At 37.8% G+C, this 137,001-nt stretch overlaps 4 protein-coding genes and 1 long non-coding RNA gene across 11 annotated transcripts; 2 read left to right on the plus strand and 3 right to left on the minus strand.

Annotated features, from left to right (window-relative positions):
• Positions 1–16,848: 16,848 nt before the first annotated feature.
• On the minus strand, positions 16,849–20,551 carry LOC135773374 (uncharacterized). The gene is made up of 5 exons (XR_010543511.2): positions 19,914–20,551; positions 19,629–19,713; positions 19,154–19,228; positions 17,654–17,710; positions 16,849–17,532 (listed from the first exon to the last, which is right to left on the minus strand). It is a non-coding gene; the product is annotated as an uncharacterized lncRNA (long non-coding RNA).
• A 10,695-nt stretch (positions 20,552–31,246) lies between these two features.
• Positions 31,247–74,427, minus strand: st3gal4 (ST3 beta-galactoside alpha-2,3-sialyltransferase 4). 7 transcript variants are annotated; one of them, XM_065279322.2, is made up of 11 exons: positions 74,271–74,427; positions 56,384–56,455; positions 54,890–54,962; positions 54,624–54,710; positions 48,314–48,411; positions 47,722–47,785; positions 45,819–45,914; positions 39,288–39,477; positions 39,030–39,167; positions 31,755–31,904; positions 31,247–31,674 (listed from the first exon to the last, which is right to left on the minus strand). In XM_065279322.2, exons 2-11 carry the CDS (start codon positions 56,403–56,405, stop codon positions 31,588–31,590), a joined length of 1,005 nt encoding a protein of 334 aa, XP_065135394.2. In that variant the 5' UTR covers positions 56,406–56,455; positions 74,271–74,427; the 3' UTR covers positions 31,247–31,587. The 7 variants fall into 7 exon arrangements, with proteins under 7 accessions (XP_065135394.2, XP_065135392.2, XP_065135393.2 ...); XM_065279320.2 differs by having other exon boundaries at positions 31,755–31,907; XM_065279321.2 differs by having other exon boundaries at positions 45,819–45,917.
• A 1,474-nt stretch (positions 74,428–75,901) lies between these two features.
• Positions 75,902–81,787, minus strand: tirap (toll-interleukin 1 receptor (TIR) domain containing adaptor protein). Its single transcript, XM_065282616.2, has 4 exons — positions 80,929–81,787; positions 80,382–80,437; positions 79,516–80,130; positions 75,902–77,362 (listed from the first exon to the last, which is right to left on the minus strand). The coding sequence occupies exons 2-4, from the start codon at positions 80,410–80,412 to the stop codon at positions 77,304–77,306; spliced, it is 705 nt and encodes a 234-aa protein (XP_065138688.1). The 5' UTR covers positions 80,413–80,437; positions 80,929–81,787; the 3' UTR covers positions 75,902–77,303.
• A 145-nt stretch (positions 81,788–81,932) lies between these two features.
• Positions 81,933–82,783, plus strand: gemin7 (gem (nuclear organelle) associated protein 7). The gene is made up of 2 exons (XM_065279326.2): positions 81,933–82,039; positions 82,127–82,783. The coding sequence occupies exon 2, from the start codon at positions 82,139–82,141 to the stop codon at positions 82,511–82,513; it is 375 nt and encodes a 124-aa protein (XP_065135398.2). The 5' UTR covers positions 81,933–82,039; positions 82,127–82,138; the 3' UTR covers positions 82,514–82,783.
• Positions 82,784–106,752: 23,969 nt separating this feature from the next.
• Positions 106,753–118,928, plus strand: bmp16 (bone morphogenetic protein 16). Its single transcript, XM_065282926.2, has 3 exons — positions 106,753–107,210; positions 115,138–115,469; positions 115,793–118,928. Coding segments are annotated over exons 1-3 (1,278 nt in total). The 5' UTR covers positions 106,753–107,208; the 3' UTR covers positions 116,737–118,928.
• Positions 118,929–137,001: the final 18,073 nt, after the last annotated feature.

The following is a 137,001-nucleotide window of genomic DNA, read 5'->3' on the forward strand; positions in this document are numbered from 1 at the left end:
GATGATATTCTGCCTTTTCTTTGTAATAGAAAAGTACATACAGTACAGTACAGAGGTATATCATAATAATATGTGCAAGAATATAAATTCAGCTGAAAGCCCATGAGCTTTCTCTCACTCTTTCTCTTTGTTGCTCTATTCTGTTCTTTTCTCACACATACTTTTGAAAAGATTGGATACGAAATTGTTAATTTATGCTCTGTGGGCAGGGATTTCTCCAGTGCACCTTACATAAAGGATTATTCTGCACCTAACCGAATACCAACCCCCAATATACTGACCTTAACCACATCCAAAGCCAGTTAAAATTGAAAGAACCATTAAAGAAACATTGGAAGACATACTGTAGCTGTCATTTCTTTAAATGAGTAATGATATGCAAGCTAACAGGAAATTAATTGGTAGCTAGTAGTCTACTTGTGTATGTACATACAGTCATGTACTCGGCTCTGGATATATTTATATGAAAACATACTGTCCACAGGGTGTCAGAATGTACATATTTATACAATCAATATGGATTTGTATACATGGATATTTCACAGACGATAAGACAAGCTGGTCGTTCTTTCTCTTTATTTCAATGTTGCACAACATTCACTCTCCAGTTGCAATACTGCATTTGAAAAAGAAAATTAATTTGAAATATATAAAATAATATTAATTGTTATAGCACAACAAACAAACTTAAACATATATACTGCAGTCTATCGTATATAAATTGTATAAAATGTACATTTTAAATAAGGAAATGCAGTCCGCTCAGTCTATTAATAAAGAGGACTCAAGCAAAGTGATACACTAAACAAAAACTTCAAATGATTTTCTGGTGAAAATTTGCAGCACCATCATTCTTGGAAGAGGAACATATGGGCTGAGTCACGAATGAAAACATGCATCAAATAGAAATTCAATAATCTATAAACAAAATCCATGAGTAGGTATGTGCAGGGCGAGTGGTATTGTACAGTATACACTTCCTCTGAAGACTGTGGTCTCCATAAATTACATGAAAGTGAGAAGAAAGATACAGAAGCTCAGTGAAAAGATCTGAAGCTGATGGTACATGGCTGGAAGGAATGAGACGGAGAACTTGCTGTGGATGAAAGATTAGAGCCCAGAGCCCAAACAAAGCCCACAATCTGTGCAGACCGGGGGACATGCAGATATGGACTCTGTGGCGAGGGGGGATACTTACATTGGAAAAAGAATTATTGAGTTTTTGTGTGTACCATAGCAGACACTGGTGTATTGTAATCCTAACCCGTTTAATCAATCATACGTATACAAAGTGCTTTGTTGTGAATAAGTCACGACTAAAGAGCGTTGTTAGGCGCAAAGCGGATCCCTAGATGCAGCATTTCTCGTGGCAATTCGTACATATTTTATGAGATGGCTAATTTGTTTTAATTCTACGACCACATTTATTCACTTTTGTACGATTTGTCTTGACCCCTGTGATATTGGGGTTAGGCGTGGGGTTTCGATATTGTTCTTTTTATGATAATGACATGTTTTTGCATGATTAACGTAGCTAACTAAATTAGCCAACTGTAAAATATGTACAAATTCTAGTCAGGGTGTCAGATGGTGTGAAAAGTGTTGGCCCCTTCCTGATTGTTTTTTTTTTTTTTTTGCATGTTTGTCACACTTTGGTGTTTCAGAAAATGAACTAAATTTAAATATGAATCAAAGATAACACAGGTAAGCACAACATGCAGTTTTTAATTGAAGGTCCAAAATTATTGAATTTCTATTTGATGAATGTTTTCATTCGTGACTCAGCCCATATGTTCCACATGGGCCTGTATGAAAAAGTACGTGCCCCCTAAACCTAATAACTGGTTGGGCCACCCTGAGCAGCAACAACTGCACTTAAGTGTTTGCGATAACTTGCACTGAGTCTGTTACAGCGCTGTGGAGGAATTTTGTCCCACTCATTTTACTCAATTGCTTTTTCAAGGTCATGCCACAACATCTCAATAGAACTGATGTCAGGACTTTGACTAGGCCACTCCAAAGTCTTCCTTTTGTTTTTTTAGCCATTCAGAGGTGGACTTGCTGGTGTGTTTTGGATCATTGTCCTGCTGCAAGTTTGCTTCAGTTTAAGGTAACGAACAGATGGCCGAACGTTGTCTTTTGGGATTTTTTGGTAGACAGAAAAATTTATGGTTCCATTTATCACAGCAAGTCTTCCAGGTCCTGAAGCAGCAAAACAACCCAGACCATCACACTATCACCAACATATTTTACTGTTGGTATGATGATCTTTTTCTGAAATGCTGTATTACTTTTATGCCAAACATAATGGGACACACACCTTCCAAAAAGTTCAACTTTTGTCTTAGTCCACAGAATATATTCCCAAAAGTCTTGGGGATCTGGCAAAACTGCGACGAACCTGTATGTTATTTTTGCTCAGCAGCGGTTTTCGTCGTGTAACTCTGCTATGCAGGCTATTTTTGCCGAGTCTCTTTCTTATGGTGAACCCATGAAAACTGATCTTAACTGAGGCCTGCAGTTCTTTAGATGTTGTTGTGGGGTTGTTTGTGACCTCTTGGATGAGTCGTTGCTGTGCTCTTGGGTTAATTCTGATCGGCCAGCCACTCCTTCAAAAGTTTACCAATGTTCCATTTTTTCGCCATTTGTGAATAATGGCTCTCACTATAGTTCACTGGAGTCCCGAAACTTTAGAAATGGCTTTATAACCTTTTCCAGACTGATAGATAACAATTTCTTTCTTTCTAATTTGTTCCTGGATTTCTTTGGGTCTCAACTTGATGTGTAGCTTTTGAGGATCTTTTGTTCTAATTCACTTTGTAAGGCAGGTCCTATTTAAGTGATTTCTTGATTGGGAACATGTGTGGCAATAATTGGCCTGGATTATGGATGTTCATATCAGTAAATTTTCCTGACCGACAACTGTAGCTTCTGAACCGAACATTAACCGTTAACGTTTAAGATTTTAATATTAAATTGTCCTTGATTAAAAATACAGTTGACGGTTGTCTGTGTACTAGTAAAAACAAAACATTTCATTTGAACGTGCAAACAGCAGCGAAAGATCAACAACAGAACCAGGATTCATACATTATCAGATATTCACGCAACATTACCTTATTAAAAAGCACGCGATCGGTCCAGATGATTAATATCCAAAAAGGGCAGATTGTCTCAGTTTCATCTAGCACAGCTTTCTAAAGCAGGACGCTTTTCAAAAAGTTTTGGTTTTGTGTCGTCTTTCTCCGTTTGTGCAAAAAGAGAGATGTTTATGGTCGGGGTCAGAGGCCATCAGCGAAGGTCTGTCCGGATGTGCGCGAGACGGAGACGGACCGCGTCATCTTGCGCGGACACGCGCGCGTCTCCGTTCAGCTTCCAAACATGCACACAAATGATTTCTCATACAAATGATTACTTTATCAGACCGTCAGGGCAGCAATATTTTTTGTCATTTACAGGACATTCACAAAGTAAAGATAGAAAAGTGACGAAATGTCTGCATTTCTCATGACGACACGCACCATGCATTAACAAATATTTTTTAACTGATAATGTTAATCGGTCATAAATTCTTACCTTCTGTTAACGGTTAAACGGTCAATGTGAACATCCTGGATGTAGCTAGAGAAACTGACACAATAGAAATATTAAATCAAAACTTTAATGAAGTTAAATCGCCAAAAGCCTTCCTTCCCCAGGAAAAGTAGTCTCTGTCTGACCGTGAAAAACGGAGGATGCATTCCAATGTAGCAAGATTGATTTGACATTTTTTCACATGCATGTTGGTTTAAAGACCACAGTTCCCATTTAACATAAAAATATGAGTGGTTTCACAAGAGCCTGCATTTGTTTTTGTGTTATAAACACAAATGGTGGTATGAGTTACCCAGAGAGTATGAGTCAGTGTGATTTTAAGTGCGCGTTTGTGTGCATGTGTGTGTGCATGTGTGTGCGTGTGCGTGTGCGTGTGCGTGCGTGCGTGCGTGCGTGCGTGCGTGTGTGTGTGTGTGCGTGTCAAGCCTGGTTCAGGCACTGTGAGTATATTGTGAAAGTTGTTTTGGAGTATATGTGGGAGTGGGATAGGCAGACCTGTACAGCTAGGCTAGGGGGACTAAGAGCCTTTTTTATGAGTAAAAATATCTCTCTAAAAAGCCTCTTTCATCGAGTGGTCTCTCATTTCCTCTCTATCTATATATAAGTATTGCTGAAAAACCAAAAAATCTCTGAGGGCAGAGTAACATTGCCATACAATGAACATTTCGACTATACAAAAGCTAGCATAGCAGCATGAGTCCAGATGGTACTGTAGTGGGCTTAGGGGCTAAATGTCAAGAAGTTTTAGGACATGTAAAATGACCATTTCAACCAAAAAATTGTTGTTCTTAGACATTCTGATGAAGATATTTTGTGCTCCAAAAAAGAAAGTACTACAGGTTTGAAGTGTCATGTGTGGGTAAATTATGAATAAATGAAGTGTTCCCTTTATGTGAAATATGGCTATGTTTAAAATGTACAGTATTGGTCAGAAAGGCCCTTTCCCTCCGGTGCATACACATCATAAATGGGAAATTGTGTGACAGCTCACTAATGCTATTCTCATCATAAGAAATATGGCTTCCAAAATTGTCAGCCTGAAGGTAGAACTACATACAACCTCGGGCGGTCTGAAACTAGTCCAGGTCTCGAAAAATAACTGTACAACACGAAATGTGTTTCCTGTGAGCTCTTTTTGAACTGAATTCATGTGTAAGACCACACTAGATTTCCAACCCCACCGACACCCTTTTATTTTTATATTCATCAGCAGGAAGTGATCAAATTGAACAGAGATCTTATTTGTCAGTGCTAAGCGTGAAAAGCACATCTGTGCTTTTTCGCTCATTATCTTCTCTTCAGTTCTTCTGATGGATCTACAGATCACAGCTGTTTTTTAAGCACAGCAGAGCGTTTTCATCTCTACTTATGAACACCTTATGTTTTTAAATTTGGTAGAGTAAAAGAAGGAAACTGGATGAGACCTTGCTTTTAAGAAACTGTTATGCCAAACCTTTAGTCTTCGTTTTGCTGTTTCCACATTTTCTTTCTAATGATGATATAATCTCTTCCGTGACTTCTGAATTATGCAATACTATATTTTATCCGAGACAGTGATTGCGGAACATAAGGTATCTGTCACGACTGCTACTGCACAAGCACGGAACTGACATAATGAGATGATACAAGATGTTCTCAGCAGAGAAACACAATGCCTTTATTATACTTTAAGAATTTTGTTGACAGTACAGTGTATAGTTTTTGCTAAGTTCAGGTAGCATATACAAAAAGTGCAAGATCTGAAACTTTGCTTTGAGGATACGATGCTATAAACTAACACAGCAGCATAGTTGCCCCCCATGTAAGCTGAAGCTTCTGAACAGAAGTAGCATTTGCGTATGTATGTTACCATGGAAACAATATGCTGTTTGAGTATTTCCCATTATAATGAGAATTTAAAATTTGATCTGTCAGATAGGATTTTGCTAGAAATATTAGTTTGATGTCACTGGACTTCAACATAATAATTATGTATGTAAATGATCCTGTAATTTTATGTTTCAAACAGAGATGGCAATATAGAGCAAAACTCTCCCTGTGGTCAAGAATTGAATTTAAAATGCATCTTTGATATTAGCGTATACAAAAGTTTTACCTGTAGCTTGAAAGTATTTCTACACCCTTGCCTTATTTATTATACCCAGATCTATGAATATGCAAATTAGCCCCCACCTCCACTCTTTCGCACCATAGATATATATGTAAATAGATGTTACATTTAACAATTTCAGACACATAACTGCTAAGTTCGGTTTCACACAATTCATCCGTGAACTGTGCGTTTGGAGCACTAATCTTAAAGTGCTGATGTTAACAGGTTACAGCACTCATCCAGCATGTGTGAGCAACACAGAAACTGATGCAGCAGTGCTGTGATCATTTCAGTGCTGGGTCTATGAGGCATCCAAGCATAACATCTATGACTCGAACTATTGATCCACGCGTTCAACTGTGTGGATATGATTGCTTACATGCTTACAACCAAGGCAATTTTAAACCAAGAAGAAAATACTCAGCAATGGTGTTAAATGATGAATTTGTCTTAAAATGCCACATAGACATACTGTAGCATGACGTTGTCATATTCAATTCTAGTCAGAATTTGAGTCTGATACCACTCCATTAGGCTATGATTATGGGACGTGTCTCAACAGAAAAATGCCTCTGCCCTCAATTGGATAGACCTACAACCAATCAGAGCTACGGAGTGTGTGACGTATGTTGAAATGGCATCTTTAGCAGCCTGACCGAACTGCTAGTTATTTCGCTACAATGACACTAACATTATGATTATACTAAGTCTGAGTTAGCGAACGTACATCGACACCTACTATGTTTACAACACTTTATTTATATCACAACACTGTAAGTGTTACTAAGTCATACAGTCAGACTATCTCTTACCATTCAGCAGCCACGATTTCCGCTTCCAAAAAGAAGCTAATTATATAATATCTCGTCGTGCACGCCGAGTTGCATCGCCGTGATACCCATTTCAGATGCTTCTTTAACTTAGTCCTCCATAAGTGCGACCAACGGAGAAACAACAATGAATGACAATAGACAAATCTGAATTCTCCAGCGGCAGCTGTTTTGTTGTAAACAGATTCAACACAAGCGCTCTTTGGTGACTTGGTTGATTACGTTACTGTTGATCATCTGTCCATCATCGTATAAAGCCCGCCCTGACAATTTGATTGGTTCGACCAGGTTTGGGTCTAGCATAGTAGCTCCTCAACGGAGAAACCCCAGACCGATCTTCCTGTCCTCAAAATGTTGTGGGCGGGTCTAAGATCGGCATAGACATACAAACAACAACAAAAAAAACAGATATTTTCCACAGTGGGACTTTAACTATTTCGCCGCCATTGACGAGATATCTCGTCAATCAAGAGAAAACGCTTCCCTGCCAATGACGAGATTTTCCGTCTTCCCGCAATACCGTCTGATACTTTTTAAACTTTTAAAAACCCGGAGTATTGCCCTATGGCAAGCGGCTGCATGTCCGTGTCTGTTTTAAAGATCGCTCTGAATGGGATCTCTATGAAAAGTCCGTCACAAAAATGGAATTATCTCTGCTTTTTGCTCAAAATGTGGTGTTTCTGCAGAAACCTACCCATATTCAAAAGCTGATTACAAAAGAACCACTGAAGGTAGGATGAAACATTTTTTTTTTTTTTTTTTGAAAGCAGAGGGTCTGTTCTTTCATTTGGTATATTGTATGTTTATATATTTAAAGAAGAACATTTTCTGGAAGGCATTAAACTTTGGGGAAAATCATGAAAAACGCTGGCGCTGGCTGGCAACTTTTTAAAAAACGCTGGCGGTGAAAGAGTTAACATTCTCTGACAATGAACAATACTACCTACAGCATTTTTAATCTTTATTAGATTATGAGACTGGATGAGTATGAAATTCACAAACAGGTTCGCATATTTAACTTAAAAAATTACATAAAAAAATAACTGTCACCAAAATGACTGAATGACTTTACTGTAGGTCATTTAGGTTTTTCAAGATGAACCAGAATGCATCCAAATATATATATAAGAAACATCTTTAAAAAGCTAAACCAATTTTCTATCTTTGCTTATGGGCATTGAGGCTTTGGAGATTTTTGTGGCAGCGGGTTAGGTAGACCTTAGATAGAGCCATGAGGACCAAGAATCTTTTATACGAATAAAAATATCCCTCTTAAAGGCTTTTCTTGTGAAGTGCTCCTCATTCCCTCTATCAATATAAGTATCTCTGAACAGCCTAAATCTTGGTGGAGCAGAATGACATTTAGAAATCCATATAATGAGTCTTCAACTATTATAGACATTTTGGTAAATCTTTACAATTAGGCTTTATTTTTAACATTAGTGAATGTATGTATAGTAGTAAATGAGACTTGAGTCTTACAATTTGATCCATAATAAGTTTTAATGGTGGGCTTGTTATCGTAAGATGTCAAGATGTTTCTAAGATGTTTTTAGGATAATTTGTTTCAGAAAAAGTTCAACAGAACATGACTCACCTCTTTGTTTTTACAAAATGTCCTTTTATACAACAACTGAACTTATTTTGTGTTCCAGAGAAATAAAGGTTATTAAGGTCTTTAGTGGCATCTAAGGGTAAATGATGGCTAAATGGTAACAGAATTGTCATTTTGGGACATAATGTCCCTTTAACATGAATTAAGGGTGCGTTTATTGGTCAAAAAGGCCAATTCACACAGGTACTCACTGTGCATCTGCAAGATATACAGTAACCTTTAAAAGTATCTAATAGCATGTCACAGTTTACCAATGCAAATGTCCTTTATTACAACAACTGAACTTATTTTGTGTTTAATTTAAGAAAAATTTTATGAAGGTAAATGATGGGTAAATGGTGATAGAACTGTCATTTAATTAAAATATTTTTTATGTGGATAAAAAAAGAGTATCTAACAGTGTGTAACTGTGTATAAATGCAATTATTAAGAAAATCATATGGCTTCCTAAATTTAATGCTCAAAGATATAGAGCCAGACTATAGTGACAAGGCACTACAACTGAGCACAGGTCACAAAAATAACTGAAGGTGTGTGATTTAGTCAAAATGATGATCATTACTGAATTAAGAACTGTGCAGAAAGATGCATAGACCGGCACAGGCAAAATAATCTGGACAAATCCCTGTGGGATGGATAGTAGAGTAACTCCAACAGATAAAATGATGAGGATAATAAAATGGTAGAGGAAGATGTATTAGTTTTGTGTAACACCTGCTGTTACAGTGATTAAGAAACCACAGAGTTGCTGAAGTCTCATTTCTGTCTGATGTGTGTAACCCCAGGACGAACAATTATTCACAACATTGAGATGTGCTGAAAAACTATTTTCTCCAATTCGCCAACAGCAAATGATAAAATATATATGATGATGATGACGAGAGGAAAATTGAAAGTGTTACAGAACGTATGACAGACATTTTGGTCATCCATTATATATTTGTTCTCATGAACTTTTGGCTCTTTAAATATTTAAGTATGAGGTTTTATTAAACTCTTAAATGCCCTCATTTCTTCCTCAAACTTGTTATACTGAAGTAGTGAGTACAGCTCACAGCCGTATATTGTTTTTATATCATTTTAATTTTGTATCCACCTATAAGTAACCCTCACACATTCTGTTGATATTAGTTATCAAGTAAAACATGATTTTCCTTTTTTTTTTTTGAGAAATACAAGACATTGTTTTCTTTCAAATTCAAGAAATTTGTCCTGAAAGTTAATGTTTGTAGTGTTTCACTGGCCTTCACAAGTATATGCATACCTCCCCACACACACACACACACACACACACACAGACGCACACAGTGTCTTCTCTGTTGTGGCTTAAGAACAATGCCTTGGGCCTGTTTATTCTGAACACATTTGTTTGCTTCAGCATCTGCTGCTTCAATCCCAAGAGTCACAGTTACACAATCTGAAAGACACAGCATATGAATGCAGATCAAGTACAAAAAAGTCAACAAAAAATTTATAATTTGATTTATTCAATAACTTCAATGACTTTTCTCACTGCCTTCATATACCTGTTTAAAAATATACCTGTTGGGCGCCGCGTTGCATTCTGGGACGTGGCGGCCATGTTGATGGCCTCGCGAATGTAAACATACAGCAAGTCGAACGAGGAGAAGCAGCAGAGTTGGGAGAATGTTAAAATGTGGAATTTACTGGGATACGTTAAATAGGGAAGCAGGGACCGGTATGCGGACAAAATAAAAACTATTAACGGTTTGGATCCATATGAAAAAAAAGAGTTAATAAAGAGCCATTTTAAGTTAACAGCATGGTTGTTGTCAGAGCACGATTTCACGCCAATCTGTAAGCAAAGTCACGTACGACCTAGCTTCACAACTCCCTTAGTTAATGCAGCAGTTTTGTAGTACAAATTTTTGCTGTCAGCAGAGGGAAAGCAACTGAAAGATAAATGTTGAAATGTTCCTGTATTTTGGGCAAGTAAACCGGGACATTTCCTTTATTTTCAATGTTCAATGTTGACTTAAGCTATATAAATTAATATTCAGATTTAATACTTCACTTTGGTACATATAAATGTCATTTATATGTCCTATATACACATTACTGAGGGGTTAATGTTTGGTTTCCTACATAGAATATAACATAATGAAGTGTTTTCCTTATCTGTCATTTTTTTCATGTAAAGTGTTACTTTATTATTAATACAGCAATGGTTCACCATGGTTGAAATAATAATGCCAAATTAATCAAACTAAGACACATGACTGAGATAAAGTATGCCTATAAACAGAGCGCAGTAGTCCGAGTAGCAGTAAAGGAGGCAATTAACAAGCCCTAAATGTGACCCTGGACCATTTTTAGCAAAAGCTAAAAATAAAATGTATGGGTCGAAATTATTGACATTTCTTTTATTGATTGATTTTTTTCATTTATTTATTCAGCTTTCAGATCATTTTAAAATATTGACCCTTATGACTGGTTTTGTCTGTTAAGGGTCACATATACATGAATATCAGATGACGTCAACCGCGTAGATCACTCACTTCTCAAACTTGTCTGCCGCCATCTTGAGTATGTCTTCAGCATACATTGCAACGTAAGGGTCCACTCTTCAAAATGCATCCCACATTTTAATCCAATACAACGAAAAATAGGGAAAAATCCTGCAAGATCCTCCTTTGTTTACATGCGCGCTTACGATCATGTTTCACGATCACTGAAAATGCATCTCTTTCTGCTTCGTTAAACTATTCCGATAAATATTCTGCATTATATTTCTGTTTTAAGGTTTGAGAACTTGAAATGTCCTGAAAGCACACATTGGGTAAGCGAGGTGTCATTTTGCGCACCTTAGCTTTTGACTAGATGAAGCCAAAATTAAGCCAGCCATTGCCTATCCAGCAAAGTTTTGATTGATGGTGGTAGTAACCAATCATGAAACGATTACAAGGATTCAACTTAGGTCAGTAAAATGTACTTCTTCGCTAATCTGCACTTACACAAGTCTGCACACCCAAATGTTTTGTTCTGGTAGCATAGCGGGCCGGCTAGCCTCTCACAGAGCCGCTGAGAAACCTCTCCAGAGGTTATATATATTCTCCATTGTGGATCGTCAACTGCAGATGACTTTTTTGTGTTAAGATGTTTTGGAAAAGGTGATAAGGAGCACCATCGAGGTGCAAAAAAAATGAAATCTCTTCCCAGAGTTGCACCGGACTGTGGAGCTGCGCTCGAATAAAGTAAGATTGTATTGTTATGTTCATCACATATTTACATTTTTTTTTCATGTTAGCTGTTTTTGATTATAAAAATAACAGTGGAGATGACTAAGACATGAGACACATGGGCTTAACTGTGTAAAATGTTTTGGTTTGCTAAAGACGAGAGGAGACAACGAGCATGGATCATAACTGTGCGGAGAGGTTTGTCAGACAGGCAAGAATTCAATCACCTGTAGCTAACACTGTATACGTTAATTTTACAGTAAACGTTGATACGTGTTAGATATAAACAAAGGTAATTTACTTGTCATTCATTTTCCTTGTTATCAGAAAAAAGCTACTGTAAAAAGACTTTGTTGTTGTTAATTCTATGTGGAAGTCTACCCGAAGTTGCGTTTAGTCCACAAAAGCCATTTGTTTATGTAACTATAACTATCTTAGGGGCGGTTCACATTTAGCATGTTTTGCAAGCACAAATACGTTATTGTGAATGTAGACACGCGGCAAATACTTCAACTTTTCAGAATGCCACGTCGGAATGAAGGAAAGCAGTGCGGTCGCGTTTTAGACATGAAATGTGAACAGCCCCTTACTGTCCATAAAACAACACATTTACTTGAGAAGCAAAAATGCGTAAGCTGTCCAGACTCAAGTCTTCTGACTAACAGTTTTGTGAGGTTTAGGCCTAAAAAGAAAACTCTAGAATGTCTCAAATGGCCTTTAAATGTGCCGTTACTGATTTAGCAGACACTTTCATCAATAGCAACTTAAAATGAGAGCGCATTTAACATTTTGTCTGAGACAACAAGCATGGTCTACAAAGCTATGTTAGGAATAAAGCTGCGAACATGAACAACATACACAGTATAAATTGTTGTTCTTTATATAAAAAAAAAGTTGGGGAGCAGGTGTGTTTAGTTGTTTCTTGAAGGTTATCCATATCATGACTTTTACACCACATTTTTACATGACTCAAGAGCAAGTGTTGCTGTCAGCCTCAGAGAGAAAGTGAGAGACAGTGAGGGAGAGAGAGAGTGAGAGAGAGAGAGAGAGAGAGAGAGAGAGAGAGAGAGAGAGAGAGAAAGAAAGAAAGATAGAGAGTTATTGCCTGTCTTATTCCCTTCCCTTCCTTACACGGGAAATCTTTCACTCAGCGGTCAAACTGAGGCTAGTTAAAGTTTAATTACTACATCAATAGATGAATGTGAGCTCAGTTCCAGCCGGCAGTGAACCAGTGTTCTCAATATCACATTCATTTGCCTTTGCCAAATACTGCATAGATGTGAGCCATTTCACAAGAGAATCACTTATTGGTTTTTTTCAGCAAATGGCAAAACATAAACAGTAGCTTAACTGATATTAAATGGATCATATCACAAGGATTTAAAATTTTGGTAAAGAATATTTAATAAAGAGATAAAGACTACTTTCTATATAGATTTTGTAAATAAATTTTCTTGGGTCCCTGATCAGAGGCAAATTTTAGTTCAAGTTGTTTTAGGAATCTAAAGCATTATTGAAGGATCGGGCAGACTAAACAATCACTATAAAAATAAGCTGTAGTTATGCAGCTGTTTGTCGTTTTATTCATTGGTTTCTCAGTTGTTTTATGTTTTTTACCATTGTCACTTGGGTTTGGGGTTAGAGCTAGTTTTTGTTACATAAAATGACAACCTAACCCAAATCTCAATTCTAACCCCATCTCCAATTGACCATGATTTAAAAATAGAACAAAACATGGAGAAACCTGTATACTGTATTAAATGACATCCTAGTTCAAAATCTAACCCCAAACCCAAGTGTCAATGGTTTAAAAAAAACGAAAACAAAGACACCAATAAATAAAACGTCACAAAACGATGCACCGTATAAGTGAACGGAAATGACTAGCGTATCATATGCACACAAAATTGGAATTGGCATATTTATTGCATGACTTTTCAACTGCGTGCTATATTTATACGCATTTCATGAGAATTGGTTGATAAAACTATAGCCTGTACAGCCTTATGCAAAGCATTCGGGGAACCAGAAAATCCTCATCAACCCTTTTCTCTTTTTTTCTTGAAATGTTGGTTCCCAGAATGCTTTGCATGAGGCTGTTCTACTGTAAGTTACTGGGAAACTGCCTGTAATACTGTAATTTCTACAGAAATGTTGTTCACGACTAAAGTGCAAATCTGCAGGAGTAAAAGCAGCCAAGCATTGTGTCTCATTTTACATGCAAAGACAGTGTTTACATATAAATCTTGAAGACGTGGCAGAAAATAATGGCTTGTCAGATGGGTCAGTGTAAAGTTGAAAACAAAGTAATGACTGAATGATCAGCTTGAATAATAACTTTGAAAGAAATTATTAATAAAAAAAAATTATTTTCAAAATAAAATGGAAAAAATGAAATGGAAAAGTATGACACAAGCAATTTTTTCATCTTTGTCCTGAACAGTCTCGAAGACAACAGCATGATCTACTCTATCTAGATTCAAAGAGTAAAAGCAGAATTTGGTCATCGTTCATTCACTGTTCACCGTCTGCTAGTAAATGGATGAGAAATGATCTGTGTCTGGAAAATGAAACTGTCATGGGCAAGATCTCTGCCAGCCCTATTCTGTTCAGGAATACTCAATTCAGCACAGTGGGAATAATGTGCTGATTCACAGTATTCCAGTGGAAGGAAATCTTTTAGTGATTTTACTTCATAAAAGACGCGTTGATACATATATTCACTTTCAATTTTGTACTGTGTGGTAACCATTTTATAAAAGCAACAAGGTACTTAAGGCTGAATCGTGAATACATTATGCCAAACAACGCTCTTTAGCCATGTTTTTTTTCTCGAGTCTCGAGTACCTTACTGCTAAACAATTGTGTTTGTGGTAACTAATGTAAACTGAGGTCAGTAAATGCTGTACAAAATATATTCCAATGTTAGTTAATGCATTAACTAATGCTAATGAATGATACCTTACTGTAGTGTTATTTTTATATGAATTACTTCATATCAGATTCATGTTTACAGAATTTGTCATATTATAATAATTTCAAGAAAAAAGTCAGAGAATTGTAAAAGAAGTGGGTGGAATGCATGTAGCTTGAAGCCAAACACTTCAAACTGTGGACAAACTTTCTGTAAGAAACAGCTTTGAGAAAATCAGATACTTGTACTGACGCATTAAACAGCAAGTCCACAGCCCTGTGTTTTTCTCCTACCTTCACAAACTTACATCAATGTTCCTTTTCTTATATCATTCCTTTGAACACTTAGAGAATATTGGATGTGTCAATTATTATTCAGCAGCATGACTGCAGTCCTGCCGAAACTTCCCTATGGATACAATGGAGTAAAATTTAAAAGGATGTTGATCTTTCCGAATCAATATCCTGGAATCTATAAGTAAGAGATGAATTTTCGTGCTAAATGGCACTTTTAGTGTGGGTTTGCAACTATGTATGAGTTAAACAGTGAGAGTGTGTGTGCGTGTGTGTATTTGTGTGTAAATTAGATCAGGTGCTTAGGGACTGTAATGCAGCTGTATCTTAGCGTATCTTCTCCCCAGGGTCATCTTTATATCCTCAGAGCTCCTCTTTAGTATCCAGCAAACCTCTCGGGCTCTTATTCCTGGAAGTCCAATTGCATGAGAACAGAACAGAGGAAAAAAATAATAACGAATTATAGGGTCTTTCCTGACACAATCACGGATGGTTGGAAAGTTGTAAAGATAAATGTATGGGTTGATGAATAGATAGATAACGCTAAATTGCAGCACATTATGAAATACTGAGATCTAAAACAACAGCTATCATTTTGGTCATTTTTACAATGAGCTCAGAAACAGAATATACTGCATTTCTATAGTAGAAAGTAATTTCCTCTATCACAAAGTAGACTTAAAAAAAGAATTCAGAAAGGCGATTGTTATGTAGTCTTAAATAACACTTGGTCTCTGGTCTTGTCTTAGACTCAACACTTGATCTCTGGTCTTGGTCTTGTTTTGGACTCGACACTTGATCTTTGGTCTTTGTCTTGTCTAAAGCCTGCAATACACTGCACAATTATTGGCTGTCCCAGACGAAAGATTGTCATTGTGAAACAATTGTCGCTATTTCTGTGACCCAAGTTTAAACGATCCATTTTGCACAGTGTGATAAGGTGATGATCTTTTAGGAGTGCAAAAATCCTGCAGTGTATTCCAGGTTTTAGACTCGACACTGAATCTTTGGTCTTCGTCTTGTCCTAGACTGAACACTTGTTCTCTGGTCTTGGTCTTGTCTCAGACTCGATACTTGATCTCTGGTCTTGTCTTAGACTCAACATTTGATCTCTGGTCTTGTCTCAGACATGACACTTGATCTCTGGTCTTGCCTCTGAATTAACACTTGATCTTTGGTCTTGTCTTGGACTCAACACTTGACCTTTGGTCTTGTTTTGGACTCAACACTTGATCTCTGGTCTTGGTCTTGTCTCAGACTCGATACTTGATCTCTGGTCTTGGTCTTGTCTCAGACTCGATACTTGATCTCTGGTCTTGTCACAGACAGCACACTTGACATCTGATCTTGGTCTTGTCTTGGACTCGACACTTGATTCTTGTCTTGGACTTGATACAAAATCTTTGGTCTTGTCTCGTACTCGACACTTGATCTTTAGGCTCAGACTTGATACTTGATCTTTGGTCTTGTCTTAGACTCGACACTTGATCTTTGGTCTAGTTTTAGACTCAACACTTGATCACTGGTCTTGTCTCTGACTCAACACTTGATCTCTGGTCTTGGTCTTGTCTCAGACTCAACACTTGATCTCTGGTCTTGGTCTTGTCTCAGACTCGATACTTGATCTCTGGTCTTGTCACAGACTGCACACTTGACATCTGATCTTGGTCTTGTCTTGGACTCGACACTTGATTCTTGTCTTGGACTTGATACTTGATCTTTGGTCTTGTCTCGCTCTCGACACTTGATATTTTGGCTCAGACTTGACACTTGATCTCTGGTCTTGTCTTGGACTCGGCACTTGATCTTTGGTCTTGTCTTGGACTTGACAACCCAGGTGAAAAAGAAATATATTTAAATAGTATTTTTTGGGACATACTTAATATATTTAAAAGCTACTATACTAAATGCATATTAAATGTATTATATTGAACCCACTTCAAATATATTAAATGCATTTCAAGATATATTTAAAGTCAATTTTAATCTATTTGCATTATATTTAATATATTGAAATTGTGTTAAATTGGAACAACTTCAAATATATTTAGTGCAATTTAAGTGTACTTCTTTAAAATTCATTTGAAATGCACTTCTCATACACTTAAAAATACAGTTATAATACATTTAAAGCTTAATTTAACTGTGCTTTAAGAACACTTTAATAGTACTTCAGCATATTAGAAATATACTAGCATTACATTAATAGAAATGTATTAGCATTACACTTCTATTTTATTATAAAGCTGTTTTTAATATTTAAAATGTTATATTAAAATCATTAAATTTTAAGACACATACACAGATTTTGAATACAGAACAATTTAATATACTTCATATTGTGTTGTGTACATTACAAAAATATCTAAAGTAAATTAATCAAGCACAGAGACATACATAATCTCTTGACCAAAGAGAAACATATAAAACAAATATCAGAGAAATGCAATTACAGAGCTACTTCTATCAAATTGTACAACATTAACATTAAATGTATTAATGAAAAGTACACTATGAATATGCAATCACTAAATATTCATAAGCAATGATTATATAATAATCATAATGTAATTCTCTGCATAAAAAGTTAATGAAAAAAAATGTTTAAGTGCAATTTAAAGACGGAGTGCACAATGTTTGAAAAACGCTTTGGAAAAGGAAATTGGGCCGACTACCAAAACACACTTGTAGCCAACCAGCAGTAAGGGGCGTGTCTACTAACTGACATCCTTGCCGGGGTTGCGTATGTGTGTGGTGGCTCTATCAAAAGAAGGTCCAGATTCTATTGGGGTAGAGGCATGTTTGTTTAGGTAATTTCAAATGTTAACATTGGCTTTCAAAAATAGTGCACTCTGCCTTTAACCAACTTAAGATAAACCTATAAAAAGCTGAACTAAAACACAAAACAGTTTAGATGTCACATGTTTAAATGGAGGGTGACGACTTCTTGCAATTCAGACACCGTAGTAATTGAAGACTGCTTTATCACACGGGCTGTGAAAAGGAAACAGAATATACCAATTAACCAATAATGAATGAACATTTGGATATCCATGTTTAAAATAAATTGGCATAGATATGCATGTATGGAAGTTTTGTTAACTTCTCAGTTTACCTTTTAAAGCTTGACTGTGTCCTCATCAAGCGTGTCAGTTTTATCTGTCACAGCACTCTACAAGTAGGAATGAAGATAGGATTAGAACAGGCTCATGAAATAAAGCAACCTGTGTGTATTACAGGATATGTTTTACATTGATAATTGTGTTTTATTTGAACCTAGATCATTTTCCATTGTTTGTCTATTGTGGTCTTGCAAACTTAAGGTTCACCTCTGTTTAAGGAGATTTAAGGAAATCAGAAATGATGCCAAACAGGGCTCCAGACTGCTATCAAATGGTGGCATTTTGCCACCTAAATTTGAGAGTGTGCCACTGAATTTTACATCCGGTCGCACATGTGCGACCAGCAAATTTGACCTTTTTTTTGTGATATGACCACTGATCTATATAAATGACTGGATTGCGCATAGAACGCTTGACGTAACTGCGTGAGGTGAAGCCAGCGCAGAGTTCGAGCCGCCATCTTGGTATACCCAACCGGCAGAGAGCGTCATTGACTTCCATTCAAAATCATGATCAAAATTTACCCCCTTTACAGCGTATCAGTTACACAAGGTTAATTTTTAGGATATGTGTACGTTAATTATTTGTTAATTCTGGTGTTATTTGCAATGTTTATGTTTTAATCGGGCAGGATAATGGATTTATAAAAAACCGTTAAGGTGAGTGTGTCTGCTGCATTTGTTAATGACACGGGTATAAATAAAGTTTTTTTTGACATTCAGCTACACTGTGACGGTCAGCGTTATATCTCTAAATAAGTTTAGGTAACTTGTAAGTTAAGATAACATAATTACAAAACTAGCAAATTATTGCATGCACATACTGTACAAAGCATGATTATTTATTTAGATTTCAGAATGAGCACGTTTATTGTCATTAATACTAAATATGCTGCGGTCTGTCTGCTGATCTGATACTGTAATAAAGATGAATGTATAATAACTGTTTAAAATGCAAAATGTACAACTTTCAGTAAATAACTATTTACATGCTTTGGACGTTTGTGTTGTAATAATGTACAGGGTAACTTCAGATATAAAAACGAAGACGAGTAAAGTGATGTTTTATCATTAAAATCTGATAACGTCCATTGATTAAATAGAACTTTTGGGTATACCAACATGGCGGCGCGGTGGCTTCACAAGTGTGACGTCATGCGCAATCCAGTCATTTATATAGATCAGTGGATATGACACTAATCTGAAACAGCACATTGTACTTTCTGAATCTATAATTAAAGTATTTATTAGTAATACAGTCTAAATTAGTAGACATGTGAATATTTGGTTAGCATGTTTATTTACCGTGTGTGCCCCTAAATTTTCTGGTTGCGCCCCTAAAATTTTCAGTTGGGGGCCACTGTGCTCCTAGTAAAAAAAGTTAGTCTGGTGCCCTGCCAAATGGTGCAATGATGACTAGGCCAAGTCCCTTACAGCTTTACAATAAAAAAACGTTTTTTACAAGAATAATTCAAAAGGACAGAAATTAGCCACCTGGAATGGATGTGTTGCAAACGTTTTTCTTCACTCCACATTTGCCCCGATTCAAAAATGTCAATAGCAGTTGATCTGAAAAACAACAGGCAGGTAAATGATGATTAATGATTTGTTTTCGTTTTAAGATTTACTTACCCGAGTACAATATATTAAGACAATATAATATAATCAAACCCAGCCTCGGCAGTTTTACAATCTCTCATAAAAGTATCCCTTCTTACAATGTCATTTTTGTGTCCATATGTAATTAGAAATACATTTAAAAATAAACAAAAAGACAATAAGGTTGTCAAGATTGAACTGATATAAACATTAGCCATTGAACATTACTGGAGTTATAATAACCATATGGTCATATCATGGTATTTTCAGGTAAAACAGCTCAAACATTCATTTTAAACTAACGTTAGCGTTGCAAGAGAAACATTAGAAAAACCTTAAACGTGAAATCAAATAGCAACAACAAACTTACCACCAAGAATAAGTCTTTCTATGCGCTATATCTTCATTTGTTCCTGTCTACTTGGGATCTGGTTGGTCATATTTATGTCCCTGTGCTAAAAAAAAGAAAGGTTTTAATGATTTCTGAAATGCTTAAGAGAAATGCCTAACGATAGTTAGAAAATAAAGATGTTCCAATTACCACACGCAACACAGACATAACGTTACATAAAGAAGCTGGGTTAAATGTAATGTAATGTTTTACTTATTTAATAGTTAACTAAATAAAGAAATGTGAAAATCTGTCATCACTTACCCTCGTGTTTTCTCGTTCATCTCCAAACAAAAAGCGAAATACTTTTTCCCTCAACGTCAGATCCACTAAAACTGCTCATATTTTAAATCGAGTTGTTTTATCTTAGTCCTCTGGTGAAATATGATCGCCGATTAATTAAATAAATACGTTTAATGCAGAGTCGCCATCTAATTTAACAGTTTATACGTTTAATGCAAGCAACCGCATGCACCGTGAACAACTGAACTAAACTGAACAAGTTTCAAATAGCACCGTGACGTGTTACTATGACAACAACCAATCAGGTTTAGTCACGTGTGTCACGTGTGTTGTTTGAAATTAAACAAGTAAGATTTTGAAATTAAACAAGTAAGATTTTAAGCAAATCTTTGAAAAAATAGCTTATTGTGCAATCGGAATGATATAATGTTGAAAGGCTTGAGGAAAGTTCAATGTTAGCTTATTACAATTAATGAATCATGTTTTGAAAAAAGTATGTTTTATCCAAATATACTAAAACTTCACTAGAAGTACATTTGTGTTTAGCATATTTCTTAAAAGTGTAATTATGCATATATTTATTACCAGCATACTTTTAGTACACTTAATATAAATACATTAAAAATATTCTTAAGTTTAGCATATTTCTTAAAAATGTAATAAAGCATATATTTATTACCAATGTACTTCTTGTACACTTAATACAAATACATTAAAAATATTCTTAAGTTTAGCATATTTCTTTAAAATGTAATTAAGTATATATTTATTACCAATGTACTTCTAGTACACTTAATATAAATACATTAAAAATATTTTTAAGTTTAGCATATTTCTTAAAAATGTAATTAAGTATATATTTATTACCAATGTACTTTTAGTACACTTAATATAAATACATTAAAAATATTCTTAAGTTTAGCATATTTCTTAAAAATGTTATTAAGTATATATTTATTACCAATGTACTTCTAGTACACTTAATATAAATACATTTAAAATATTCTTAAGTTTAGCATATTTCTTAAAAATGTACTTAAGTATATATTTATTACAAGTGTACTTCTAGTATACTTTTAAAAAAATATGTTTAAATGCAATTTAACGTATTTTTAATACACTTCAAATAAGTATGTTGGAAATACAAATGTATTATAAACATACTATTTGTATTTTAAGTATATTTTTAATACATTAAATACTACGTCTTTTTGACCTGGGAATTGATCTTTGGGTTTGGTCTTGTCTCAGATGCAACACTGATCTGTGGTCTTGTCACAGACTCAACACTTGATCTCTGGTTTTGTCTTGACCTCGACACTTGATCTATGGTCCTGTCTCAGACTCGACTACAATACTGGCATATTATAATATATCAAGATAAAATATAGTGCCTTTAAAGCTGATGGTGGCAAGTACCTGTCACTTCGTACTTAAATTGAGGTTTTGAAAGCTCAGTATTTTCTCCCTTTTTTATGTTGCACATTAAGATTATTATGTGAATAAAACAAGGCAATTTGTCTCCAGTCACATGTTACTAATTACTGAGTGGTCTTGGGTAGTCTATAGACACCAGTTGACACAATAAGCTGGTGGTCTCTGACTTTCTTCTGCAAGAAGGCCTGTAACTCATTTACGTACTTTCTCCCTCTAAAATAATTTCAATTTGAACTATCCATTATGTTTAGGGTTGGTTTAAAGAGAACAGATAAAAACATCATAATTTATTTTATGAGCACATTGACAGAAAAACTTTGTGCAAACATTTAGTGATCCAGAAAATGCATATAAGCATTTATCCCCTCAATCACATTGACCATCTGGGCAGAATCAGCCGTCTGAAAATTTTACACATTAAAATATGATATAATATCCACTAACAACCCTTCTGTACAGTACTTGATTTACAGCAGTCAGAAGTACAGTGATTCAAGAAATTCATTTTACCAGTTGACCTACAGGAACACCACAAACAACAATACAATATAATAGGCACTGATGTATCAGATGGTGATATTATGGTGATACTGTTAATACACAGAATTGATGTACTCATTTCATGGTACTCAAAGTTACCTAGAAGAATACTGTGGAATTGAAATAGTGATGTCCAATAAGTTATGGTAATATCATGATGCTTTTGCTATTTTGTTAGCCCAGTGATCTTGCAAATGAAAATGTATTTCTAAAATCTTATTGTGCACTCATGAACTCTTGTGCACTTGCAGCATGTGTTTTGAAATAGGACAAATTGTCATATTTTGGGATAACCCATCACCCGCTGAACACTCAGGATTCATGCAGTCACAAGTGCAGTGTTGCAGGAGAACATTGGCAGTGCCATGACAAAGAAACCTTACAGCGAGCCTGGCATCACCATTTACTGTAAATAGTTTGCATTGAGGCCATTGTGTTTGGCCACACACAAGGAGCTTCAGGGAACTAGTTATGGATCACACGCTTACGACAGAGGTCTGTATTTACATCTCATACTTCCTTTAGTTTTCTCTGCCTCTCCCTTTTTTGTGAGGAGATTGCAGGAGATCCTTGCAGTCCTTGGGACATCCTGATGGCCTTTTGAGATTAATTCGGCTTTGGGTTGCAGAGACCCCAGTGATTGTAGTTGTGAAAAGAGTTTATTTTATTTATATTTTTTAATATCATCTAGTCAGAAGTGAAGCAAATGTGTGACACTTTTGGTGAAATCCAGGTTAAAGTCTTATCTAAATATGAGATTAGGAGCATCAAAGTCTGATTTTACTCATTGATTAAAATTTTTGACATGATCTTACTCAGTCAATATTAAAGATATCTAAGTTATATTTTTACTGAATGTTATTTACATTATGTCAGATGATTTTATGTACAAAATAGAAAAAAATGGCTTTCAGAAACTGGACCACATATTATTAAAACTTAATAATTTGTTGTATACTACAAAGCAGACATGCACTTATGAGGGTTATCCAATACAGTAACATTGATATTTTATTAACTCTTTCACCGCCATTGACGAGATATCTCGTCAATTAAGAGAAAACGCTTCCCTGCCAATGACGAGATTTTCCGTCTTTCCGCAATACTGCTATTATCCGCCAGGTGGTGCCCTTCCGCAACTTTTTAAACCCGGAAGTATTGCCCTATGGCAAGCGGCTGCATGTCCATGTCTGTTTTAAAGATCGCTCTAAATGGGATCTCTATGAAAAGTCCGTCACAAAAATGGAATTATCTCTGCTTTTTGCTCAAAATGTGGTGTTTTTGCAGAAACCTACCCATATTCAAAAGCTGATTACAAAAGAACTACTGAAGGTAGGATGAAACGTTTATTATTTTGTTTGAAAGCAGAGGGTCTGTTCTTTCATTTGGTATATTGTATGTTTATATATTTAAAGAAGAACATTTTCTGGAAGGCATTACACTTTTGTGAAAATCATGAAAAACGCTGGCGCTGACAGGCCACTTTTTTTAAAAACGCTGGCGGTGAAAGAGTTAAATACAATAAACAATAGACATTTATTGCATTTGTTTTATTCCATTTGTTTTATTCCTGTGATCTTTGACTAATGTTACATTATATTCATATTTGAAGCGTTTATGTTTAGGTGTTGAATCAGTTCACATGAGCAAGGGGCAAAAGAAGAACCCAAATGTGCTTGTATAGAAGGAAGGGGTATAACTGCTTATGCCTAATAAAAATGACCACTTGTTCTCTTTCAGTCGGTCACTACAACGTCACGTCATGACCGACGAATTGGGAACTTGCTTTCGCGGGACCAATCTTCTTCGAGAAACTACTAAAACACCAATGAACATGGCATGCAGATATTTGCATCCGCCAGCTATTTAACAAGCAGCAGGTGCAGTATCAAATCAGCTTTTTAGCTTCGAAAGCCAGGAGATATCTGCACGTGAGAATCTCTCTCTTTACCTGCTCGGAAAACTCTCTGTGTGTCTGAAGTTGGTTGGACGGACAGCACCACAACAGAAAGTCACAGTTTATTTACACCTCTTTATTTTGGTCATTTATTTTGAGTTGAGTGTGTACGTTGCCTCTCCCCTATGTGCTTCATCAGCTCAGCACAACATCTAAAGAGTGATTTACCTAAAAGAGCAGCACGAGTTGAATTTACGGCTTTTTAAATACAGCTGGTTTCTCGTGTCACGGCAGGTGCGTATTTTTAAAGATGACATTCCATCCGTTCTACATCTGGATGCGGCAAATATATGAATCCCATGATGGACACGATCATTGTCTCTTGTGCTTGGGGTCCCAGAAACATGTCCTAGAGTGGATACAACCTCACCCACCCGAACCGTCCCGCCTTCATGACTAGTACTTTGGGACTTCCAAAACAACGCAGCCCCAACCACCTGTACCTTTATCCCCCGAGGTGCATGATAAGTTGACACGGTCATGAAAAAGTTTTCCTCCCAAACCAGCCGTATCGTCCATCACCCCTCACCTCTCTTGATGGCAGAGCCGCTAAGGGTTACACAGCCTCGAGACAGGCATCCTGGATATGGAGGGGATCGCTTTTCGGGAGATGGTGAAGGCACCAACCCCACCCCGCAAGAGGGCCAGGTGGGGAATCCTTGGTTTTAGTTTCTTTCTGTTCCGCATGCTTTTCAGCTGTTCAGGCTAGGTGAATCGAGCATAACATTGAGACCCTGGCCGGCTACATGCCCAAGGTTCCCACCACTCCTTTTAGAGATCAGGTGGGAACCTGCAAGTGCTGCCGCTGAAGGAGACAGACCCAGCCATGGCTTTGTTATGTCCTGTATGCACACTGCGAATGTACGTGGACCAAACTCAAAGCTTCAGGACCTCAGTTCAGCTCTTTCTCTGTTAAGGTGGTCAGCAGAAAGGGAAAGCTGTCACCAAGCAGAGGATGTCCCATTGGATAGTGGACACAATTGCCCTTGCCTATCAGGAGGAGGGCATCACATGCCCTTTTAATTTGAGAGCATATCGGGTTCTTTCCTCAAACTGGTGAGAACACCGAACGTCGGCTTGTGTATCGGCTTGCAGCTCCGTTTTGGTGCTACATTATTGAACGCTGTTAGTGACAAAATGCTTATAAAAAAGTTTTGTACTCTGCCACGGTGGCCAATGTTGCAGAGCTCTCACTAGATGTATTCTCTAAAAACCTGTGTTAGGCTAGGCGTCCACATTGTGTCCCCCATGAGGGTTCCTATGTATGCATTTTGTGGAGTTAAAACTACCACATTTGTCCTTTGCAGAGTCCGCATGTCTCTCTTTCTCTCTAGTATGTTATATTACTTAGAGAGTCTTCACGTCTAAAGACATATTTAGTGTTTCAGAGACTACCCAGTGGTAAACTCCTTAGGGTGGCTTCTGCAAAGTTCCTAGTTCCACCCAGAGAGGTTTGCATCCCAGTTGGCCTAGTGGTTCACTATTGTGGGTTTAGCTTCAGTAGCACTTTGGTAGGGATTCCCAATTCGTTGGTCACGACGTGACATCCTAGTGACCGACTGAAAGGGAATGTCTCGGTTACGTATGTAACCCTCGTTCCCTAAAGGAAGGAAATGGAGACATTACGTCCTGTCACCACAGTTTGCTGTTCCACTACTACAACCTGATCTCACGAATTTCCATGGGATAGTCACAGAATTTTTTGCTCATGTTTCCGTGGCATTCTCACAGATCTCTGCATTTTTCGGTGGCCCTGCCATGGACTTTCTTTTCCGTGGCATTCTCACGGATTGGTTACTCAACTGTTTTATCCTATTTTCTTACCATAGTCGCTTCTGTTTATGGCAAGTAAAAAGAAATATTAAAGTTATTAATCCATGTGAACATTAATCCAGTTTCTCTCAGTCAAGCTCTCAGTCAATCGACTGAAAGACGGCAATGTCGAAAATCTGTGATGTTGCATGAAATAGCCAATGAGCGTTTGATATCACTGTCGTAAAGCAATGTGTCAAAAAAGTTTCTTGAGGTGCAATATTTGAATTTGAATTCATAATGAACTCGAGATTTGACATTTACGGTCACTGAACTGGGATCAAGATCGCTGGATAAAGGGCAGTATTTGGATCTGTTCCTCGCAATTGTATGAATTTTTAAGATGTGGATTACAGCAAATTAATAAAATTCACATCTTTTGTGAATTTATATTGTGTTTTGGTGTAATTATTGTTGCATAGAAGAAGACTGCATAGAAGAAAACGCATTTTGTGTGTCATGGCAAACAAACAAAATATTATAATCTTCATTAATACTATGTAATTAATTATCTAAAAAAATGATCTGGAAAGAAACGGCAATGCCAACAATTTTAATAATCATGAATAGTAATACGTACAAATCTGTACATCTTTAAAACTGTTAATACTTAAATAGTACTGTATACTGTCAATACAGCGATATCACATGTTTCAGTGTGTATTAAAATGTAAATATGTATGTGTGGTACAACCACACGTTGCGTAAATCAAACACGTATTTTCACGAGATCACGTTGGTATAAACAAATGTGTGCCAAACAAAGACATGAGGGCATCCGTATCAGTGCTTCCTCACTGAGCACACCCAATAAAGTCACACCAAATAATGACAAACAAACCAATGAGGGGCTGAAAAAACAAGCGTCATTAAGTGGGTGGGCCCTGCTGACTCTGATCAAAGCAGTGATGTTGCTGTGGACATTCGTACAGCCTGCATGACCGGGATATGTGATTGAGATCTGAGATAGATGGACCTAACAGGACACCTTCATGTAAGGTTAATGATGAATGTTGACACAGCATGTCTGACTGGTACCATGTAGTCTACAGAGCAGGGAAAACCCTGTGCAAACCTACCAGCATGTAAATATGTCCACAATGCATTTAGGACACCATAGGCAATTAAAAATGCTTTAAGCGAATTTAGCTGTTTTGCTAACTTCCTTTAGATTAAGCTGATAGTCTGCCCACAACCTTTCAATTACGCCGTTTACATTTGCCACTTACAGCAATGTAGGAGTTAAAATGGAGGCATCAACAAGGACAAAATTTATAACCGGCATGCACTGCTTGAATTTTAGGTTATCACCTGTGTTATAGTGGGAAGCTGTATATGTACAAAGCAGATGAATATTAACAGAGATTTATAAGTTAATTAAATACACACAGCAAACTTTGCCATAAAAATACAGCTAAAAATTGTGAAAGGTGGTAGTTGAAGTTTCAAACAGGAATATATAAAAAAATATGTATACCGGTTTGCTCGATTTGGTATCTATTTACCATTTGCATACATTTCTCATGCAAGTGAGTTACAATGATTACCAGAACAGCTCTGCGTCTTAGACTATAACATCAATCTCACATTTACCAATTCAAAGCCCATTACCTCTCGCACTTTAAATGTGAAAATACACTGCTAACCACACTTACATTGAGTTACGAATGATATTTCACATTCTTGCATTATTATTGCAGAAAAGCAATCTGTGCATCGAGTCTTGGCACGTGCACAAAAGCACACGCGTACACAAACCTACGGACGTGTTTGAACATGGTGTCCCACTGACAACTTGCACCGACCTTGTTTTTGGTTGTCATGTAAACACATCTTCTTTGATTGCGTAACACCGGGTTGCGTAACAGGAGCTGGGATGACCAATCAGGTATGACAAAGCAAAGCATCCAGGTTCTGCGCTGATACCGCTGGGGTAATGAAACCATCAAACAGTCCTGCTTGTGAAGAAGAAGGAGAGTGACGCACATAAACAACTTTCTTTCGCTCTAAACTACGTCATGTTCTCAATAGAGAGAAATTCCAGCTTAAGGAATTCACTAAGGAAAATGAAAGTGAAGTGTTTAATACAAAATAGGGAGAATAGAGCCATGACTCAGCTGTAGTAAAGAACAGAAGATTGATTAGATGTACAGTATCTTAAATATATATATGGATTTAAATTACGCAAGCTTTTGATGCAGTGATTTTCTAAGTTATGGCTAATAATTGCTCATCTCTTCTTTACGTCGCTAATGACGTAATATCCACAAATTCTCCGGTTTCCGCTTTTTGAAACTATGGCAATTGTGGTTATACGGCATCTAATGCAGCTGTTGTGCCTTAAATAATGAGATCAATCCTACCAATTATTTATGACCACATCCATAAACATGATCAGCGTAACATCATCATAACATCATCAAGCTTCATCTTTGTTTTTGTTTTGTGACCTCTAGTGGTGAAATTCTACATACTGTGCCTGTAATATTTATTAGATTTATTTCTTGCTTAAATAACTAAAAGTATTATTGATCTTTTACTTAATATCAGCCATCTAATACTATACTCGCCTCTCAAAAATTCATTTTAAAAACACTGAATGTCAAATTAATTTTTCACAATATACTTTGTCCTGTGCTGATCTTAACTCAAAGGCAAAGACCTCACTCATATTGAGGCTGACAGAAATGAGGCGTTTGCAGTTATTACTGGCTGCATATTCAGGCGCATTAAAACGCTCCCTGCTGTCTGACACAACTCCAGATGTCCCTGTGACACAGTAATGAATAGGACTCAAAGTCCCAGTTCTCTACTTTAAATCGAAACAATAACCATAAAACCAAAAGTGAACATAAGGCCATCATGTACATGCGTTGTGCTTCAGTGCATATATGTAGGCACATAAACAGACCATTCTTACACTATGGTGTGGATTGAATGCCCTCTTCAGGGTGTGTTAAGTATTGCAATGGATCCTTAAACAATGCTCGACCTGATTTTGCCAAGTAAGACATGTCCTCAGGGCAACATATTGTGTTGCCCAAGGACAATATTTTTGTATATTAAACCTTAACACATCCTAACCATAACTGAACCCTAAAATTAGAGGAAAAATAATAGAAACAGCTAATCCTGGTTATAAGCTTTTACTTGAAACAAACTGTAAACTTATTTCTGAAATCTGATTGGTTGATTAAAATGTTGTCTCATGTTCAAAATAATGTTGCCCTGAGGACATCGACCGCTTGGCAAAATCAGGAGAGCCTAAACGCAATGGGACGATATCCCAGACAGGGCTAAAATGCATAATTTTGCATTGTTTTGCAAAAACATTTTTAGTCGCAAGATGTTGTTTTGTCTCGAGATGCACACCTGTAATGTTTTTGGTTAAGTTTGCTTGTAAAAACTACACTCTTAACCCAAATTAGTTGACATTACTAGAAATTTGCGAGGAAACCTGTTGCACTAAATTATTTTAGTTTTTACACAGGGTAAAATTAGTATATAACAGAGGGTATGCACGTGACGTCACCTTCGGAGAAAGTGACCGCGGTTACGCCCACCGAGTGGCAAAAAGTCTAAGCGACAGCATTAGCATAGCGTGAAAAACGCGTCTATAATGGGAAAAGTAGTTTTTGTGATCGACTGTGCAGATTCAACAAAAATTTGAGGCGGTCTTTTTCCAGACTGCAAAAAATACTCAAAGAAGAAGTAAATCAGTAGCAGGAGCAATATGTCAGGTATGTAAAATTTTGGGATAAAAATACAGCAATAAATACTCTTATTCTGTGTAATTGCAAAGTTTTGTTAGTGAGCCTTCATTCATTATGATGAACCTTGTGTTCTACAAAAGTGGGATGGTTTAATAGTGTTAGGCAAGACAAACATAAATGTCAGGAAAAGCAATGTCTGGCCATATGCCAATGTCCAAATTCAATTTAAGCTGATAATAGTCAGTTTTACTGCTGTTTTGGCAGCAGCCGCTATGAAACCCAGCCATTTTGTTGAATGTTTTGCCACTGCAACAGAGCGAGCTCCGGCGTGATCATATGTGGAAAAGTGACGTCACTGCATACCCTCTATTCCTTTATATTACTTGTGGTGTTATAAATGGTATTATAACACAAAATTCATGACTGACTTTAAATCAATCATTGAATAAACGTGATTCTTCACAGACAGAAACACATACCAAACTGTGTTTTGATATGCATTTTCAAATTATCATTTACAACAAAACAACATCAATAATATACTGTAAGAGGTTAAGCCTTTATGAAATTTTATTAACAAATATTTAAGTAGTAAACGTTCTTCAGTTTTTATTCTGTGAAAAGCTGAAAATAATCAAAATATTCAGGCGAAAAGGATTATGGGTATTCCTCACAACATTAACTAATAATGTTAAGTTCAGTTTAATTAAATGTTTTACTTAATGGATATTGTATGCTTAAAAGTTAAATGAACAAAAATTTTTAAGCATTGGTCCAAAACACAAAATATTAACTCTTTCGCCGCCATTGACGAGATAACTCGTCAATTAAGAGAAAACGGTTCCCTACCAATGACAAGAATTTCCGGCTTTCCGCAATACCGCTATTATCCATCAGGTGGCGCACTTCCCAACTTATACAACCCTATACAAAGAACTCCGTGTATGTTTTAAAGATCGATCTGAATCTGATCTCTATCAAATGTCCTTCACAAAAATGCAATTATCTCAGGTTTTTCCTCAAATTTTGTGTTTTTGATGAAACCTACACATTTTTGAGAGGTGATAAAAAGAGAACTAATGAAGGTAGGATGAAACGTTTTTTTTTTTTTTTTTTTTTTTTTAAAGCAGAGGGTCTGTTCTTTCTATTGATATATTGTTTGTTTATATATTTAAAAAGAACATTTTCTGTAAGACAGTAAACTTTAGAAAAAATCATGAAAAATGCTGGCGCTGGCTGGCAACTATTTTAAAAAACGCTGGGGGGGAAAGAGTTAAGTGATGTTTACTTCATTGTTCAAGTGAAGTGTACTTAAATATCCTAATATAAATATAAGCCCTAGTCCTGGTTTAAAACCTGTTTGGGAAACTGCCCTTTAACATTTATGGGTAGTACAAGACTTTATTATTTAAAGGTACAATTTGTAAGATATTTGCAGTAAAACATCCAAAAACCAATAGTCCGGTGTTATATATTTTGTCCAGCTGAACAGTGTCGTGGACAAATGCAGAAGTAATCACGTATGTCTGGCCACTCACTATTATATGGTACGTTTGTTCATCTGAACACTTAATTCTGTGCTATGTTAACAAACCATCGTACTGGACCAATACTGTAACATCTAACAATTGTGTTTCGAACATTACCTGAAACCTTACATAATGAAAAAAAAACTATGTCATCAAACACAACACTTATAAAACCTGATTACTTTACCTCATGTGTAACATGATTTCTTGTTCCCATCTGTTTGATGGCCATCAGCGTTTGAGTTAAAGACAACAAATCCCATCAGTTCAGAGCATCATTAATCTACGTCAATGTTATTACTTTGATCTGGCGCCATCTAGCGGCGCAGATAATACAAATTGAATCTTTAAAATCACCTCAGAGAATTTTCAGCATAAAACAACATTTTATTTTAATTAAATACTTACAAAATATCCAGTGGCAATATTGTAAAGCAAACGAGAGAAAGAGCATTAATTATAAATATCCTAATGTCAGAGAAAATTTGTGTTAATCACACAAATGCAGAAATCTTACTTAACTACTGTAACAGCTCTGTTGCTTTGTCATTTAATTTGATTCAAACATGAGCCTCTGCCTTACTGTGGCTTATGTAGATTTCAAAAATGAAAAAACAGTTTGTATTTTAGTGAATACTGTTTGTACTATGCTGTATATACACATGTGACCATATAAAAAATACTCAGGAGCAGTGTTTGTAAATGTGCTAAGAATGCCGAAGGTACGAAATGAGCCCCTGTTCTTCCAGTCTCTTCAGAACTTGTGCCTCTTGATTCAGATCATGGTTGGAATTCTGAAACAACCAACATGAGAGTTACAAGACATAAAAGTGCATCTTTTCACAAGTTTTTTTTTTTGAGCTTTTAAACCAACCTTCATGGATTTTAGTGTGTCCTGTCCATAGTAATGGATTGGATATTGCTGGTTTCTGGCCTCCGGATATCCAAATCCAGCCAGGTGGACGACATCACAGTAGTTTAGTGCCACAAACACTGCCAGAATACCAGTGGTTGGATGCACTGGCTTCTGAAAGAAAAACAAAGCAGAGCTATTAAGAAAACATTCAATTGCATCTGTTGTCCTGCAGGGGGCGGTTGTGCTCTTTCAGAGTGTGTTTTAATTTTTATGCTGTATGGTTCTATGCAGAACCTTTATTTACACAAAGGCTTCTTTGTAGAGGAGAAAGTGTCATCAGATTATGAAAGAAATGGTTAACCTTATTTTTGGGAACCACAATTTGTTTTTCTGGCAATGCAGACAAGGATCCTTTTATCTCACTTTTTTTAAAGCATGTGCAATTGTTTTATAAATTGGTACATTTTTTAACATTGGCACAAAATTTTACATTCTGTTAATATGTAACTGCAAACTTTTTTGTCATTTATCTTTGTAAAAATTTACATTTCAGTTTAATCAAATGTTTCAAAAGCAACCAACAGTACAAACTTAAACTGTTAAGAATAAAACATTTTTCAACAGTTTGAACACTATGAAAATTAAATTAAATCAAATTAGAAAAATATATCTTTTCAACATATACAACAATAATATTATTATCTCTTCACATTTAAACTCAATTTACTTTTATTTTGAAAAACTCAGAGAGGTCAAACTTTAGGATGTGTTACAGCACTAAATAACCCGTAGATTGATCAGTATTTTAACACATGAAACGAGAAACACAACACGTTATAAGAAAAAAATGACCGCTTTTTTACTTATCATGGTTGACAACACCTTTCTGGATCGACACACGGAAAACGCTGAGTAAATAAAGCGATATTTGTCATTTCTGTCAAGGGTTTGTGTGTTAAAGATGCTGTCATAGTTTGGCATGCAAATGTTATCAGGGCTCGGAGAAAATCGCTTTGTTACTTTCGTCACACGTTACTTTTGCCCTGGTTCTCCCCTAAATTTAATGTGATTTTGACTTGAACATGCTTTAACTACCATTTATTCTTCATTGATTTACACTTAAATGTCTTAATACATAATCCAATAGGCCCCACACTTGAGTTTCATATTGTTTGTACTAAGGAAACTTTTACACACATGATTAAACTTGACAAGTAATTTGTCTAAAAATGCTAAACGCACACCTATAGGCTTCGCTCTAACAATGCAATAAACCATGCTTGCAGTAAACTATTGGGTACGGTCACTTTGGTGGAAATTTCCCAAATAGTCTGGAAAAGTAATAAATCTTTGCATTTCCAGGCTGGTTGTTTAAGCTGTTTTTATCTCTCTCCCTCTCCAGTGGTTCCAAGTCATTCGCTTTCTAAATTGCTCCACGAGTTCAGCAGCTACTGAGCAACCTACACAAACTCCTCCTCTCTCTTAACACAATTCATTTCATTAGCGGAAAAACAATGTCACCTTTAACAAGAGACTTTTTCTTCAACCCTCCGAATGAACTTTCCTTTTCTAACGTACCTGTAGACATAATGTAGCAATACTCCCTGCACTTTAAATCCTGACAGTAATGTGTTAACCATGAACCACAGTGTCCCATCATCACTCCTAAAATTGTATTTATTTTTGATTATATTACTGCATGTCCAGTACTGTGCAAAAATTTGTTGTTTTTGCAATGTTTAGTGATCATATATAATTATTTCTCAGTCTCTATTACAATACAACCAGAACATACAGGAACTGTGTTTGTAGTATTAAAAACATTATAAAAGTATAAGCTGAAGTGTCAAGTATTTAGGGTAAACTCCCCTTCCTCTTGAGCAATAGAAGGAAACTACAGGATCTCTTAAACCTAAATAAAATTAAATCCTAATTTTTTAATCAAATGACTTCAGGACTTTAGTCTCCTCAAAAAAGCTCAAGATGTGTTTCGTGCCAAGAGAGGTCACATTAAATACTGACTGATGCCTGAAGAAAACATTTAGTTCTGAAAATTGTTTTTTTTTTAATTTTGTGAACATATTTCCTGTATTTTCTGTTTGTATTTTAATAAAAAGAGTGAAAAATAAATATGGATGGACATTAAAACTTTGCTTAAACAAAAAAGCTGGTGAAGGTGGCCTAAAACTTTTCACTTGTCCATTCAGTGTCAACTTATAATTATTTTAATAATTTGGTACTCAATGTCATGGAATTTGAGTACCAATTTTATAAAATCACGTGTAAACTGCAGTCTTAGGCTCCCAGAATCAAAGACGGCAATATATTAATAATGCATAAAAAATCCACTTCCATAAATTCATGTCTGGGCATCTCGGATTTTGTCATGCAGTTAAAATTACGATCGGGTGTTTTTGGTAGTTTTTATTTATCATAGTTCAACTTCAAATTTATTGTCATTGTAACAAGTACAACAAAAATTCAAGTGCCATCTAAAACAGTGCAATACACCTATATCAACCCCCCCCCCCACACACACACACACACAATTATAGGCAGGGGAAATAGCAATTTTAAAATTCCCTGATGTAGAGTGGCTCAGGGTGAGATGACATCTTTGTAGGCCAATCCTGAAAGAACACTTGCTAAAAAGCCCATTTGTTTTTCCTATAGATCTTTGTATTATTGCAAAAAAAAAAAAATCCATAAGTCTATGGGAAAAAATGAATGTGTTTTTAGTAGGGATGCAGAATCGGACGAATACTGGGCTTTTTGACGGGGTTCGGGTTCGGCCGAATCTTAGATTTTTTACCACCGAACTGAACCCTAAGCTTGCGCTACGCTGGTCGACGTCACGCGGCCGTTGATTACACACATCAGGTGCTGACGTGGAGATAAGTGTTTTTTTTTCCGGTGAGCCTTAGGGGCGTTTCACATTTCATAGACGCATCGCACCACATCGCTTTCATTGTGCTCGGGCTATCAAAATGCATCCCCGCCCTGCCCATCGGGCTATCTTGACTTATAGGAGGAAAAAATTTATTTAAATGCTTATGTATCCTCTCACAGATTTGGATGGGTAATTGTGGTGCATGAAATTCAGGCATTGGGTATTTAAATTGCGTTTGAACGCGCGCTCGAGTTTTACTTTAACTTTCGCGATCGGGCGAAGCCGCAGTACAGGAAGCAATCCGAACTGATTTGTCATGGATTTTTGTGCAAATCCTCCAACTTCGTCCTGTCAGTCATTACTATCCTCACATAAAAAAATTTAATCTTTAAAGTGATATAGATTGTACGGGCAGTAAAGAGAGTGACTCTGTGCAGTATCGCTCTTAAAGCGACAGTAGCCCCTGTTTTTCTGATCGAAAAAATTATCCAATCTCTAACTGGATGATCCAAACTGTGAGTTTTGTGACCACTGAACCACTTTTAAATAGTGAGTATATCTGGTGTGGGGATGAGCAGGAGCAGTTGGTTTACATGGAAATCCAGTTTTTTTGTTTGTTAAAAAACCAACAGCATCAAAACAACAACAAGAATAGCAGATTAAACATTGTGGTTAGAGGCCCTATTGGCTTTGCATTGGCAAAATTTCGGGCTACCAAAAACTGAAGAGTGCCTGCCCGAAGGGCTACTAGGGATTTTGAAATTTTGCGAGCCCTGTAATGGAATAAGGATGCGAGTAGGATTCGGTATTTCGAATTCGGCCGAATACCGAATCCACTGTTTAAGATTCGGCCGAATCCGAAACCGAATCCTACTCGCATCCTTATTCCATTACAGGGCTCGCAAAATTTCAAAAAACCCAAAAAATCTGGATTCGGTGCATCCCTAGTTTTTAGCGAAGGGAACCAGTGTCCCGCTAACTTCCGAGGTTGGCCTAAAAAAGTAGGTCATCTTTGCAACACTCTATTAACACGTATTTCAATGACTATAGAAACCCTGCATAAAAAAATTACTGCTACAAAGTCTTTGCATTTGACTTTGTAGCATGATTTCCTCTTACATTTTTTTCTTATTCAAATATTAGAAACCGTGGGCATGCAAGCATTTTCTATTCAGTGCTCACGCTATTCACCCAAAAGGTTAACAGATATTTAACTAGAGGCTGTGTCTTGGTTATTGGTCATGTTTGTCACAACAAACTAGTAGCAGGCATATTTTGGCCTTCACACTACTGAAACAATGTGACATTTGACTTAAAAAAAATCCCACACTGCTTAAGTCTTTTTATATAATAAAACACTCTAATATAGATTGAGGAAGTGTGCAAGTGTGATCCGCTTAATGGTGTGTTATGTTTATTGACAGAATATAGCAGTATTTTCTGCCTTTCTAAAGCTTGTGTCTTAGATTCTGGCTGGTGGCCCAGATGTATGGTAAGCAGGGGTCCTGTCAGTGAGGTATACAGGAGGAGATTGCGATTAATCATCCAGCAGGATATACAGCAAGATAATACTGCATGAGTGTCTTAGAAGTTCTGCAATGGTAATGGCCAATCAGAGCCTTCAAAACATGCTGAAAAAAATTACAAAAAATATGTGGTGTGTGCTTCAAACAAACAAACAAACCAACCAACCAACCAACCAACCAACCAACCAACCAACCGCAAAAGTGCACATACTAGAATGAGAAGACGTGCATATGTTTGTGTTTAAAGTTTACAGTACAGGCCATGCAACTGCAGCACGAGTACAAAACATCCGCTATCATCTCTATAAACAGCCACAAGTATTAAATTAATCTTCTATATAAAAACTTCATAAACCTCTCATGCTATCTGCTAACTGCTCTCTCCTGCATTAGTTGACTGAGTAATCCCAAAGCATGTGACTTAAGCCTGGTTTATATGAGTGCATTGGTGTGCATGGCAGTAATGACATCATTTCCGAGGTGGCAATCATATGTATTACCCCGCAACATCTCATTTTGAGTTCCAGTGAATATGTATTTCTTTTGTAAATGTAGCTTAGCTCCTCATATGAAAATTAACAACTTTAAGGAACACTCTAAAATATGCTGACATTTTTTATTTTCAACCCAGCATTGGGTCAAAAATATTTATATTTGACACAACAATGGGTTGAAACAACCCAGGGTAGATTAAATTACAACCCAATGAGTTGGTTCCATTACTTTTGGACCCAACGCTGGGTTGAAAATAACCCAGCATTTTTTGAGTGTATGGCTTAGCAGGTTTGCCTGCACAAACATTGCTATGATCCATCCATGTGGATAATGCAAAGACATTTAAAGAGCAACTATTGTCGAATTCACGTTTTACATTTCCTTTGGTGTGTAAGTGTGTATTAGTACATGTTAACCATATGCAAAAGATATGAGTTATCGTCTCCAACATAAATATTTTTCTTGGACTACAACAAACAGACGGACTTTAGGCAACAGTTTACTTCCTGGGCATGTTGACGTAGAGAAGAAAGACATTATCATAATTCCTCACGCTTGGACACACAGCCTGTAAGTGAACTCCTATCAGCTTTGCATTGTGATTGAATCTTTTAAACATTGTAAGGAGTAAGGGTGTCACAATGTCGATTTTAAATTGAAAGTGATTAAAATTAAGTTACACCCTCGAACTTTAAATAAAAAAATGGAATCGTTGATGCTGCCACACCCCCATAAAACACAAGTGTTGAGTGCTGCGAATCAAACTCCTCTAACTTGGCTAGCTATAGCCATTTAGAAGATAGCATGGCAGATGCAGAAGACACCACGCGAGCTGCTCTTTACATGAAAAAAAGGCCTCCTGCCTTCAGCTGAACTCAATCAGAGCATGCTCAAGTTTCACAACAACTTATTTCAGTTGCTTAAGAGTTATGAAAACAGCATTTAAACATGACTTATTGGGGTATAGTCTCACAATCTCGTCTGACCGTAATAAAAGCGGGTTTTTAAGGTGCACAGTACTGACAGGAATGTTCATCTGACAGGAAGTTTCTTTTTATCAGGTATGTGCATGTACCATATTTTTCACTGGCAGCACAACTAACATGGTAGGGCATCTCCGGGTTCAAGGTCAGATATTATATTTCATAAAAGTCTAGTCTAAAAATGGCATAGCAACCTGTTGTAAAAATCAAGAATCGAATCGAACCGTGACCTTAGAATCGAAAATTGAATCGAATCGAGGACTTGGACACCCCTAGTAAGGAGCGTCACTTTCCAGCTGACATCAGAGTTATTCAGGCCAATCACAACGTACAGATTAGCTGGCCAATCAGGGACACGGTGCTTTTTAAATCAATGAGTTTTGTACAAAATCAGAGCTTTGGAAAGCGGCAGGATATCTGGAGCTACAAAAATGTACCGTAACATTAAATACGGTAAATAACGTTGTTTTTTAGCAATGAAATAGGTGCTCTTTAAGAAAGCAAACTATAATTTTACTAGGTAATATTCACACAGGATTCAAAACGTATTGGCTTTTCTTTATCTTGTACATACTGTTGGATGAGAAATAAAACCAGAAAAACAAAATGTCAAGAAGGGCATCAAAGAGGCTAATTCTGACCAAAAAACTATCAACGACTGAAATAAGAAATTCCATTGGATTGGATAATAGTCAATAATCTAGAAACAGTGTGAATCAACATGAAACAGCAAAATTTAAATATTACAGCTCATACTCAACTATAGCAGCAGGAGAGAAAACAAAAAAGAAAACAGTAGATTAATAACAGAGAGAGAGAAAGAGAGAGAGAGATAGATAGAGAGAGAGAGAGAGAGAGAGAGGATGGGTGGAAAGGAAGTGCAGAATGACGTAAGCTACAGTGACATATTCTTGTGTTTCCTGGATGTTTCACGCCTTTGAGAATGCGTACCAAAAATAACCTGACAGACTTTTTATCTAAATTCTTTTGAACTCTGGTCCCACCTTCATTTAAAAGGCTAAAAACACACTTTTATCATAACTAATCACAGTGATTGTTTTCTCTGTGAAGCATATGTGTGATATTTCCTTAGATTTGGCCAAAATGAGGTATATTTAAAAGCATTATAATTAGGCCTCCTACCTTTAGGAAAAGCCTTTGTGTCTTATTTGGCTTTAATACCATAAAAGGCTAAGATGCTGCCTGTGTTTGACATTTTTTTGGAACTAAGTCTTAATGTTATATTACAATCATGTGTATGGAAGCGACACCACATCTTAAATGAGAAGCAGAACATGTATTATGTCGAAATGCTTTGGAACATCTGATCTGCCAAGGGAAGAGGGCTGCCAAGGTAAAAAAAGAGTCAAATTTGCCTGGCCATATGTAACAATCTCACCTGTTGTCGGTTTGGTTTCAGGGGGATTTTAAGAAGATTGCTGGCTGTCAGACGAAGAAAATAAGGATCCAGCACACGGATCTGACTGGTCCCGCCAAGCCAGATTTGTGGAGGAGGTTTCCAAAAGCCTTTTAGAACCTAAATCAAGCACAAGAGTGAACAGTGTCTCATGTTTAATAGGAAACCAGAACTGTGGTCCGGTGGACCGAAACTGGGTGAGGCACGTGTAAAGCCACAGACAACAGAAACATTGCGTACCCTTTTCTCGTTGTATAAGATCACTTTGAGCCACCGGAGGTCGTGATCTTTGAAAGGTACCAGGACCAGGAGGGTGTCTGGGTTATTGTGGAGACCCGGGTTAGGAGACGCTGATTCAGGATAGAATAGGCGCAGGGTGGTTTTGTTACCCACGTCCTCCTCGAAGCCTCTGACCGGGGCATTGTTTAGCCTGAGACATATGGATGAAAAGAAGGAGAAATACAGCACGGTTAAAAGTTAAATCTGAAATGTGTGCATCTGCATCTTCTCTGTTTATTGCATGTGTTTCTGAGTAGTATTGCATATTTTATATTTCTAAACAGTCTTTAGTTTTATCAGATTTATGAAAGACAGATCAGCTGTACTGCTACTTTAAAAAAAGAAAAGCTCCTGGAAGGGTACAGGGGGCGGGGTGAGCCAGGAACAAGCAACGCACACACAAAACATTATCCCACTATCTCTGGATAGCTTATGATCTATGTTTGTGTCCGTGTCGTCTATATTATTTGCACTTACTTCCACTGTACTTCTTGCGTTGCTTATGCCAGTGGTTTTCAAACTGGGGGCCGCGAGATGGTGCCAGGGGGGCCCCAGTTTTATGACATTTTATGAAATACATTAATTTATCATGAATTCTGTGTAATTAAACCTAAAAAAATAAGGCTACTAACCAAAAGCACTACTTTTTTGTATAATTTAATGTTTTTTTATTAAAATGTTGAGTTTTAGAACAGTTTTTTGTCACAAATTTTCTTTGGGGGGCCGCAAAGGAATGCACCGTACACAAGGGGGGCCACACGCTGAAAAAGTTTGGGAAACACTGGCTTATGCAACCGATTCAGGGTTCTGGCTAGAAAGGACACAGCCAAGTCTCAGGAGATTTTGGGTTTAGGGGAAGGATCAGGATGAAAACAGCGCACATCCAGCGAGATTTCACAAGATTTTGGCCGTAGCTGTATCCCTTCTAGCCACAACTCAGATTCAGTAATCAAAAAAAAAACTTTCAGAAACTTGTACAAACCCATACGAAGTGCATTCAGCACAGAAATACTATTTCATATGTCCTTTACACCTTTGCCCATGCTTTGCCTGTGTAGGGGTGTGACGAGACACTTACTCCACGAGATGAGAGAAGACGGAAGACTTTTACACTTTTTAAAGGAAAACACCACCGTTTTTCAATATTTTACTATGTTCTTACCTCAACTTAGATGAATTAATACACACCTATCTTTTTTACATGCATGCACTTAATATTTGGGCGCAGACGGAAGTTTGAGCGAGAGGGGGAGTAGTCAGGAGTGATGATGTTACTGCTCGCCGAGGTCGAAGTGCTGCAAACTAAATGCTCTTCCGCCATATAATATAGTTCTCATTTTTATCTGCTTAAATTAAATCTCTCTAATTTTGTGCCACCATACTTACTCGTGTAACTACCCGTGTCTTTAAACAGGGAAAACATGGAAGTGTTTGGTGGCTTCTGAATTCACCCCTGTTTGGATCCTAAGGAATGAATGGGGCTAGGCTAAATGCTAACACATTCACGATGCGCTGTACAATGGTTGAAAAAAGATAGGTATGTGTTAATTCATATAAGTTGAGGTAAGAACATAGTAAAATATTGAAAAATGGTGGTGTTTTCCCTTAAGAAATCCTCAATGATAAAATATATGAACAGTAAACTAAAATCACATAATTTGGAAATGTTTTAACTAATCTAGGAATATAACAATTATTCAATTATGGTAGTAAAAATAAGCTTCAGTGATAAATAACCTTTAAAAGGACATATAATAATGATAATGCAATAATAAATGGAACAGATAAAGTATCAAAACCAAGTAAACACATGGTTCTATAAAAAAAATGATGGCCTGGTTTCACAGACAGGGCTAAGGGCGCACTCACATTATCCAAACCAAACCAAACCATGCTCCAGTGTGATTGTCAACCCTTCCTACTCCCCCAGATGCACGCACTCACACTGTACTTTTACACTGTACAAAAATGGCAGCCAGAGGGATTAACCCATATATGTTTGGGCCGCAGGAGGTTTTAAGCAAAAGAGATAATACACAAAAATAACAATGTGTATGGGTGAAGTAGCAAACAACAAATCTTCAAACGCAATGGGCCTAGACCATAAACAACATTGGAAGGGCGTATCAGAATCAGATTCACTCTGTTTTCAAACCACCGCTGGCTTGACCACAGACACAGGGATGCTTCAGCGTGTTACAGCATGGTAAGTCCTTATCACTAACTTTGTGGTTCAACACGGATGTTACACACAATCAGGACATATCAAGTAGAGATTGACCAATATATCTGTTTCCCGATATTTAAGCGTTTTCCTATTATCGGGAATCAGTTTTGTAAAATCGGATTACCATCCTGTGGTCATTTTAAAAAAATTGCGCGCTGGACTGCCATTTCATCAGCGTCTGAGGAGAGGAGACTACAACAGTGAATTGCCATTTCTAAGTAGCAAAAACGGCATTTGAAATTTACCCCAATTTTTTTTTATCAACCTCCACCCACATTTTGCCAATTTCTGCATGAACTTGACACTGGTGACTGTCGCGTCCTCAATAACAGCTCTAGTACTAATAAAAACATCAGTAAAGTAATACGTTTCTGCAATTCTTCTGTAGAAATGTTACCATATTAGCTTTCTCTGGCAAAATATGCTGCCTTCAAAGCAAATTCACGGTCCTGATGATCTTATTTTCTCAAATTGTTAAGTCAGAATGTAAAAATGACATGGACGTTCTTACAAAGATGTGTTGGATTTGTATTATTAAAGCGTAACTAAACCCCTGGTCAGAGCCTGACTCCACCCACTGCAATATTTGAAAAATGCAAGAAAAGTGGGCAGATCCCAACGGAGATAGAGGGGACGAACTAAGTGTGTGGTGAGATCGTAACAAGGGCGTGGTGAGCTTGAACCTGCTTACGTCACGAGTTATTTCTTGGACCCAACATCCAATAGGAAAATTCAACTGCAGTAGCCACCGTTCAACCTGAAGAGGGCAGCACTCAGACGTTTTTACACCATATATTGTAGTATTGAAACACTTTATATCCAAATGTCAAAAAACTTACTAAAATCAATGAACAGCACTAATAAAGCATCATTCTTACAGATCATTAACTAAAAAAAGTTGGTTTAGGGTTTAGTTACTCTTTAAGAATGTGCATGTGAGGATTTTTTTCACCTTCTGAACTTGTTAAACACACTGCATATTTGACATGAAAATAGGCTATATTTGGCAAATACACTTTTGATCTTGTAAGTTAGATTATTAAATATTTATATTTCTTGAATAAAATAAGTTATAAAATGTTAGTTCATTATTATTCTTAAAGGGACAATAAGTAGGATTTTCCCCCATCTAGTGGTGAAATTGTATTTTGCATTCAAACGTATAGTGCTCTCTAGCGCCTTGCTTTTCCAAATGCGTGTTGCAATGTTATGTAATCACTGATCTCCTTGTCCGTTTCAGCTGGTTCACGTGTTCTGAATGACTAGAGCTTTTTGTCCCTTTCTGCTATTATAGTTTATCAATACGGCGGAACGACGTGGATGTCTTCTTGGACTTACCCATTCAATGTAAATAAAGAGGAGAAATTCTAAGCTTACAAAGAAAAGTCAGATCATCAGCAGATGTCTTTTGACACCAATGAGGACATATTTATGAATAAAGACATTGGTTTTGATTAATAAAACACTTAAAATCCTTTTTACAGTTCCTTTAATGTAAAACTCAACACCAATAAAATAGTACAATGACAAACTTCCTTATATTAAATAGCTTGTTTTATAAATAAAACAAATTCAACGTTTGATATCCGCGTTATCTAACACAAATAAATGAAAGACCTAATTTTCCATTACCATGCATGCTTAGTATTTGTTCTTTTTTTTATTAAAACAGAAGAACAATAATAAATGAGTTAAATGGCTTGCTTTAAATAAACACAACGTTTAACAAAAAGAATAGACGGAAAATATTTTACCCGCCTAATAACATAAATAAATCTAAAGATCATTAGATATTTCAAAACAAATGATTGGTTTGCGTGTTTTTTAATCAATATAAAACTACAACAATGTAAAATATGAACAAACTCACCTAGGTTAAGCAAAGAAATTAAACTTTTATTATTAACTCTATCCTATGTATTATCAAAGCATTCCAACTTTCACATTCACATAAATTTCAGCAAGTCAGGGAATTATTTACACCATATAAGTGCAGTATAATCTAACTAGCAATCATGTGCTGTGCTGGTGTGATTATGCTATTTGTGCTTCAGAGAGCAAAATATTTCCATTTAGGCACCGAACGAGGCACCAAAATCTGTGTTCTAATTCAGTCCGGTAGATACCGCCCATATAGGCTGGCACCGGTGTTCGGTACCCGACCCCAGCGACTGTGTTATTCCACAACAATATTTTGCCGTCTTCAACATATGTTTTTTATATGGACTATCCGGTTTGCGCAAACTAGTGGGCGGGGCTTTCGAAGTAGACGTTAAGTAGATGTAGTGTTTAAGTGATCGACTACACATACAGAACCTGACGTTTTCTGGGCTTGGTGTCAATAACAGTTGATATTCCAGTAACGTACAGGATGTTTGTTCAAGTACGATGACCTTATAAATCACAAATGCTCATGTTAAAATTGATTCCTTTGATTTTTTACTTCATCACTGTTCCAGATTGTGATGATAACTAATACAGTGTGCTAATGACGTACTTATTTATATGTTCCTAATAAGAATGTAAATATAAAACTACTGTAATTATAATAATAATAATAATAATAATATGAATCATGAGTCTTTTAATGGCCGGATATTACTTCATGGGCATGGATAGACAAATAAATGATGTTAAACTTGGCTCTGGCACTATATTTGACATACTGCTGCAGATGAACAAGTAAAGAGCCCAAGCAAATCTTGCCTGACATAAAAATGTATAGTGTACTTTTAAACAATAATGTTATGTTATTAGTTTATATCAATTGCCATCATTTTAAGCAAGAGATTTTTCACAATTCATGAATTTTCCATAATAGGCCTCTTGTGTATTTAAATGAACCCTTGGAGAAACTGCTTGAAACAAATAATTCCTTCACAAGGGATAATAAATAAGCAAAAATCTGATATCAGGAAACAGAACGTTTAAAAAGCGCATGTATGGCAACAAAAAATGTGTCAAAAGTGACAAAACCACAAAGGGGAAGAGACCGACTTCAGCTTGGGACATGATGTTGAAAACACATCCTTATCAACTCACAAGACAAGAAGCCCTACATAACATCAGTTATTCATAGTATTTATATCGGAAGCGTTAATATGCCTTCTTACATAAAAATGACATTAAAGAGGAGCTGCTGTTCTGCTTAGTTCTCTGTTAATGGGGCCTCAAACCTTTTTGTAACTTAACACTAAATGTCAACCAGCTTTCCTCTCCTCCCTCGCAGTGATTAGCTTGTGAAAACAAGCTGAGTATGGTGGAAAAATGCACTCGGCCAAAATCGGCCTATTTGTCAGAGGCTTACAACAAATAAAATGGCATTTGTTCATTCCAAAGCTATAAATCGCCTGAAGAAACAAAGGTTAAGAAAGAGTAGCCAAGCAGAGATCTAAATGGAGAAGTGATTGTGTAGTGAGGATATTATGTGCCAATTCAACAGATCTATAATTATAACTAAAAAAGAGAAGTACAAGCCAAGCTAATGAATGAAATTAACGAAAAAAACACAAAAATGATGTAAAGCTCAAAGTAAACCACAGGAACTTTCTCAAGAAACGGTAATACTGACTTTGTTGAGACACTCTTGGGGCACACTCATACTATCCAAACCAAACCGTGCCCAAGCGCATTTGACCCCCAAATCCAGGTTTGTTTGATTAGTGTGATCGCTCCGTACCGTGCCTGGTTGCAAGCATGGTTCACTTTGGCTGTTGTGCGGAATGCACAGTCCATCCAAATCACAAGAGTGCACCAAAGAGATTGACTAATCACTATGTTAGGCATGTGTATCACCGCATCCCAAATTACTCGAAATTAAAAGCCACAAACATTACAATGGGCTCCATTGTTCTGGGAGAGCTTCACTTCCTGTTTTTGTCAAAACAATCGCATCCTAATGATGAAAGCATGCTCGGATCGATAAAGTCGATATAGTGTGAGTGCAAGCTTGTAGTGAAGTGGGGACAATCGCGCTCGGGCATGGTTCAAGGCAACCGTGCCAAATATAAGTGCACCCTTACCCAGTCTGTGAAAACCCAGCTAAAGTCATAGTTTTTTTTGATTGACCTACATAATGCAAAGAACATTTAGTGAAGATATAACTTTAAAATATAATCGAAGAAGGTCATGTCAAAGATTGAAATCAATAACTGAAAACCTCAGAATTTGATTATGAGACTTTAGTCTGGATTTCACAGACATGGTTACAATTTTTAGATGAAAATACAAATTAATGTTTGGAAACGTGAAGTGTAGGTCTTTACCTGATCACCACGTCGTATTTGTTAATGATCTCCCCCAGGGAACTGTTTTTAATGGAAAAGCTGTTTCCAATGACCACACATGTCCTGCAATCTAAACTGCTGACACACATAGACACACAGAGTTATGAGATCAGATAACATAGTTGGTCTTCATATCAAGACATCAAATAGAAAATGTTGAGGTTGTGGGTGTCGACATCTGGTTGTGTTGCAAAACTAAAGATTAAGAGAAAACAGTAACTGCACGTTGTGTGTGTGTCCTTGTATATTCTTTATGCATTTTTCCATTTGGTATGTGATTGTAAATTCAAGCATTTAAGTACAAATATTTATATAATAGGCTTTATGCCCAGCTGCACTACTTCCTGAACTTCAGCCAGCTCCTTGTTTCCTGTCTTCCATTATTGGACAAACTGATTAATCCAGGTGTGCCTGACCTCCGTAGTCACAAACAAACTGATTAATCCAGGTGTGCCTGACCTCAGTAGTCATAACAACAATAATCAGACACACCTGGATTAATCAGTTTGTCCAATTTCCGGGTCTCGAGACACCGGAATTAGCTCTTTAAAATGAGCCTAAGCATCTGAACAAACATGATGAATTACTGCAACAATGTCGCAGATCAACATGTTGATGATCAATATGTTTTATGTTACTTTAACTTAAAAAATTAAGTTGAAACTATTTTAATTTGTTTTTATAAGTTATCACAAGTTAAAACTTAAAATAATAGCTTGAAATAACTTCAAAACTAAGTTTTATAAACTTCATAATCAATAGAAAATGTACACCAGCATTATTAAGATAATTTCACTGTTTTAAACTACAGTTAGTGTGTAAGTTACTGTTTGAGCATGACCAACATACCGGTATTCAAAGTTACAACACTTAAAGTTCAATACAAATGAAGACATTTTCTTTGACAGAAATCGTTTTTTCTCTTTTCTCAAAAACTACACTGAACACTGGTTGGACTACAGCAAGCTTCTTTCTTGGTTAATGACATCATAACCCCCAAAATTTACAAAAACCCTGCCCTGGGAACAGGCAATAAAAGAGGTGAGGCCATGTTGATCTGCTTTTTATGTTTTAGCAAGAAGGTTAATAAAGGTTAGCTAAAGTTAAAGCTTCTACTTCTTCTTTTCTTCTTCCTAAGTAGGCTAAATGCAAATTCATATTTAAATGCAGAACATATGTTGGTGTTTGTTGGCATTTGTGAGCTTTAATGTAGTGTTTACTCACATATTCCTAGTATAGCTAAACGTAGTTCTGTGTTTTGTTTGGCCACAGTAGTTAAGCCATGGTTTGATTTCGTAATGGGCTCATAGTTCTGGTGACAGATATTTGGCTACACTCGTTCTATAAAGACAAACTAGCGGTGCTATACAGTCAGTAGCGATCACTGTAGATCCGCAGTCTGTAATCAAATAATACCTACAAATAACAGCGTATCTAAAAAGTAACTACAAACAAAAAACTACAGTAGCATTCTGAAACGTCCTATAAGTTCAGTTCGATCCTCTTCACTAATAATAATTTGGGATCAAATTGATAAGGAAATATTGACGGCATTGTTCATAATCCACCGGAGCATGCAACTTCCCGTAACCGTAAGGGGCACAACGTTTCCAGACAACGTGTGGTAGGTGATTAGTAATTCGCAACACACTGGTGCCAGCTGACCAATCAGAGCACATTGCGTATTCCACCTCTTTAAACAAAATGCTTTTGTAAAGCTACTTTGGAAAATCATGCTAAGTAACACCTCAATCTACGCTATACTATGCCAAATTTACACAAAATCAATGAAATATGCTTGGCAAAGTACTTCATCAGCATAAACAGGGCCCTCTGGGTGCGGTTCAGGATAGTAACCAAAAACTGCCCAGTTCCACTTTACCTCTCAATGTTTGCTGGCATTCCGTAGCTGGAAACCATTGCTAAGATCTTCAGAAGCATGAACTCTGCAGCAAGAGAAGAGACAGATTTTGAACAAAGTGTACAATTATAAATGTATCAACCAAATGGAAAGATTCCCTGAAAACTGCTGAGCAACAATTACTGTAAACCCTTCAAGTTTTTGCAGTTACAGAGAAACCACAGAAAAGTGAAACAAACTTTTCTTTATTAGGTTAACTGAAATGTTTCGAGGATTTTTGAGGTTTTACAAACATTTGCAAAAGCTGGATTTAAAGGGATAGTTCACCAAAAAAGTGAAAACTCTGACATCATTTTTTCATTCTCAATCGATCATGAGCCCATTCACTTTAATAGTAAGAAAAATGAATACTATGGAAGTGAATGGGGCTCATGATCGGTTTAGTTACAAACATTCATCAAAATATCTTCCTTTGTGTTTATCAGAACAAAGAAATGTATACAGGTTTGTTACAACATTTTTGGTGAATTATCCCTTTAATGAAAGCATTAGTTGAATGACTTTGCTTAACCTTTGTATTTAAAGGAAAGACTTTAACGAAATTTGCACATACCACTGCCTTTAATGCCATAGGGCAGAGCATGAATAGACATGTGTTTTTTCCAGAAGAAATCCTCCATCTTCAAAAAGAGCTCTGCGTTTCTGCCCATGCTGTTGAAGTTAAATGAAATAATGGCTTAAATATAAACAAACAGCCAAATGCAAATCACTAACATATAGATTTAAAATCTCTCTCTCTCTCTCTCTCTCTCTCTCTCTCTCTCTCTCTCTCTCTCTCTCTCTCTCTCTCTCTCTCTCTCTCTCTCTCTCTCTCTCTCTCTCTCTCTCTCTCTCTCTCTCTCTCTCTCTCTCTCTCTCTCTCTCTCTCTCTCCATATATATATATATTGATTTGATATTATAGGTCAGGTTTCCCACTCTAAGTCAAATTCCCGTACTTTCGCTGACTGAAAAGCTGAATTTCCATGACCTATGTCCGGGATGCCGTGGGGCTGGATAATGTAGTGTACACCGTGAGTTTAATGCGTAAAATGAATAAAAAGTGCATATAAACAGTTTAAATTGTAGTCAGCAGAGGCTTGGACCAAGAAATGGTATTCTTTACATAACAAGTTAACAAGCGGATTACATTTCGATAAATGGAAACTAAAATTTAAAGCAACAAACAAAAATCCCTGATATTCCATTACTTGAACAAAAAAAAAAACATTCCCTGACTGTCAATGTCTGGAAAAGACCTTTTAGAAGTCCATGATATTCCAAGACCAATGGGAACGCTGATTATTGAAAGCATAACAGAATTTCAACGTTAACTGTATATTTTCTGGTTTTAACACATGTTCCTTTATTCTGTCTTTGTCAAAAAGTATGTATAAATTATTCCATGTAAGGTACACTGTCAGAATAACAGGTACAAAACTGTACCTTTTTATTATTGTACCGTTATCGGTATTTAAAGGAACAGTATGTAAGAAATTTATATCAGTTAATCATAAAATGGCCTTGATATGTCACTAGACATTAATAAATAATTTTCATTTCAAATACTTATATTACTGACAACAGTGGTCTGGCCAGGATATTGTCATTTAAAAAGTGGAGTTGCAGCCCTCAACTGATGTTTATGTTGTCATTTTGTGTATTGGCCACTCACTAGTTGTGTGATTGCAGTACCAGTTTTAGCCACAAGTTTTGTGATTGCAATACCAGTTTTGGCCACAATCCTACATACTGTTCCTTTAACACATTAAAATGTAATACCTTTTGGGGTACAATATTATAACATAAGGACCTGTTGTGTACCTTAAGGTACAATTTTGTACCATTTAATTTTTGGGGTGTACAAAACAGTTGACTGTATACCTGTAAAGGTATACAATAGATCCTCAAGGTACAGTAATGTACCCAAAAAGGTACAACCTCATATTCTGTTTACACTCTTAGAACGGCTGTGTTAAAGAAAAATGGGTAAAAAAATCAACATATCATTTCTTAGAGTGTAAAACCTAAGGGTACCACCGCAGGAAGCAGATCTTTAGCATGTGATGCTGGTATTTAAAAAAAAATGTGTTTAACAGATTAACCAGCAAGACTTTCTTATCAAACAAACACATTTTTCAGACTATGCTTATCTTGTGAACTACCTGTCTATGCTGGCCGTTTCAATAGGGTATATATAGCGCGCTGATTTGGCTAAACTGCAGAAGTGTCTTTGCATAAAGCTTAGAAGCTGAAAGTCGGCATGTCGGGGTTAATATTAGCCGAAGTGCGGTAAAGGAGCCAAAATCATTAAACCATGCATACAGCGTTGCCAGGTTTCAACACATTCTCACTGGCTGCAAGTTGAAAGTGTCCATTTTCATTAAGTGCCCTGTTATTCTCGGGTTACACCACCGAGTACAGCTGCAGGAGAAATCGTAATGATTTTAGGAGATGCTATTTTCACTTGAAGATCAATTCTTGGAGTTCTTATTATTACATTAATGAGTACATTATCTCTTCCCCACACTATAGCGGGACGTTTCGTCATCTTGGAGCACTTGTATGTCCCAAGGGTTGACTAAAACAAACAGATTTCATACATGGGTAAATGCATCATTGCTCTTAATTATATCACCAGAAAAGTGAGTCTAAGAGACATTTAGCGGTAAATTAGCTAAAACTACAATTTTGATTTCATGGGGTCTTTAACATTGTTAAGAATCGAAACTTATAGGGGTGGTTTTCCGGACAGCACTTATCCTAGTCCCAGACTAAATAGATGTTTGAGTTGTCTTAATTTAAAAACAATCTGCACTGAGATATCTTAACATATATCAGTGCTATTGTTTTGTCTCAAGATGCACACCAGTAATGTTTTTTGTAAGGTATGTTTGTAAAAAAAAAATGATTTAAATGTCCTTCTATAATTAAAGGCGTTCTAAGCGAATCTGCGAGACGTTAGTTTTTGTTGACGTTTGAATTGTTTTCAAACAGACGGAGCGTAGCTAACTCCTCCCCCCTTCCGTGCTTTCATGAACGCGCCCAACCCCCACCCCCAAATCCTTCTTGTTGTTTATTGGCTGGAACACTTTGTTATGGTTTCTGTTTGTAGGTTTGGCCACTGTGTTGTTATTGCCGTTTGTGAAGCCTGGGCTGTCTACAGAGATCACGTTTTTTTGTACAGTTTGATCAGCGGACAGGCAGCAAGCAGATAGTGAGGAGATGTTTGCTGTATGTAACAAAAAATGTTTTATGGTCTAAAACACGTCAATTCGCTTAGAGCACCTTTAAGGGTTAGTCCTAGATTACACTGAAAAAAATTATTCAACTCAATTATACTCAATTTTTTAAGGTAAGTGGTTGCAATCAATTTATTTAAGCTACATTTAAACAAAAGTTTTTATTTATTTATTTATTTATTTTTAAATGTAGCTTAAATAACACTTACAACCACTTACTTTAAATTGAGTAAATTGAATTAATAATTTTTTTTCAGGGTACTCTAAACCCTGTCTGGGAAACTGTCTCATAGATTCTAGAATTTTAATTTAATTCTAGATTTTAATTAAAATATGGGAAATTACTAAGGTCTATAACTTTCTTTATTTCTTTCATTCTTCACGCCATTCCAGCATCTATGGCTATATTCATGGAACTGGTTTATCCATACACAAGTTGATCCATACACAGGTTGGGGGAGTGGCAATGTGGCATCTCCAATTCACCTTACTTGCAAATTTTTCACCTGTGTGGAGGAAACTGGAGTCCTCGGAGTAAATTGATGCTGACAGAGGGAGAACATGCAAACTCCACATAGAAAGGCCACCTGACGTAGCTGGGGCTCGAAACCAGGGACCTTCTTACTGTGAGGCAATAGTCCATAATGTTACAGGTTGTAGCCCCTCTACCCGTTCTTATGAATTGCGTATAAGTAGCACGCCATTTCATGAGTAGGTTGAGCTCCCCCAAAACATTTTTATCAAAAAAGCTTGCGTGCATCTAGAGTATTTGATCCTTTTTAATGGGCTGTTCATGCACCTGATTTGTAATTGACTTTCTATAGGATAATCTGAAAGGGATTGAAAATCCTTGATAATCTAAGGTGCTCAAAAGATTCAACCTCAAATCTTTTTCTTTTTTAGGAAGTTAGATAAGCATCAGTGAAATTACATTGTTCTTGAAAAAGTGACCCTGCCCATACAAAAAAAAAGGTCTTCAGCATCCAAGCATTGTTTCTACTGGATAGCAATGAAGAGTAGTTCTTCTTGTTCAAAAAAATTGAAAAACTTAGTGGTTTAACATCTAGATTAGTAACTAAGTGATGAAGTGGGGTCAAAATCCACTTCTGCAAAGTATTTAAATGTTAAAAGCACCATAAATGTGGTCATACGCTATAAACCAAAGTCACACGACAGGTTTTCTTGCATATTAACGATGTTTAATTACATGACCTTTTACTTTAATTTCTCCTTAGGAATCCAGATCATATGAAAAACAATTGGACCTGAACTAAACAGCAGGATATTTGCTTGATTAAGCAAATTAGCCCCGAGAAGTCTGACTGAAACGTAAATGAGGAATGAGCAGTAGACCATGAAAATGTTTAACAGCACACTGTTAACGATCTCCTATATATTGGAGGTAAAGCAGATGAAAAGCAGAAAATGGGTCTCATTCACTAAGCATGCGTACGCACAAATTTGTACGGACATTTTATCTTACATATCATGATTCAACAAAAACTTTCATACTAAATTGATTTTAATTGTACACTGTAAAGAAATTATGTAGAAACTACAGTATTACTGGGTATTACTGGCAACTAGCTGCCAGTAACTTACTGTAGATTTTACATTCATTTCATTTACCGGCAACAGTTTGTTCAAAGTTAAATGAACATGAAACATTTTCAGTCTTTATTTTCTACAGTTAGTTACTGGCAACCAGTTGCATAATTACAGCAAATTTTTACAGTGTATGCAAAAATGTAAGAACAACTTAGTCCACACATATGCAATAATCATGAAAAAGAAAACACAGATATATTATAGTTTTTTTTCCTTGTTCATGATTATTGCGTATGTGTGGTCTAAGTTCATCGGTTTTTGCATACATTTAAAATAAAATTTAGTATGATAGTTTTTGTTGAATCATGATTTATAAGTTAAAACGTCCATACGCACATTGTACAAATAAATTTGTGCATACACATGCTTAGTGAATGAGACCCAATGTGTGCTAGGATCAGCTTAAATAACTTACAGTGAGGAAAATAGGTATTTGAACACCCTGCTATTTTTCAAGTTCTCCCACTTAAAAATCATGGAGGGGTCTGAAATTGTCATCACATAAAAAAGAAGAGCTGGTCAATGACCTGAAAAGAGCTGGGACCACCATTTCCAAGGTTACTGTTGGTAATACACTAAGACATCATGGTTTGTAATCATGCATGGGAGAGAAGGTTCCCCTGCTTAGACCAGCACATGTCCAGGCTCGTCTTAAGTTTGCCAATGACCATTTGGATGATCCAGAGGAGTCATGGGAGAAAGTCATGTGGTCCGATGAGACCAAAATATAACTTTTTGGTCATAATTCCACTAAACGTGTTTGGAGGAAGAAGAATGATGAGTACCATCCCAGGAACACCATCCTTACTGTGAAGCATGGGGGTGGTAGCATCATGCTTTGGGTGTGTTTTTCTGCACATGGAACAGGGCGACTGCACTGTATTAAGGTGACCGGGGCCATGTATTGCGAGATTTTGGGAAACAACCTCCTTCCCTCAGTTAGAGCATTGAAGATGGGTCGAGGCTGGGTCTTCCAACATGACAATGACCCGAAGCACACAGCCAGGATAACCAAGGAGTGGCTCTGTAAGAAGCATATCAAGGTTCTGGCGTGGGCTAGCCAGTCTTCTTCAGACCTAAACCCAATAGGGAATCTTTGAAGGGAGCTCAAACTCTGTGTTTCTAAGCGACAGGCCAGAAACCTGACTGATCTAGAGAAGATCTATGTGGAGGAGCGGGCCAAAATCCCTCCTGCAGTGTGTGCAAACCTGGTGAAAAACTACAGGAAATGTTTGATCTCTGTAATTGCAAACAAAGGCTACTGTACCAAATATTAACATTGAAATTTCTCAGCTGTTCAAATACTTATTTGCAGCTGTATCATACAAATCAATAGTAAAAAAGTCATACATTGTGATTTCTGGATTTTTTTTAGATTATGTCTCTAACAGTGGACATGCACCTATGATGACAATTTCAGACCCCTCGATGATTTCTAAGTGCGAGAACTTGCAAAATAGCAGGGTGTTCTGTTCAAATACTTATTATCCTCACTGTACATCAGATCTGTGCAGACACACAGTCAGCTGTGTCAACTAATACAATTAATGAATTCTTCCTCTTTTCACTGTGAGCCCCCTTACATGGAAGACACCATTTTGCGCCACAACGTTTCTACAGTCGCCCTAAACGTACAAACTACTACAGAGCCGTTTCGTCATGAGGTTGTCTTACACGACGACATGCGTGTCCTGTGACGGCTACCATAGCTTCTCTATATGTTTCGAAAGGGGGGAGTGAGCAGAGCAGAGCCGTTGGTTGCAATTCGCAATCTCACCACTAAATGCCGCTAAAATCTACACATAGCACCATACATTTACGTATCTGCCAATGTTTTCAACATAATATAATTTGGGACTTCCTAATCTTGCATACCCTTTAGAACGGAATAGCTGCTACTGTATTTCAGTTGGGATGTCGTTCAGATCTTTTCTAACCTATTCTAAGAAAATGACCCTTCTACCACATATCTACTAACTTTAATGTGCTTTCTCACAAACACACACATACAAACACATGCTCGCATCTGACAAACCTCAAATTAAGAGTGTTCCACTTTTTCACTGTGCTGTTGTCACATAGAAAAACAGTCGGTTGAGGGGACTTTCCAGTGCTGCAACAGCTTAAAGGAAAGAGATGTTGCTATAGTTAAAATTAGCATCAATACATTTTCAAAGCCTTTTTATGCCCCATCTTGTCCTAATCACTAAAACAAAGAAAGAAATAAAAATCAAGCTTGTGCGGTCACGATAAGCAAATATAAAATTATGTTGATGGTGTGGCACAGGAGTTGGTACTAACCTGTCAAAGTAAATCTGGGTGCAGTAGTAACAGATGAAGAATAGCACAACTGGAACGAGACTGAAAAACCATACTGAGAAAAATAGAGAGAGGCAAGTGAGCAGTGTTTGTGTGCACAACTTTACATTTCATAACAACTCTCGCCATACATTTTAAAATAGTGCTGTGCTTATTAAATGCCAATGTATTTGTTTTTAAAGAAACTAGATCTGTATACACTGCTGCTGCTGCTGCATAAAACCGTGCTATACTGCAAATGCACCTGCTGCAGTCAGCATGCAAAAAATGCTTACTTAAATATTAGGTCCAATATCCCACCGTAAACAGATCTAGACAGGTTGAGCTGGAGGTGGAGATGGGTAATTGGTAAAGTCTTTATTACATAATTACTTTTTTAAAGTTGTTTATATGTCTATGTGGTGTTTTAAATGTGCGTTAAGACAAACCACGTGCAAAGGCATAATTTAACACCACTGCTGAGTATTTTCCCTAGAAAATTGAGATTTTCTGCAAAAATTTAAAATCGCCTACATAACAAACATGCAACCAGTCACATTAACAGAGCTGAATGAGTGGATTAGCTGGTTCGAGCCATAGTTATGATCATGTTTGGATGCTGCATAGACTCGCCTCTGAAAAGATTGCAGCAAAGCTGGGTCACTGCTTACATGTGCAGTGTGAATGCCCTAACCAGTTAACACCTTTTAAAAATAATTTTTGCTTAAAAACGTGCAGCTTACGCATTGTGAAACCGCACTTGGCAGCTATAGTATGTGTCTGAATGAATCAAAACGCATTTGTGTACATGTCTGTGGTCTGAGCTGGTGCCATTGAGTGAAAGTGTGGAGTAATTTGCATAATCATCAATCTGTGTATACTTCATGAAGAAAGGGTGTACAGTTATATTTAAGCTAAAAAAAATATTTTAAATCATGAAACCTGAACATATTCTATTATGATGTTCAACAAGGGGACTTTAAAGCTTTGATAGTGCTCTGTGCCGTACTGCATGCCAACATAACTATTTAAATGCATTGTCATTGCTATAAATTACCTAAAGTCAAGCAGTTAAATTACGCTGAAGTGCAAGCTGATTGGCTGGTAAATCGCAAGACTAAGAACAGCCTGTGCCTCTAAAGCTTCATGAGAAAGCTAAGACATTTATCTTGAATTAAACATTAAATTATAACACAGTAATATTTGTATCATAATTATACATTTCACCATTTTACATTTCTATAAAATACTTTAAAAACATGCAGTGTTTTTAGTTAAAGATTTTGTTTCTTTTGAATTAACCACCATGTTAACCAGATGTCAACCAAATGTCACAGACATTCCCCTAAACATGTCTTATTTCTATTCAAATTGTCCCTATCGCCTACATTTGCATAATTCAAGTGCCAAAATGATGCAAATGAACACTGCAAAATGTCATTTCCAACACCATACGTCCTCCATACCATTTGTGTGGGAGTATGCTTGCATACTTACCTTTGGTTGCTTTTAAGGTCATCTTTACTTATGCCTTTGCTCTCTGATTTTCAAACTGTCCATATTGTTGTCCTGCATAAATGCAAATGAAAATAAGAATCAGAAAAATAAGAATAAAGAAGATATGTTTTGCGCTTTTCACATTCTTTATACATTTACGCACTTTCACCCGCACTATTGGGATGGGAATAATTTTCAAAAAAAAAGTTTATGAATAAATTGTATATGTTTGGTACATCTTGTTGCAGATCACATTTAGGGTGCTTGCATTACATATGAGTAAAAATATTATTTAAATTATTAATTGTGAAAAATAAAATTAGCTGCTTAATAATAAACTCGCTGAAATAACATGTGATTACTTATACAACAAGTTATTGAATAATAATTTCACAACTTTGGTGTTGACAAATGATTATAATTATTATTTGGCTAAAATTATAAAGATAATTTGCAATTCACGGAGCCTTTATGTTTTACAAAAGGTTCTTTTGTATTGAAAAAAAAGGTTCTTCAGACTATCCACCTTATTTTTGATGTAAATGTGAGCGCCACCATCTTTCGGTCCTTTGTTCTGGTGAGCCACTAAAGCTAATGGTAGTCGTATTGTTTTGACTGGCTTTTTATTGTTTATTATAAAATCCGGGAAGACCGGCATAATTTGTGCATTTAGGGGTTCCCTATAGCTGGTACAAATGCAGTAAATCTCTACAAAACATTTTTAACCATAATCCACGCACAAGAGCTGAATGTGTATGTGGCGCACGTCCACACATAATCTGTATCCACACATCCATCCAGTTAAACCTTTCATAGAAACTGCCAGTGAACAATAAATACAAGAATTGTTCAAAAACAACTTATATTATGCTGATAAAAATATGCTGATTTAGCTGGTTTATTTATTTTGCTACTTTATATTATTACAAAAATGCAATTACAGTACAGAATATATGACATAATCTGCTTAGATAATGTTTATAATAGTTCGTAATGTGTTTGAGCGTACTTTTGTTATGTTTTTAATGAAAAAGCAAATTCTTTAAAAAGTAGGGATGCACTGAATCCAGGATTCGGATTCGGCCGAATACTGGGCATTTTGACGGGGTTCGGCCGAATCCTAGATTTTTTTCCCACCGAACCGAACCCTAGGCTTGCGCTACGTTGGTCGACGTCACGCGGCCGCTGATTTCACACATCGGGTGCTGAGGTGGAGATAAGCTTTTTCTTTCGGTGAGCCTTAGGGGCGGTTCACATTTCGCGGACGCACCTGGAAAAACGAGTGTGTCGCACCACATCGTTTTCATTATGCAGGCTTATGGTAATTGTCAAAATAGTTTTTCCCACTTGTCATCCAGGCATAATGTTGCCTATCCTTTTTTTCTACAATTAAAATTAAATAAAAGGAAAAATACATGTTAAATAAATAATGTGTTTTACTGTGTAAATTGAATAAGGATAGTAGGATTCGGTATTCGGTCGAATCTTAAACAGTGGATTCGGTATTCGGCTGAACCCAAAAAATCTGGATTCGGTGCATCCCTATTAAAAAGTAAGCAAATAATTTCATAAGCCCATGTCTCCATCTGGTGCGTAAGAAGCAATGTAATAATATTTTCATAAAACAGTACTGAATACATGTAATAGTTTAATATGTTTATTATGGTTTGTTCAAATAACTTCCAATGTGCTAAATGATAAAGATGCTGCTGATTGTCGAACTGCGTGAAGCTTGTTGTGTCCCATAAAAACTCCATTTTTAAAAAAAAAACACACCAGAGAGACAGTTGTGACATTTTACACCATCGCCTGGAAAAATTAACAAATTCATTCAATGCACAAACACTCAACTGACTTTCCATTGTAAAGATACTGGTATGTCTCTGTGCTTTTATGCGTGCTCTGCACAGTGGTTCATACATAGAAAATATTTACCATAACCATGTTTAAATCATGTTTTATGCGTGTTCCCACTACAGGGTTTTCTACCGGCTGGCTATTGAAATGGAGGTCTCGCCAAAGAAGGGAAATAAGTAACATCACTTACTTCCGTTCGAAAATAAGGTGGATAAAGAAAATAAAGAAACAGTTCTTTTATGGAACATTTGACTGAAATGTTCATTTTGAAACCGAAAGACTTTTTTATTTTTGGCAAAACTGTGAAGACCCTTTTACAGATTAACTTTGTAAGTCACAGTGTTTGGTTTGGCCTGCAGCAGTGTTAATCTGGCTATGATAGTTCACCCTCATGAGAATTCTGTCATCATTTACACACCCTCATGTTGTCCTAAACTGTATGCGTTTCTTTCTTCTGTTGAACTGAAAAGCTATTTTGTACATTAAATAACATTAACAAAAATTAATGCATGCTAGTTAATGCATTTACTAGAGTTTACTAATACATCCTTATGAAAAAGTGTTATCAATATTTTAATAAATTATGGCAAGCACACAATTAACGATACCCACTGACTTTCATAGTATTTCTTTTTCCTACTACGAAAATAAATGGGTACTGTCAACTGTGTGGTTACCATCATTTATCAAAATCTTTTTTTGTTCAAAAGAAGAAACAGGTGAAACAATTACAAGATCGCCAAAAGCCTCAATTACAGCTGTCCATTTTTGTTCATTTCTGTGCGTTTCCGCATTGTGTTTGGCCACCAAAAATAGTCCTGAATCAGAGATTTTTCCTTTAGCCATTCATTTTGGATGTTTTACTAACAACATAACTTCCATAATTATTTGTGATTAACATTATATTATTTAGTTTTGAATGTTCAGAATTTAACATGCAGTTGCTTCACAGAAACTTATAAAACATTGCAAAACTTCAGTGTAAAATCTATTAATCAGCAATAATAATACAATATCAAATTTGATCTATAAAGCAACTGATGTCATTGAACAGACTACAGGTGAGTGTTGAGCAACACATGCACACCTACATACAGTATACATCGCTTACACACATTAAGCTGGTTTCTCAACTTTTTAATATACAAAAAAGCAAAACACATTAATAAAAAAAAATGTGCCAGAGTAACATATCCATACAATACTAATGAAATGTGTCAAATAAGCATTGATACTCACAAACTCTGACTTTCCGGCATTTAAGTAGAAAATAAGTGACTCAGTAACGTTTAAATACTCTCATGGGGTCGTTTTACAAGAAAAACTTGCGCAAGATTTTAGCTCCTGTATCAAACCTCAAAATAATTTCTTAACTTCAAGACTTACGAAACAAATACTGATTTTTCAGATAGTATGTGTATTTAAAACACACAGAACAATTTCATAATCTGTGTCCTTTTAAATCACATATTTACTGAGTCATTTTAACAGATTAATGTGTTTTTTGGAAACTAATACGCCCTTAGTCTTTAAAGTGATTTCCGTGTTATTGCCTTCAGTTATTCTTTTATGTTTAGCCTAACATAGCAAAACATTGTAAAGAAAAAAAAGGAACATAACATTTCTTCATAAACTATAAGGGGCTGCATATATAAAGTTTTGAATCATGCATAAATAATCTCAAGTTAACTGATTGTTTTACTGCTGAAACCTTTAACAACTCATATACTATAGTGTTCCTGCAGCTTAGTTGGTAAACAGTAGTTGGTAAGCAGTACAAAGGTCATGGGTTCGATTCCTTAAAACACACACATACTGACAGACTGATAAAAAATGTATAACTTGAATGCACTGCAAGTCGCTTTGGATAAAAGCATCCGCCAAATGCACAAATGAAATGTACGGATGTGGTCACTAATTGCATTCTTTACTCTGACCTCAATATGGTAGCTGTAAAATTGTCTGTAAAGCCATTAGCAACAAACACTTATTCAAATCATCTATCTTACAGTCAATGATAGGCCAGAAAAATCACAAACCACCAGTAGTCTGATCTTATATTTTGTTGGGCTGTATGTAAATCAACACAAAGCAAAAGTGAAATTGATATAAAATGCACTAAGAGCAGAATGCGATTCACCAAGGTTGAGATCTGTATTTCTTACATTTACAATTATGTATTTGGCAGACGGTTCCATCCAAAATGACTTACAGTGCATTACATCTATACATTACATTTATTAGTATGTGTGATTCCCTGGGGATTGAAGAACTTTTTAAACAGGTTTTCCTGTAGCTCAATTGGTAGATCATTGCATTAGCAGTGCAAAGGACACTGATTCGATTACATGCATACTAAGTTTCAATGCACTGTTTGTTTCTTCGTATGACAGTGTCTGCCAAATACATAAATGTAAAATTAACTTATTTGTCACCTTAAAACTTTTAGGTTTTTGGATCATTCGTACTGCAGTGTAGTATTTAAACAATCCTCAATGTTTTTTAATCAGAAAATAATTACTTTAAGAAGCTGGTGTTGTGGCTATTTCTTTTATCCAACTGGCACTGTTAAACATTACATTTGGAAAAAGTGTTTAGCATACTAATGTGTGCAATTGATAGCTAATGGTTAACCACAACTGATTTAATCAAGTTGATTTCACACATCAGCATGAGCTATTCAAACTTAATAACGTTTTTCTAACACGTGAAACAACTTTTTCATTATCTGCCCTCAGATCTAGTACATAAGATCCTATGGGCTGAGTACAAAGCAGTTCAGTTTTTTCATGTATGCCATTTAGCAGTAAAGTAAATTAGTCAGTGTAACACAGTCTCACCCCATTTCGTCAATATTTGACGACACTTGACCATTCGTCATATGTTGACGTGAAGGGTATACCTTTCGCGTCATTTTTTGACGAACTGGGGACTTCAATACTATTACGTCCGTTGCATTCTCTTTCCTATTTTATTACCATTTGCGCGTCGGTTTAGGGTTAGATTACGCAAAATTAAACAGTGTACGCGAAATTAAACAGTGTACGCGAAATTAAACAGTTGTCACCTGGCGTTGGGGTTAGAAACAGTTGTCACCTGGCGTTGGGGTTAGAGTTAGGTTTGGGTAGGGATGTCATTATGTAAATCTAACCCTAAACCGACGCGCAAATGGTAATAAAATAGGAAAGAGAATGCAACGGACGTAATAGTATTGAAGTCCCCAGTTCGTCAAAAAATGACGCGAAAGGTATACCCTTCACGTCAACATATGACGAATGGTCAAGTGTCGTCAAATATTGACGAAATGGGGTGAGACTGGGTTGGTCAGTAACAATTTTCTGCCTGCCACTGGTAGCATTGCGTTATTAGCATGCTGAGAAGGTGGGCTCACAACAGATTGTATACATGTTATGAATCATGGCAGAAGAACTATCAGATAATGTTGAGAAATGCCAGATACTGCTATATATACATAAATGAGATAGAATTGAACCAGGGAGCAGCTGAAAATTTCCAACTTGGGTCTATTATCAAATAGCATCTGGTTTAAAATTACATTTATAACTATTAACAATTAAACAACGACACACCGTAAACCTTTTCCAAATAATGGCAGTACTTCCTGTTCTTTTTTCCAGACCACCTCTTGCATCACCTTTACAGCATGCATTATTACTTCTAAATTAGTCGACAGCCCATGTTACAATTGTAACAATATTCTAAAATTGTCTGGGTTATGTTTAAGCCATGTTGGGTAAATATTGGAACACACTGCTGAGTTAAAATTGAACCAATGCTGGGTTGTTTTAACCCAACTGCTGGGTTATTATAACTCATGGTTGCATAATAACAACCCAACATTGAATCATTTTTAACCCAGCATGTGTTCTGTTCAATATTCACAGATTATGGTTTTAAAAATAACCCAGCTATTTTCAGAGTGAAAATATGTTACAGTTTTTAATAGTAATAAACCTATATCACATCAGCAGATTCATCCTTATATTTTTTCACTAGGAGTTTACCTTTGTTTGCATATGGTTAGTTGTTTTTACTGCTGTAAATGCAATAGCATGTAAATCATCTATTTTAAAGTCATGCTTCTGTTATGGTGGTGCCTCTGCTAGTTTACCATCTGGTGATAGCTCATCATTGACTATAGCATGGTGGAGTCAACACACAAGCATCGCAAGTTACACAATGTAGTAAGTTTAGTGTCAAAGATTCTCATTTATGTTTGCAACTGTAAATTCAGTAATAAAAGTTTACATAAACATAGCTAAATATTTCTTACTTTGTGTGCTTCTAGCTAGAGATGCACAATCATGATTTTTCATGGTCGATTTGGGGGGTGGGTTAGATTTGTTTTTATTCTTATCAAGCAACAAACAAGAAAAAATGAAAGTATACATAAACAAGAGTTCCCTTTCAATACGGTTCACTTCGCATTCCGTCAGTTAGCTGACGCTATGGGGGAAACTCCTGTTTACTCCGTGACTGAAGCCTATTGGTTAACGTCTGTACAAAGTACAGACCAATGACGTTTGAACCCGCGCGCGGGAGGAACGCGTCCCTATATAAGCGCGGTTCAATCGTCAGCAGCTCATTATTTTCTCCTTCAGCGCGAACCTCTCGCTGCTCCGAAGAAAAGAAGAAGCCTTACCTCGCCGTTGACAAAAGCCCTGCAGCGGAGTCCAGGCCTAGCGTCTTCCCCTGCCGTTTTCCGGCTGAGAACCGAAGATAGCAGAGTCCAGGCCTAGCGTCTTCCCCTGCCGCTTTCCGGCCGAGAACCGAAGATAGCCTTCGCTTGCCGTGGGATGTGCCCTGTGCAGCGGACACGCCTGACGAGGTCTCCCCTGCGGCCGCCCGGTAAGATCAATATTTTTAATATAAAGCTATAAGCTAAAAGAGCAGGCGCTGTTGTAATAGCGTCCAGCACCGCGGCTCGGTGAGCCTCTCTGCTATGAATTTCCTCCGAGCGCGTTACCGGTCTGGCACCTCCCACGCCGGGACCGCGCTTATGCTTTGGTTGTCTTATCCATGTTTCGTGCTCCCCCTGCTGTTCCTCTCTCGCCGGGATGAACACACGGCGAGCCATGAGACTAGATGGATGCATAGACAAGCACACACGGACTAACCCCCCCTGTGTTCTGTCACACCGCAACCGTTCATGCTTACAGAGTCCCTTCGCTCCTCTCAAATTCAGTGGCGAGATCTCTGGCACATATATTAATCCCCCGAGTGCATCGGGTGATACCGTCACGACGCATGGCTGTTCTGTCTGTGTTGCTGCTCCCCTCTGCCGTTCCTCTCTTGTTGAGATGAACAAGCGGGGAACCGTAGACTTGGATAGATGCATACGACAAGCAAACACGGGCGGTCTGCCCCTGTCTCTGTCATAGCACAGCCACTCGTGCTCCACGCTCGCGGAGTCCCTCGCTCCTTTCCCCACAGTGGTGAGGTCTCTTAACGGCTTAGCTAGCACGCGGTATTACGGCTCGCTGCCTCTAAATGCAGCTGTCCAGTGTTCAACGATTACAGAGCTTCATGCCCCTCCCCTCTGGAGCGGCGCGATCTCATTCGTCTGCTCGATAGGGCCGATTCGCCGCTATTGGAGCACCAAGAACACTCATTATAAGAGAGCTTCATGCCCCTCCCCTCCTGGAGCGGCACGATCTCATTCGTCTGCTCGATAAGGCGGACACGCCTCTATTGGAGCGCTAAAACACTTATTATAGAGCTTTACTGGCCTGAGCCGATCTCACTTCAGATAGCTCATTTTTCGTCTGCCTGGTAATTTCTCTCTGGTTTAGACGGAATCAGAGGCAGAACGAATTTGTTTATAATATACTGGGGCCGAATACCTCCCTTTATTCAGTCCCGTCCTATATCAGTGCGCTGAATATTGGTACATTCTTATATATATACCCGGTTTTTCTGCCCTTTTAATAAACGGCAAAACCGCGGGCCTCACGGCAGACTTCCTCTCTGCGATGGGTTCAGTCTGACATTAAACCACCTAGACATACTGCTCTGCTCCGTGAGCCGTTCGGTCACCGTCACTACTGAGGCTCGTGCACCTGAACGGCTGAGCTCTGGTCTCCGCAGCACAGCTGCATCAACAGAGAACGAAACTGTCTGGGAGAAAAGGGGTTATGTCGCGCCTCGGCTGGACTGCCCTGTAATGTTTTCTGTGTGCTGTTTATCCAAACATACTGTGTAATACTGTCGGCTATGCGACCTCACTATAGTGGCGAACGGTATTTAATTCCTCTAAAAAGAGTAATTTCCGTGCTTACTATACTGTGTATTGACACCCACGGTTGTACGGTGTCTCTAAACACTTTATCGCCTTACTGACAAGCAATCAGTAATACGCACACACGGTCCGCTGTCCATAATTCTATCGACGCTAGCCGAAAAGACCCCGGTTTGGCCATATACTGTGTATTGACACCCCACGACTGTACGGTGTCTCTAACACCTTTCTGCCAAATTCGCTCGCAGCCCACCTCAGTTTCTCCGCTACGATGCTGATGGCGCAAACGAGCACGGTCTTACGGCTGTTATTCTCTCTTCCTAGAGGAAGGACAGCCTCAGACTTTTGCATGGCTCCAAGCGTTTGAATCGCGCCCTCTCCGGACGGCCACTCAAAGGCTTACAGCCAAGCGGTTTATGACGTTTTTCGGCCATATAGCTGATTTATATTAGCGGATCCGAAGACGCTCACACCTCCGCTCCAATACTCGGAGATATTAAGGGTAATATCAACCTCAAGTGAGCTTGCTACCCGCCACAATAAGTTTCAAAGCTTAAAGCGCGCGCACAGTCAGACGCGCGCGGCATCTCGTTTAAGACGGGCACACGTACCCCTCTAACGAGCCTCAGAAAGCTGAATATCGTGGCATTCTGTTCATAAGTCCACTTCAGTTTGACTAAGCAAAGGTCCCGCCCCGAGCTGACGGCCGGGAAGCTTGCTTAAGTTACACACGGCTGCATGAAGTGCTGTCATTACGAGCTAGCCCAGCATTTGCTGTGGGTTGAACACGCTTTACGACGGCAATCAGCCTTCGGCGCGTGGAACGCCGTTTGTCTCATATAAATCACCTTGTACTGTGAATACGGTACATTATGAGGATGATTTAGCACTGCAGCACTCTCGACCGTGTTATTGTGATAATGCGGTCGGGCAATCTACGGTGGTTTCATTATTTACCGAACCAGACTGAGATCTCGCCCCCTGAACAAGCTGACGAGTCATCTCCTTTATAAACTCATTGCATCGCTTTATAAGCTATGTTCAATCAGAGTGATACGCATCTCATGCTTAAACTACCAATATTAACCCATTACGATGGGCGTGCGGAGATGGCATCCGTGGGACACGACCTACATTACGTGCCTTATGACACATTGACACAAGCTGCTAGGACCCCTTTCACGAGGCGTCCTTATGCAAAGTCTGATCCATTCTGTCTAGTGACATTTGAAAGTCAAAACCCCCCGCGAATCGCCGGGGGAACACTTTTCTCCTCACTACAGAGGCACGGCGGCTCTCTCCCCTACCTATATCTATGTGGCCGTGATAACAGCGAACCACGCTTTTACGACCGACCATTCATTTAATTCACAAGCCTGTCATCTCTCAGATGCGGACGGCGGCGGTAACAGCGAACCATGCTTTTACGGCTGGCCATTCACTTTATTCATAAGCCTGTCATTTCTCAGATGCGGACGGTGCCCGAGGCACAGCGCTCTGGAACTGTCCAAGGTCCTGTATGACACATACGTCTGCCGTACATCAGACGATCAGCTGTTTATCTGCGTCACAGATCACTCACTAGAGCACTTGTCAATACAGGCTATTTATGGATCGTTGACGTTATCACCTCCCGTGACAATTATGCTCACTTGTCTTAGAGCATGGGCATGGTCTTAGAGGTTTCTCATTTGACAATTGTGACACGGCCGGCTGGTCCCCGCCGTCCACGTTGTCAGTTTACAGCTTCGACATCCCTGCTTCGCGCACTACTGAGGTTTGTTGCATTAAAGGTGCGCCCATTAGCTCACCTGTATGCACGATATGGGTTTTAATTATATGCGTCCACCGTGCGCTTAGAGAAGCTCACATGTACACGCTATAACATTTTGGTATACAATAAGATGCGCTTGGGAAAGCTCACCTGTATACACAGCTGTGTTATGCTTTGTGACACATACATTGTTGTTCATCTGTGTACGTTCACGGTGCGTTGGGTGCCCACCGTTACGTTCATCAATCATATCTGTACACATTCACGGCGCGTTGTGTGCACTGATTTATCTATACGCATTCACGGTGCACTGAAGAGTTCACCCGTGTGCGCACAATTTATTATCAGAACACATGACGGCGCGCTCGAGAATCTTGCCGGCCTGTGCATTATAACACTCTGATTCATCTATATGCATTCACGATGTATTCAAGTGTTCACCTGTGCCCGTGCAATTTATAGTCAATACACATTTACGGCGCGCTTGGAAAGCTCACCGATCTGTGCACTATAATACTACCTATATGCATCCCGATGCGCTCGAGGGTGCACCGGGGTTCACACTATTGTGGTATCTGTATAATCCCACGCTACGAACCGTTCTGCCGCATATTATAGTCAGATCGGCCGTTCGTGAGCTTCGCAGATCACTCACTACGTATGTCTGTTGCTAACAGTGGTTATTTAGATGGATCGTTGAAACCATCGCACTGGCTCACGCCCCTCTATGAGCTATGTCCTATATAGAGCCCACTCTGTGCGAGTTTGGCTTCTTCATGAACTTGGTCTACAGGGGTATCTATATCTATATTTAATATCTGCTACGCGGCCGGCTGGTCTTCGCCGTCTACGTTGTCAGATTGTACAGCTTAGACGTCCCTGCCCTACGAGCGCAGGTTCTCTCGGCTCAATCATGCACGCTCATGCGTTTTATGTGTACACCACGGTGCGCTCAGCGAGCTCACCAACGTGACTCTGAATTTACTTATCTCGCACAGCCGCGGCGCGTACCTCGCCGTCTTGTGCTATGTTATGTGCCCCCGGTGCGTTTAAAACCCCACCGTGTGCGCTTCAACAATTTATATGGTGCTTACACATTTGCTTTTAAAGCTGTGAATATGCCGGGTATAGGGCCACACGCAGTGTCTCTCCGGTAAGGCACTTCAGTACGTTGTGTATGCACGGCGTGATGGGATTACGTTCCCCCATAGCGTCAGCTAACTGACGCAATGCGAAGTGAACCGTATTGAAAGGGAACGCTTAGGTTACTCACGTAACCCCGGTTCCCTGAAATAACGGGAACGAAGCATTGCGTCTCTTGCCGTGCTACAAACGTCTACGCAGCGAGTGTTATTCGGCTGCGCGCTTCAGTCGAATAATAATGAGCTGCTGACGATTGAACCGCGCTTATATAGGGACGCGTTCCTCCCGCGCGCGGGTTCAAACGTCATTGGTCTGTACTTTGTACAGACGTTAACCAATAGGCTTCAGTCACGGAGTAAACAGGAGTTTCCCCCATAGCGTCAGCTAACTGACGCAATGCTTCGTTCCCGTTATTTCAGGGAACCGGGGTTACGTGAGTAACCTAAGCGTTATCTCGTCAATTAAGAGAAAACATTTGCCTGGAATAAAGTGTTTCTGATGCGTTTTATGGTAATTTGTAATACCGCGATTATCCACTAGATTTCGCTATTATTATTATTTTTTTATAATTTTACACTCTGTGTATATTTTGATAATCGTTCTGAATCTGATCTCTAACAAAATTCCTAATTAAAGCAATAATTTCAGCTTTTTGCTCAAAATTTTGTATTTTTGAAGAAAAATACCCACATTTAAGAGTTTATAAGGAGAGAACAGATATAAATTATAAATAAATTTTTTTGTTTGTTTGTAAAATATTCCTGGAAGGCATTTTGTGAAACTTTTGCAAAATAACAAAAAATTCTGGCGGGCAACTTTATAAAAAAGCTGTCAGGGAATGAGTTAAAGGCAACCACTGCACCACAATCCAAACAACACATTCAACACTCCAAACAAAGATGTTACTTAATCAGCATTCAGCATTTGTTTTTGTTTTTAAATTTGGTGTAAAGGGAAAAAGGTCTTACCGGACAAACTAAATTAAAACCAAACTAGGCTATATAAAAAAATTATTCCAAAATGTTAAATCAAATAATGTTTAGTGCAACGAGTAAAACAAAGATTCTACAGCAGGTGCTTTTTAAATCTAATTAAGTCAATGTAATTTTAAGGTAAAATAAAAAAAAATTCATCCTATAGCCTACGTAACTGACGTTTACTTCTGGCTTTTCAAAGGTGCATGCAAGCAACAAAAAGAAGCATTTTAGCTTTGTCACAAGTTAAGTAACTTGTCCTTTGCAGACATTGCAGATTAAAATCTTCACGTCATGTGAACAGATTTTGAAATACTTCCACATAAAAGACATTAAAAATGTAGTCAGGGCCCACTTCCAGAAAAATCAGAGGAAAAATACCCAAAAAAGGTATGGTTTAAAGGCTTACTATGCCGAATTTTCACTTACTGTTTGTAAACGCAACATTCAAACTTGGCTAGAATTAGGGATTGCACTGGTTCACCACCTTAAATCAGATGTTCTAATTCTAATGCCAATCGGCAACCGGACGGTTCCGATTTATGTCCGATCAACCGGTGCATGCCTACTTCTAGCCAAGTTTGAATGTTGCGTTTACAAACAGTAAGTGTAAATTCTGTATAGTTAGCCTTTAAACCTAACACATGAATAATCCCATGAATAACCCAATCATCAAATGGTGTGATTATGTCTGATATCACCTTTCTGGATCTTTGTAAGCTTCCAGCCTTTTCTGCTCTCCTTCCATGTAAAATATCTGTAATGCATTCAAGGTGCTTGTAACAAGCTCCACATGTTCCACAGCTGTGAGGCCACAGGCCTGGCCCAAACCCTGAAACAATGACTGCCTGTGTGGCACACCGAGAGCGAACAGAAAACAGGGTGCTTGTAGTTTAGAGCTTTAACGCTCGGGGCTGGTAATGTAACAATTTCAGATTTGACCCCAGGTAGGGGCACTCTGTGAAACACAGGGGACCTTGTTTCTAGTGTGCTTCTCTTAAGAATAATAAAGTTTGTGTGAGAGAATGATTGGCATTGCATGAGATTAAAGTTTAACATCTTTAAATTGTGGCCCTACACAAAGTGTGTTGTTCCAAAAATAACAAAGAGATGTGTCTAGTTAAGGACAACATTAAACGTGTTGTTTAAACACTTACATTTTAAGAATGTGGAAGAACCCTCTGCATGTTTTTTTATCTTTCATCTCAAGTGTCCTACAGTAGCAGACTGTCACTTAGGATGTGGAAATCATATTTGAAGAAGTGTAATGGAGGTCAAACTACCACATGAAGATATATGCACATGAAGCTGTAGTCCGGCGGAAATTTGCACAAACCGACACTTTTCAGGAAACAGAAAAAACACTGAATTTTTATTGTTAAAATGAAGAAACATTGTGTTGTCATATTGTGTCATAAAAGTTGATAAGGCGGCGTCATATACTGTAAGGTTAAACACTTGCATGTGTAGTTCAGGGCTCCAGGCCACCAAAATTTGAGAATGTGCCACTGAATGTTACATCCAGTCACACATGTGCGACCAGTAAATTTTATCTTTTTTGTGATGTGACACTGAATTTGAAACAGCACATTGTACTTTCTGCATCTATCATCAAAGTATTTATTAGTTATACAGTAGAAATTAGTAGAAATGTGAATATTTGGTGTTGATTTATGGTGTGTGCCCCTAAATTTTCTGGTTGCGCCCCTAAAATTTTCAGTTGGGGGCCACTGTGCTCCTAGTGAAAAAAATTAGTCTGGAGCCCTGTATATTAACTTTTTACCAAAAATCAAGCTCAATTTCAATTAATAGGTTTTGACCTAAATATATTATTTTAAAGGAATAGTTTACTCCACAAAGAACATGTTGTCAGTAATTCCTCATCCTCGTGTCGTTCCAAACCCTTAAAGGGATAGTTCACCCAAAAATGAAAATTCTGACATCAACCAAACCAATCATGAGCCCTATTCACTTCCATAGTAGAAAAAAAATACTAAGGAAGTGAATGGGGCTCAAAAACGGTTTGATTACAAACATTTCTCAAAAAATCTTCCTTCATGTTCATCAGAAAAAAAGAAATTATTAAATGTTTGTAACAACATGAGAGTGAGTAAATGATGACAGAATTTTCACTTTTGGGTGAACTACCCCTTTAAGACCTTTGTTCATCTTTGGACCATAAGTATAGATATTTTTTGGTGAAATCGGAGAGCTTTCTGACCCCCAGATTGACAGCAAGACAACACCCACATTCAAACATTGAAGACGGTAGGAGTTACGAGGTTTAACCATATAATTATAACATTATCATTAGTTAAATGTTTACAAAACCCACAGACAGATGTAAACAACATCTGACATATTTTGGTGTAGCACATGTCACCAAACCTTGTGACAGCGAGACCTCCAACTGGGATGCCTAATTACTGTACATCCCCAAAAAAACATCACTTAGTGCCCGAATACCAACAACAAACATTGAGCACAAACATTTTATTTTCAGTTATTTGCTATTAGTGGTTAACCTATGTCAGACCTCAACTATTCTGTAAAGTGTCACAGATTACCGAGCTGACTTATTTTCCTGTAACTTACACAAGTTGCTCGTCAGATGCAATGTTTTGCAATATTAAGACCATTACGTTACATTAAAGTGGAAAATGTACCGTTATACAGAGCGTTACTGTTAACTGTATGTTGACTATCAGGATGATCAGACTGCACTGCGATCTATGTACACTTTTGACATGAGTTTGACATTTAAACTTTCAACACACAAAAGGTTCACTAAGTGTTACTAAAAGTATAAATAACCTCTAGAGTGAAATATTAGCACTAAACAGAGGTAAACAGTTCTCTAAGTATTTGAAACCATGTGTCAAACTGTAGTGAATTGATAAACTGCAGTAAATATTTAACTGGGTATTTAACTACAATATACAATAATAAATGCAAAGTATACTCGAGTATTTTGTCATTAATCTGCGCTACAGTAGGTGTGTGGGTACAGCTAGGTTTTGAGACACCGTCCATGAGGTCTACCAAACGGGCTAAACTTTTCTCTGAAAATGAGACATAAATCAACTTACCAGAGTGCACTGATAAAAATATAGTACATAAAAACAAAAATATAATCCGTAAAATGAATGTGGATAGTCCCCCCCTATCCCCCCAGGTCCAGCGGGGGTTACAGTCACATCATATGAGCAGATGCACGAGCAAAGTTACGCGGATAAAGTGCGTTACGATAACGGCGTCTTCACTCTCCAAATGGGAGGCGCCGTTAGTCGACTTCCCTGATTTCAGTCTCTAAAACGACTCCTTAAATGACTGTCCTGAAGACAAACGGCTCTTTTTGGTACAAAAAAACATCCATTTCTTGCGCTCGACGTTTTTGAAGAGCCACCCAGAAGGGTCACATCCCTGTATCGCACAGGGTGTACCCTACACACTAACGTAGAGCTGCGCATGCGCGAAGTCTGCTTCAAAAGAAAAAGACGGGAGGTCAGTGAGGGTCGTGGTTTATGATTATTATTACAGTTTTGTTAAATACATTTAAAATGAGATTTTGCGTAAATGGTGATTTCAGTATACTTAAAACTTTAGAATAGTTGTATAGCAAGAAAATAAGTTTACACGAACTTCACAAAAATTCACATGAAAATACTGTTTAGGCTACTTTATTATTTACTGTAAATTGTACTGTATAGTATAATACTGTGGTGTTCCGAACATTGACATAAATATTACGGTTTAGCCTACTAAAGTTTATTGTCAATTCACTACTACATGCTTTAGTTAACATCAACAGTGTAGCAATTACTAGTACACTACGTTTTGCTCAGTTTACCACTGTAAACACTATAAGTATACATCTGTATTATTTCATGTGGGCTGTAGCCTACTCTAACAGCGCATTGCCTTTTCCTTGTCGCCCGCAGGATAGGATTACCTGTATTTGGTTTGCTTGGGGAAAAAACAAAACATGTTGTCATTTGCACAGGGTTAGACATCTAGGCAACTCTAGGAAGTACTTTAGGGAAATGCTTTTTAGAAATATGTAAATTAGGCCATCAAATTTATATCAAAATGAATGTGAAACCAACCTGACATTACTTAGCATTAACTTAGCCTAAAGCTATTTCTTAATTCTTTTTGTGATGTTGCCAAATTTGCAAATGATCTCATAATCATCATGTCCTTGTGTTGGTTATAGCTGTCCAGCATTATTAGTTAAAAATCTCTAAGCCTCAAGCATTCATGTACTGTTTGTATTGTATCTATTTTGATATTGCCTGTTTTTCTGCACTGCTGCATCCCGACCTGATTGTTCTTGTAATGTTTTCAATTAAGTTTATTTATGTAATGTTAAGCATGACTAGAGGCACAAATAAATGAGGGAATCAATCATCAGGGCTGTTTGCACCTCTTTGGATGCAGTTACTTCTGCACAAAGGGAACACATTTCAAAGCAGTTAACATTTAATTGTTAATAGTGCCCAATTAAAATAAACAGGCACAACAATAAATGCATTGTAATGAAAACAAAGGATAAAATAACAGATTTAAAGCAGATGATAGCTTTGAAAAAGATAGAAATTAATGTTTTAGAGTCATGCGGTTTGCTAATTTGAATGTACCATAGTCACATCAACAACAAAGTCACATTAGAAGAACAAAACATGGTCTGTAACCTATAAAATTACTACTAAATCAAAAAGCCACATCCTGCTGTAAGACTATAATGAACATGTTTTTGGCCTGTGGGAGGAAACTGGAGTACCCAGAGTAAACCCACACGGACACAGGGAGTACATACAAATTCCACATGAAAAACCACTTGACCTCTAGCCAGGGCTCAAACTGGGAGGCATCAGTGCTGCCCAAATAGCCACTGTTCGTCCCCCAGTATACATCAAATTAAAGGAAAACACCATGGTTTATCAATATTTTGCTATGTTCTTACCTCAATTTAGACAAACTTAGCACTTAGTTTCCAGCACTTGAGCTGACTACTCCCAATCTCGCTCAAACTTTTGTCAATATTATTGCGCCTGAGTTTGAAGTGCTGCAAACTAAGTGCTCGTCCTCCAAACAATATAGTTTACATTTTTTATCTGCTTAAAAAATCGCCACGTTTTATTTTGTGCCACCATACTTACTTGTGTAACTACTCATGCAACAGTCTTTAAATAGGGAAAACATTTGGTGGTTTCTAAATTCATCCCTGTTTGGATCCTAAGGAATGAATGGAGCTAGACTATAATGCTAACACATTCACGACGCGTTGTACAAAGATTAAGCGCACACATAAAAAAAAACAGAGATGTATTAATACGTCTAAGTTGAGGTAAGAATATAGTAAAATATTTAAAAACGGTTTTGTTTTCCTTTAAGACTGGATTTACATACTTTGTTATGATGGTTACAATCAAATATATTAATATAACCTTTTTTTAATTTACACTCCCATGCTGCATTAATAATGGATTTTTGTTTGATGCCTAAATTTTTTTTTTTTTAAAAACACATTTTAAATTCAAACAATATTTAGATGACAGACGGTAATACCACCACAAACCTCCAAGGGGCCCCGGACCCCCCGTTGAAGACCTATGTTTTACCGAATGTTTCTACCTTTATTGCTTTTTTGCAGTAAATGCACATGAAAAAAATATACTCTGCAGCCACATTCAAGCTTTTCACATGCACAGGTCCTGTATTATGTTGTAGTTGTGATGCTATTCAAATAATTCAGTGACTATGGTCATATATTTACATTTTAGGAGATTCTTCAGTCTTCCTCCTAGTCAATGTGCTTCACATGAAGTATATTCAAAGCAATAATACATTACAGAAGAACAAAGACAAATACTTTACCAAAACTTGAAATGACAAATTTCCATTATCCAGGCAAGTCCAATTGCATTATTAATAGAGGACACCTACCCTATATGAGCATTTAAACATTTTAGTGCTCTTGATATTCTTTCACAATGTTGAAACTATAGTTAATCTTCAAACCTTATAGATTAAACTGAAGTTTGGGCTTGGATGATATTGATTTCCTAAGTTAATAATTTTTTGATTTGTCACTGCCACTTAAACAAAGAAGAATGCTGTGTGGTTTGGCAAGGTTGCTTGGTAAGACTGGATGATTACATCAAGTTATTTGCGGCTGGGAAAAACAATTCCACTCAATATTATTCTGGGGTTTTCTTCCATACTGTTGGTCACAAATGAAATAATCAGTAGCTGTGGCTTCTTTTAGTTTTCTTTTTTAAATATATCATGTAAGCAGGGTGGATCTCTCTCTCTCTCCCCCTCTCTCTCTCATCTCTTGTCCTAAATTGACCCATGTTATCACAAAAGGACCGCGTGTGTTCAATGAACTGTGTGTTTTCGCTAAGCAGACAACAGAATTGTTCAATGGCTTTTATAGCCTTGTGCATACAACTTTCAAAAATAAACCCACTCATGTAGAACGGAGCAAAATATATATCCAATCTCGTCCAAATATATAACACTTAACGTTTTAAGAATCCTGATAGCCTATCGTTTGTTTATTATTCTTGATACATCTAAAGGCCCACTGAAGTGCCTTGAAATGTGCAGCAATGTTTGTGGTGACATCAGTTTACACTTTATTTGTTGGTTGACTTTTTTAGTGCATGGGCCAAACTGTAGGTTTTGAATCCTTATTTTTTCTGTATGAGAATTTTGGACCATATTATAGTTTACTCTATATTTATACTTAAAGAAAAAAGTTTAATTGTAATTCTAATGTGGGTTTAAAGGGGGACATATCATGAAAAATCTGACTTTTTTTCAGGTTTAAAGGTGCAGTGTGTAAATTATAGTGGCATCTAGTGGTGAGGTTGCGAATTGCAACCAAAGGCTTAGTCCACTGCTCACTCCTCGCTTTTGAAACGCATAGAGAAGCTATTGTAGCTGCCACCGGACAAACATGTCATCGTCGGAGACAACTTTGTGAAAAAAGTTTGTCCGTTAAGGGCTTCTGTAGAAACATGGGGCCACAAAATGGCGACATCTATGTAAGGGGACCCTCGGATTTAGATAAAAACGTCTCATTCTAAGGTAATAACAATTTATTATGAATAAACCCCCGATAATATATTTTTGTTTATTATTTTGCATTTCTGTCAAGTGATCCTTTTAAAAATTACACACTGCACCTTTAAATGCTATAATTGGGTCCCAAGTGCTTCTATCAACCTAGAAAATGTGAAAAAGAACAACCAAGTAATTTAGTTTTAGTAAACCATTCTCTGCAAGCATGTGAAAAATAGCTCATTGAAATTGGCTCCCCTTGTGATGTCAGAAGGGGATAATACCGCCCCTTTATCTGCACTATTCAACCACGGCACTGCCATTTAGTACAGAGATCACCTCATTTGCATTTTAATAGACAACCTAAAATGGCAAATTTTTGCTCACACTAGTGCATACATATATCTATATGGTATTTTGAGCTAAAACTTGACTTATGTATTCTGAGGACACTAAAGATTTATTTTACATCTTAAAAAACAGTCCCCTTTAAAGGTCTCTGACTTTTGATACCACTCTATGTACATATACAAGACACAAAACTAACATTATAGCAGTCTTTCATACAGTCAGTTTATTATTAAATCCGGAATAATCTTGTTTAATCCCCCAACAATTTAGCTCTTTCTATTTCTCTCAAATCTACTGATGCAAGGCTTTGCAATAATGCACATGCTTAACTCTAATTTTGGCTGTGTAACTGCAGGGCAGTTCGTTGCAGAATAACAAAATACAATAGTCTTCTATGATGATCCAAATTGAGAAAAGCGATGGATGGAAGATGGATTTAAGCAATTCAATGTTGGCTTTTATGACACAATATTGAGGCATATTTGCCAGCGGGAATTATTACAAATACCATGTTGTTTGCCCAGAAAATTTAATCTTGCTTTTGCAACCAGACCAACCGTTGTATTTTTTTTTTTTTTTTTTTTTTTTTTGGTGTCCCAGTGGTTCACATGGCACATCTAACTGTGGCTTAAGGCCCTTCTAAACCACTGCAATGCTATGAGTCATCTGGCACAGAATGGAGCATAAATGGCACCAGACAGAAAGCCAAGATCATCATGACCTCTAAAGCAATCAATAATCTGCATACTGTATAATACTGATGTGATTATGCATTACAGTTAACATAATTATTGCTATGTAATTGATACTTGCAGTGCCTTTACTACACTGCTTGAAAAATTGAGAGAAGATTAACGCGTTATCAAAACCATGTTGTTAAAATCAGTTGTTGCTTGTAGGTTGTGTTATATAAGTCTTAATCTGACTATGACCCAAAATCAGAACGGATAGCATACGCTCCATCATGCTTGATCTTATGACTTTCTATCCGTGCCTATATATTACACAAAAAAAAACTAAATTCTTAACCTCTCAAGTAGGATAAACTAAATAAAATAATATTGTTTACATCTCAAACAATACTGACAATATTAATTTACCACGCACACCCACATCACATTATAAGAAACATAAATATTTACAAAATATGTGCCAGTTTAAAAGTGCACTCATTGGGCCTTATTCTATGCATAACATGCGTATACGTTTTACATAAAACAAAATGATTGCATTTGGTTGAATGTGACTCAGAACTTAGGATTTCTTGACTCATGTGAGTGTATGTGTTTACTTATATTTGTTTATATGTAAACTTTATTTATGAGGGAAAATTACCTTTATATAGTGTGTGGGAATGTTACAATACAACTTGGCTCGTGTGGATGTCACTTCCTGGAAGTGAATATTATTTTCATTGTGGTCTAAGATACAATGAACTTAACTTAATCTTGACACTTAAAAGTAAATGACATCTTTATTTTGACGCTCTTCTCAGTTATCTGACTGAGACACATTGCAGGACTCTTCCTTCTCAAGGCGTTCCGTTAAGTCTGTTAAAAAAGGAAAAAGCGTCTATTACTAACCAACATTAAAATGGAAAATTCTGTCATCCTTAATTTAAGTGATCGCATGTATATATATTAAAACATTGATTGTAGTTGTTTCCTTTTGATACTTTTTTAACTACATACACTGACCTGTACCTCAGTTCTCACTGAGGCTGTACCCTTTAAAAAAAGTACAATCCATTTAAGTACCACAGAGGTACATATTGGTACCAAATGTATACATATCTGCACCTAATGGTTAGGACCTTTTTAAAGTGACAGCTGGGGTACACTGTACAAATTTGCTGTAGTTTGCCAGTAACTTACTGTAGATTTAAATGTATGTAAACTAATCAGGATTACAATTACAGGTGAAACAATTACATACTTGCCAATAGCCTCATTACGGCTGCTCATTTCTGTGCGTTTCAGCAGTATGTTTGGGCACCAAATACAGTGGTGAATAACTCCCATAATTATATTAAAATCATAATTTAGTTTTGGAAGTATAGAATTTACCATGCAGCTGCTTTACAGAAAGTTATAAAACATTTCAAAAATTTGGTGTAAGTTTGTTTATCGTTATTAATAATAATAATAATAATAATCACAATTACAAGGTGAATAATCTAACAATTATGATTTTTGTCATAATCGTGCAGCCCTTCGTACATATGTTAACCATTGTAGGGTTTTTGTGTTAAGCCAGATAAGCAAAACTCATTCAAGATGCAAATCTTAAGGCCCGGTTTCACAAACAAGACTTAAGCCTACTGTGCATGCTTGTTTTGTATTGCATTGCATACCAGTATTGTTTTTTCTTAGATAAATATAAAAGCTACCTAAATTTCCTTATTTAACAAAGGCCTAACCCTGGCTCAATCTAAACTCTGTCTGTGAAACCAGGTTTTAGGGGCGGTTTCCCGGACAGGGATTAGACTATTCCTAAACTAAATTAAACGAAAGAGCTGTCCAAACTTAAAACAACTTAACTTAGGCGTCACCCCACCCTATTGAGTTAAATCTACACTCTTGGAGCTTTTAAACGATATACAGTGTGTCATGATTAGTTAAGAATTCACATGCAAACATTGAAGTAAATGTAGGTGTCCTGCTGGCGGGACAGTGACATTTAGCAGGATATAAATGTTTTGAGGCGCACTCTCTTCGTAAATGAATCAATTACTCTCCCTACATAATTTATTTTATAAAACACTATTCTAGAGGCTTAGACCTTTCCAAAAAGATATAGTTTGTAGTGATAGATTAAAATTTACATCAACAATATTGTGTAAAGTAAATCCTGTGTTGATCTATGGAAATAGATAATAGTGCAGGTTTGAATTTTGGGTTACTCGGTAGGTAAATACTAACTGAATTGTTATTTCTGGATAAAGTACTATAACTACACTCCTAACGGATATGGTAATTTGAATTTGTTTTGTATTATCCTATTCAGGGCAGTTTCCCAGACAGAGTTTAGATTAATCCAGGACAAGGCCTTAGTTATATTTAATTTTTTTTTACTTACAAACCTTACAAAAAACAATACTGGTGTTCATCTTGAGACAAAACAATGACACTAATGTATGTTTAAGGCAGGGTGCATGATCTCTAAAAGCCAATGTTGACATTTAAAATCACCTAAACAAACACGCCCGTACCCCAATAGAATCTAGACCTTCTTTTGATAGACCCGCCCGACATATATGCAACCCAGGCATGATGTTGGTTAGTAGACACGCCCCTTACTGCTGATTGGCTACAAGTGTGTTTTGGTACTCGGCCCAAATCCTTTTTGCAAAGTGTTTTTCAAAAATCATGCACCCCGCCTTTAAGATATGTAAGTAAAAGATGTTTTTAAATGAAGGCAGCTCAAACATGGATAAGGATAAACTAGGATAAGCTGCTCCTATATGTGTTATTTTTATTAATTTCGTATTCATTCTGAGTTCAAATAAATAAAAGGGGCATTAGATGTGTTGTCCTTAACTAGACAAGATGTGTTATTTTACCACATTCGTTTTAAGAGTGTATATACCTGTAATAGACAACTTCCAAAATTACAACTTCGCTGCATAAACTCCCTGCGTGTAAAACCAACACTTGACCATTCATTCGGTTTGTAAATAAAATATACAAAATGATCTACTTACAATTTAGTACAGTGTTGTAGATCTGAATGTAGCCAAACTCTTTGTTCCTATTTAAATCCACACTAAAAACAAAGCGCAGTTCCTGTGGGAGCTCAGTTCTTGGTAAATTTAGTATAGTGGGGATGATCCTCTGTGACATTGGCCCTTCAGACAGGGCCTGGTGCATCTGGTACGAGCAAAAGTCATCCGTTAGGAAGTTTGGGGTGAAAAGTAACACCCAGCAGTGGCTGTTATGCAAAGCCTGCAGTAGCTCTGTGAACACAGCTCCACCTAGTGAACAATCTCTTTCATGCAGGTAACAGCGCAGACCTTTTGAAGGGTCTTCTAGAAAGGATGCCAAACCTTGTGCTTGTTCGATGTCTTTATCACTGTGACACAAACAAACGTCGTATCTGAGAGTTGAACGGAAGGTTGAGAAAAGAACAGTGGGCAGAGGTTTTTCTGAGGTGGCTGACTGGGACTTTGAGGATGTGCAAGACTCCCTTAATGAGCTGGGTGTGTAGTCAGAGTTTCCAGATGAGCAGCTGGAACTGCTTATAGATGGGATGTCTCTCTGAGAGCGTTTACATTGGTCCAAATTATTTCTTTGTTTCCCAAAATGTTGACGAAACCAGCCTGATTGAGCAAAGACATGATGTGTTTACCCTTATGTAATACGTATGTAGGTGAATTTGACATATTTACAGATTTTATGAACAGTAGGCTTACGTTATTGTACATCAAGGACTACTTCTAAGGTTATAAAGATTTTAAAATGTTCTAGTAGTGGTACCAAGGCAAAACTCTGTTTATTAATTCATAACATTTAATAACTCAGATGTTAATCTACTATGACAGTCAGACATAAAGTGCTGGAAAAAACGTACCCATAATGCCGCTGACACGGTTTTCCTCCATACTGCTCCATTATTTCAAGGATAAACTACATAAGACACAGGCGCACAATGTGAATCCTTAAAAAGTAGTGGTTGCTTTAAACTTTTTAATTTCAAAGTAATTTCAACCTTTTTTTATTGACTAGTGATGATTTTCTGTAATTTAAAAAAATAAAGTTGAATTAGCTTAATTTGTTTTAACTGTATTTTATAAGTTACAGCAAATCCTTACTAGTTAATAGTTGAAATTATTTGAAAATTTAAGGCAACCAGAATCTCATACTGTATACATACGTACAACTTAGTAAATAAATAAATAGGGACACTAGTTGTGTCATGCAGTCATAAGTGACCTACTGTTTCCACTGGAGTCAGACTGTTGTCTGTTCCACTTTTCTTTGAACCACTTTCATTTTTATAAGTCTGAATAATAATGTATTTATGTTTATTACAAAGTAGATTGCAAGTTAATCCCTTATTTTAACAGCTACTTAATTGTAATTGCATGATGTAATGGTGTAAGAATATTTGTACTTACAGTTATTTTAAGATGAGAACAGAAAACCGGTCATCTGAAAGTGCCGGTGCAGAAACTAGCATTAAATAATTGAGGAAGTTCAAACAAGGAGAAGTGATGTGTCATTATGCAAACAGAAATGATAAATGAACCTTGTATCCGCCTGAAAAACTGTAATAAGAATTAAAAATAGAAAAGAAATTAGAGAAAGCAGAAGTGTATATAATATCTTTATTACTGTTCTTCTATTTCACTTGATGTACCATTTATTGTTTTAAAGTATCAATGATATCTATATTGAAACATTTTAGTAAAATAAAGTTTATAGCATCAAACTACATGCCTGTTAGGCCTGTCAATTGCTTTAAGAAGAAAGGTTGGGGTCAAATTGAATGTTTAAAAGATCAACATAAGCACATATTGAGAATCCAAAGCATATGTATTTTATAGAGATACTACAATAGTATGTGATTTGACAAATAGGCCACAATGCAAAATTGTATAAGGCAAATACATTGTGTATATACATTTTTAGCAAAAATATTATTTTATTTTATTAACTTCATAATGAACAATCTTTTACCATTCATGAATAAATACCATGATATAACCATATAGCAATCGTTTATTGTTAGACTTTTCAATGGTTCTGAACTTCTGCCACATTATTATCACTTTTTTAATGATCCAATTTATACAATATAGACGGTGTCATGGGTTCGGCAGACTTTATATACATAAATTAACTGTTTATTTTGGTTTCAACAAGTAATAGCCAAGTTGACATTAAAATAATTGTAAGCCTGTGAATAAATAAAACTCCCACTGTCTCATAAACCAATGGGTCTACATTTAGTCGTACTTACATTTAAATAGCACTAAACTATTAAAAAATATATCTATATAAAATAAAAACAGTAAATGTACTTTTTAAATAGTCAAGTTGATGAATCTGCCCATAATGTAGAATATAACAAACACATAAAATAAATCTAACTTGAATTTGCGATCGATGACTTTTATTTTGAAAATTCTAAAAGGCATTTCCGCCTTAGCATCATGCGCTCATACAATGCTATAAAAATGAATATGTGCTGCTTATGCATCAACTTAAACGCTTTTACGCAGTGAGGTGTGTAGTAACAGCTGCAACATTTGTATTTCATTGATGTTTTTTGTCATCTCAAACATGTTAAATAAGTATAATTTTTTTAAACAGGCAGTTGAACTCATGAGTCTGAAAGCTCCGGTTGGTGTGCTGCGGTTGCCCAAGGGCCCTGACCCGAACAGCCGCGGGTTCGACCGAAACTCGGCACGGTTCATCGCTCTGTGCCCAACATCAATCTCATCTTCATCCTCCGAGTCTAAAGAGGAGCAACGAGTGCGATCAGAGCTGCGGGAGAGGTTTTTACGGACACTGTTAGTGATGACTGACAAGCCCGTTCAGTTCAACATGCACGAAAAGGTGCAGGTCCATGCGAGGTTCGGAGCCTCGGATATAGACGTCCTAAATTTTCAAGTTTCTAATTTGGAGACTCCTCTAGGTGTTCAGAAAGAAGCGCTGCTGAGGTGCCAGGATGTAATTTCATGTTCATTTGAACTGTGAAAAGTTGTTGAATTGACGCTAGAGGGCGGTAGAAGAGCACAGTGGAAATCAGGATTGGACATCAATGCAGTTTTGCAATTGTATATACTTTGACTTCATGAGCAAATGAGCTTCTTTCATCAAAATAAAGTTTAGCTTCTTTAAGATCAAATAGTATGTTTTGGTCTGAGTGTATTGGTTTTAATGTTGCAGGTTGTAATATACATTTGCAATGTTAGGAAGTTTTATTATGATGTGTTAATATATTAAAGTGCCCTTTATCAATCTGGAGCTGAACATCATCTGTCTTGTTGTTCAGCACAGAATGCCTGTGAATGGAGTGAGAGTGCTTATGTACATAAGCTTAAGTAGCCTACAGCATTTGCAAGGCCTCATGGCATTGGCTTCTGAGCTTTGTAGGGGTTGTGAAGGGATACGGCCAAATCTTGCAACATTTTAGATTTGGGGAAAGCGCTCATCCGGTGAGATTTTGGCCATAGCTGTATCCCATTTAGCCACAGTTTTTGTGGGAACAGTAGATGCAGACAAAAGCGCACTCCTCAGTAGGTGCTTCTTTTGAATAAGTGAGTACTTAAGCTTCAAAAAGTACGTTCTTTGTAGTGATGGGAGAAACGAAGCTTTTCGAAGCTTATTTAAATTAAATAAATAAAAAAGTATATTGTGTTTTTAGTTTTATTTATGGCAAACAAATCATTAAAACGAACTCCCTTTTTAATTATTCACACTTTTGTCTATAATCATCTGTCTATAAACAAAAAGTAGACAAAATTGTAGTGTTATTAGTTAGAAGGATGAATGTTTTATAAACTTTTACAATAAAACTGACCCGAGTTCACCTTGTAGTCATTTGTGATCAACTCCCCCTAGTGGTGAATCCTCGGATTTTCGAAACCGTAATGACGTAATGAAGCCTCGTTTCCTAAAATCGCGTGACAAGAGCCGTTTCTCAATGTCAAGGAAGGATCCTCGGAAGCTAGAATTTCGAGGACGCTACATCATCAACGTCCGTCGAAGGACTGTTCCAATGTCGAGGATCCTCGAAATTTCAACCAAGGACTGAGTCCTTCGTTTGAGAAATATCCCATATAAAGGAAAGGATGCAAATTTTTATATTTCGCGCTCTTCACGCGCTGAAATCACCCACAATCCTATGCGTGCAGCACCGAAAGCAGACCTTTCAATCACGCAATGACGTAATGAAGTGCACTTGCTAGCCTGTTCCATTTAACGTGTTCTCCGAATGCTTAAAAGGAGCCTCGCCTAGCCTCTGAAGGAAGTGACTTTTAAGGACTCGTCCTGCCAAGGAAGTATCCTTGACATTGAGAAACGGCTATTGGTCAGTTTGAAACAAGCTCCGAACCAATGATTCGAAACAAAAGATTCGTAAATGTTTCGAAGCCTCATGAAGCGTGCTTCGAAATAGCCCATCACTAGTTCTTTGTAGTCTAGTAAATTTTTGTAGTCTTCTAACTGACATCCTTGCCTGGGTTGCGTATCTGTGGGGCCGGTCTATCAAGAGAAGGTCCAGATTCTATTGGGAAAAGGGGTGTGTTTGTTTAGGTGATTTCAAATATTATCATTGGCTTTCAGAGATCATGGACCCTGCTTTTAAAGTAACCCATTTTTTCAACATTTGACCCATCAATGGCTTAAAACAACCCAGCAAATGTTAAATTACAACCAAATAGGATGAATTCATCCCTTTTTGACCCACTGCTGGGTTGAAAATAAGCTAACTTTTTTTAGGGTATACCAGTGTCGCATCACATAACACAGTCTCACCCCATGGCGTCAATATTTGACGACACTTGACCATGCGTCAATATGTTGACGCGGAGGGTATACCATTCGCGTCATTTTTTGACGAACTGGGGACTTCAATACTATTATGTCCGTTGCATTCTCTTTCCTATTTTCTTACCATTTTCGCGTCGGTTTAGGGTTAGATTACGCAAAATTAAACAGTGTACGCAAAATTAAACAGTGTCACCTGGCGTTGGGGTTAGAGTTAGGTTTGGGTAGGGATGTCATTATGTAAATCTAACCCTAAACCGACGCGAAAATGGTAAGAAAATAGGAAAGAGAATGCAACGGACTTAATAGTATTGAAGTCCCCAGTTCGTCAAAAAATGACGCGAAAGGTATACCCTCCGCGTCAACATATTGACGCATGGTCAAGTGTCGTCAAATATTGACGCCATGGGGTGAGACTCCTATCCCATGGGCTAATGGGATAAAGTGTCCATTAAATGCACACTTCAGAATCCAGCCGAAAGAAGTAGGTCATCCGCGTACTGTACACTGAAAAAAAAGATTTACTTAAAAATATAGTGCGTCATTTTTGCATCCGTTTTATTTTTACGAATTGTTTTCATGCAATTGCTTAAAATTTCAAGTAAAACTTAATTAAAAAGTGGAAGCAAAAATTATGCACTTTATTTTTTAAAGTAAACCCACCTTATTATTTTTACAGTGTATTTAAAAGAGCAGAATACCGATACAGAACAGGTTAAAAGTTCTTGTTCTAAACTAGGACTTCAAATAAAAAATAAAAAAAACTAGTTCAAATTGCTCAGATCTTGTGCATCTGCAGAAAAATACAGTTTGAGTGCCAACATTTAGGGTCCAGGATGGGAACTTTATATTATACCTACACACTTAAAAAAAAAACGATCCTAAAACAGTCATAAACTACACTCTCAGAAATAAAGGTACAAAAGTTGTCATTGGGACAGTACCTTTTTAAATCTCCTATTATGTGCCATTTTGGTACAGATTTGTACTTTTGAGGTACTGATATGCATATTTAAGGTACAAAGTATACTTTTTAAAAATGATCCACCCCAGAAAAAACCTTTGTGCCTTCTTGCACATTTTTTTTTTCGAGAGAGTATTAAAACTTAAATATTTGAGTAAAGGTTCTTTGGGAAACAAAAATGATTTTCATATGGCATTGCTTTAAAGAGGCCTTTATAAAAACATTTCTTTTTAAAAGTACTTATGACATTGGAATGCAGATGTACTTTTTTTGCCAACAATTATGAACTTCTAATTTTGTTTGTAATCTCTTATCTTTCAGGAAGAAAAGTTTATCAAGTATACAAACACATCTAAATGACTTGCGTATTGTTCAAAGTTAATTGAAAACACTCTTTGTAAGTCAGCAACCCACTGTTGCATGAATGGCCCATCGTGATTTCAGTGTTTCCCCCAAAACTCATATTAGTCATCCATTTGTGTCCAGAAAACGTTTTCCCGGGGCACAGGACTTTACGTTTGTCGTTGTTATTCCTCTAATGGAAGAGAGAACATCAGTGACATTCAATCTTCTTAAAAGCTATGAGGTTGTTTACCAAAGCCAGAGTTTTATTAGAATATCATTAGACATTGTTCATTCGCTGTCCCTTTGTTATACAAGTTGCCCTGGCAGAGCATTTGTGGGCGATGACTCATGCCTGCTGCTCCTGAAATACTAAAGAGAGAAAGATCCTGTTCTGTCGTCAGAGCTTGCAGTGATTCAATCAGGAAGCTTACAAGGACATGCAATGTTAATTTCATATTTTAAATCATGAACCGTACCTGCTCCAGTCATTTGACTCACCTGGTAGCCCCGAGTAATCATGTTTCGGGTTCTTTGCCCGCTTACGTAGGATTGCATTCAATCGGTTTCATTCAGTTTGAACGTTTCAGTGATTCCAACAAAGTACAAATGAAGGACTGCATCATGCCACGAGTCTGTGGCCTGTTGGTCATTTCTCATAGTACTTAATGTAATGCTCTTATATTCAGCTCTGCATGTGAGGCAATAAACAATTCAGATTTTTAACTGCAAGTGTAGGGGTGAGCGGGGCACAACCTAACACGGGGTTAATACCTTTTACACAGGGTTTAACAAGGTTTTTTTTGGCCTTTTCTCTCACTTTCAGAAGACCTCTCCCTCAAATTTGTGGACAATTTTGCTGTGTTTTTGTTACTAAACAAAGACTGTGTTGGCAGCATGAAAACACACTACTTCATCATGTTTTTTGATTTGTGTATGTGAGTGACCAAATCCAGTCGTAGGGCGCCCTCACATCATACTTAACTGGACCGAACCGTACCCGAGGATGATTGTCCTCACTCCTGTGCTTGTCTGCACTCAAAACACTTTATGATCTGTACACGAGTACCCCTAGTTTATGGCTTATAAGTTGTGTTTAAAATCATGCACGCTTTATTAAATAAGATTTAAAAGCATATTAGGAGCAGTCTGCTCTCCAATCACTCTTGAGATGCTTTAATGTCATAATCCGATTAATCCTTGCCGCGGGCATGATTTCAAACACCTCTGTTATCTGGGGTCGTTTGGGATGCAGTGACGTCCGGCTGTATGTATTTTGTGCTGCACATATCGAAGTGTTTTAAAGTTTCACATTTCAAATCACAATCAAATCAAAGCGTCCCCGAGACCACCCTTGCAAAGCGTACAGCAGGTGTGCATAAGCGTACTGCACCCTGGTATATTAGGGCCTGTTTACACCAGGGTGAAAACGTAAAAATATTTTATCTGATGTGCCTTTCGTTTACACGGTGACAGCGTTGTTGAGTCTTAAAAACGCAAAAAAGTAAAACCACCCTCCAGAGTGGAAATCTTAAAAACGATTTACCCTCGCATTCCCGTCTAAAGGGTAAAAACGCAAAAGTCTGCTCACGTCGCGTACGCATTTACGTCAAAGGTATACGCCAGTTCAAGAAAATAACAACAAACATGTCGGATTATTTTTCCATACGTCAGACCTTCAAGTTGCCATAGCAGCTCTGATAAAGCTCTGGTACAAGACTCTTTCCAGCAGTTGTACGAAATATTCACAGGTAATATTGCTAATCAGAGACGACACATTCATTACCTCAATCAAACTGTTGGGAGGCAAACCAGACGGCTTTGGACAAGACCTGCCCTGCGTTCCAGTTAGTTTTTTATGACCTTCCCTCGCTAACTTCCCTCAGTCTCGTTCACTCGGATGTACGTCATTGCTTACGTTGTACGAGTGCCCACTACTGCTGAAACACTTGAAGTAGGTTCCAATGGATCGCCCTAATCCCTTGATCAAATGGAAAGTGGAGACCGCCCCCTCCATGTGCATAGCACGAGTTGCTGAAGTGACAACACAATCGTGATGCATTGTGGGATATGGAGCTGCCTGAAGTGTACATATGAAGTAGACTTGCTCCCCTGGTCAAAATCGAGGGAGCGAGGGTCTGTCCATACAAACTTCCCTCGTCCACTTAACAAAGTGGAACGCACTTTAAAATGGCGACAGGGATTCCCCCGAGGGGAAGTGTTTAGGGAAGTTCGCGAGTGCGTGTCTAAAACTGGAGTGGAACGCACCCCTGGGAGAACAAGGAAGAGGGTTGTATGCAGGCTCGTCGACTTGGTGGTGTTGTGTGTCAGTGCTTCACATTGCTGGAGTGCATACTACATCGAATATCACACACTTTTGTGTCACCATATGCATGCAGATTTCCTCCTTAAAACGCTCGTATAAACGTGGAATAAAAAGCGATAACGCAACGCCACTTTTGCGTTTTCTTTTCAGATCGTTTCTGTGTAAACATAGCCTTAGGGAGCAACCACACAATCAATCAAAGCCAATCAAATCATACGGTTCACATAATGTTAGTACACACTTATATTATCTTAATCACTTTCTGTTGTCTAAAACAAAGCAGTATTTTGAAAAAAATGTCAACAACTTATACCAACTGTTAGCTAGGCTTGAAAATATTTTATTATAATCCCTGTTCCTGGTTGTCACCTGTCCTGCAGATCTCATTCAACATCAGTCAAACACAACTGAACCTGCTAATCAAGTTGTTCAGGGCTACCTTAAAATTAGAGGCAGGTGTGTTGGAGTAGGTTTGAAACTAAACTAAACGGGACAGGTTCCTTCAAGGAACAGGGCTGAAGACGTTTAAAGTAACCATGAAATTGAAATTAATTTTTAATGGAATATTGTAGTATATTTTTTATACTGATGTGTGGGGGGCAGGGCTTTGAACCAGATTTTTCCCAGTTGGTTCATTCCGAACAGAAACAGTATTTTAACGTTTCTGGTTTTCAGTTCAACCCTAAAATTGACGTTCCTGAACCAGTTAGAACAAAAAAAATATAAAGTTCCCGCTCCGGTTAATAACGTTCCATGTCAGCTGTGGGACATACAAATAAGTAGGCTGATCATTTGGACATTAAACTTAAATGATTAGTCTTTTTCTTAAGTCTTATCTTGTCATCAAACATTAAAAAAGTTTACATTATGTAAGCGGCATAATTGTAATTCTGACATGCCTACATTTGTTGAGTGCACTTAAACACGCGCACACACACAGACGGAGAAGGAATTCCAAACGGCACTTTGGTAAAAAGATGCAGGATAAACAGTCGATCCATATAAAGTGAAAATTACGTTGTTTTTCAGTGCTTTATTCCCAAATGTATTTTTAAGGACCACATGAGTATGAGTAGCGCAACTCTCTCTCAGGTTTATAATCAAGAGTTGTGATCTTTGAAGGGCATAGGGATAATCACATTTAATTGGAGTTGGAGTGGACACATTCAATCACATGTGCGTCTGTGCGTACAGAAAATTGCTCACTTTAGCGCCTTTTTGTGGTTAATGTTTTAAAATCACTTAAGTGTTAACATTTGGAAGCCTTTGAAACACATGCAAATGATCAACTTTCACCCTATTTAAATTTGAGTATTAATCCGGGAATCGCAAGCAAGCTGAACCGTGGGTCGTGATCTGTACGGATCACCGTTCAGCTGCGATCCGTTACACCAATAATTAGTATTAAAAACATATTGAGAAACTTAAGACTACAATATTTACCTCTTATGATTGAGCATTAGATACTTGGGGGTTGAGTAGGCTACTTGATGGTGGCAGTCTTCTCATTTCTCATACGAGTCAACGACGACCGGAAGTGAACTTCACAGTGTATTGCACAGAAATCTTGTAGATGAACAAAAAATAATGGTATCAACCCATTACCATTATTTTAAATAAACGATTCTGTTCCGCAACATAAATTTTTTGTTAATTTCTGGTTTCGTTTCTGTTCCTTGCAAAACATGAAAAGTTTCTGCTTTTCGTTCCATGAACCGGTTCAAAGCCTTGGTGGGGAGAACCCCAAGGACAAACGCACGCAGGCTCTTGAGATTATTATGTGAAACAAAACAATATCCAATCAGAAAGCGAGAAGATGGAAGACAGAAGCAGGCATGGCACATCACAAAGTGAAGTTGATGCAAAGTGAACTTGTACAGACCATGTTCCTGCTGTCTCCACGACTGCACCCAAACCCTTTTGTTTTCCTTGATTTTTCTGTGAAAATCATTCTAAACACTATCATTGAAATTTCTTCTTGCATATCATCCGCCATCCTTATTCTGAAGTCTCACAAGATTTTGCAGGATTTCCTGTGTTCACTGTCAAGACTCTGGTTGAAAATCTGTTAGTGTGTGGTGTGCTGTCTTTGACACATCATGGCACACCACACACTATAGGAGCAAAACGGTTAAATCTAGGATTTTTTATCCTTATGTTTGTGGTCTATCACATTTTGAAAATCTTATAAGATGTAAAAAAAAAACTGTTGGTGTGTACCTGGCATAAAGGGGAAAACGGCCAGATTATCTTGTGTCGTGTGTACCTGGCTTTAGCCATCAGGTGTACAACAATAATGAAAGTAAACTACGTAAATTTAATTAGTAGAAATGAAACGCTAATTATAATATCTGAATAATTGAGTACAATTATGTTTCGCCATACCATGCGTTAAGTTGTAACATTTGCACTCTTTTTTTAGATTGATCAAAATATTTTTATTTTGTTGCCTAGATTACAGCTTGCACAAAATGTATATCTTATAAATTTGTACAAAGTACAAAAAATAGTAAGTCTTATAGACTGCAGCCGCCTGGTTTCCAACAAAAAAAAAAAAAACATTCCTACGACAGTCTGTTTGTATCAGCGATGGTACAAAAATCTGCCCTGTCCAGCGCCATTGGCCAGCAGGAAGCACATTCCAGTCCGTCCTGTTTGCGGCCCTCTCTCTCTTCCTGCCAGGCGCAGAAACATGTCTGTGATAACTTACAAAAATACATCACACAGGCTCTTAATCATGGCCCGCTGGTGCCCCCGCAGCCTCTCTCTGAACCATCTCATATTAAGAACCAGCAGGTAAAAGATTTCTGCTCATCGTCGAAAGAGACGACCGGTAATGCGGTCCCAGGCCTTCTGCAGCATTGATGGCCTATATCTACAGGATACAGTGGCATCAGGTGATCAATGTGAAATCTGTTTTTAAACCTTTATCACATTCACCGTCATCTGTTATCAGTTGCATATTTCTGTCGCCCTGCGTCTGACCTTTAGTTATCAGCTGGCATTGTTAAAAATCCATCTATTTGTGTATTTGGAATTCATCTCAGTTTGTGAGCAGCATGTGAATGTATTAAAATAGCACTGAACGTTTTCCTGCCTGCGAATATCCCACCTGATACCTGTGTTTGGCTACACCTAGATCACAATAGGTGACTAAGAACAGTCCTGAGTTTTCATGAAAGCTGAGAAATGTGGATACATTGATCGCAATCCTGCCATGAAATCTCAGTTTGGGGCTTTAAAAGAGATCATTGTGTATGGTAACAAATGCATTATGGTTTGGATCGAAAGCAATGCACTTCTAAACATCAGTAATGTTTAGTTTAGGCCGGAGAGGTCGGCCCCATCAATTTGGGATGTTTACAGCTATCTGCCCATTGTGAAGGCCAGGGGCCGCCTGAGTCACCCTCGACCCAGCCGTGCTAAGGTTTGTTTAACTTGCTTTCAAGGAATTTTGGAGCCTCTCCAATGATTGTGAATGCATACAAGTTAATGTCTATGTAGCACTGTAGACAATTCAAAGATTGTGAAGTTCGAAGATAAAATTCTGGCGAAAATGTCGGCACTTTTAAACCACTTTAGGTTTTTCGTCAATAAGGGGCAGGGGACCAATAATGATACTTGGCTTAGCAAGCACCAGTTAAAGTATTTGTCCTTTCCAATGGTGTTTGTTGTTGACCCAGGTGAAGACTGGGTGGATCTCACGGCCTCCGTCTAGCCAGGAAGGACTGGACACGAAGGGAGATTCTAATTATAATGAGATGAGAGATAACTGCTTTTATCTGAATCAAAGCGGAGGGTCTCTCCCCACACCCCTCAGGGATTAAACACAGGAAGATTACGCTAATGACCGACTGTGTTGGTTTAGATGGCATTAAACTGTGTCTTATGGGGAAGGTCACTTAACTGTTCTCCCACGCATTATCCCCGATTAGAACATGATAAGTGTCTGAAAGCTAAAAAAATTTGCTACAGAGGATCTGTCTGGATCAGCTTGATCTCACGAGAATTTGTACATATTTTACAAATTGGCTAATTGGTATGAATTAATATAAAGAGAATCGTGCACAACATAAAACTTCCAGTTCTTAGGAAGCTAATAAAGTTAAGTTATTCGAATAAAGTACTTACAGTTATCAACTGTATTGTGTCTTGTTTTCTTTCTGGTTGAAAAGAGCGGCATTGTAAGTCACCAGCATTGTTTACATGTTTACAAGACAATGGTGTAGTGAAAAACATGACGTTTGAGTTCATGAAAAAGTTCAGTGACATACACCAACGCGGTCACAAAATCTGTGTTTACTGTTTATGATGTTTCCGTGAAGATGAATAAATACGTTGTATTACGCATGCCAGGCCAGTAGATGGCGATTTTACTTTTTAAAGGAACACTACACGGCTGTGCTCATATGTATTCGTCTACAGAGCATTAAATATTCATTATGAAAAATTAACCATGGCTTTACTACGGTTAAAACTAAAAAACCATGATTAAAATTGCTTGATGCTTTCGCCGTCTTGATTTAACGCGCCCTAACAAAAATTAACCGTGGTTTAATTGTGGTAAAAGTGTAGTAACCATGTTTTTTGGTGTATTGATTACTGTAGTAAAATCATGGTAACCAGAAAATAACCATGGCTATGACAATCATAGTTTTCAAAAACCATAGTAAACCATGGTTGGTGTTTTAAAACCATGGTTTTGCTGATAGTAATCAATACACAAAAAAACATGGTTACTACACTTTTACTACAATAAAACCATGGTTAATTTTCATAAGAAGCGTTAAATCAAGATGGCGAAAGCATCAAGCAATTTTGTTTAAGGGACGATGAGGTAGGTTTATTACTACAATTGACACTGGAGCAATTTTCTTTTTTAACTTTGTTGTAGACGTGTTAATAAACTCAGTATCTTGAGCAGGACAAACACAGCAACCGCCATTGTTGTTTGGGTTATACTCAGTATGACTATGGACTGAATTAAAGAGCAACTATTGTCCGATGCATGATTTTACATTTACTTTGGTGTGTGATTGTGCATTAGTACATGTTAATGATATGCAAATGATACATACCTCAAAGTAAAAACTGAAGCGAGTTATCGTCTCCAACGTAAATCTATTTTCTTGGATTACAACACACGTTTACTTCCTGGGCCTGTTGAAGTGGACAAGACCGACATTATCATGATTTATCCCGCTTTGGACTCAGCCTGTAAGTTAACTCCTGTCAGCATTGCATTGTAGGGGTGGGAATCTCTAGGCACCTCACGATTCGATTCGATTACGATTCAGAGGGCGGCGATGCGATGCTAAAAACGATTATATGAATCTCTTTTTTGTGTGAATATAGATACTTTGCTTTAAAAGTACCAAGTAAGTACCCATGAAAAATGTACTTCCAATATATTTTATTAACATTGCAAAAAACCAACAGAAAAATAATGTGTGTCTGAACTAGCAGACCTCCTCTGGGTGGAAACGTGTAATATGGTTCCTCATATTTGTCGTGATTCGGAAATATTTAAGTTTTGTTTGACATAACCTACAAATAGCGTGGCTCTTGTCTAGCTCATTTTCGCCTTCAACTTCATAGGAGCAAAAATATTTCCACACGTCAGCTTTTAACGAGGAGGGTGTTCGTATTTCATGCTCAGCCATTGCTTCGGATTGCGTCTCTGTCTTTTATGTGTACGCCACAGACTGTCCTGGCGATGCAGTTCTGCGCTTCAGAGTTCTACCTTTTGCATTTCGTCAATATTACTTTATTAGATTTTAGATTTTTTTTAGAAAAACGATTTTTGACATTTGTGAATCGATTCAGAATCGTCACCTCCTGCATCGCGATGCATCTAAGAATTGATTTCCCCCCACCTTTATTTCATTGTGAGCGAAACTTTCAAATACGGTAAGGGGTTGGCGGTTGATGAGAAGGGCACTCCAGCCGATGAAAGCAGAAGGCAGTGGCCCTAGCCACTGGGCAACCCCCCTGTGCACGGCCCTGATTAAGACTATTTAAGACCTGCAAAAATCCTTTAGGCTGTAAGCTAATATTTAATGATAAATGTCCACAGATTTATACTGTAAAAAAAACATTTATGTTGTCAGATTGTTGTATTCACTTGTGTTGGATTTTGACGTCGGATCAACGTTGGATCTTGATGTCGGAGGTGTTTCTTAATGTCAAGGAAGGATCCTCGGAAGCCAGAATTTCGAGGATGCTATGTTATCAACATCCGTTGAAGGACTGTTCCAATGTTGAGGATCCTCGGAATTTCAGAGTCCTTCGTTCGAAAAATATCCCGTATACAGGAAAGGAGCCTTCGTGCCTTCGAAAGCACACCTTTTCACTAACGTAATGAGGGAACGACGTGCACTTGGTAGCCTGTTCCATTTACGTGTTCTCCGAATGCTAAAGAGGAGCCTTGCCTAGTCTCTGAAAGAAGTGACTTGGAAGGACCAGTCCTGCCAAGCAAGAATCCTTGACATTGAGAAACACCTCGGATCAACGTTGGATCCTGACGTCGGATCAACATTAGATCCGGACGTCTGATCAACGTTGGATCCTGCGGTCGGATCAACATTTGATCTTAATGTCGGATCAACGTTGGATCCAGAGGTAATGTAATGAACCTGTGAATGCAACAAACTTAGGGAACTGTCGTCTCAACTCTCCAAAGACCGGACACAGATTGTGAGAGATGCACCGGAGCGACCGGGAAAAGATGAAGTGGATTATCAGAATTAGTGGATCTTTAGCAGAGTAGTAACCCAACACTTTAGGGGGGTTGGCGTTTGATGAGAAGGGCACCTCAGCTGATAAATGCAGAAAGGCAGTGGCTCTAGCCACCGGGCCACCCATGCATGCCCCTGAATATAACAAATACACAAAATAACTGTTTTTTAGAAATGAAATAGGTGCACTTTAAAACATGCATGATTCTCGTTTACATGCACTGTGAAAGGTAAAGCTGTTCTACTTCAGTTGGTAACACCTAAAAATTTTTTTGATCAACTCATATTTTCTCACTTTAAGTGAACAATTTAAGGCTATTACAAGAAATTACTTCAATTGGTAACACCTAAAATATTTTATTTTTAAATTTGTTAGGCATTACCAATTAAAGTAATTTTAAAGTTGATCCAACTTTTACTTTTTACAGTGTAGTTTACACGGAGATGACAAGGCATTGCACTTTAAAATTGTCCTTAAAAGTTAGCATTTTTAGAACCCAAAATCACCTAAAAACTTTTTAATTTACCGTTGAAATCATTGTTGTGTAAATGGTTCCATAGATGGTGGTGCCTTTAAGCCATAAGAGTTCTTGTAGCTCAACTGCTAGAGCACTGTACAGTATTAGCAGCACAGAGCTCATGGGTTCGATGTCCGGGGATGCTCGAACTGATTTTGCCAAGTGGTTGATGTCCTCAGGGCAACATATTGTGTTGACCCAAGGACAACATTTTTGTAAATAAAACCTAAACCCAACCCTAACCATACCCATACCCTAAAATCAGAGTGACATGATAAGTGAAAAACAATGGTCTAGAAACAGCTAATCCTGGTTGTGAGTTTAAGCTTAAAACAAACTGTAAACTTATTTCTGAAATCAGATTGGTTAATTGAAATGTTGTCCCAGGGTCCACATAATGTTGCCCTGAGGACATCAACCACTTGGCAAAGTCAGGAAAGCCGTCCGGCGACACACATCCTGATAAAAAGCTTGAATGTATGGTTCCTTTCGATAAAAGCATTTGCCAAAATGCATAAACATAGACTTTCCTATCATGTTGGCTGACCACCACTTATGCTGTAAGATGAACATGACAGCTGTATCTACGTACAATATGTTGTTTATGACCTGAAACGTTGGCATTTCTCTTTGTTGACCTCACCGATGGGGATTTCAGAGAGTTTAATTTCAGTTGTTTGAGGTCTGACAGGTAGACAATGAAAGCTGGTAAGAACATGCTATAATAATTCTCTAATTAGACAAAAACAGGAAGTAGACAAGCAATATCTATCGAGTGGTTTCCTGTTGGAACCCAGCGCATTTGTTGTGGGTCCAAGTCTTAAAACTGGGACTGCCATACAGAGATATTTTCATTTCGATTCTGAACGGCATTCTTCTGTAGTGAGAGACAGTTAAAAGGCTCTCTGTCAAAACACATTAATAATCCCTCTCTCAATTTATTCAAGCAGTTACATTGAATCACTTTAGGAATGTTGCGGACAGCCTACACAAAGGAAGACTTTGTGTGTGTGTTTGCTTATAAAAATCGGTCTTGTTGTTTCTAGAGCCACAAAGGGGAAATGTTTTGTTGCGCAATGTGCGTGTTGTGCCAATTATTAAGGCAACAATGCAAAATCATAGACTCCTTAAAGAAGTGATGGCTAACCTGCAAAGCTTTGGCAATCACAAGACTTTAAAAAAAAAAACCGGTAACATTTAAAATACAATTAACTGATTCCCATAAACCCATCCCCATGTTCTCAAATCTGTTACATTGCAGTAATGCACCTCTCTCTCCTACATTCATTTTTATCTTTCTGTATCGTGTCTCTTTATCATGGTTTTATTGGGTGGCCTGGGAGTCAAAATGTAATTAAGGTAGCCCGGGGCAAGTTGTCACACGTCCATATTACTCTAAGATAGGCTTATATTTGTAATTCAATCCAAGCACCTACCGTAAAGGCTACTATTCCTTTAATGCATTTCAGAGCAATTTTATTGAGTTTGCTTGTTTACCCAACAGCTATTATAAAATTATGGTGATTTAAGATTTAATATATAATGTAATTTAGGACAGCTTTGATGTTTGACTAGGAGCTTGAAACAATAAAACAAAAAAACAACCCCGTCACAACTTCTTGACCGAGACCACTTTTGCTTCTGTCTCTCTTTTTACAGTTTTTTACTTTTCCTCCACTCTTGATTTATGTCAGTCACGACAAGGACACACGCCCATCAGACGAGCAGATGACGTAGATGTGACTGCCATCTCTCCTCCCTCTCGCAAATTGGGGTCGCCAACCTTCATCAGCCAAAGCGGTGAGTCATCATCAGCCCGGCTCGGAGCGGAGTCACCGCGAGACGTCGCCGCTTCCGTTCCTCGTCCAAATTAAGCGGGGCCGACCTGACATTGTCTGCTCTGTGTCGTTAAACCACTCTAGGGTGGGGAGAAAAGGAAGAACGGCGAGATTCATCTCAAAAAGCTAGCTGAAGATTAGGCCCTGGATCCGCACGCGCTCCGTAGGGAATCCGGCCAGACGTTTCGTTGGAAAAGGGGGTGGCGGGGTCAGATGATTAAGGGGGAGATGGGAAGGAGGCAAAGTGGACGAAGGATAAAGGGGTAGAGAGGAAAGGAGATGAAGGGGTGGGCTGGCAGTGTCCCAGGGCACGTCTCTCTTGGCCAGCGTATATTTACTGATGCTATCGGCGAGTCTGAATCTGAATAAACACAGGCCCTAGATAAAGAACAGAAGACGTACACAGATATACACGCACACACACACACTCCTTACAGATGAACGAGACTCTGGATGCCAAACACTAGACTCTAAATTCCTTTCAGTGTGTAATTTCATGTAAATTTAGAGTCCTACAGCTATAAGACTGCATGGGACAAACTACACAAAGCAAAACTCAAATAAGTAATGCCGAACTACAATGCATCACGCTGATGTGAAGATGTAAACGTTTAAAATCATAAACATAAAGTAAACACACATGCATTTTAATCTCCCTATACATGTGTACCTTTGCAAAGATTCTAAATTTTGATTGCGAAAGTCAAAATTGAAGTGGTGTTCTGTTGCAAGTTTTAAGAAAAGTTATCTATTTTTGATAGTCAATGAAGTGAAAGACTATACAGTACTAAAAGCTGCATTACTTTGTGACGACATGCCCCAAAATGTCAAAAAAATCTTCAAAAAACTGTACCCCGCTACCATCCTTCAGCTTTGCACCTGTTTTTGGATCATGGTCTTTGTATGCGAGTACAGGGTTGTGAACTTGACCCTTCTGAGGCTCCGTGCTGACCTTTGAGTACAGCAGAGAGAGGAACTGTGTGCAGGTGGTGCGAGTGAGCATCTGAGCACCTGCAAGCCTCTTTCCTCTGTGACCCATTCACATCTGGCCCGGATCACGGCTTTGTCGGACATAAATAACATGCAGTCTTTGGAAGAGTCTATTTCGCACGTCCATACACATGACGTGATCCAGAATTAACATGAATTATGACCCACTGTTGTGATCACTCTATCCCTTCGTTCTATCTGCCTTTTGTCATTTTTATTTTTTAGGAGGACACTTTTACTAGCAGCTTTTAGCAAGCAGCCCCATGACTTCAGATCAGAGATCTTTTCCAAGGGATCAAGGAACTAAAGCCCAGAGTATAGTCTGGTTTTTACGTGTACGCGAACGTATGCGCACGATAGAATGCACAGCCTTGCAAAGTATCGTTTTTTGACTCGTACATGTAAACAGACGTCCGACACATGCACACTGCGACAAAATGCAATGCATCTCCTGGGCTACATAATATATTCTCTTGTATACGCATGCGTGACCTAAACCAATGTAGGTTTCATTGTGCCATGTGTACAGTATGCCCGCACTCCTCTGATGATGAAAATTGTGTCTTATGCACTCTGCATACCCTTGTGTAGGCGTAAAGTGGACTATACTTCGACCTTAAAGGGATAGTTCGGCCAAAAATGATATTAAACCCATGATTTACACCCCCCCAAGCTGTCCGAGTTACATATGTCCATCGTTTTTCAGACAAACACATTTTCGGATATTTTAGAAAATGTTTTAGATCCTTCAGTTGATTAAATGTAATGTTACGGGGTCCACAACCTTCAAGTCCAAAAAGTGCGTCCATCCTTCATAAATTAAATCCAAACGGCTCCAGGATGATAAACAAAGGTCTTCTAAGGGTAATCCGCGCGGTGTTGTTGTAGAAATATCCATATTTAAAACTTTATTAACGAAAATAAATACCTTCCGGTAGCGCCGCCATCTTAGACTCCTCTGTATTCAAAAAATGATGGACATATGCAACTCGGACAGCTTGGGGGTGAGTAAATCATGGGTTTAATATCATTTTTGGCCAAACTATCCCTTTAAGGGCCATGCAGATTTACTAATAGCTTTTGAAAGCGGAAACGCCTCTTTTGCCGTTGATAAAATACTGTCAGGATTTACTAAAGATTACTAAAGTTGTTTTAACAACTGAGCTTATTGCACATGCATTTGTAGGAGTTTCCCTTTCAAACGCAAATATTATCATAAGAGATTACTGAAATGAATCATGCAACACGATTTACTAAGATTTGCACTTGCCTTTACTTGAATTTTTGCCATTATCTAACACCTGAAAAAGCATGTTTTAAAGTTGGATAGTTCACCGAACAATAAATGTACCCCATGGTTTACTCACCCTCAAGCCATTCGAGATACAGATATGACCACCTGGTAACACTTTATTTGAAGGGGTGTTCATAAGACATGACATGACACCTTCATAATCATGTCTTGAACTTGAAGGAGATTTTATGCACATTTATAATAACTGTCATTAAGTGTCATTTGTTAAATTATATCATTTTTTAGGCAAAGATGACATTGTTTGAATTGTCTTTGATATGACAAATTGACATATAGCCTACCAATACATCATAACTTGTCATTAATCTGTCATGAACATGACATGGCAGAATAATTATCAATCTTAAGAAACTACCTAGCTTTATGGGTTAACATTACATTAAACTGTCGTTTAAATGTCATTAAGTGTTAATACTCTGTCAAATACTTTTAAATAGCTTAACAAAATGCAACAGACACGTCAAAATATTATACTTAACTTTATGTATGTGCACAATACATAAAAAAACTGACAACTAACAGAACTTGTTCTGTCTTACACAGAGGGTTTAGTAATTTTTATAAAATTTAATGTAATTAACTTTGAAGTGATATGGAGCCAATGCTGCATGGCTTAACACATTATTGTACTGTTTTTTTGTAGGTGAATCGGTCTCCAAATGAAAAAAAATATTATGAATTATTATTATTATTATTGAATGATTGATTTTATTTGTTAAACACATGAAGGAAACTGATGTTATTATAAAACAATTTGACAGAGTATTAACACTTAATGAAATTTTAAGGACAAATTATATTTGTACCACTGTAGTTGAGGTCAAGAAAAATATTCATGACACTGTTATAAAACTATTTCACAGAGTATTAACACTTAATGACATTTTAATTACAAATTTAATTTGTATCACTGGTAAAAAGTTGTCTTGGTAATGTCAAGTTGTCATCACAAGTTATGATGTAATGGCTTATGTCAAGTTGTCATAACAAAGACATCTCAAACAATGTCATCTTTGCATTAACTCTTTCCCGGCCAGTGTTTTTAAAAAAAGTTGCCAGCGCTTGCATTTTTCATGATTTTCACAAAAGTTAAGTGCCTTCCAGAAAATGTTCTTCTTTAAATATATAAACAAACAATATATCAAATGAAAGAACAGACCCTCTGCTTTCAAAAAAAAAAAAAACTGTTTCATCCTACCTTCATTGGTTCTCTTTTTACCACCTCTCAAATATGGGTAGGTTTCTTCAAAAACACCCAATTTAAGCAAAAAGCTGAGATAATTCCATTTTTTGGGAAGGACGTTTAATAGAGATCAGATTCAGAGCGATCTTTAACACATACATGGAGTTCTTTCTTTTTCACATGAGGCGCTACTTCCGGGTTATTAACCTGGTGGATAATAGCGGTATTGCGGAAAGCCAGAAATTCTCGTCATTGTCAGGGAAACCTTTTCTCTTAATTGACAGAATTGAAAGAATTACACTTAATTACAGTTTACGCGCATAAAATCTAATTTATGTTCATAGCATATGTCATGTCATGATTATGAATGTGTCATGTCAGTCTTATGAACAACAAACACAATTGAAGTTATATTAGGAAAAAGTCCTGGCTCTTTTAAGCTTTGTAATGGTAGTACAACAGGGCCAGACATTTTGAAGCCCCAAAGTGCATCCAACATTCACGAAAGTAATCCACATGGCTCCAGTGGGTTAATAAAGGCCTTCTGATGGCAATCGATGTGATTTTGTAGGAAAAATATCCATATTTAAAGTTTATAAAATATAATAACTAGCTTCCGGCAACGTCCAATGCCATTCATCAGAGAGTATCAGCGTAGGACGTCACACTAGAGCACCGCAGACAGACCTACTACCCTAATGTGTTCAAATGTGAAACAGTGGCACAACGTGGTGCTTCTTGCCTGGTGTGTGACTTGACGGGGCAAATGCGGCCTAAAGATTAGAGAGTCAGGCTTGGGACCCAAAGCCCGCCAGTTCGAGTCTCTTGGCTAGCAGGTTCTGACTGAGGTGCCTTTGAGCAAAGCACGTTCCCCCAGTTGCTTCCCAGGCACTGCAGTGCTAGCTGTCCACTACCATTTACTGATGGATTAAATGCAGAAATCGCAATTTGAGTATGGGCTCACTTTCATTTGACGTTAAACTAAGTAAACTGGAACTTTATGATTCAAACAGAGATGGTGATAGAGAAACGAAAGTTACTGTACACTGTGCAGCTGCAAACATCACTTTTCTAATCTCTTACACTCAACACTAGTACTTGCACACTTTCTCCCTCTCTGAAACGTCAGCAGAAGTGCACATTGCACTGTTGTACATCCCAAAGCGAATGCTTCCCCTAACCTTCCAATCTCTCCATCCCGTTGTCTACTATAAACAGTTTACACACAATACGATCGGTTGGCATGGAGACGAAGCGTGGATGAGGCGGAGGGGATCACAGGTGTTCCTGTTTGCATTTGTGTGTGTGCGTGTTTCGTTCTCTAGTGGAGAAAGAATTCCACCAGCGGTACGGACATCTCCCACAAGACCGATTTATTTATTTCAGACGTCCAGACGCGTTTACATGAGGGGACGAGAGCACACTTCCTGTTAGTCCCAATCTTCCTCTTTTTCTGAAAACCCCACCATCTCGTTTTCCGACCCCCGGGCCCCATCTGCGTCGGCCCTTGGGGCTGGCTAACGCTTTACGGTGTGTCTGCGGGCCTGCGTTGGTAATAAACAGAGGTCAAAACCGACGCTCGCTTTCGTTTACGAGAGCGACTAAACAGCTACGACTTCTGCCTTACGCCACGCATTCAAATACAGAGGAATGTGAAGAGGAGCGAGATTGTACAAGCAATGAGATTAGACTAAACCGTTACGTATCAGCCCGAGCAAACAGCCTTAGATTATTCGCTCATGCTGAGTGTTAGACTGACAGCTCTTATCGCTTTAATGACAGGTACTTACAACATACGACAGCTGATTGCGCTTCTTATCAGAATGACAAGCAGTTAAACACTTTAACTGTAATTAAACCATTTTCTTAGCGATGAATTACAATGCGAGCATGATTTATTTGCAGTAAACATTATCTGAGTGGTGAGAATGGTGATCACATTAAGGTGGCAGGGGCTGTTGAGATAAGAATATAAGATTAGAGCGTGTGCGTGTGTTGACACACTTAAGTGAATGTGTTTCTCATTATCTTAAAGGAATAGTTCACCCAAAAAAACGAAAATGCATACTCACCCTAACTTGATAATATTTATGCTGTTTTTACCAATAAATCTCAAAAGACAAAATTTGGGGCGCCCTTAGGGGTGAGGATGAAATAAAAACCGTTCTCCACCTGCACTATCTAGGTTCTCTGTGTCTCAAGCTTCTGTACATTTGAGAATTGACCAAATCACTGGAATGATAACAAAAGCATCACACATTTACACACAGACTTACACACACACACCCTAGTCCACGTTTGCACATGTGACAATCTTGTCTTAAACATTTACACCGATGATATCATTGGAATGCGTTCTGAAGGAGGGAGAGGCCCATCAGGACAATGTAGTGTGTGTGTGTGTGTGTGTGTGTGTGTCTTGATATATCTGTTATGGCCAGCGGTGTTTTATCATGTAATCCAGAGAGTGTACTGTATGCTTGCCAAGCATACGCTGGCAGAACAGCGATTAACACTCAGAGGAAGCCGCTCGGCTCTCAGTGAAAGAGCAGGTCGAATGAGAACGAGGCGATGGACACCCCCATCCTAATCTCATCAGTTTTCTGTCCTTCTTTTTTGCTCTACCTCTCTCTCTCTCTCTGTGTTTTTTTTCAGCAAACAATGAGCTAAAGAGAAAGGAATCTTATCTCAAAATGCCCTTTGGAATTTCTATCAAATGCAAAGCCAACCCATGTTTGTTCATTTGGGGTGAGAGGAAAGTGAAAGAATTACTGTCGAGTAATAGTTTGAATGAACATGTATCCGTTTATGTTGAGAAAGTGAATATGCAATTTAACCATTTCATAAGACAAGTTTCTTATTGTAATTTATAATAGGTACTTATTATGATTTATAAGTGACTTTGCTCTTTTCTTCTACTAATGTATGCATGGTCATGAATCAAAAGCACATTTTGAAATTGTTGTGTGCCATCCTGGTTGTACCCTGTCAAACTCATGTGGCTTTTCTGTAATGGATTAACCTATGATTTCCTTACAAAAGCCACCTGAATTTGACATGAGCATGCACCACATGTGGACAACATGGTTTTAACATGGGAATTTGCAGGGGATTCACACAAAAACGTTCCAGAACCATGTTTTACATGCGATCACATGTTTTGCACGTGCGGTTCATGTTGACGTGAAAAATGTGATATTCATGTGGTTAGCAGCACAAAAAGTTCATAGGTTCAAATGCAGGAAACATGTATACTGATGAAAAAATCTATACCTTGTAATGCACTGTAAGTTGCTTTGGATAAAAGCATCTGGGAAATGCATAAATGTAATTTTGGTTAATCACTATTACTATGCTATTTTTTCGGGGCCAGTTTGAGGCCAGTAAGCAAGCATTAGAGTCGCAATGAAATTGAAATGAAAAACTGTAATTTTCTTTGGAAATTGCTGCTGCTATTTATTTTTTTATTTTTTACAAATTACTTATCTGTGAGTTTCGTTATTTTTAAAAAATTAATGTGCCCTCATAATCTTCAAATGGGACATATCATGAAAATCTGACTTTTTCCATGTTTAAGTCCTATAATTCGGTCCCCAGTGCTTCTATCAAATTAGAAAATGTGAAAATGATCAACCCAGTAACTTAGTTTTGGTAAACCATTATCTCTAAGCGTTTGAAAAAATAGGTAATTGTAATAAGGCTCCCCTTGTGATGTCAGAAGGGGATGGGATAATACCACCCCTTAATCTGCACTATCAAACCACTGCACTGCCGTTAAGTGCAGAGATAAGCTTATTTTAAAGGACACAACCAAAAACGGCACATTTTTGCTCACACCTACGAAGTGACAATTTTAACATGTTATAATAAATTATCTATATGGTATTTTGAGCTAAAACTTCACATATGTACTCTGGGGACACCTAAGATTTATTTGGCATCTTTAAAAAAGTTTTTGGAAATGTCCCCTTAAATGAAAAACACAAATCTCATTCCCTCCTTGAGAGAATGTCTCTCTTTACTTCCAGTCATATGGTGTATGGCATGATGACCCAACTTTAAACGAATTCACGATGGACAAATTCAAGTCCAGCCCTACCTTTTTTACGTTTTACAGGGAAAAAAATACAATCACTTTTCATGATGACTTTAATACCAACCTAGGAACCGCATAGTATGTGCCAAAAACGTTCGAAACATATTAGCAACCACACAGAAATGCCATCACTGTGAAAATAAAATGCGGCATGAAATTAAAATGAATTGGTTTTGCAAGTCAATTCAACCTACTTTTTTAAGTTTTGATCTGTGAACTTATAAAAACAAGTTGAACAACTTCATTTTTGAAGTTAAAGTAACAAAAAACATGTTAAATTGACAAAAACAGTGCTGGCACCATCCTCAGCTACTATACAGCAACGACAACATCATCCTAACATCTTGGCAGTGAATTTAATAAACAGGAACACATTAAACTTACAAATAGATATTATGTAAACTGTTTTTGTTTCGCATTCCCTCCAAGTAAGTTCAGGCACCTGCAAACAAATTTGTTTGTCATGATTAGAAATCCTTCACGTTGCTTCAAGCTAGTTTGTATTCATGTATATACAGTACTTAAGGTCTCATAGTGGGTCATAACCAACAGGGCCACATCTCCATTCCTCAGACAAAGTGGATGAGGACTTCTGTTGTTAAACATCAGATGGGTAATTAACAACATATTGCAATTCAAAACAAAATGGATAGAAAGAAAAAAAAGAGGAAGGTAACTGGGAAAGAGAAGGAAAGATGAAATAAGATCATGTTGTCAGTGTAATATAGTAGAACTGAATATAAAAAGCATACAGTTTGAATATAAAATATAAAAGAATACAGTTTGAGCAGACAGTGACAAGAGGACAACAGAGTTTCCCAAGAAATTAAAAAGAAATATTTGCAGTAATATAGGAGGATTGCATTTGGTTACATGTCGTTTTATTGCAGACCACAAGCCACAAACACCATACCACGAGAGAGAGAGAGAGAAAGAGAGAGAGAGAGATTATGAATGAATCTGCACTGATCTGCATTAGGACATCATGTCCACTAAATAAATTAATTAATTTAGGATGCTCCACCCTTGTCGGAATGTAGAGGACTCTCCCGACTTGCTGAAGGAAATGTGAGGGCAATGACTTATCTCTCTCTCTTGTTCTGAACTGTTTCTAATGCCGAATGTGAACATCAACCAGAAGCTGACGTCCACAGGAAACCATCCTTTTTATCATCCGACAGTAGTCTTGCTCTCTTTCCTTCCTTTTTATTTCGGCATTGCAATGTCATTCATTTAACAACTTGGAAAATCTACCCTGGTTAGCTGGTTTGGTTTTCAGCATGTGCATTGCTGGTCACCAGCATACTCAATTCTGAATGCTGATCATTGCAAGCTTCTTATCTAATGCAAACATCACATGATCAACCAGAACACACCGGTCCACCTCTTTTTAAACACATGCATATTTATTTGGATAGGCTTAGTATGCATACTTTTAAGGCATCTTAGCATTGAAAGTTTCTCTGCGTTTTTATATCTAAGAGGGTGGAGGGTGTGTGTGCGTTTGTGTACAGTATGTGTGTTTCAACTGATTCAACAGATGCAATCCAATCTGTCAGACAACATTTGTGAGCTTATAGACATTTTCTCATTGCCCTGCCAGATGCATACCAATGCGGTGCACCACCAGAAGGACGAGCGCACCTTGTTGCGCTCTCATTATCCCGGTGCCCCGTTCTCTCTCTCTTTCTGGTGATAGATGTGCTCTCCTGGCACCCTCTGGCTATTCATTCGCACCAGTGACAGTAAATTAATCTTGTATCATCATTACTTTTCTTTCACCTTCATGACACCCTCCAGAATAAACACTCGGCCAGATAACGTCAGATCAACCGGTCGTGCCGCCCATTGTGTGCTCGACTTTATCTTTGATGTTTTTTTCCTGTTTCCTACAAAAGAAACATTTAGACTAAGATGTAAAGTTGTAAATGGCAATCTGACCTGTACTGTGTATCCAAAGCAGCCCTGACCTTATCTTTCTGCGTGTGTGTGTGTGTTGTAGATTTGGGGAAGGGGTGGAGAGTGGGAGGGGGGCTTTGGTGACATCACTATCGGGGAGGATCCGAATGGACAGGAAAGTCAATTAGAGTTTAACTGAGTTTAACAGCTGGTATGGGAGAGAAAGAGAGAGAGAGAGAGGGAGGAAAAAGAGGAGGAGAGCTCAAAAGAGCAGGACAGACAGATTGAGAAGGGAAGGTAGACAGTCAGCAACAAGAGGGAATTTTTGCCGGCAAACAACTTCCATTCCTTTCTATTCCAGTAAATATCCACTCTCTCTTTCTGTTTTGAGTGCTGTTAGTGATAGACCACAGCGTGGTGTCGGTTCGGTTTCTTGGAGGGAGGTGAGGGGGAGCAGAGGTCGGTCAGCAAGAGCCGGTGGATATTTTTTTTAAGAGAGTACTTTTCTGACACTCACAACACGATGAGTGCTGCCCTGCCTCTTGCCCGCTTTAACCACGCTCGCTAACCAGGAGAAGAAGGAAGAGTGAGACAGCGTCCACACCGTCCTCAAGAGCGAATGGGAAGCGAGGGTCTGTAACGCTGGAGCTCAAGGACAAACCATGGACTCTGCACACCTCCCACTTCACCTGGATGTGAGTACGACACATGCACACAAACCCGAACGCATCAATGGTCACATGATAACCCAGAGGAAAATTGATTGCTCTTTCAGGGTAAACAAAAATGAGATCATTTTTGACAAAGTTAGAGTACAAAGGTATGAATTTAACGTGGAGAGCATAGCTCAGATAACACAATGAGATTTTTAAGTTAACAAAATCTCAGATTTTTGATAGCTGGTTTAAGCGTGTAAGCACATTGACTAAGATCTACAAATCTAGGAAAGACATGCACTGAAAAAAAAATGATTCACTGAATTTAATAATTTTTTAAGGTAAGTGGTTGCAATCAATTTATTTAAGCTACATTTAAACAAAAATTTTATATTTTATTTTACTTTACTAATCTTTTTTGTTTAAATGTAGCTTAAATAAATTGATTGCAACCACTTACCTTAAAAAAATTTATTAAATTCAATGAATCATTTTTTTCAGTGTGGATAAGGGTTCAAATCTGTAGTTTATGGTCTGTTTCTTAAGGAACAAACTGAAATATTTAGAAAATCGTTTTTTTATGGGTAGGTATATATAGGTACTCTAGCTTTACATTGTTTTTTTCAGCTACAACAGCGTTTAGATTCCATGACTAAGATTAAACTTAATTAACTCGAACAACGTCAACTAAACAACCACTACTGAGTCACATATCCTTTCCATGAGCTGGATCTATCTGATTTGTATTAAAAAACACACTTAATATGTAACCCTGAACCACAAAACCACACACTGGTATGTTTGTGCTGTAGTAGTAGCCAACAATACATTGTACGGGTCAAAATTATTGAGTTTTTAAATGCCAAAAATCATTAGGATATTCCCTTAAGTAAAGATTATGTTTCATGCATATATTTAGTACATTTTCTATCGTAAATACATAAAAAATTTACTTATCATTAGTAATATGCGTTGCTAAGGACTTCATTCGGACAACTTTAAAGGCGATTTTCTTTGATATTTTTTTCATCATCGTATTCCAGATTTTTAAGTAGTTGTATCTCTATGCTAACAATCTTAGAAAGCTTATTATGCTTCTTTTAGATGATATATAAATCTCAATAAAAAAGTTGTTTGTGTCCCAGGGTCACATATTGCTCACCAAATCCATGTCAGAGGATGCTTCATCAGAGCATCCCATTCAGGTTTTTCCACAGAAGTCATAAAAGTCAGTTAAAGTCAAATGTTCCCATTAAAGACTTTTGAACTGAACTGAATGATGTCCGAGTTGTGTGGCTGGATATCAGCTGGAGCTGACAGGAGAAGAGAGGCGAGTGTGAATACGAGGGACTGGGCTGAATGAGTGTGGTCTGGAAAGAGGATGAAATGTATAGGTAAAAATAAACAGCGAACTAAGTAAATATGATAAAAATACATGCTACAGAAAGTAATTTATAGCAAAGCTGAGGTTTCGCTCACATTTTGGGACGTTATCGTGTTGTATGACCTTTAGAGTGTTACCTGGTTGCCATACAATTTTGAGTCGATTCAACATAAAATGTTAACTCAAAAAAAGTAAACATTATAGTGTCAACTAATACTACTAAGTTGACTTAACTCAAAATTTAAGGTAACCAGGTACAACGGTGCTAAATAGCACTAAAAGTGGTTCACTGGCTCGTACTCATAGGGGAACCATTTTTAATGCCATAAAGCACCTATGTAGCACCATATTGTGCTATATAAAACCATATCTGGTGCTACAGTGGTGCTATATCACCCCCAGATGGTTCTTTATAGGTGCTTTATAGGTGCTATATAGCACTAAAAACGGTTCCCCTATATGATTACAAGTATTTTGTATTGAGTGTGACTTACTTTAAGTTGAAGCAACTTTATATAGTAATAAGTGCCCCAACTCTCTTTGAAACCAGCAAACAGCCCAGCCTAACAGACCACATAAGAGCAGCATAGGTTGGTACGCATTTTCTTCTTCACCAAAAAGATGTGAAAATATTATCTTCAGTATCTGTAATTGATAAAGATTGATATTTTGGTTTAATGTGGTATAAGGGTTATGTGGGAGGAGGAAATTCTTGTCTGGTCTACTCTACTCATCCTTGGAGACCACTTTAGACAGCTTTGAACCTGGCAAGCATAGTGTGTGTGTGTGTTCCTATAGCAGTCTGTATTAGTGAGTATGTGTGCGTGTGACTGTAACATAGGGAGGCGTGTTGGCATAAGCGCGTACCTTTACTTTACAGTCACAAAAGATTGTTGTACTAAACGCTATAGGGCACAAATCGAGGTCCGAGCCTCTGTCATTATCTCTTAATCAGCCCAGCTGGGATAAATTAAAGGTCTGTGCTAATATGGTCCAATAAAACCGCCCTGCAAGCTACCTGCAGTATTATTCTAATGATTTCATCTTCTAAATGCAGCAGAACAGAGGCACGGCTCTCACCATCTGGGACTTCTCATGATGTGCCTATAGCAGTTATGACTTGAGGGGAAATGAGTGGACTCGCTCTACTTTTAGAAAGTCCCTTTAAAAGAAACAGTATTCCCGAATATGAATGTGTCATTATTTACTCGCCTCATGTCATTCCAAGCCTGTATGAATGCTTTCTTCTGTGGAAAACAAAAGGGGAAGTGCTGATCACTGGCTGATTTCTCTTTTCCAAGCTTTACGGAAGCTGGCAAAGGCACCACAAATCATATAAAAGTGATTCAAATATAGCGCTTTTTTAAAACTTTGCAAAGCAGCTTTACATAAAAAGAAAAGAAACCACAGATAATGGGAGGATTATTAATATATAGCACATAGAATGTATTAGAACAGAATAAATGCTTTTTATTGGAAATTTAATTGTCCTCATAAATAATAAAAGAGTATATACTTTTATTTGACTATGATTAATACAATAAATGACAGGCGTCATATTCAACTACAGACATGCCTTTCCATCTTACATATAAAAAAGCCCTTAAATGGATAATCAGGGTTCCCACACCTTAGCTAACTTCCAATTCAAGGACCTTTCAAGGACTTTCCAGGTCCAATACCCTCAAATTCAAGGACTAAATGTGCGGACACATTTCAAGTGAGAGCAAGGTTACATTGTGTTACCTTTTAAGATACATTGTTAAAGTTCCCTTTCGAGGGAACTCGCGCTGCGTCACTGCGGTGACACTTTGGGGACGCCTCCAGGGGTAAGTGTGTCTGAATGTGTATATTAAATTCAACCAATGGTGAGGCTTAACGACAAAGACAGGGTGACGCGGGAGCCAGGAAGTATATCGCTATCTGAAATATTGCCAAAGACGGCGTTACAGGGATGCAGGAAGTATGGCAAGGGAGACGCAGCGTCTCGTTCCCTTCTCATGGAACAACAGTTACATACATAACCTGAGGCGTTTTTATGTGTCAAACACAACTATGCAAAAAAAGCATTTAAAGTGAACAGTTTAGCACGTGTGCTTAAAAAGTCTAGAATTTTTATGATACTATCCTACACTACACAGGAAATTATGTTTTTTTTTTCAGAAAACGTCTTGCATAAAATAGATTCAAGCACTTTCAATGACCTGTATCTATGTATGTATATTGTCAAAAACTTCCCAGGGCCTTAAATCTCCCCCAGATTCACAAACTTTCAAGGATTTCAAGGACCCGTGGGAACCTTGAATAGTTCACCCAAAAATGGAAATTCTGTCATCATTTACTCATTCTCATGTTGTTACCAACCTATATAAATGTATTTGTTCGAATGAACACAAAAAAAGATATTTTGAAGAATATTTGTAACCAAACCGACCAGAAGCCCCATTGACTTCCATAGTTTCTTTTATTATTTTTTCCTACCATGGTAGTCAATGGGGCTTCTGATCAGTTTGGTTACAAATATTCTTTAAAAAAAAATCCTTTGTGTTAATCATACTGAAACAACATGAGAGTGAGTAAATGATGACAAAATTTCCATTTTTGGGTGAACTATCCCTTTAAAAGAAAAAAAAATACTTTTTGACACCATTTGTGTGAGAAACGGAAAGAAATATAAATTGATTTTCACTGAAAGTCATTCATGCCAGATCTGACTTAATATACAGATTAATTTACATCTTAAATTGCATCCGTCATTCAATTATAATTTCCTTCTTTCCTATAGGCAGAAATTAATATTTCGAATGCATGACTAAGATTTCACTACACAAAGCTCTCATACCGCTTAAATTTAGTATTACACAAAAAACAATGTGGATGACTGCATGATGCGTAAGACACAATGACATGGAGATTTGAAAACACTGTATATGTTTTTGGTCGCTATTTCTTTAAGAAAAAGATAACAAATAAAAGAGGGAAGAAAGTGAGGTAAGGAAAAGCAGTCTAGGGAATGAAAGAAAGGAAGAACAACAGGAAAGGAGAGCAGATGGATGGAGGTACGGAGCGAATCGTGAAACATGAAGACAGCAGCGGAGGATAAATCAGCAACAAGCAGAGGCACCATGACCCCAACAGCTCTGCACCATTGACTTCTGGGTAAAATTCAGGGGGAAACATGAGGGAGCGAAAACTGGCCTTTCCTAGAACTCTGTAGGTCCGTAACAATATATCAATTTCAGTCATGCCTAACAGGAAGGGAACTGATAAGAAGAAATAAAAATAGGAAAAATATGGAGGGAGAGAGAGAGAGAGACCACAATAAAGAAAGAGAGGGCAAGCAGGCGCAGTGAGATAAGTGCATATAATAAAAAGAAACTCTCAGGTCAGAGGTCACATTGCGGTGGTAATGGCACGAGTCTGGCTGACGGGGTAACCCCCACGTCTGTTCTGGGGTCATTCTGAAATCTAATAAAACCTTTCTCTCCTCCCCGACGCATGATTGCTCCTCTCCTCTTTGAGGAAGGGATTACGTGTGGAGAATCCAATCAGGGGCAGCGTAACGCAGATGTAGCGTAAATCCACACAATGGGAGAGGAGGCGATCAGCAGATCCGCTCTGTCTGTAAGTTACACCTCCGTGAGGTCCCACTGAGCGGAACAATCAAGTAGATGGATAAAAGCCACTTAATCTACTTTACTGTCGGATGCTGTGGGCGTGTGGGAAGCATCTTATCCCCTCTGTGTCCTCTGAGGGTTTGGCTGGAGTTTGGTGAATGAGCGTGAGGGAGGGCGTTAGAGGACGGTGGGAGGTCCTTGTCTTCGCGTTTAACACCTGTAGTTTCAAATGATGTGAGATTCCCGAAGGAGTCAAAGTTCTGCAAGTCTTGACTTGAGCCGACTGTACATCAAAGGAACATTGAATCAGATCGATGCAAGGTGTATTTGGTCACTGTGAAAGTGTTTGATTTATTGTAAGGCATATTATGAACGATGCTATAGAAGAATCATATTAAGGTGTATATGGTTCATTGCTTGAATCGTTCTTAAAGGGACATATGCTCATTTTCCAGCTTCTCTAGAGTTAAACATTTGATTTTTACCGTTTTGGAATCCATTCAGCTGATCTCCGAGTCTGGCGGTACCACTTTTAGCATAGCTTAGCATAATCCATTGAATCTGATTAGACCATTAGCATCACGCTAAAAAAATAACCAGAGAGTTTCACTATTTTTCCAATTTAAAACTGAACTCTTCTGTAGTTACATTGTGTACTAAGATATTATGCAGTGCCCGAAAATAGTCTCCTGCTATTGAAAGTAACAAAGGGGCCTATTTTCTGCAGCCATGTTACGGCAGCAAAGTCCTTGATTATTACGCCAGAATAAGAGTATAGTTCCTAGCCATATCTGCCTAGAGAATCACAACTTTTAATTTTCCGTCGGTCTTAGTACACGATGTAACTACAGAAGAGTCAAGTTTTAAATAGGAAAAATATCAAAACTCTTTTTTTTTTTTGAGGGCGATGCTAACGGTCTAATCAGATTTAATGGATTGTGCTAAGCTATGCTAAAAGTGCTAGCACCAGACCCGGAGATCAGCTGAATGGATTCCAAAATGGTAAAAAACAAAAAATGAGCATATTTTCAAAAAAAAGTGGAGTGTCCCTTTAAGGGAACCAAAAAAGGTCTGGAGTGGGACCTCAGTACCTTGTTTTCTAAAGGCTCTCAAATTAGACCGTACACCACTTAGACCCCACCAAAGTACTTATTTGTAAAAGGCACTTTAACGGATTAAGGGGATTCAGAGACAGAGGGCTGATGGGTTGACAATTCTGGATCACAGTATGTAATAATTAGCTCATACTGAAAGGTAGAAGATTTAAGCTTTTAAAACCTTACCAGCACATTTTTTTTTCAGGTGGATTTCAGAGTGACTAAACCAGGTGAAGCCCAGTTTGATAAGGCAGATACACCAACTTAAACTAAGCCAGCAAAGACCAGCATAACCTGGTTAATGCTTCGTTTTGTTTTAATCGTCACTGGGGGGTTGTGGTCCAAACCAGCTTGCATGCTCAATTATTGCAGGTTTGGCCAACTGTAACATTTAAGAAATAAGATACAATAAGCATAGCAACATCCATAATCACTGCTTTGATAAAACTCAACACAAAAAAACATGAAAACGCATCATATGACCACTATATTTATATAATGCACACAGTCTTTGGTCAAACACATTTGCAGTAAATGGGACATGAAATCAAGTTTTGGTTGCTTCATCAAAGTGTTTTTGTCTTATGAGACCGGTTTACACCTGCTGTTGCTGTATCAGTTTGTTACCAATTAATCCTAAGTGCTCAGCCAAGACACACTTTATAGTGTACAAGCATCTTACTGTAAATGCATTTCTTGTAAAATCATAGATTTTATCAGATTTTTTTCTAAATCCTTTGTTTTACTTTCAAAAGTTGAATACCTTTATTTCACCACATAGGTTGATTGACAGGTGAGTAAGAGGTATACTTCTGTAGTCTGGACAACAATACAAATCCTATGTGGTCACTACCTTCTTTTAAAAAGTGAAAAGTTGGTTCAACTTAAAAAGTTACTTAAATTAGTTACACCTAAAAATTAAGTTTATTTAAATTGTAAGTTGAAAAAACAAACAAACAAACATACAAAAAAAACATTTTGGCTAGCATTAGGGCTATTGGAAAGGTGCTATACAAATACACTGACCTTGACCTAGGTGTTACCAACTGACGTAATTTTTAAGGGTTGATCCAACTTTTCACTTTTTACAGTGTATATGCACTGTAAAAAAAATTTGGGTTAATGTTGAATCATTCTGCGACAAAACTGAATTTGCAGTGAAATTCTCAAAACTTTAAGGAAAACACCACTGTTTTTCAATATTTTACTATGTTCTTACCTCAATTTAGACAAACGAATACATACCTATTTTTTTCAATGCATACACTTAATCTTTGTACAGCGCGTCATGAATGTGTTAGCATTTAGCCTAGCCCCATTCATTCAGAAGCCACCAAACACTTCCATGTTTTCCCTATTTAAAGACTCTTACATGAGTAAGTATGGTGGCAAAAAATAAAATGTGGTGATTTTTAAGCAGATAAAAAATAGGCACTTAGTTTGCAGCACTTGGCGCGCAGAAACATCATCACTCCTGACTACTCCCCCTCTCGCTCAAACTTCCGTCCATATTACTGCACCCGAGGTCAAAATGCTGCAAACTAAGTGCTCTTCCGCCATACAATATAGTTATAAGTTTTTTATCCGATTTGGAGCCTAAGAAATGAATTGGACTAGGCTAAATGCTAACACATTCACGATGCCCTGTACAAAGATGAAGTGCACGCATTGAAAAAAGTTAGGTATGTATTAATTCGTCTAAGTTCTGGTAAGAACATAGTAAAATATTGAAAAACGATGGTGCTTTCCTTAAAAAAAGATCCAACATACTCTAAAATATTAAAATACAACAGTTTAAAAAAGAGAAAGAAAACTCTCCTTGTGGTCTCCAATGGTCTGAAAGTATCTGTTTATCTCCCTCTTTTCAGGTCCAACATGTTCCCTGCTAGCCTACTGGTTCTGATGATCCTGCTGCTACCTCAAGCCTCATCAGGTCACCAGGGGGATCCCAGTCAGACTAATGGAAACCTGGTCCCCCCTCTGGAGCCTAGTTTGGCCCACACCATTCAGAAACTTCTGCTGACTCGCCTGGGTCTACAGTCACACCCTAACCCCAGTCCGGAGGCACGGGTGCCCCAGTATCTTCTGAACCTGTACAGATTTCACACTCAGCAGTACCATCTCATTGAAGACCCAGAGTTTAGCTACCCCTCCCAGCATGTGCAAGGAGCCAACACGGTCCGATGCTTTCACCACACAGGTATGTGTAATTTTAACGGTTAAATTTATCACAAATACACCATAGAAATGTGTTGAAGTCAGTGCGTTGAAAACGTTACCTGTGGACTTAATGTTCTGATGCTTTTCACTTTATTCTTGGCATTGGTGTAGACACCTTGGAACATGTTGAGAAGAAGGTAGCTCATTTTGTAAAGTCCTCCCAGAAAATTATGTATAATTATTTAGTTGGACGATTATGTCATTACCAGATAGGGGAGGAGTTGGAACATGATGAAAAGAAGTATTTTACAACTCACAAACTCAGTCTCTTTCTCCTTTTTGTGGTCATGTCGTCATCTACAGAGCTACAGAGTTCTTCAGAAGAGAACGAAGAGGCAGTCGACCGCTTACGCATTGCTTTCAATCTATCTTCCATTCCATCAGACGAGACTGTGGTGTCGGCAGAACTACGCTTCCTGCAGGAAGGACCAGACGTAAATTCTCACACGGTCAGCCTTTACCTCTCCGACACTGACCCTGCATCAAAACCCGGACTTCTCCATTCACGTCGACTGACCAGAGACAAAAAGTCAACCGCAGAACTCTGGGAAACCTTTCCGCTGCATGGAGATGTGTTCAAGAGTATATCTGAGAAGTCTGGGAGCCTATCTTTCATTCTGCATGTTGTTGCAGATAACAGCAGTCTTCCGACAGAGAAACATCTGCGTGTGCGCAGGTCAGCGGGGCAGGATGAGCCCAGCTGGGCGAGGCAGAGACCCCTACTGGTAACTTACAACCACGATGGGCGCAGCGAACCGTTCGTACCCCTCAAAAAGCGGACCCCTGCTGGTAGACGAGGCAGAGGCAGATGGACTGGGGGCAAGTTTAGGGCTAACAGGGGTCAGGGCTTGGATGTGGGCTGGCAGGGGGGCTGGAATGAAAAGCGGGTGAAACGCAACGGAGGGAGGGCGGCAAAGCTCAAACGCCTCTCGCGTGCACGCTGCCGTCGACACCCGCTGTATGTGGACTTCAAAGACGTGGGCTGGAATAAATGGATCGTGGCCCCGTCCGGTTACGATGCTTTCTTTTGTCTGGGAGAGTGCCGCTTCCCACTGGCTGACCATATGAATTCTTCCAGCCATGCTATGGTGCAGACGCTGGTGAACTCTGTGAACGGGGCCGTGCCGCGGGCCTGCTGCGTGCCCACTGCCCTCAGCCCTATTGCTCTCCTCTATCTAGACCAAGAGGAACGTGTGGTGTTAAAAAACTACCAAGATATGGTGGTGGAGGGGTGCGGTTGTCGATAGCAAAACACTCGTGGAATAAATGCGCAGGATGGAAAATGAATGGAATTTTAAGACTTAATTAAAGGGACTTAAAAGAGGAAGATAAGGAAGTAAAGTGAGTCAGAAAGAGAACTGAAAGAAAGCGAGGTAAACTGTTGATATATCATCATTAAAAAAATCTTTAAAGGATGGTTCAATATGTTAAAATGTGTTAAGCTCAAACAATCGCATTTGTTGGTTCAAATTGAACAACAACATAAAAAAGTGAAAACTGCAGATTTGTTCAGATTCCAAGGTCTGCAATCGTATTTAAATTCAAATTTAAATATGACCTATAATTTTTTATAAATACAGAGACACGAGTCTCATTTGTTCTCCTAAAATAAATAATATAACATTTATAACAAATATAAGAAGAGGCAAAGTTGATACCTACACTGCAAAAAATGACTTTCTTGGTACACTGCAAAAAATTATATATATAATATCTTAGTATTTTTTTTTGTTTTCAGTAAAAATATTTTAAATTAAGATGCTTTTTCTTGATGAGCAAAACGACCCAAGAAAATAGGTCTAGTTTTTAAACCAAAAATATCAAATTTAAGTGATTTTGTGCATAAAACAAGCCAAAAAATCTGCCAATGTAGTAAGACAATTTTTCTTGAATTTTTCTTGAATTTAGTGTTTAAGAAAAAAATTCTTTAGATATTTTTTTCTTGAAAATAATTTTTTTGCAGTGTATTTATGTCTTTCTTTTAGTACAAATATCTAAGAATGAGCTTAAGAAAATAGACAAAAAGCTTAAAACAAGCAAAAAAAAAAAAATACTTCCAATGGGATAAGAAAATTTGACCTTTTTTTCTTAAACACTTAATTCAAGAAAAAATGTAGAAAAATGTTCTCACTCCCATTGGCAGATTATTTTTTGCTTATTTTAAGCACCAATTCACTTAAATTGTGCATTTTTTGTCTAAAAACTAGACTTATTTTCATTTGTTCATCAAGAAAATACAACTTGATTTAAAATAATAGATAATTTTACTGAAAACAATACAATAATCTAAGTAAGAAAGTCATTTTTGCAGTGTATAGGCAACTGAGAGCTCAAGATCTCTTCCAATGGAAACACACCTGTAAAAAAAAAATTGATGTCAGCATTATGCCACAAATGCTGTTGATTAAGCTTAACTTGTATTGAATTTATTGAGTCTTCCTTTGACATGAGCACCTTCCCATAATCCTCTGAAACCCAGCTTTGACTTCTTGTGTCCAGTGACGCTCTGTATCTGTGTGACCTATGACCTGAAAAGCACTCAGTCCAAACGTGCCGTGTCCTTTTGTGTAATATACTCAAGCTTTCTGTCTTGTAAGCGTCCAGTCGCTATGTTACCGTGTGTTATTCCTGTACTGTTTTGTGCGTCCTTTCTTCACGAAATCACATCATCGACAACTCTAAGGGACCAAGAAATGACCAAAGACTGTGGTCGAGAGATGAAGATGCTGAAAGACTTTAAGCCGAGACAAAAAGAGGATTGGACTCTTCATATAAACATTAAAGCATGCGCTGTGACAGAGGCATAAACTGATTGCAGGCACTTCTCAGTATGAGCTATTTAAAAAAAATAATAATCATGACACCAAGAAATGATTATGTTATTGTTTGAATGTGCTTTTATTTATGGTTACCTGTAATTTTTATTTACGGTGCAGTCCAAAGAAACGTTTGCTAAACAAATACTTCTGTGGTAGTAATGTAAGTCTAATTTAAAAATGCATCTATATATAAATATATATATTTAAATAGCAAGAATATGAAATATTTAATCTGACAATTACTGCAAATATAAAGTACAGTACAAATACCAAAACGCCTTATAGATCCATTTAAAGCCAGTCAAAACTGGTATCACTCATCTGTTGTTTTAAAATCAGCACTGAATCATGGCAGCTTTATAATGGCATTATTTATCTATGAGGGCTCTTTCTCTACAATAGAAGCTTTGTGAAACAAAGAAAATGGCATAAACATTCCACAATCTTGTGCCAAAATGTTATGTATTGTGCCATATGTGTGCAAGCTTTGTCATTATTCTGCATAACTTTGTGTCATCATATAGCTATCACAGCATTCATCAAACTGTTTGCATTGTTTAAAGAGATATAAAAATGGAGGATCAACTAAGCTTAGTCTAACTCTAAGCTTATTCAATGTCCTGACACACTCTAAAAAAACAAACGGTGCTATATAGCACCAAAACAATTGCTTTGGATCGTAACGATAGAAGAACCATTTTAGTGCCATATAGCACCGGTGAAGAACCAGTGAAGCACCAGTGAAGCACCAGTGTAGAACCATATAGGGGCCATATAGCACCACATATGGTTCTACATAGCACTATATGGTTCTACACAGGTGCTTCACTGGTGCTTCACTGGTTCTTCACTGGTGCTATATGGCACTAAAAATGGTTCTTCTATCGTTACGATCCAAAGCAACTGTTTTGGTGCTATATAGCACCGTTTGTTTTTTAGAGTGCATGAATAGCCGAATATATTTGACGAGTGTGACGCATTACTTGCAGAATTTAAACAAAAGCTTTGAAAATGTGTGACATTGTCTGGACCCATTGTGAAATGTGTAATAATAAATCGCAAACTAATCAGGCACTTCTCACTCTCAAATGGTTTTCTTTAAGAAATGCTTTAACTAATAGTGTTTGTAATTGAGATAAATCAACTATCTTTCTATCCAACTCATTTGATCAATCTTATACTGTATAAAAGCAGATGTCAAAGAAGTCCACTCACTATTTGAAAGCCTCATAAATCTTACAAATGTTTACAGTTTGTTTTAGGGTCTAATATAACTTGGTAAATGTAAAGGACCACACAAAACATTTAAACCTAAAGCAACATTTGATTGTACATGTAAGTAATATAGGTCACATACCAGCATGAAAATGACTTTTGACCTGTGCAGTCTTTTTTCTCACCCTTGTATCTCTGTTTGCCATCACAGAGGAGTGGAGCAAGAAGGGTGGGATATGGCTGGTTTATCTTTCCAGGTGTTGACCTATGAACTGAATTGCAGTGGCCTCGATACAGTCACATGTATAGCACCTTCCCACAGCCATAAATCAACAATGAGGCCAAAACATAAGCCAAGAACAAGAGATTAAAGACACATTTATTACACAGTTGTGTCACTCCTTTAGGATACATTTACACAATAGCGATGTAGTAAAAACGGAAAAGATTTGCGATTTTGTAAAATTACATATACACATGAGTAAACTAGCAAAAAGATCCGCATTTACACGAATCAGCGAAAATGACTTAACACTGTATTACGCATGCCTGGACAGTAGATGGCGAAGTTACTTTGTAAAGAAACACTACACGCCTGTAGTGTTGGGAAAGTTCTTTTAAAAGTAATGCATTACAATATTAAGTTACTCCACAAAAATTTAACTAATTGTGAAAATTAGTTACTTTTCATGGAAAGTAATGCTTATGTTACTTTTAAGTTACTCAGGGTTCCCGCGGGGTCTTAAAAAGTCTAAAATTCAGAAAGTTAAATTTAAGGCCATAAAAAGTCTTAAAAACGGCCAGATTTTCATCCTAGGTCTTAAATTTAATTAACCCAAGTCTTAAAATTCTTACCTCTGTTTATTCCCGAAAATCGTTGTCCGCAAAAAATAAAATAGTAATTTAAAACACTGAAGAACTAAACAGTGACGGAGGAAGAAAGTGTTTGATGGGCGGGCCCAAATGTAGGCTATTATAATCCATGCAATTCATGCCATAAGCTATATTTCAGGTGTTGTGATCTGACTGTATACTGTTAGGTTTGGCGAGAAACAAACCTTAAAGCTCACGTAACACACGCTGTTTCTGCATTTCTGATATTAATCTGGAGTACCTATGGAGTAGTATGACATCCTTTATATCTCTGAAGAGTCTTTAGTTTAATCAGATTTATAAAAGAAAGATTAGCTTCACCGAATCTTTCCGATAACGTACGAAAAAATGAAGGAGGAGTTATAACACGGGAGGAGCGAGTACGAGTCATGCAACACTATACAACACTGTTTTAACTTATGATTCACTACATGTTCGTGTCATTTATATAATATACACGCGCCAATTTCCAACATAAGACTGAAGTCTTACTTACCACGTGTAACTCGTCATCAAACACACACGCAAAACTCCGCTGCTAATCCGGATAATAAACTATATCCATTGTTTCCATAAGGCTGGATGTCTTCTCCTTACATCCAAAAACACACTTCTTGTTGTGCCATTGTTGACTTTTGAAATTAAACAAAGCTGAGTGGCGTGATAAGCTGTTAGCAAGCTCTAGCGTCTCCCGCTGACTGACGGCTGGGCGGGGTTTTCCGGGGGAAGTTTTCCGGCGGAAGCCCATATAAAGAAGTGATACGTATCGAAAACCCCTGAAACGTCAGTTAGAACCGTAATCGAAAAAAATTAGCCGAAACTTGGACGAACCCTGGCGAAGTGCATTCGGCACAGAAATACTTTGAAACACGCCCAACTGCATTTTTGACACTTTGCCTACGTTTAGCATGAGGAAACAACTCTATAACTGTGTTAATAAGTCAGAATGCTTGAAATACCATTAAACCCCCCCTTTAAATGCAGTTTTGTATAAGCAAAAATCTTTTCTGTGTTAATTTAACCAATTGGCTTTTATGACTGTGAAGTTCTGCATTCACAAATTGCATATCCCCATCGCAAAAATGTCAAGCTCTGGCCTGCCATCTCTGTTTCTAACTGAAACTGTTCCCGCTCAGGCGCGCACACATAGAGTGCGTAAATCTACATTAATAAGTTCAGTTTAATGCAGTACATGTTTTTCCGGAGATTCTAGCGTGCAGCGGAGGGCGTCATTGTCTGTGTGTATTTACATACTTTATAAGCGGCTTGTGTTTTCGCCCCCGCCCCCAAAGGGAACAGTGTGGCTCCTTAATAGGGATAGTTTGCCTTTATGTCTCACCCTTATGTCATTCTAAACTCAGAAGACCTCCGTTCATCTTTGGAACACAGTTTAAGATGTTTTAACTTTAGATTTAGTCCGACAGCTTTCTGTCCCTCTATTGAAAATCTATGTAGGGTTTCCATGTCCAGAAAGATAATAAAAACATCACCAAAGTAGTCCATGTGACATCAGTGGGTCAGCTTGAATGTGTTGAAGCATTGAAAATACATTTTGGTACAAAATTAGCAAGAATTACGACTCAGCATTGTCTTCTCTTCCAGCTCGAGCGTGAAGTCATGTGACTGTAGTGACGCAGCTGACCTGTTCCTCAGACATGTTTGCTAAGTATTTTTTTTTTTCAAACTTATAGCGTGCGTCTCCCCAAACTGTAAACGAAGCTCGGGCGCACAAAAAAAAGGCTGGGGCGCAACAGGTAACAGTCAGCTGGGTCGTACATCAGCCGCGTCACTGGCTTGTTCGACTTTATGTGGCACCACAGTCGGATGACGTCAAAGTACCGCAAGAGCTCTTCAAGAAATCTTACGGAGTAGTTTAATTTCAACTCGCTCTCGCGGTACTTTGACGTTATCTGTCTGTCAGTTCTTGCAGCGCAGCATGAAGTCAAACACACAAAAAAGTCACACAGAGATCGTTGAATTCGTTAAATAATTGGCTACATGTTTCGTCTTTTAATATTTTCCATTGGTTACATCCCTAAAGGATGTCACGTTTTCAACGGCGCTGTTTGGATTATCTATTATACTACCTCCCTACTTTTAAATACAAACTTTAAAGGTGGGTTCATACGTTTACCGGAACTTAAAGTGTAATCTAATTTACCCTTACATGTTACGTCTATTATATTCTATTTCCAGACGTTCATGCGAAATCTGATGTAAACAATAGACTACATATTTATATTTCATGGATTATACGCATGTGTGGACAAAAATGGTCATTGGATGATTCACACATCTGAAACAGACTGGATTCGACTTATGATCAACACAAACGTAAAAAGTCTTGTTTATTTTTGGATGTTGTCATCCAAACTCCTGTCACAAAATAATACATACACTGTAAAAAAATTCCGTAGAAATTACAATGTCATTGCAGCTGGGTTGCCGGTAATTTACCGTAGATTTACATTTATGTTATTTACTGGCAAGAGTTTGTTCAAAGTTAAATAAATTGTAAATATTAATAACTCTTTATCTTTACAGAATAAAACTATACAATAACAGCCTCATGCAAAGCATTCTGGGAACCAGAAATCATCATCAACCTTTTTCTGTTTTTTGCTTCAGATTTTGTTTCCCAGAATGTTTTGCTTGATGCTGTCTTTTTAGTTTTACTCTGTAAAGACAAAGACTTGTAAATGTTTAATGTTCATTTAACTTTGAACAAACTCTTGCCAGTAAATAACATAAATGAAAATCTACGGTAAATTACCGGCAACCCAGCTGCAATTTCTACGGAATTTTTTTACAGTGTATGATGCTAGAACATCTGTATCTTGAAACGGCTTAGAAACTGCACTTTCAGAATCTATGAATAACTCAAAATGCTTCAGATCCGACTTTTGTCCCTACTTTCCGTGACTGGTCACATATGTGCACATATGCATATTCAACTAGTTTTAATAAGTTACAGCAACTTATCACTTGTCAAGATAGTTGAAATTAATTGTAAATCCTAGTTGGTTAAACTAAAAATGAAAATTACTTTTACAGTGTATGTACTAGTCAAAAACTTAAAATAAGAGGTTTTATTGAGTTGCATAACCAATGTAATTAAACTTGCACGTTGCACGGCAGCATTTTTTTACAGCGTTCAGAGCAATAAATACAAACAATCAAGACGGCAAAAGCATCAAGAAGTTTTGTTTTGAATGACGGTGAGATAGGTTTATTATTAAAAGGTACATTGGATTATAAAGTGGCAAGATTTGATATACTTTGTTGAAGAAACGTTAATATACTCAATATCTTTTTTAGCACAAACTGTCTTGTAGACTGTCATCGTTGTTTTGGTTATACTTGCGCATACCTAGACTGAATTAACAAATGTGTCACCTTTATCAGAGATTCACATTTTTGTGGTTTACACATGGCAATGATAGCATCAATGTAAAAAAACATTGCATTTTCAGGACCCCAACATTGCCGTATACAAGACCGGCCGAACCGCATAAAAGCTTTCCAGGTTTTGGTTGAAAATGTAGAGTAAACAGCCCCTTAGATAAAGGGACTAAGCCTTAGTTTTGGACAATCAATTAGTTTTTACAAACTTAAATTTGAAAAAATCATGATTGGTGTGCATCTTGAGACAAAACAATAACACTGATGTATATCAAGATATATCAGTGCAAGATGTTTTTCAATTAAGGTGCAGCTCAAACATGCATTTTAGTCTGAGACTAGATTTAAGATCTGTCCGAGAAACCACCTCATAATGTTTACAGACCAGAAAGCTCACAAAGCAACTGAACATAACAAACAGACAATCTTTTTGTTCGATTTCACCACCAAACCACATGCAACACAAATATAATCAGGCTCTGCTGTAATTCTCAACACATGATCTGAAAAGCTTAAGTTTTGTACGTTTTTCACCAAATGGCCAAACTATTCTGCATAAAATATATAATGTTATAAAGAAATTTACAGGGACACGTTTTGAATAAAGGGCTTGTAAGCAGAAAAATGTTCACTTCAAAAAGCCTCCAATCATGCTGTGAAAACTATGGTAGATCCATTCAAAGGTGTCCATTGGGTCCCTTATGACTGACAGGTTAAAAAACAATCCAACTCAACACTGTAGTCCCGCTTTTCCGCTCATTTCTCATCAAGTGGAACAATGTGCCAAAGTCTGCAACATGTCACAACCATAAATGGCCTGGGTATGAATTTAAAGGTTAAGTCCATAACTAATAGGTGCGAGGTGCTTTATGCTTAAACCTTTCAAAATGTTTCCATCAGTTTCTTTACAGTCCATCCTCTCACCACTTTTCAGCTATAGGTCAGACTACATTTATTGCCAAACATTTTACCTAACAAAATTCATAAGTCTGTCATTTGGCAGGTGAGTTAAGTTAATTTCCATGCTTGAAATGAAACCAAAAATATGTAACAACTGGTTCGCACTGACGTCATATAGAGTATTTTCCTTTATCATCGGAAGAATCTGGTTGAACGTTGGAGGTTTGTGTGTTCACCTACAGTATAGAATTCCCATTTATACTGTGTGGTCAAAGACACAGAAAGAAGCCAAAATAAGTAAAACCTCACAGAGTTGGCAAGATCTGCAGACTGAAGCATGTATACACAGAACACTACATCAAGCAGCTATAAAGACACATCCTGCTCGGGTGAATCCCTGCTGGCTCTATATTTAGCACAACTTAAAGGATAGGTCTACTGGAAATCCCTGGAATATTAAAGCGATATCACAAAAGCAAGACGAAATATGAGACGATGCGGGAATATCTTAGATCAGCTAAGAAAAGTTCAAAAGGCAAATCTTAAAGCTTTGATCAGTAAAGCAGGTGTGAGCTTTTGTAATAGACAGAAGACACCAAGATACCTCCACCAAGCTTCTTAACTAGCTTAACCATCAAAGATTGTCATTGTTACGCTAGACCTGCGCCAGCCACCATAACACAGCCTGGTTTATATAGTTTGGGTATCCAACTTCCCCAAAAAACAAAACATTTTGACTTTGCGGACGCAGTGGAAACCTGAAGAACAGACTTGATGGTAGTGGAGGTAATTACACACATACACACACACACACATGGACCAACCAATACTCCTCCTTACGATCTCTCCACCTAAGCCTGCTGCTTCCCCCGCAGCCCAGGATGAAAAATGATGTTTTTACAGGTGTCTAGCGATGCGGATGCTATCCCTGCTCGGCTGGAATTCACATTCGTTGCTCCTCCTTTCGCTTGCCCTCTCTCCCTCTCTGAGGTCTGTCTGCCAGAATATAGGTAGTTCTGAGGACAGTGCCCTGCTTTAAGTGGATGCTATGGGAGATATATCACTAAAACATTACAGCCGGAGTGGGGCTCAGGTGGATGGAGGCTTGGATATAACAGGTAGTTTGGGGCTCAGCTTATGTCTGCGTCTCTTGTTTTCAGCAGACCCCTGATGTCCTGTAGACTCTCAGAAACTGATAATAGGACGACCAGGGAAGATTGACTTTTAAGTTTCACTTAACTGCTTTTGTGTAAACAGTAAGAATTGAATCTTAAAATGAGTAGCTAATATTTGACCCCCAATATTCTTGATGACAAGAACGCCTTAAAAGGCGTAGCTTTGTTTGATGCGTTGACATACTTTCCTTTGAAACTGGAAGTCAGGATTGGGGCTGGTCTCATGTAGCCAGACCTTCTGTTGTTTTTCTGTGCTTTTTCTGGACAAAGCCCGCCCACAAGGCTGTTTGACTGACATGTCAAACAACCAATCACAGTTTGTTTCGTCTAGCGTCACGTTTTGGACTCCCCACAATAACGAGTTGGCTGGCAACAAGTCAGTTATTGAAATAACCAACCGCAACCGAATAACAGCCACACAATGAGACGCTCCTGTTAAACGTCTCTTTGAAGCATATCTCTCCACTTACATCTACAAGCAATTCAAGAGAACCTAACTTTTTGATTCCACTAACTGCCCCAAGCAAAACTCGTGGATGTCTTTTAGAAAGACTATGTCGCGAACTTTGCATATTTTTGGGAATCCAATGTTTAGCTGATCATGATAACTGGTCATTATTATCCACGTGAACACGACTGATTCTCTTTCTCAACGGAACGTCAGAGCTTTGTTTTCCAGGGACCGAAACTAATCGCGACACTTGGGTCTACTGGAAATCCGGTTTATTTCAACAAATCAAAAGACAACTTCCACATTCCCACAGGGTTTCCAGGAAAGTGTACGATAAACATCAGAAATTTAGCCATCTTTCTGTGGGCGTGACGTCTGAGGCTGAGACTAGAGCAGGGCATACTGAGTGGTCCCTCCTCTTTTAGAAACAGTCAGTAGTGATTAGTTTACCTCACAGCATGGAATCTGAAGAGCGCAAAATTATGTCATAAAAATCACTGATCCTTATTGGTGAGAGAGACTAGGATTGTTTTAGCAAAGTCCTCAAAGTGCACAGAAGACGACTACTCGGAGCAGAATACAACACGAATGTGGCAGCCGCAGCGCCCCCTAATTTGTGGTTCAGTTTTTTAATTTTTATGTTGGCTTGACAATTGTAACATAAACATATTGTAATAGCTTTTAAACTTTTTTTACTGAAAGCTTTCAAGATACAACTACCAAACTCGGGTCAGACCTTCAGGCTGCTCTAAACGGAAGATCAAACGGCCAAAATTCCCACTGACTTTGCGGGTCTGAGGATTTCGTAGAAACATGTGGGTTACCACATTTGAAGAGGCTGGAAGGATCTGTAAGAACATACCTCAAAAAGAAAAACAAAGAGGGTGGAAATGCTGCCTAAAATCTCCCTATAGAGATACTATGGTGAGGGCAATGTTCATGAAACAATGTGTTAATACTACTATGGTAAATTGTATATAATTATATAATTCATATTGGCTAGTGGCCTAAAGCCGAAAGTATACTAGGGACATCCGCGTATGCGCGCCGTCCGCATGACGTCATTTTCGTCATCGAGAGGGTCCGCGCCCGGCCGCGCGGACCGTCCGCGTGCAGCCCAAAATTTGAGACCGCGCGGACAAGCGCGTACAGTCCGCGTACAACAGCGCATGCGCGTGAAAATATTTAGACAGTGCATTCCACTATAAACAATTATACAAAGGAAACAGACAGCATTTGCACACACACTATGGTTTTTCTTCTTTAACTTTTACTTCTTCAAGGAACAGAAAGCTCTGGAGCATGTTTGTTTGATTCCTGTTCTTTGTTGTCTTGTTGTTTGTTCTAAACTGTGTTTGCAATGGTGGATCAGTTACTTTTCTTCACCTATCCTATTGTTTTAATGTACTGTAAATGTCGCGAAATCAGTGCTGCCCTGACAGCCTGTTAGAATTATAATTTGAATAAGAAATCATTTGTATTGCGTATAGTGTCGAACGCGGCCATCCGCGTGTAGCCGCGGGGAGTATACTCGAAAAGCTGCGCGGACGCGTGCGCGCGCGAGGCGGACGCGGACGTGGATAAAAAGTATACCGCGGCCTTAAGGAGTATCAACATTGACAGCTGCCAAGCCAATCCCTAGCAACCAAAGAGAGTACCCTAGCAATCGTTTGGCAAGACCTATATCTCTGCATCAGAAAATCATAGAGACATATGGGTTGGTTTACATCATTCATATGCTGTAGGCAAGAAGGGAGAGCAACACTGATGAGTCAGATTACGGTCTGGCAGATGCGCATGCATGTTTAGCCGGGGCCTTCGTCAAACCAACATCAACGTTTGTTCACAAACTTTAACCACAAGTTACCTTTTGAATTCTAGTTGCATATTACGTGATTATGTCTTATCCACTGCCAAAAAAGCTTGCATGCACTTAGAGGGTTTTGCAGCAAAAGATATTTAGTCACATTTGATAAATGCAACCTGATCTCACAAATTTACGTGGGATAGTCACGGAATATTTTGCTAATTTATCCGTGTCATTGTCACGGATCTCTGCATTTTTCAGTGTCCATACCATGGATTTTCTTTTCTGTGTCAATTTCACGTATTGGTTATTCAATTGTTTTTCCTATTTGTTTACAATTTTCGCTTTGGTTTGGGGTTAGATTTGGGGTTTGGGTTATGATGTCACTTTAACTATTGGTTTATACTATTTTTTCCAGATTTTTAAACAATTGTCGTCTGACGTTAGGGTTAGAGTTGGGTTTGGGTCATTTTATGTAACAGAAAGTCATTCTAACCCAAGCGACAATAGTAAGAAAATAGGAAAAACAATTGAGTTACCAATACGTGAAACTAACACAGAAATGAAAGTCTGTGGTACGGACACGGAAAAATGCGGAGATCCGTGACAATGACACGGATAAATTAGCAAAATATTCTGTGACTATAACACGGAAATTCGTGACATCAGGCTGGATAAATACCAATGAAATGACTAAAGTGATACTTGTAAAAAGTCTATTACTGACTAATAACCTTTTTATTACCATTAAAGTGAAATTACGGAATCTATTCAAATTAGCCTGATAAAAAATGCTGGAAACCTGGAAAGGCAAAAAAGAGAAAGGAAATGAAGAGTTGAAGATTGAAAAACAGAAGGAAGAGACGTTAAGACAGCTGTTGGGCTGTTTACTCCTCACATGAAGCCCACAGAGGAGAAGCAGGCAGGAAAGGTGGGAGTCTGGTTGCCAGGATGAAATCATCGTAGACCTTGTTTTATGGCTTTCACAAACAAAGTGCTACGCAGTGCTACACAGAAGCAAAGGGTCAATAGCAACGGTGCCCAGTGCATCAGCCCAGTAAACAGAGAGTTCTCCAAGCAGCACAGCAGGTCTTCTCATTACAGAGCTGTCAACATCGTGACTGTCTATCTATTTTAAGACGGTTTTCATGGCATGCCAAATAAAAAGTGACTAATGAGTTTAAGCAGCAAATTAACTACTTAAACTTCTGAAACATTTGAAGCTGAATTTATGCTGGTTTGACAAATGTCTGCAAAAATAACGTTCTTATATGCAATTTTTGAGTTGCAATTTCTGAGTTGATTTCGAATGGATTGTGACACTAAGCAATCAAATATCTCTCATGTGTCATGGGTCTACAATGCATTTTTTATTTTATTAAAAGAAGCTTAAAGGTAAGGTACAAGTAACATAAAAATGTTAAATTAAAATCAATATTTTATGGCCAGTATTTTCGTGTACTGTATTGAGCAGGATAATATATCTGATTCTGCAAGGTAAATAAAGATTAGGTGGTGCAACTTAAAAAAGTAGGTTACATGATTGCCTTAAAATTTTGAGTTTGATTAACTTAAAACTTGTAAAAAAGAGTTTTTTAAAGCTAACCAGCTGACTTTTTTTTAAAGGGGACATATCATAAAAATCTGACTTTTCCATGTTTAGGTGCTACAATTGATTCCCCAGTGCTTCTATCAACCTAGCCAATGTGAAAAAGATCAACCCAGTTTTGGTTAGCCATTCTCTGCAAGCATGTGAAAAAATAGGTCAATAAAATTTTGCTCCCCCTATGATGTCAGAAGGGGATAATACCGCCCCTTAACTCTTTCACCGCCATTGACGAGATATCTCGTCAATTAAGAGAAAACGCTTCCCCGCCAATGACGAGATTTTCCCTTTGCCCTTCCGCAACTTTTAAAACCCGGAAGTATTGCCCTATGGCAAGCAGCTGCATGTCCGTGTCTGTTTTAAAGATCGCTCTGAATGGGATCTCTATGAAAAGTCCGTCACAAAAATGGAATTATCGCTGCTTTTTGCTCAAAATGTGGTGTTTTTTCAGAAACCTACCCATATTCAAAAGCTGATTACAAAAGAACCACTGAAGGTAGGATGAAACGGTTTTTTTGTTTGAAAGCAGAGGGTCTGTTCTTTCATTTGGTATATTGTATGTTTATATATTTAAAGAAGAACATTTTCTGGAAGGCATAAAACTTTGGTGAAAATCATGAAAAACGCTGGCGCTGGCTGGCAACTTTTTAAAAAAACGCTGGCGGTGAAAGAGTTAATCTGCACAATCCAACCACAGCACTGCAATTTAGTGCAGAGATCAACTCATTTGCATTTAAAAGGACAGATCCGATTTTAACATGCAATAATAAATTATCTGTGGGGTAAACACATATGTACTCTGGGACACCAAAGATTTATTTGAAATCTTGTGTCCCCTTTAAAGAGTGATTTATTGAGAATATTGAAAATTGAGAAAATTGTGTCCAGGACCTTGATATTCGTTTCAGACCATAATGTAATGTTTGGCGTTCAAATGGCACAACTCCCTATCTGATGAATACATCAGTACTTTCATAATAGTCAATGAGAGATGGAGGAAAATGACGGACCTTTTAAAATAGCAAGCTGCTGTTAGGCAGTGGAGACGGAGAAACAGCATGTGGAAGTGTGGAAACAACACGAATGCCTGAATAAAGTGTCTGTGAAAACGTATCCCAATAATTTTTTTCAAAGCTGAGGAGTAAAAGACTCGGATTTAAAAACACCATTTATAATAACAATAATAATAAACAGGTCCCAGCCTCCATTCATTTACATCCTCTTCACCATGAGGTCATGTGAAGCACTCCCTTCTGGGACAATAATCTCAATATTATCTTGTAGTGTGTGATACACCATGATATTCAAATCTTGTGTGTGAGCATGCTTAAGATTTAAGAGAGGAAACTCTGTCAAGATTCTCTTTATGTGTGTGCTGCAACCAAAGATTTACAAAATCCTGTGGTGTGAGCCCGGCTTTTGTAAAACCCTTCAGTCTATTAAGGATTGCTCACTGAACAAGCACTTCCTCTGTATCCAGGGGGAACGGACACAATATTCCAATGTGGCTCCTGTATTACACAGGTGTCTCATTGCTTGCCAGTAAAAGGGATGAGGTAAAAACATTAGTCAAATTTTCCAGCGTATAATCTAAATTAGACTATAGCTTTGCATATATTGTTCGTCTATAGGGTATGCGTGCTATGCAACACGATCCTCTTTGGAATGATGAAATTACGGTCGGGAAAAAGACCAAAACAGTGAGCAAGTAAATGAACGCAGATCAATAAATAAAATGACTACCTGAGAAAAAAAACGAGAGTACATCGAATACGATAGATGGCCACCGAGGGTGACATTACTAAGAGAAAACCTCATCCTTCCTATTTCCCTTGCCTCCTTGCTGTTCTCCACTTGTTTTTGGTCAGCTCTGAGGTTTTTTTTTCCCTTTTTCCATCCTTTCCAAGAGAAAAAGCCCTCATTACATTAGCACATGTCCCCCTTCTCAAAAACATGGCTGCTAACAGGCAGATGAATGACTGCACCCGACTACCTCGCACAGTACATGATGCTCCTGAGAAGCATTAAAGTGTATTTCATCCCTTCCAAAAAAGCCGAGAAAAAGACAAGGAAAAAGGAAGGAGTTAAGAAAAAGAGGCCTGGCAGAAAGATTAGATTAGCACTTTAAAACATCTGCGAATTCATCCAACCCCAACTACCGCTTCCCGACAGATTACCTCTCCATCTCAGAAATCTTCAAGCTCTTTCCCGGATCCTGCCTCCTTCTCCTCCCTGTTTTTCGTCCCGAGGTTTTTTGTCTGATCTGTTTTCCTCTCATCGGGCCTGTTTATTTCCCTGCTATCTCCATCTGTCGGCCGCTCTGAATCGTAAAACACATCAAGAATTTTCGAACGTCTGCCACCGCATTGCTTTCAAAGGAAGAGGACGGTTTGGAGACGTATCTGAAATATGACAAAGAATAAAAACTTTCGCATAAAAGAATAAAATTTATGCTGCTCGGTTCGTGTAAAAAATCTATAAAGAGACCTAAAGACCTAAATTGTATAATTAATATCATCAAACAATAAACTATAAACACATAAAGCCAATGGAGTGGAACGTAATAAACTTTAAAGATCTAGCCCTAGCTGTGTTTTATATGGGTTGGTAATGACCTATATGGAGTACTGGCAATTTATCCACTGCTTAAGATTCAGTGAGGTGTTGTTGTTGACATCTATTCTCATCTCAGGAGGCGCTAAAGAGTCAGAGAGGGATCCTAACAAAGTGATAATGTGCAGTGCTATGATGAATATCCAAAAAAATCAGCAAAGGGATGTGGAAATGTGCATTAGTCTTTATATGTGTCTTCCTCCCACACAGCTCAAAATGCTTCCCGGAGCGCAGCTGTGAAAAATAACATTTTCCCACACGTACTGTATGCACACAAATATACACTAACTGTACACATCAAGTCCTTAGGGGTATGTCGGCTCGTATAGGGGTTTATGGCTTCATCCTCATAATCGCTTTTGGACCTAACTTGTCCTACATGAAACAGACCATTGACAAGTAAAAAGCAGCAAAGGGATAATATTCTTGCTAAATGACTGCTGGGCCACCAGATTTCATTATTCTTTCTCAATGAGAGGTGATGATTTGTGAAGCCCACACCAACCCACGTCAGCCTCTCTCTCTCTTTCTTCATAGACTAACACTGGTTAATACCTCTGGACATCTCACTTTAGGTCCTCCTCACCTACTTATTATTTCACCAGCGTCCAACTTTTTGTAGTCCAGTGATTATGAGCAATAAAGCTGTTATTTATTAAGTACTTGGATAATTGATACCGATTTGTCTGTGCAAACAAAGAATAATTGCACAAAATTATTTGAACCAAAAAAAGTAATGTAATAACAATAAAGAAATTAGAGATATTGGTTAAAGGCGGGGTGCATGATTTTTGAAAAACACTTTGAAAAACACTTTTTTAAAAAAGGCAGTGGCTTCGTCTGAAAACTCTATATTGCTGCCTTCTGCAGCAGCTTTCCAAGGTAGGAAGGCATCAAGGCATGTCCGAATCCAATGTTTACTTCCTGACTCCTGAGATCTTGTCCCACAATTCTATGCTTGTGCGCACATTGTGAAAGTGATTGGTCGAGCCTGGTCGAGTTCGAAAAAATACGCCAAGAAAGCATCTGGAGCACAAATGTCGTGTAAATAAATGTATATTTTCACTTTTTACTAGCCTGACGTTGTCATACTCAATTCTAGTCTGAATTTGAGTCTGATACCGCTCCATTGGGCTATGATTATGAGGCGTGTCTCAACCGGAAAAAAAATGCCTCTGCACTCAATTGGATAGATCTATGACCAATCAGAGCAACAGAGTGTTTGACCTATGTTGAAATGACGTCTTTTGCAGCCTGACCGAACTGCTAGTTATTTTGGTACAATGACACTAACATTGTGATTATAAGTCTGAGTTAGCGAACGCACATCAACACCTACTATGTTTACAACATTTCATTTATATCACAACATTAAGTATTTAGTAAGTCATACAGTAAGACTATCTCTTACCTTTTGTACGTTAGGTGAACTTCATCCACGACGATACCCATTACGTTGGCTCGAAAAATATTGGAGCCTAGCATGTCCCTCCACTTATTCAGCAGCCACGATTCCGGGTTCCAAGAAGAAGCTGGCAACGACCGCTAATTATATCCATCTCGTCGTGCACGCCGAGTTGCATCGCCGTGATACCCATTTCAGCTGCTTCTTTAACTTTGTCCTCCATAAGTGCAACCAACTTTTGCCGAATCCCGTAGGAAGGACGGCAAAAACATCTTTCCGATCAACAAATGCCTTGCTCGCGTTTCTCTGTTCCTCTTTTAAAATCAATGCTCTGTCGATATCTTTTAGAACAGACTCAATGTCAGAATCCACACATCTGAATTCTACAGCGGCAGCCATTTTGTTGTAAATAGATTCAACACACGCGCTCTTTGGTGATGTGGTTGATTACGTACTGTTGGTCATCTATCCATCATTGTATAAAGACATTTGAAAGACCCTGGCAATTTGATTGGTCGACCAGCTTTGGGACTAGCATAGTAGCTCCTCATTGGAGAAACCCCAGACCCATCTTCCCATCCTCAAAATGTTGTGGGCAGGGCTAAGATCGGCTGGCACCCAGGCTAACTTTTTACACCTTTTAATTGCATTTTTAGCGAGAAATTAGTATTGTTGATCTCAAATATGTGATTAGTTATCACAAAGGGGCTCTCTGTTTATATTTTAAACGCACTGCCTTTGAAGTGTGTCGGAAAGCGTTTCTTGTGATAACTCCGAAGTCATTGCCTCATGAGGCAGAGGCAACAAGTCAGCTGCCTAAATTTTCAGATGCAGCCAGTGTGTCGCGCCTTGCTTTTTCAAGCGTTTGAAGCGCGTTTGGTGTGATTAGCCCCTTAGCTGTTGTAAAATGCACTGTAACACCACTGCTTTGCAGGGCTTATTGCTTTTATAAAACGTTAGGGCTGGGCAAAAAAATCGATTTTTCAATTAATCGTTTTTTAAAAAGTGGTCGATTCAGAGTCGATTCTCAAATAGCAGAAGCTATTTTTTTTTTCCTGCAAACATTGAACGTAAGATAAACATTAATCAAATTACTAGTCTTCTTCACTAGATGTCACCCTCTTTTTTGCCTTGCGCGATGTTACCAAGGAGCCTGTCATTCTTTCATTCAGTGATTAAAATGGCGGTTTCAGGTGCTTCATCGACGTTGATGCCACCTTCACATAAAAAGTAAGAGGTTTGGAACCATTTTAGATTTCGCAAGCAAGACGACAACGTCAGTGTTGTGGCTTTTAATTTCTTTTTATTAATTACCCACTTGTAAACTGCTGTTCACTGTTATTTTTTATTAAAATAGTATTTGTATTAAATCTAAATTCATTGAGTTGAATTGAGAATCGAGTATAAAAACCGACCCAAGAATCGGAATCGAAAATTGAATCGACTTGATAGCTTGTGAATCGAAATTGAATCGATCTGGAACATCTGAATCGATACCCAGCCCTACCATCAATACGCTCAAATGCCCTAATGTTTGACCAAGGACAGCTTCCTCAATTTGGCGTGACCTTTCCGGACAACATGCACTAAGCTGTTGTCAAATCACAACACACTGGACCAGCTACACAATCAGAACTCGTTACGTATTTCTGAAGAAGGGACTTCATAGAACAAGGAAAACATCAGCCCGGTTTTAGGACAATGAAAACAGCGCTATAGAGAAAAGTAAATTGACATAAAACATAAACAATAGTGATGCGTGGGTTGTCTCTCTCATAACCCGTGTTTCTTTGATAAGGTTAAAAATGTTAGCTTACGTCTCAATGTAACTTGCATAATGTCCCTAAACCTTTGACCTCATGTCACGAAAATGCAAAACAGCTCGCACTGCCAGCCACAACAACAAAACAAACGGAAAAATGTAAAATAAGAGATTTAGATAAAATACGAGGTCCTAGAGAAATTAAGGTTGGGAATTTATAAATAGATAATGTTGTAAATGTTGAAAATGTTTTTCATTATCCTATCTTAAAATAAATATATCCATGCTGCTGGTTTCTATGTTTCATAAGCATATGTTTGCCAGTTTACAGGGCGATGTAATCTAGTGGTTGTTTTTAAGCACTTTTAGGGTGAAATAAAGCCTGTTTTCATTTACATTACAATGTATGTCTATTTAAAGGCCGCGGGTGTGGTGCGGGTTGTAAAAATAGATACAGTGATGTGTGGCGGGCCAAATAATTTTATAAAAGCGAGACCCGCAAGTTGGAAAATCCCAGACACGCACATCACTAATCGCTAATAAACACATGTTATATTGCGTACCGTAAACACAATCAAAGCTTCGAAAACACAGGAAAAAGTGGCACCTTTAATGGGATATTGGCATACAGCACAGGGCTCATATTATCTGCCTGTATGACCAACAGCGAGTTAGATACACCGAAGTATCAGTATACACATCAAAACTTCAATATATGCACTCCTGCACAGCTGTAAAAGAACTTAAACAACATTTCCAAAAATGTGACTGCTTAAAGCATTTTACATAGAAAATCACAGCATAAATTTTACTTCTGTAATAAGAAAATATCAGTCAGACATATCTGGATAGCATAGCATAACATATGCAAATCCTGGGGCTGTTTTTTATTTCTGAAGTCAGCAAAAAATCTGGTTGCAAATGTCTGTGGAAAACATATGTGAGCATCTTTATCTTCTCCTGCTCGATCTCTACAAGTTTCTCCAAACAACCCAAGCCGATAAAAGCAAAAACATGCAGCAGCTGCAAACAAAGGTCGCAAATATGCAGACCTCAATATCCCAATTCAACATTTATCAAACTATTTCACTGTTGAAGGGTAACATTTACAAACTAAATATTTCTCATAAAAATGTGGGAGTTTTCAGTCTCTGTAACAAAACAATTATAAAACAAGATTTCCCTCAAGAAATTCTGAGTGGTGCCTGCCCATGCAAAACCCGCCAACACAATGCTAGGGGGTTTTGTGTATTGTTATGGCAGTGGTTCCCAAGCCTTTCGGAGTGCCCCCTTTAAGTAGGTACATCCCCCGTTGAGCCCAAAAAATTATGACATAAATCAATCTCAACCTTAAAATTTGAATTCAACAAAACACATTTACTTATACAATGTAGTGCTGTTGGTTGATAACAATTTTGTTCTGAGGTTTGATTACATACAATTTATGATAAAGAAATGTATTTTATAAAATATGCCCCAGTTTG

Source organism: Paramisgurnus dabryanus, chromosome 9 (genome assembly GCF_030506205.2).
Source record: "Paramisgurnus dabryanus chromosome 9, PD_genome_1.1, whole genome shotgun sequence".
Classification (NCBI taxonomy): Eukaryota; Metazoa; Chordata; class Actinopteri; order Cypriniformes; family Cobitidae; genus Paramisgurnus; species Paramisgurnus dabryanus.

What these genes read in the sequence shown, in the direction of transcription:
- tirap (XM_065282616.2), bottom strand. Translation starts at nt 80,412, where the DNA reads ATGGAGGAAAACCGTGTCAGCGGCATTATGG. An exon ending in CCGTGTCAGCGGCATTATGG is followed by an intron (nt 80,131 to 80,381) that starts GTACGTTTTTTC and finishes TTGCTCAATCAG; the next exon opens with GCTGGTTTCGTCAACATTTT. An exon ending in CTACAACACTGTACTAAATT is followed by an intron (nt 77,363 to 79,515) that starts GTAAGTAGATCA and finishes CTTTTTTAACAG; the next exon opens with ACTTAACGGAACGCCTTGAG.
- st3gal4 (XM_065279317.2), bottom strand. Translation starts at nt 56,405, where the DNA reads ATGACCTTAAAAGCAACCAAAG. An exon ending in ACCCAGATTTACTTTGACAG is followed by an intron (nt 54,711 to 54,889) that starts GTTAGTACCAAC and finishes CTTTCCTTTAAG; the next exon opens with CTGTTGCAGCACTGGAAAGT. An exon ending in TCTTATACAACGAGAAAAGG is followed by an intron (nt 39,168 to 39,287) that starts GTACGCAATGTT and finishes TGCTTGATTTAG; the next exon opens with GTTCTAAAAGGCTTTTGGAA.
- gemin7 (XM_065279326.2), top strand. Translation starts at nt 82,139, where the DNA reads ATGAGTCTGAAAGCTCCGGTTGGTGTGCTGCGGTTGCCCAAGGGCCCT.
- bmp16 (XM_065282926.2), top strand. An exon ending in CCGATGCTTTCACCACACAG is followed by an intron (nt 115,470 to 115,792) that starts GTATGTGTAATT and finishes CGTCATCTACAG; the next exon opens with AGCTACAGAGTTCTTCAGAA.